Consider the following 144,179-nt stretch of genomic DNA (forward strand, 5'->3'; position numbering starts at 1 on the left):
GAGCTTAGGTCCCAGGGGAAAGTCAGGACTGGATCCGGGGTGCCTCGGGGGTTCCCCTGCTGCCTAAGAAGTCCGGGGGCGGGGAAGAGGCGTGAAGTTCCCGGGGCCGAGGTCCTGAGGTATTACAGGTGCCCTGGATGAAGGGAAGAAGTTCAAACTCGGGGCTTCGGGCCGTGTCAGTGGGTCCCCAGCTGTCTCAGCAGCTCTCGTGTTGGGAGCTGGGGGAGGGGGTCCCAAGCCCTGACAGGGGCTCACGATCCAAGTCCCCAGATGCCGGGATGTTTGGGGAGTCTTGCACAGGGGCGAGGGATTCCAGGTTGGGGACCCCAACCCGAACCGTGGGGGCCCTCACCCGCAGGGCCCTCATCCTGCGTCCTCCTCTTCGGCCGGAGTCACCTCCCCTCTCCGCCCAAGGACACACGGTGCCCTCCCTTCCCGGGGAATCCCAGGCCACGCCCTCGGCGCGCCCCACGACCACGCAGCCCCGCTGCCGCTTTCGGATTCGTCCAGTAGGTGGGCGGAGAAGACGCTGCAACCCCGTCCCCGCATCCCAGCGCCAAGTGGTCGGAGCACCCATCTGTAACTCATCTTGGGATTCTGTTGGTCCACGTGGAGAGAAAAGCGGCCCCAGAGACTATATTTTGGGGTTGTTTCTGCAGAGATCCCAGCCTGGAGCAAGTGCAATGCCTCGGGTCGTGTCCCTCGGATCCCTTCCCGTCCGGTTGATGTTGGAGAGCGAGTGAGGAAAGGTAAGATAACCATCTTTACGTCCAAGTGCAGTCTTTTTTCCTACCATGTCGAAACACATTGCTGTGGCTTTGGCTAAACATCAGTGTGCATCTGGGGCTTAGGAACCGTGTTGTTTGGAAAATGCAGTCCACTCACACCTCATCCAGGTGAGAGATGGGAAGCCTGGAAGTGGTAGATTACGCCCCTATCTCATACTCACAGGGGCAAATGCTGCTCGCTCGCTGAGTGGAAGCGCAGGATAATTTTCCTTGTTTAAGTACTTGTTTTTCATTCTCTCTTGGTTTATTGTGAATCCATGCAGCTGACTCTGCATAATCTAAATAGGCGTACAAAAGGACTCCGCTGCATAGCAACCGTCTTTGCTTCTTCCTATTACCCCAAGGTAATAGTTCTTCATCCTGGAAAGCAGTGTAGCTGCTCTATTTATCTATCTGTTGACTTTATTTTATTTTAGTCTTTTTGCCTTTTCTAGGACCGCTCCCGCATCATGGAGGTTCCCAGGCTAGGGGTCGAATCGGAGCTGTAGCTGCCAGCCTACACCACAGCCACAGCAACGCCAGATCCGAGCCGCGTTTGCGACCTACACCACAGCTCAGGCAATGCCGGATCCTCAACCCACTGAGCAAGGCCAGGGATGGAACCCGCACCCTCACAGTTCCTGGTCAGATTCGTTAACTACTGAGCCACAACGGGAACTCCTATCTGTTGACTTTAGACTCCAGTTGCATCCCTAGCACCTGGCACATGGGTGGATTTGATCAGTATTTGCTGAAGGCAGTACAATGTAATCCAAATGTTCTCTGATTTGGTCACTCCCACCCACTTAACAAAGTAACACCTCGGTGCTTCTCCTAGATTCTAGCCATCTAGATAATTCTGGCCATCCTCAGAAAGTGGCTGCACCTGTGCTCACTCACCCAGCTGTCCCCTGTTATCTGCATTTGTGTAGGATCAGTATTCCAAGAAGAAAATACAAATCACCGGGGCGGGGTGGGGGTGTCTTGCAGTGCAGCAGGTTAAGGATTTGGTGTTGTCACTGTAGCGGCTTGGGTCACTGCTGTGGCTCAGGTTCGAGCCCTGGCCTGGGAAATTTCACATGCTTCGGGTGCAGCCAAAGAAAGAAAGAAATTGCTCTGACAGTGTATACCAGCAAGGGTGGAAAGGCTGAAGGAGTGCCTTCTAGGTAAGACTACTCTATGGGGCCCCTGTTCAAACAGCAAGAAATAAATCACCATTACAAATACTAAAATGTAGGCATTCCCCTTGTGGCTCAGTGGTAATGGATGTGACTAGTATCCATGAGGACACAGGTTTGATCCCAGGCCCTGCTTTGTGGGTTAAGGGTTGCCTTGAGCTGTGGTGTAGATCACAGATGTGGCTCAGATCTGGTGTTGCTATTGCTGTGGTGAAAGCTGGCAGCTGCAGCTCCAATTAGACCTCTAGCCTGAGAACTCTGTATGCCAAGGATGCTGCCCTAGAAAAGATAAAAAACAAAAACAACAAAACTTAAATATAAAGCTTTTTTCTTTCTCCCATGATTGCTCTTAACCTGTCGTGGTGTTTTTATTACTCAGTGTCATGCTCCCTAGAGCAAGGGACACCCTGGGGTGTGTATGAACTCTCTTGGTCACCTGTGATCGTGAGGCAACTTTGTGTGTGTGCCTAAACAAGCAGCTGCTGGTGCCAGGTTCTCCTCCCCTCCCACCAGCCACTAGACCAATGTGTTGCACCCTGACCAGAGGTGGAGAAGTCGAACAAAGCATTTTCCTTCCCGTGGGCTCGCTCCCTACAGGGTGATGCAACTTCCCTTCCAAGAAGAGCCAGGAGGAGTTCCCATGGTGGCACGGTGGAAACGAATCCGACCAGAAACCATGAGGTTTTGGGTTCAATCCCTGGCCTTGCTCAGTGGGTTAAGAATCTGGCATTGCCGTGAGCTGTGGTATCAGTCGCAGACTCGGCTCAGACCCGGCGTTGCTGTGGCTGTAGTGTAAACTGGCAGCTGTAGCTCCGATTGGACCCCTGGCCTGGGAACCTCCATATGCCTCAGGTGCAGCCGTAAAAAAAGCAAAAAAATGAAGAGCCAGGAACCTGGATCAAAGGTGGGCAGGACACTCACCCCTGCCAACCATCTCTATGCTGAGGGCCCAGGAGCAGAAGAACAAGCAGCTAAGAGGCTGTCTCAGGGAGACGGAGAGCAGGGGAGGAGAGAATCCACAGGGGTCAGGCTCTAAGTCCCTGGTGCCTGCTCCATGGTCCCAGCAGACTTCACTTTTAAAACATAAACATAGGAGTTCCCGTCGTGGCTCAGTGGTTAACGAATCCGACTAGGAACCGTGAGGTTGCGGGTTCGGCCCTTGCTCAGTGGGTTAACGATCCGGCATTGCCGTGAGCTGTGGTGTAGGTTGCAGACGCGGCTCGGATCCCGAGTTGCTGTGGCTCTGGCGTAGGCCGGTGGTTACAGCTCCAATTAGACCCCTAGCCTGGGAACCTCCATATGCCCCAGGTGCAGCCCTGGAAAAGACAAAAAGACAAATAAGTAAAAATAAATAAATAAATAGGAACGGGTTTGTCAACTTGCAGGACAAAAGGGCTCTAATGGGGGATGATGAGACATCTGGGGGAGTAGGCTCTGCTGCCCTGTGTTAGCACGAACACTTACTGTCATAACAAAAACCCACCATAATACTGTGGTTTAAAGAACTTATATACTGGCCAACCTCAACTTGTGGACCTTTTTTGGATCTTGATATGAACAAACAGTAAAAAAAACCCAAAAAAAACCAAAAACGGGCAGAAGACCTAAATAGACATTTCTCCAAAGAAGACATACAGATGGCCAGTAGGCACATGAAAAGATGCTCAACATCACTAATTATGAGAGAAATGCAAGTCAAAACTACCATGAGGTGCCACTTCACACCAGTCAGAATGGCCATCATTAATAAGTCTGCAAATAACAAATGCTGGAGAGGGTGTGGAGAAAAGGGAACCTTCCTACACTGTTGGTGGGAATATAAATTGGTACAATCAATTTGAAGAGTATGGAATTTCATCAGAAAACTAAATATGGAGCTACTATATGATCTAGCAATCCCACTCCTGGGCATATATCTGGACAAAACTCTAATTTAAAAAGATACATGCACCCCTTTGTTCACAGCAGCACTATTCACAATAGCCAAGACATGGAAGCAACCTTAATGTCCATCAACAGATGAATGGATTAAGAAGATGTGGTACAGGAGTTCCCATTGTGGCGCAGTGGAAATGAATCCGACTAGGAATCATGAGGTTGTGGGTTGATTCTGGCTTCGCTCAGTGGGTTAAGGATCCGGCATTGCCCTGAGCTGTAGTATAGGTCACAGATGCGGCTCGGATCTGGCGTGGCTGTGGTGTAGGCTGGCAGGTGCAGCTCCGATTTGACTCCTAGCCTGGGAACCTCCATATGCCCAGGGTGCGGCCCTAAAAAGCAAAAAAAATTGATGTGGTACATATACACAGTGGAATACTACTCAGCCATAAAAAGAACAAAATAATACCATTTGCAACAACATGGATGGAACTAGAGATTCTCATACTAAGTGAAGTAAGTCAGAGAAAAACAAATACCATATGATATCACTTATATGTGGAATCTAAAATATAGCACAAATGAACCTGTCTACAAATCAGAAACAGACTCACAGACATAGAGAACAAACTTGTGGTTGCCAAGGGGCAGGGGGTAGGGATTGGGATGGACTGGGAGTTTGGGGTTAGTAGATGCAAACTGTTACATTTAGAATGGATAATAGGAGTTCCTGTTGTGGCTCAGTGGTTAACGAATTGGACTAGGAACCATGAGGTTTCGGGTTCGATCCCTGGTCTTGCTCAGTGGGTTAAGGATCTGGCGTTGCCGTGAGCTGTGGTGTAGGTTTCAGACTTGGCTTGGATCCCGCGTTGCTGTGGCTCTGGTGTAGGCCGATTAGACCCCTAGCCTGGGAATCTCCATATGCCGCAGGAGCGGTCCTAGAAAAAAAGGCAAAAATACAAAAAAATTAAAAAACAGAATGGATAAGCAATGAGATCCTAGTAAATAACACAAGGAACTATATCTGGTCTCTTACACTAGACCATGATGAAAGATAATATAAGAGGAATGTATATACATATGTGTATATATGTATACATATCTGTATACATATATATATAATTAAAATTTTATTGCTATTGTGGTTGTATTTTAAAAAAATGAGTCTCGGAGTTCCCATTGTGGCTCAGCAGTAATGAGCCTGACTAGTATCCTTGAGGACTCGGATTCAATCCCTGGCCTCAATCAGTGGGTTAAGGATCCAGCGTTGCTGTGAGCTGTGGTATAGTTCACAGCTTAGATCCAGTGTGGCTGTGGCTGTGGTGTAGGCTGGCAGCAGTAGCTCTGATTTGACCCCTAGCCTGGGAACTTCCATATGCTGGGGGTTCGGCCCTAAAAAGACAAAAACAAAACAAAACCAAACAAAAAAACCCTAATATCCAAAAAAAAAAAAAACCCTTCAGAGTCTCAGAGCCCCCACTGGGACACAGTGGGTTAAAAATCTGACTGCGGTGGCTTGGGTTGCCGCAAGAGGCACGGGTTCAGTTCTCAGCCCTGCGCAGTGGGATAAAGGATCCTGTGCTGCAGCTGGGATTCAATCCCTGTTCTGCAAACTTCCATATGCTGTGAGCGTGTCCATAAAACTTAAAAAAAAAAAAAAAGAAAAATGACTACATTTTTTTGGTCGAGTCTCTACATTTTGGAAGTACACACTCAGCTATTTTTTGGTGTAATGGTATGAGGTCTAGCATACAGCTGCCAAGTAACAAGTCACCCCAGGAGTTCCCATCATGGGTTCAGTGGTAACGAATCCAACTAGCATCCATCCGTGAAGACGTTTGCTCCATCCCTGGCCTCGTTTAGTGGGTTAAAGATCTGGTGTTGCCATGAGCTCAGTGGTGTAAGTTGCAGATGTGGCTTAGATCCCACGTTGCTGTGGCTGTGGTGTCCGCCGGCAGCTGCAGCTCTGAATCAACCCCTACCCTGGGAACTTCCATATGCTGCAGGTGTGGCCCTAAAAATACAAAAGTAAGATAAAAATCACCCCAAATAGCAGCTTAAAACAACGAGAGGCATTATTTCACATATTCTGTGGGTCAGGAATCTGAGTGTGATTTAGCCCAGCCGCAGTCACGCAGCTCAGGATAGAGGTGGGCAGGAACAGGATTTGTGTTATGACCCCAGCCAGGTAGCCTTCGAGTCCGGAACGGAGCTCAGTGTCGCTCTGCTGCCATCTTGTGGCAGATCTGAAAAAGGACACTCCCACCTCTACCTTTCCACACTACTCTGATGTTTTAGGACTTGCCTTTTAGAAACTTTTGACTTTTATCCACCCAATTGTTGAATAGATCACGAGTTCAACATATTTTAAAATCCATAACCACGAACAGGAAGAAAAGTCGTCTTTCCTCTGAGGACTCTGAATTCCTCTCCAGGGGAGCCATTTTATGTTTTCTTGTGTATCCTTCCAGGCAAAAAAACCAAAAAATAAACCCCAAAACACAACAACAATGACAAAACCGCAACAAGAGGGTCAGCCTTCCCCAGTCATAAAAGGATAATTTTCCTCCAAATCAGTAAATTCATTCAACAATATTGATCCTGATTTGAACAAGTAATATGTGTATGTTTTCAACAAACAAAAAATATAAAAGTATAATATGACCCAATAGGGAAATGTGATATTTTATCATATGAAGGAATTAATGTTAATTGTTCAGGGATGATATGGAGTTTGAACTGCACGCAAGCCCCCGTGTCCCTGATTTTTTATGTAAAAGCCTTTTGCTTTAGTTTCCCAGGTGTCTGTTGAGTCCCAAAAGGCTTGTTCAAGAGTTAATGACTAGGAAATATGACATGGAAACAAAAAAAAATAGGAGTTCCCATTGTGGCTCAGTGGGTTAAAAACCCGACTAGTATCCATAAGGATGTGGGTTCAACCCCTGGCCTCGCTCAGTGGGTTAAGAATCTGGTATTGCTGTGAGCTTGCGTCATTGCAAATGCAGCTCGGATCTAATGTGGCTGTGGCTCTGATTTGATCCCCAGCCTGAGAACTTCCATATGCTGCAGGTACAGCCCTAAACAGACAAAAAAAAAAAAAAGAAAAAAAGAAAAAGAAAAGGAAGAAAGAAACAAAACATAGCTGCTAAGCTGGGAAACTGGTAACAATTTAGACTAAAAACCTGTCACAGAGCAGCCTGAACCCCCAGTTCCCTGAACGATACAAAGGTCTGACCCGCATTCCTAAGATGTTCTTTTGAGGAGTCAGATCCTCAGCAGATGGAAACGGCTGACCTCAAGCACACAGACCCTAGACTGGTTGCAACCAGAAGACTGATGATGTGCAAAACCTTGAGGCCAACCAGCTGGGGAATTGAGCACAAGCTGATCATGAACCTGCAGCTGCCTCCCTCACACGGCTTTTAAAAACCCTTCCCTGGAAGCCATTTGTGGTGGGGGGGGGGCTGTCATTTGAGCATGAGCTCCTTGCTTGGGCACCCTGCAAATAAACACTGTATTTTCCTTCACCGCAATCCAGTGTCGATAGGTGGGCTTGGCTGAATGTCAGACAAGCAGCCCCAAGTGCAGATTCCATAACAAGTTTCACATTGTCTCAGGTGTTTTCTGAGCTTTTGCATTTTTGCCTGGACATGTGCCGTGACTTTCTAAATTCCCTCGGGCCTGGGTCTGATTTTGCATGTCGTACTCTTTAAATGCCTGGTTTCCAGAAGGGGAAAAAGGAACAAAGGGAAAAACAAAGAACAAAACAAAATACACATTGTCACTTTTAAAACCCTTGGAAACCACTTCAGCTGGTGGGGTTGCAACAGGAGTGGCCTGTTTCTGTGTCTGCACTTCCATGATCTGGAGTAATTAGCAATGAGAATGCAGATCCCTCATATTTGGAGGCCAGGTCCTATTGCCCATACTGGTTGCCTCAAGCTGATCTAGGAACGCTGGTGTGGCTGCCTGCCACGGGCTGGGGGAGAGGGGATGAATAGCAGCCACCACACTAGCTAAGCTGAAACTGACCATGAATGGCCAGCCAAGCCTTCCTCTGGAAGCTATGAGCCTTCAAATAGACTTCAGAGTTCCAGAATAGTTACATCAGAAAGATTCTGCCAGAAGTTCCCTTCGTGGCTTAGCAGCTACCAAATCCGACTAGGATCCATGAGGATGTAGGTTCGATCCCTGGCCTCGCTCAATGGGTTAAGGATCTGGCATTGCCGTGAGCTGTGGTATGGGTCCCAGACTTGGCTCAGATCCCAAGTCGCTGTGGCTGTGGTGTAGGTTGGCAGCTGTAGCTCCGATTCGACCCCTAGCCTGGGAACTCAGATATGCCGTGGGTTCAGCCCTAAAAAGCAAAAAAAAAAAAAAAATCTGCCGGTACAGTTGTGGTCTATGCAGTGGATTCATGACGCTTCTGACTCTGCCATCTTCTTTGACATCACCCAACCATTCTACTTTCTGTCAATGAACTTGACTCCTCTTAGGCATCTTACGTAAAATGGAATCATACGGAGTTCCCGTTGTGGCTCAGCAGGTTAAGAACCCGACATAGTGTCTGTGAAGATGTGGGTTGTTTTTTTTTCTTTTGTCCTTTTAGAGCCGTGCCTGCAGCATATGGAGGTTCCCAGGCTAGGGGTCTAGTGATCCCTAGCCTTGCTCAGTGGGTTAAGAATCTGGCATTGCTGCAAGGTGGGGCATAGGTTGCAGACATGACTTGGATCTGGTATTGCTGTGGCTGTGGTGTAGACTGGTAGCTGCAGCTCCGATTCAACCCCTAGCCCAGGAACTTCCATATGCCGCAGATGTGACCGTGAAAAGAAAGAAACAAAAGAAAATGCAATCATACGATATTTCTCCTTTTGTATCTGGCTTATTTCACTTAGAGTGTCTAATTACCTGTTGAAGTATATGTCAGAATTTCTTTCCTCTTTTTTTAATTTATTTTTTATTTTTTTGTCTTTTTGCCATTTCTTGGACCGCTCCCGTGGCATTTGGAGGTTCCCAGGCTAGGGGTCGAATCGGAGCAGTAGCTGCCGGCCTACGCCAGAGCCACAGCAACATGGGATCCGAGCTGCGTCTGCGACCCACACCACAGCTCATGCAATGCCAGATCCTTAACCCACTGAGCGAGGCCAGGAATCGAACCCGCAACCTCATGGTTCCTAGTCGGATTCGTTAAACACTGTGCCACGACAGGAACTCCTTTCCTCTTTAAAGCTGAATAAATATTCCATTCTATAGATATACCATATTTTGTTTATCCATCCATCTATCAATAGGTCCTTTATTTTTAATTTGTGCAAAGATGGAAATACTGGTTCATGCAAATAAATGAACATATACCTAATAATAGCAACATACTTTTCATGTATCTAGATATTCTTTTTTTTTTCTTTTTGGCTACACCCAGCACATGCAAAAGTTCCTGGGCCAGGAACCAAACCTGTACCCCAGGAACTGCTGGATCTTGACCTGCTGCGCCACCATGGAACTCTTGGATATTAGGGTTTTTTTGGTTTGTTTTGTTTTTGTCTTTTTGAGGGCTGCACCTGTGGCATATGGAGGTTTCCAGGCTAGGTGTTGAATCAGAGCTGCAGCTGCCAGCCTACGCCACAACCACAGCAATGCCAGATCCAAGCTGAGTCTATGACCTACATCACAGCTCACAGCAATGCTGGATCCTTAACCCACTGAGCAAGGCCAGGGATCAAACCCAAAATCTCATGGGTCCTAGTCAGATTCGTCTCTGCTGCGCCGCGACAGGAACTCTGGAACCCTTGGATATTAATACTGCTCAAAACGATGTCTTTCAGTCATTCTTCAATGCAAACCAAACTAGCTATAACATTCATGACCTTTATTTGGCAGCAAGTTTAACACAATCATTAAGTATGGGTTTTGTAAAGGAAAACGACCTTTTTCTTTCTTTCTTTTTATGGCTGCACCTGTGGCATATGGACGTTCCTGGGTGAGGGATTGAACCCAAACCACTGCTGTTGGATTCTTAGCCCACTGCGCCACGGTGGGAACTCCAAGAAAAATAACTTTTTATCTAAACATTTTCTTTAATGTTTAAAATTCTCTTCTGGGGAGTTCCCTTTGTGGCTCAATGGAAACAAATCCGACTAGTATACATGAGGATGCAGGTTCTATCCCTGGCCTCACTCAGTGGGTTGGGGATATGGCATTACCGTGAGCTGTGGTGTAGGTCACAGCCACAGCTCAGATCCTGAGTTGCTGTGGCCGTGATGCAGGCCGGCAGCTACAGCTTTGATTCAACCCCTAACCTGGGAACCTTCATATGCTGTGGGTGTGGTCTTAAGAAGCAAAAATAAAAAAATTAAATTTAAAATATTCTCTTCTGGAAAGCAATGATTAACGTTTGAAACAGAAATAAGATGTAAGAGGAGTTCCCGTTGTAGCTTAGCAGTTAACGAATCTGACCATCGTCCATGAGGACTCAGGTTCTATCCCTGGCCTCGCTCAGTGGGTTAAGGATATGGTGTTGCCATGATCTGTAGTGTAGGTTACAGAGGTGGCTTGGATCCTCCATTGCTGTGGCTGTGGTGTTGGCCAGCAGCTGCAGCTCCGATTGCACCCCTAGCCTGGTAACCTCCATGTGAAAAAGACCAAAAAAATAAATAAATAGAAAAGGAAATAAGATGTAACAGATGGGATTTTAAACAATATTTGCTATTTTAGCTTTCCAATCATCTTCACACCTTTCTTTTCAATATATTGCAACAATGTGGTGATGACTTAGAAGTTTTCTTGTCATCATAATTTCCTTGGAGTTCTTGGCTGTGTTCCACAAGCTGAAACATATAATCTCCTCCCTGCTTCCAGTGCCATCTATTAACAGTGCCAAGAGTGACAGTTAAGCGTGGCAATATTGTTTGACACATAAGCAGCTCTGAAAATATTTGTCAAGTGAAATGACTTTTCAAGCAGAAAGACAGGTATCATCACTGAGTATCGTTGACTTAGGTAGTATGGTCCCTCCTGACAACACATTTTAGCATAGTAGCTCCAGTCTTTGAACAAAACATAGTATTTCAAAAATGCAGCTCTTCGAATGCTTTAACAATTCTTTCTGCATTTTCAAATGCTTCTAAGAAGATTCAGAAGACTCTCTTTGTGTGCCAGCCAAGCTCTGTTATATAAAGAATTGTGCCTATATTTTTCCCAACAATTTAACAGCTCCACTAGGTTTTCTGGTCATACTTACAGCTCCATCGCTTGTAAACAGTTATTGCCCCTCAGCTGAACCAGCTGCACAACCTAAGCCTCAACCTAATGGGTTTCACCTCTCTGCCAGTCTGTGAAATTATTTATCTCTCACTTTTTTTTAAAAAAAATCATCTTTTGTTTTTTTGAGGGCCGCGCCCATGGCATATGGAGGCTCCCAGGCTAGGGGTCCAATGGGAGCTGTAGTTGCCGGCCTACACCCCAGCCACAGCAACGCCAGATCTGAGCCACATCTGCGACCCACACCACAGCTCACCGCAATGACAGATCCTTAACCCACTGAGCAAGGCCAGGGATCGAACCCCCAACCTCACGTTTCCTAGTCAGATTCGTTTCCGCGCCACGATGGGAACTCCGATTTATCTCTTTATTATTTTTTCTTTTTAGGGCCGCACTCATGGTATATGGAGGTTCCCAGGCTAGGGGTCCAATTGGAACTACAGCTGCCGGCCTACGCCAGAGCCACAGCAACACAGGATCTGAGCCACGTCTGCGACCTGTACCACAGCTCACGGTGTCAGGTCCTTAACCCACTGATCAAAGCCAGGAATCGAACCCACAAGCTCATGGTTAATAGTTGGATTTGGTTCCGCTGCGCCACAAGGGGAACACCTGTGAAGTTGTCTAAAAGAAGCGAATCACACGCTCCCATGGGACCTGGGAGCAGGGCGGGCACCTGCAGAACAGGGTCCCTTCAGCTCCTCTTTGCTCGTGTTCACTCTTCTCTCTGGGGCTATGAGGATTCTTGATCAGTAAGTGTCTGTTTGATTTCATCTGTTTAATGTCAGGTATCATGTGTTCAACCAGGGATGAGGCAACCATCCTTTACCAATGGGGTGAGTCGGAGGCAATCAGGTCACCCCACCAGAGAAAGAACCTAGAGGGGGTTCTGGCTGAGGGTGGTGGAAACACAGGATTGGATGACAGAAGAGGGAAGATATCAATTATGGCCTTGTGACCAGTTCCAAAAGGAGGATTGTCATGGTTTTGTCTGTTTCCTATTGGCCTGTATGTGTTTATTTGTATATGCTAAATATGCTCTTCTCAGAGTTCCCCCGTGGCCTAGCAGTTAAGGACCTGGCATTCCTACTGCTATGGTGTAGGTTTGATCCCTGGACCAGGGACTTCTGTATGCTGTGTACGTAGCGCCCCCCCCCCTTTTTTTTTTTGTCTTTTTGCCATTTCTTGGACCGCTCCCGCGGCATATGGGGGTTCCTGGGCTAGGGGTCGAATCGGAGCTGTAGCTGCCAGCCTACGCCAGAGCCACAGCAACGCAGGATCCGAGCCGCGTCTGCGACCTACACCACAGCTCACGGCAATGCCGGATCCTTAACCCACTGAGCAACGGCAGGGACCGAACCCGCAACCTCATGGTTCCTAGTCGGATTCGTTAACCACTGCACCACGACGGAAACTCCCCGCATTTTTTTTCTTCTTTCCTTCATTCATTTAAATTTTATCTGCAAGTTGCTAGAAGTTAGTTTACAATTTGGCCTTTAACTGGTAGGGTATTCAGTCAGACTCTGACTGAGTTGAGTAATTAATGTTGCCAGTGATGGATACAAGGACTTTTGGGTCTGTGCATCTCTTCTTTTGAGGGGAGGGGGTGAGAATGTCTTCATTTGTGAGGAGGACAGGTGTATCTTGTTAGGAACAACTATAGAGTTTTTCTTGGTGCTGTCGTATCGGTATTCACACGTGTGTGGAGGATGCTTCTGGGTGGTGGTTAAAAGGGTAGAGTGTGCTGATTATTTCTTGCCCTTCAGCTCTAAATTCGACCTTGTGTCGGCTCTGTGAAAACGAATAGGGACCCACTAAAAAATATTTTTCCAGAGTTTCCATTGTGGTGCAGTGGAAACGAATCCGGCTAGGAACCATGAGGTTCGATCCCTGGCCTTGCTCAGTGGGTTGAGGATCCGGCGTTGCTGTGAGCTGTGGTGTGGGTCGCAGACATGGCTCGGATCCTGAGTTGCTGTGGCTGTGGTGTAGGCTGGTGGCTCCAGCTCCAATTCGACCCCTAGCCTGGGAACCTCCACATGCCGTGGGTGTGGCCGTAGAAAAGACAGAAAAAAATTTTTTTCCCTGGAGTTCCTTTGTGGTGAAGTGGGTTAAGGATGTGGTGTTGTCACTGCTGTCGCTTGGGTTCAGTCCCCGGCCTGGAACTTCCACGTGTCAGGGGCTCAGCCAAAAAAAGTATATTTTTCCTTTGCTGGCTGGCATGGTGATAAGCTTCATCAGCAGAGGTGGAAGGAGAGAGACTGCAGAGTGGAGAAGGGTCCTGCGTCCTGGGTCTGGTGTGCTCGATTGCCAGGCTCTGGCAGAGGGGGCAGTTGCTTTAGCACCAGCTTCCTACAGCCACCTCCGCGTCTCTAGAACCAGGATTCTGCACGACGGTGCATGGCAGCCGCACCTGGTGGCCAGCAGCTTTCCTCACTGTCTCCCTTGGGTGGTTTTATAGCAGAGGGCCTCAGGTGAGACACTTCCCGCAAACATTTCCTTGACATGCCAGGAGTGGATTTCCAGCAAGTTCCAAAGGGCAGATTTCCAGCAAGATCCACCAGCACTTCTCTGCTATTCAGTGGGCCACAGCCATGCCCTCTCCAACAAGGTCTAGATCTCAGCTCTTCGAGGGCCTCTTCTTATTTTTTTCTTTTCGGGCCACACCTGCAGCACATGAAAGTTCCCAGGCTGGGGGTCGAATTGGAGCTGCAGCTGCCGGCCTACGCCACAGCAATGCCAGATCCCAACCGCATCAGCAACCCACACCATAGCTCATGGCAATGCCAGATCCTTAACCCACTGAGCGAGGCCAGGGATTGAACCCCCATCCTCCTGGATACTAATTGGGTTCATAATCCGATGAGCCACAACTCCGAGGAGCCTCTTTTGAGTGCTCTCCACCAGGCCTAGGGGAGCTGTGGAACTTGGACGGCCCCACAGAGTTTTCCAAATTGGGGCAATGGGGCTGGAATCCCCAGCATCAACCAGTAATTAGATACAGACACACCTCCTTTTATTAAGCTTCACTCAATTGTGCTTTGCAAATGTTGTGGTTTTTACAAATCAAAGGTTGGGGAGTTCCCATTGTGGTTCAGTGGGTTAAGAACCTGACAGAGTGTCCATGAGGATTTGGGTTCCATCCCTGGCCTCACTCAGTGGGTTAAGGATCCGGCATGGCCACCAGCTATGGTGTAGGTCGCTGATGCAGCTCAGATCAAGTGCTGCTGTGGATGTGGTTGGCGTAGGCTGGCAGCTCAGCTCCCATTCAACTCCTGGCTTGGAAATCTCCGTATGCTACAAGTGTGGCCTTTTAAAAAAAAATTAAAGTTTGGTGGCACCTCTGAATTGTCAGATGAAAGTTAGCTTTTTTCTTTTTAGTAATAAAGTATGTTAAAAATAAGGTATGTCTATTTTTAAAGATGTAATACTGTCGCTTAATAGATTACAGCGCAGCGTGAACTTAACTTTTATGTGCGCTGGGAAACCATTGATTTGTGTGACTCATTGCAGTATTCACTTTATTGTAGTGGTCGGAACTGGGCTCAGTGGTTTTGATGTATAAACTACCTCTGCAAAGGGGATATTACCTCGAAACTTTTTTTAGACAAGAGCGTGCACTGGGAGGAGCCCAGCTGCAAGGCGTCTAGCCAATGCTTCGAGCAGATGAAGGACTGAGTGTCTTGGTCCCGGAATTGTGATTTTGGCAGCATATCACACACGGCAGCCTCTGGACATATCAATGAATGGGTGTGTTATATGTCCAGGTATTTTTTTTTCTTCTTTTTTTTTTTTTGGTCTTCTTAGGGCTGCACCTGCGGCATATGGAGGTTCCCAGGCCAGGGGTCTAATCGGAGCTGTAGCTGCTGCTGGCCTACGCCAGAGCCACAACATTGCAGGATCCGAGCTGCCTCTGCAACTTACACCACAGCTCACCGCAACGCCGGACCCTTAACCCACTGAGCAAGGCCAGGGATCGAACCCGCAACCTCGTGGTTCCTAGTTGGATTCGTTAACCACTGCGCCACGACAGGAACTCCCTAAAGTCAGAACTTTGACTAAAGGGGTGACCTTTTCTGCAAATTTCCAGGAAGCATATTAGTAGTCACTATTCCATCCTTGCCTTCTCCCCAGACCCAGGGGGGTTGTGAACCTTGTGGTCAAAAATAAGATGATAAGAGTGAAGGGCAGTGCCAGGAGTACCCAGTGAGAAAGAATAGTCTTTTTAAAAAATGGTTTTGGGGAGTTCTCATCGTGGCACAGGGGAAACGAATCTGAATAGGAACCATGAGGTTGTGGGTTCGATCCCTGGCCTTGCTCAGTGGGTTAAGGATCCGGCATTGCTGTGAGCTGTGGTGTAGGTCACAGATGAGGCTCGGGTCTTGCGTTGCTGTGGCTGTGGCGTAGGCCAGCGGCTACACCTCCGATTCGACCCCTAGCCTGGGAACCTCTATATGCTGCGGGTGTGGCCCTAAAAAGACAAAAAAGAAAAAAAAACGGTGTTGGGAGTTCACATCATGTCTCATGACAAAAGACACACACACACACACACACACACACACACAAACACACACACACACGAACAAAATCACTTTCATTGGGAAGAGTCGAGATGTGGGCAGCCCTTCCTTCTGGAGCCTCCAGGGAAGCCTTGTCTCTTCTAGAATCTCCTGCATCCCTTGCCTTGTGACCCCCTCATTCAGTCACTCCGACCTCTTGCTTCCGTTGTCACATCTCCGGCTACCTGCTTTTAAGTACTCTTGTGCCTACAGTGGGTTCACCAGGATAATCCAGGACCATCTCCCCAGTGTAAGACCCTCACCTTAATCATATCTGCAAGGTCCCTTTTGCCAGATAAGATTCTAGATTTTAGGGATTAAGATGTGGCCATCTTTTTTTTTTTTTTTTTTCCGGCTTTTTAGGGCCACACCCGCAGCATATGGAGGTTCCCAGGGTAGGGATTGAATTGGAGCTACAGCTGCTGGCTTACACCACAGCCACAGCAACATAGGATCCGAGCCACGTCTTTGACCTATGCCACAGCTCATGGCAATGCCGGATCCTTAACCCCGTGAGCAAGGCCAGGGATCGAACATGCTACCTCATGGTTCCTAGTTGCATTCATTTCCATTGTGCCACGACGGGGAACTCTGTGATTAATTTTCATACTGTGTGCCATCTGGATAATCTTTCAGAAGAGTTTGGTGAACTCTAATATTCCTTTTTTTTTTTTTTTAAAGTAATGTCATGTTTACAAACACTAATGTTTGGTGCCTAAAAGGGACTTTAATATTCCTTTGTTTTTTGGAAGTAATCTGCTTATGAACACCCGTCTTTACCTTAGTATCAGAAACTAGAAGAACAGTGGTTACCCTGCAGCTCGGTGTTATTTTTGTGGCTGCAGAGCATCCTTCTCTTTCACTTCAGATGAGCGCAAAGAGTGACCCTGTCCCCTCTCATTTCATCGCATCGTAGGAAATAATGTGCTTTGAGGATGAGCTGCAAGTGGCTTAGGTAGTACGTGGAGGGCCCAGCTGGATCTGGTGAGCTGAGTGGGTTTGAGCCTAAGGGGGAGGCTTAGAGCTCGGTCAGGGAGCCTGGCCCCTATTCCTTAAGTGAGCAAAGACTACTGATGTGACATATTTGCTTTTAGATCCAGATTTCCAGGGGCAGATAGGAGATGATGAGGGCTGAGTTAAGGGAATAATTAAAATGATAACAATAATAAAAAAAATCACTGATTATACTACATAATAATTAGCACTGAGTAATTATAAATAGTAACAAGTTCATTAATTCATAAACAGGGAACATGTATAAGTATTAATGTATATAAATAATTATTAAATACTTGGTAATGACAATAATTAGTCATCATTGGAGTTCCCGCCATGGCTCAGTGGTTAATGAATCCGACTAGGAACCAGGAGGTTTTGGGTTCGATCCCTGGGCTTGCTCAGTGGGTTAAGGATCTGGCGTTGCCGTGAGCTGTGGTGTAGGTCGCAGATGTGGCTCGGATCTAGTATTGCTGTGGCTCTGATTCGGCCCCTAGCCTGGGAACCTCCATATGCTGCAGGAGCAGCCCTAGAGAAAAGGCAAAAAGACAATAAATAAATAAATAAACAAAATAAAATAATTAGTTGTCACTCTAGTTGTGCCCTCCCTCCCATTCCTAATCTCCCTTTTTCTTTCCTAATTGAGAATGAGTGTTATTTATTTATTTAATTTATCCATGCATTCATTCACTGGCCATACCCACAGAATGTAGAATGCCTGGGCCAGGGACTGAACCCACGCCACAGCAGTGACCCAAGCCATAGCAGTTATAACACTGGATCCTTAACCACTAGGCCACCAGGGAACTCCTAGCGTGCCCTTTCTTCACCTTGATGTGTAACACCTTCCAACACAGTACAAAATCTACCCATTAAGTGGGCCTCTCTTCCCTCACTGGAACCCAACCTCCCTGAAGGTGGGCTTTTTTGTCTGTTTTTTTCACTGCTATATTTTCAGTGCCTAGAATGGTGCCTAGCATATGGTAGGTGCTCAATAAATACTGTTGAACCAAACTGAAATACAAGTAAATGTATTCTTGGAGTTCCCGTTGTGGCTTAGAGGTAATGAACCCAACTAGTATGTGTGAGGACACGGGTTCGATCCCTGGCCTCTCTTGGTGGATGGGTTGGGCATCTGGCGTTGCTGTGAGCTGTGGTGTAGGCCAGCAGCTGCAGCTCAGATTTGAATCCTAGCCTGGAAACTTCCATATGCTTCAGGTATGCCCCCCCCTCCCCCCGCCAAAAGTAAATGTATTCAACCTTTACTATGTTCCAGGCGTGTTCTAGGCATATTAATATTTATATCCACACACAAAAATTACACAAATTATGAAACTGGTTCAAGGCCACTTGGCAAGTAAACTAGCAGGACTTGAATTTGGCCTCTGGAATCCTGGCTCCCTAAAGTACCTCTTTATGGTACTTAGGAAAGGGGTGTGTGTGCTCCAGAAATGTCCTAGTGGTAGAAGCAGAAGAGATTTCCAAATAATCAGGGACGGGGAGGCCAAGGGATGGTTCCTGAGTGTCTGCCCTGGGGAACTGAATGGGCACTGAAGGGCCATTTGCTGACGAGAAAGAACAGAGTTAGAAGAACTTATTTGTATGACTGGGAATAGCTCAGTTTAGGTATGCTTGCAATTATTTAAGTAACTCTGAGTTGTGTAATATCAAAATTTTGCGGCCCTAAAAAAGAAAAAGAAAAAAAAATAAATAAAAATAAAAGGCAAAGTACTCCAATGCAGAAGGAAAAAACCCAAAAACCAAAAAACACAGCTTAAACGGATTTAAACATACTGAATATGCTTTACATACACCGCACCCTCCTACCAAACTTCCCGGTTACCATGACAGAATGCTAGGGAAACCAATTCACTATTTTGAAAACCAACAGAGAGCAAGAAAGAAGCATGTCCCCTGGCTTTCCTTATTGTAACCTGGTAACCAAACAGTAGTCGAAGTTTTTCTTCACATAAATAATCTAGCTCATAAAGGAAGAAGAAATAATGTATCATTATTTTGCAATCCCTAATAAATTAATAGATTTACCAACTGAATATCAAAGGCTGCTACCATCATAAAAAGAAACATACCTAAATATTATGTCTCTCAATATTAACCACCTATAAGTAGTCTTAACAGCAACAAGAAAGATGGAGCCTCAATCTGGTCATGCCTCTAGATACCAACTACCAACTTAAAGGAACAAGGATAGAGAAGCAGGTTAAACTACACATTGGGATGAGCCAACAAAAAACAAGCTCTGAGAAACTCTCCAAGGCAAACAAACTAGTTTCATTACAAAATAAATTGCAAGAGGAACAAAAAAAAGATGAAGGAGGGAGTTGCCATGGTAGCTCAGCAGAAATGAGCCCGACTAGTATCCATGAGGATGAAGGTTCGATATCTGGTCTCGCTCAGTGGGTTGAGGATCTGGTGTTGCCTTGAGCTGTGGTATAGGTCGCAGATGTGGCTCGGACCTGGTGTTGCTGTGGCTGTGGTCTAGGCTGGCAGCTACAGCTCTGATTCAACCCCTAGTCTGGGAACCTCCATATGCTACTGGTGAGGCCCTAGGGGGGGGGAAAAAAAGTGAAAGAGGAGTTCCCATTGTGGCTCAGCAGAAATGAACCCAACTAGTATTCATGAGGACACAAGTTGGATCCCTGGCCTTGCTCGGTGGGTTAAGGATCCAGCATTGCCGTGAGCTGTGGTGTAGGTTGCAGATGTGGCTTGGTCCTGAGGTGCTGTGGCTCTGGCATAGGCTGGCAGCTACAGCTCTGATTCAATCCCTAGCCTGGGAACCTCCATATACCACAAGTGGGGCCCTAAAAAGACCAAAAAAAAAAAAAATGAAGGAGAATGCATAGATTGAGACTTAAGAAACAACCATTAACTGCAATTTGTGGACATTATTTAGATCCTGATAACTTTGACGTTTATGAAATAATTAGAAATTGGAACATTGGCTATAATAAGGCAGCATTGTCAATTTTTTTAAGGCATGAAAATCTTTTCTAAAGTTGTGATATATTTTAGAGACACATGTTATAATTTTTACAGATGAAACATGTATCTGGGATTTATTTCAAAAATAACATGGAGTTGTGGGAGTGGGTCAAAATACAGACAAAACAAGCCTGGACGCGAGCTGATGAGGATTGAAGCTGGTCATGGGGGCACTGCGGTGTATTATAATAGTCTGTGAGGATAGAGAGTTTAAAAGAGTATAAACATCTTTTTGATGTTTGCTAGTTAAAAAAGTATATACATTTTGATCTAACGTTTCCACTTTCAGAAATTTATCTTAAAAATATATCACACATATACAAAATAATGTATGTGCAAGGATATTTATTATAGGATTATTGGAAGGAGCAAAAAATAATTAAAACTAAATGGATAAGATTAAATTATGAAACACATAGAATATTATGCAGCTGTTAAAAAAGAATAAGGCTGCTACATATGTATTTATGTCTAATCTTCAGTGTATGAATAAGCAAAAATAGCCATGTATAGAAACTTCCTACCATTTTTATTTTTATAAAGAGTGTTAAGTGTATGTCAACACTTAAGCAAACAGAGAAATCAGGAAGTATACACAAGAATTTGATAACAGTGATTGTTACAGGAAGAATGTGTAGCAAAAGGTGTGGAGATTCACTTATGCCTGTATACAAAAACTGAACTTTTTTTTTTTTTTTTGTCTTTTTGCTATTTCTTGGGTCGCTCCCGCGGCATATGGAGGTTCCCAGGCTAGGGGTCGAATCGGAGCTGTAGCCACCGGCCTACACCAGAGCCATAGCAACGCGGGATCTGAGCCGTGTCTGCAACCTACAACACAGCTCACGTTAACGCCGGATCGTTAACCCACTTAGCAAGGGCAGGGACCGAACCCGCCGGATTCGTTAACCACTGCGCCACGACGGGAACTCCAAAAACTGAACTTTAAAACTTTTATCCTGTGCCTGTGTTTTCACAATTCAGAGTGATCACTTTGAATGTCATAGTTTTCAGTCCCTCCAATTACACATCCTAATCATTAAGACGCTTAGAGAAAAATGACATACTGAATACTGCTTTCTAACCCTTTGTAGGCAGTGGCAAATGCAGAAAATTAGGTGCTGTTTACTGAACCCCAGGATGACTGAGAATGGATGGCATCACAGTGAAATAGGTCCTCTGCCCCAGACACTGCCTGGCTTCCTAAGATACATTTTTAAAGACACCTCAGATTCCTTCAAAGGCCTGATCCAGATGTCCCTAGAGTTGGATCGAGGCTCTTGTCCCATCACTGTCATATCCTGGAATTACATCAAAATTCTGAAAACACATTTAATCTGTAATAGGTGCAATTCCAGGCATTCCACCTAAAATTAACTTTAATAGACTGGATTAAAGTAGCTGAGATTTTCTTTATAGTTATCTTCACAAATGGTGCTATCTACAATTTGTTCTTTCTGGAGCTATCTTTGTTGAGTTTTTTATTTTATTTTTTAAATTATTTATTTATTTTTTTGATCATTTTAGGGCCGCATCTGCAGCACATGGAGGTTCCCAGGCCAGTTGCCCACCTACACCACAGCCACAGACACAGCAATGCAGGATCCGAGCCACATCTGTGACCAACACCACAGCTCACAGGGACACGGGATCTCCGACCCATGGGGTGAGGCCAGAGATGGAATCTATGTTCTCATGGATACCAGTCGGGTTCATTAACTGCTGAGCCATGACAGGAACTCCATTTTGAGTTTTTTAAATCATAACTTTATTTAGCCTTGAAAAATAAATTGGCAAGCTTCTCTCAGGGATTATCTGTCCCTTAAGAGTTTTTGGAGGTTAAACCATTTTCTTTAAAGCGTCAGAGTTTTGATGACTTTTTATGTCCTTCCACAATCATTGATTGCTCAGAAATCCTACATCTTCTTGAACCAATTTTGTTGTTTTTGTAAAAATCCATTCTCTCTAGATTTCCCTGTTTCTGCTTTTTTAGGGCTGCATCCATGGCATATGGAAGTTTCCAGGGTAGGGGTTCAGTCGGAGCTGCAGCTGCTGGCCTATACCACAGCCACAGCAACGTAGGATCCAAGCCGCATCTTCAATGTATACCACAGCTCACGGCAAGGCCGGATCCTTAACTCACTGAGCAAGGCCAGGGATTGAACCTGCATCCTCATGGATACCAGTCCGAACCACGACAGGAACTCCCTCTCTCTAAATTCCTAAATATATTAGTATAAAGTCATGCCTAGTAGCTATTAAAATAAAAGTCCACCCCTTCCTCATTCATAATGTTAAATGTGTTTTTCCTGTATTAGAGTTGTCAATTGTCTATTATACTGTTAAATACCCTTCAGATTAAGTCTACTACTGTTTTTGGTTTTATTAAATTTTTAATTTTTTTAAAAAATAATCATTCTTACTGTTGGGTTCATGTGGTAACTTGTCTTAACTTTTTTAGGGTTGACTCTTCATGCATTTACGTATTTATTTTGTAACTGGCAATGAGTAGGTGCTGGAGATCGACATTTGGAGAACAAAGGCCCCTACCTTCAATCCTTCGGTTCTGACAGGTGTGCAGCTTCAGCTACACTGAACTGGTCTTGATAGGTAGAGTCTACTGTCATCCATTTCTAGTTTGTAATTTTAGTTTTGATTCTCTTGAAATGACATGTTTGGAGGTTTAGATTTCTAAATGGGCAGATTTCTTTCTACTACTCTTCTGTGAATTTCTCATCTTCAAAATTTACAACCTTATAAATGAAGATCTTCTCATGACAATTACACTTTACTATTTTTTCAGAGTGTGTTATCCTGACGAGTGGTTATGAAGGCTTTTTGACATGTGATACATTCGTTAGGTCCTCTTCTTACATGAACTCCTTAACAGTAATACTGTTATTAATTAATGACAATATTTATTGAGCATAGGCTTTACAAAAATATCAGGCAGTCCTCACAAAAACTCAATTAGGTAGGTATATAATTATCACCGCTTAAAAGCAAGTAAACTGAGGAACAGAGACATTGCATAATTTGCCCAATGTCATACAGTCAGCAGTTGGTGGAAGTGAGATAATGTTAAGGTATATGGCAAAAGGCACAGTCACAAAATATTTTAATAGGGTCATTTTCTATTAGGAATTCTCAGAAGTTTAACATATTTTAAGTAACAGGAGGCTTTTCTACATTCAAATTAAATTGTTTTCACTATAAGCTCTTTGATGCTTAGCTAACAGTGAGTGTGAGGCAAAAAGAATTCCCACGTTTATTGAATTTTCTTCTGATATGAGTCACCTGATGTTCCATAAGGGAGATGACAAATGAAGGTTCTCTGACAATAATCACACTATGCATCTAATATTGGGTCAGGCATGAATTCCAGAAAAAGGCTTTCCTACATCCCTAACATCCAGAGTCTCTAGCCAGTATGAATTCTATAGTGTTCAATGAGCTGTGAGCCAAGAATAAAGGCCTGCCCACATTCTCTACATTCATAAGGTTTAATACCAGGATGAATCCTTTGATGTTCAGTAAGTTGTGAACTACGAATAAAGGCCATTCCACATTCTCTACACTGATAGGGTTTCTCACAAGTATGAATTCGCTGATGATGAGTCAGCTGGGAAACACGAATAAAGGCCTTCCCACATTCCTTACATTCGTAAGGTTTATCACCTGTATGAATTCTTTGATGTTGAATAAGGTATGAACTACGACTAAAGGCCTTCCCACAGTCCTTACACTCATAGGGCCTGTCACCAGTATGAACTCTCTGATGTCGCGTTAGCTGTGCATGCTGTCTGAAGGCCTTTCCGCATTCCTTACACTCGTAGGGTTTCTCCCCAGAATGAATCCTTTGATGTCGAGTAACTTCTGAGCTATGAATAAAGCCCTTGCCACATTCCTTGCATTCATAGGGTTTCTCCCCAGTATGAATTCTCTGGTGTACAGTAAGTTGTGAATGTTGTCTAAAGGCTTTCCCACATTCTTTACACTGATAGGGTCTAGCCCCTGTATGAATTCTCCGATGAACAGTAAGTTGTGAGCCACGTATAAAAGCCTTGCCACAGTCTTTACATACATAGGGTTTCTCACCTGTGTGAGTCCTATGATGCAGAATAAGTTGTGAATGCTGCCTAAAGGTCTTTCCACATTCTTTGCATTCATAGGGTTTGACACCAGTATGGAGTCTCTGATGTAGAATAAGTTCTGAAGTGCGACCAAAGGCCTTCCCACATTCCTTACAGTCATAAGGTTTCTCACCTGTATGAATTCTTTGATGTTGAACAAGGTGTGAGGTCCGACTGAAGGCCTTCCCACAGTCCTTACATTCAAAGGGCTTTTCACCAGTATGAGTTTTCTGATGTTGAATAAGGTGTGAGCTGCGGCTAAAGGCTTTCCCACATTCATTACAGTCTATCAGTTTCTCGACAGTCTCATCGCTGGGATATAGGGTGAGGGATGGATGATGCTCAAAAGTGGGCATGTTTCCATAGGTGATTTTCACTTCCTTGAAATAGCACTCATGATTTGCTTGCTGTTTTGCAAACTGGCCTTTGTATTCCCAGTCATCTCTAAAACCGGAGCCTTCAAAATCGTGGCATTTAAGGCTTTTCATTAGGTCCCAACTGAATGACTCTACTTCAAAGATATCTTTTTGTAGAAATTTCTCACACCTGGACTCCCAGTCTGGGGGGGGGGAAAAGATAAATACAACTTGTAAAGATTCTATAGTAACACCAGAGAGAAAATGAAAATCATAACCATAATAGATGAACTGTTTATCTGTCTCAAATATTGCTGTGCAATTTCTAAAAAGCACATTAAAGCACAAACATGATGCCAGAAAAGAACAAGAAAAAAATTAAGCCAGTGGTTCTCAATTTTGTTAGAGATCAGAATTATCCAGGAAGCCTTGTAACAAAAGAAATGTCCAAGAACCACCCCACACTGAGTCAAAATCTGTATGAGACATGGCCAAGGCATGTGTGTGTGTGCATGTGTGTACATTATCCATCTATCTTAAACTCAATGAATTTTATTATATGTGTAGTTGTACAACCATCATCACAACCCAGTTTCACATTTCTATCCTAAACCCTTAGCCCATCCCTCCCCCCCAACCTGTCGCCTTTGGTAACCATAAGTTTTTCAATGTCCGTGAGTCAATTTCCATTTTGCAAAGAAGTTCATTGTATCCTTTTTTGTTTTATTTTAATTTATTATTATTATTATTTGTCTTTCTGCCTTTTCTAGGGCCGCTTCTTGTGGCATATGGAGGTTCCCAGGCTAGGGGTTGAATCGGAGCTACAACTGCTGGCCTACGCCACAGCCACAGCAACGCGGGGTCCAAGCTGCGTCTGCAACCTGCACCACAGCTCACGGCAACACCAGATCCTTAACCCACTGAGCAAGGCCAGGGATCAAACCCACAACGTCATGGTTCCTAGTCAGATTCATTAACCACTGAGCCATGCCGGGAACTCCCCATTTAATGATTTTATAATGTACAATTTTAAAGAGTACATTCCTGGTGTTATGCAGTCATTGCCACCCTCTAGTTCTAGAACACTTATCATCCCAAATAGAAACGCTGTGCCTGTTAGGCAGCCGTTCCCCATTCCCTCCATCCCCTGCAATCACTAACAGCAGAGAGCCAGTAATTCTGAATTCTGTCTCTATGAATTTCCCTGTTCAGGGCATTTCATATAAATAAGGCATACACACACACACACATTTAGGGCTGCACTTGTGTCATATGGAAGTTCCCAGGTTAAAGGTTGAATCAGAGCTGCAGCTGCCATCCTACACCACAGCCACAGCAATGAGGGATCCAAGCCATGTATGCAACCTACATCACAACGCATGGGAACACCGGATACTTAACCCACTGAGCAGGGCCAGAGATCAAACCCACATGCTCATGGATACTAGCTGGGTTCTTAACCCGCTGAGCCATAACAGGAACTCCTTGGCTTCTATATTTTTATAACACTTTCTATCACATTATGCTGAGGCCAGGCAAAATGAGAATCTCTACTTAAACTTTTTTGCAGCCTCGCCAGCACACTTAGAACAGATTCCAGTTTCAACACCATGGCTCACAGGTTATTGGCAAAGCAGATCCCTACTTGTCTTTGCTGTCACTCTGTTGCTCTATCTTCAACCAAGGACAGTGCTTCTTCATATAGAGGATTCTCCCCTTTCCTCCCTAGGTAACAGGCCTCCTTTGAGCCTCTAGAATAAATCTAAGTCTTCTCTGTCTTGTATCTTCATCAGATTCTTCTCTATCAGGAACCCTGTCCTGGGCTCTTTATATGGCTGCTTTTCTCTTCAAGTCTCAGATAGATTAAAACTCACATTTTCAAAAAAGCTCTCAGCGTGAAAACCCTAAGCATATACTTTGATCTCTCTCACAACTTGTGTCCTACTGTCATAATACTTTTTATCAGCTGTACTTGGAGTTTCATTTGCTTACTCATCTGTTGATTTGTGTGGTTTCTTATCTCCCCAAAGGCAGAGATAAAGCCTCTTTCACTAGCCATTGTCACCAAATCCTAGCACATAGTAGGCTTTTAATAATGGATTGTTTGATGAATAAATATTAGGTTCTAGGGACAAGAGAAAGGCCAGAAATAGGCTAAAATTTATATGGAAATTGAATTTATTATAAAGGTGTTAACTCAAAAGGGAAAAGAGTAGTTTTTATAATAAATAATGTTGGGAGCTCCCGTCGTGGCACAGTGGTTAACAAATCCGACTAGGAACCATGAGGTTTTGGGTTCAATTCCTGGCCTTGCTCAGTGGGTTAAGGACCCGGCGTTGCCTGAGCTGTGGTGTAGGTTGCAGACGCAGCTTGGATCCTGCGTTGCTGTGGCTGTGGTGTAGGCTGGCGGCTACAGTTCCAATTAGACCCCTAGCCTGGGAACCTCCATATGCTGTAGGAGCAGCCCCAGAAAAGGCAAAAAGACCAAAAAAAAAAAAATGTTGGAACAACTAAATCATCATTTGGAAGAAGATAACATTAGATTCATATGTTATACCACTATATAGCAGAATAAACTGCAAATACAGTTTTAACGTTAATAGAAGGAAATGTGGTAGCTTACCTTATAGAATATAGGGAAACATTCTAACAATGCAACCGTGACTCAAAATCCAAAAGAATCAAAAGAAAAGACTGATAGGAGTTCCCTTGTGGCACAGTGGGTTAAGGATTGGCATTGTCACTGCAGTGGCTCAGGTCACTGCCGTGGTGGAGGTTCAGTCCCTAAACTTACACATGAACAAAAACCACCAAAAGCAAAGTCAAAAGATAAATGACAGGGAAAATATTTGAAACTTCTATCATGGATAACAGGAAGATCTTCATAATTTATAAAAGGCTCTTAAAAATTAAGACATGGGGAGTTCCCGTCATGGCGCAGTGGTTAACGAATCCGACTAGGAACCATGAGGTTGCGGGTTCGGTCCCTGCCCTTGCTCAGTGGGTTAACGATCCGGCGTTGCCGTGAGCTGTGGTGTAGGTTGCAGACGCGGTTCGGATCTTGTGTTGCTGTGGCTCTGGCGTAGGCTGGTGGCTACAGCTCCGATTGGACCCCTAGCCTGGGAACCTCCATATGCCACGGGAGCAGCCCAAGAAATAGCAAAAAGACAAAAAAAAAAATTAAGACATGGGTTCAAAGAGTTAAACATAAATTACCAGCTGATCTAACAATTTCATTCCTAGGTATATACCCCAAAGAAGTGAAAACAGGGACTTAGATACTTGTGCACCAACACTCAGAGCAGCATTATTTACAACAGCCAAGAGGGAGAAAGAACCCAAATATCCATCAACAGAGGAATGAATAAACAAAATGAATGGACTGTTATTCAGCCTCAAAAAGGAATTAAATTCTGACAAATGCTACAACACGCATGAACCTTGAAGATATGATGCTAAAAGTAAAATAAGCCAGATACAAACACTGGCTTATTTGCCTGCCTACATTTACACGAGGTACCCAGAACTGTCAAATTCACTGAGACAGAAAGTAGAAGAGAAGTCGGGGGCGGGGGGAGGGTGGTGGGGATGGGCAGTCACTGTTTACCGGGTACAGAATGTCTGTTTGGGATGATGACTAAGTTCTGGAAATGGACAGGGATGATGGCTGCACACCATTATGAATGTAATTAATGCCACTGAATTTGTACATTGCAAAACGGTCAAACTGGTAAATTTTATGTAATATTACAATTTTCAAAAATCTTATTTAACAAGCTTCCCCCCTCCCTCTCCCCCAGAATCATAAGGACTTAGAAAACAAACCAACCAAATATTCTGTGAATGATCATACTTGTTACAGAATAAACAGTAATGGGTTTACTAGGGATAAAATACAGAATTTCAGTGGAGTCATACTATATGCACTTTTTTTTTTTTTTCTTTTTAGGGCTGTACTCCCAACATATGGATGTTCCCAGGCTAGGGGGTCAAATTAGAGCTGTAGCCACCAGCCTAAGCCACAGCAACGCAGGATCCAAGCTGGTCTTCGACCTATACCACAGCTCAGGGCAACACTGGATCCTTAACCCACTGAGCAAGGCGGGGGGTCGAACCTGAGTCCTTATGGATGCTAGTCAGATTTGTTAATCATTGAGCCACGACGGGAACTCCTATATACACTTTTAATTAATGCAAATTCAACAACCTCTCTTCAAAAAATCGTATACAGAGTGGCGGGTCAAATAATGACCTCTCCAAGATGTCCACGTCCTAATCCCTGGAACTTGTGAATGTACTGTTTACCCAAGAAGGGGGAAGTAAAGGTGGAGATGAAATTAAGGTGGCTACTCAGCTGATCAGGAGGTGGGGGGGGTAATCCTGGAGTACTTGGGTGGGTCCAGTGTAGTCATGGGAGTCCTTAAAAGTGAAAGAGGGAGTCAGGAGAAGCAGAATCAGAAAGGGGGAAGTAAAGAAGCCACTGCTGGCTCTGAGGATGGAAGGGGGCTGTGATCCAGGAAATGGAGATGGCCTCTTGGAGCTGGACAAGGCAAGAAAACTGATTCTCACCTGGAGCCTCCAGAAACAAACACAGCTCTTTGGGACGCCTTGATTTTGGCCCAATGAGATGCATTTTGGATCTTTAATCTCCAGGACTGTGAGAAAATAAATTTGTGTTGTTTTAAACCATTAAGTTTGTGGCAGTCCATTACAGAGGTTGTAGGAAACAAATATACACAGAAAGGAAAAACAGTAATTTAATGTATCAGACCTTTTCAATCTCAACCCTGGAGTCCACTCCTCCAAGGAAATGTAAGTCTAAGCGAAGTATAAAGGGAAGCCAGAAAGCTGGTTGGTGGTTTTCAACCCTTGAAGTACTGATGTTTTGGTGATTAAGGCTGGTTTCAGTACAAGGCAAGTAGAATTTTGATTATATATATTTTTCTCCTCAAAAAAGGACTTTCAACTGCATCTCTAAATCAGGGGTTGTCAAACTTTTTCTTTAAAATGCCAGATAAGGAGTTCTCCTGTGGCGCAGCAGGTTGAGGATTTGGTATTGTCACTGCTGTGGCGCAGGTTTGATCCCTGGCCTGGGAACTTCCCATGCTGTGCGTGAAGCAAAAAAAAAAAAAAAAAAAAGCCAGATAGTCAATATTTTAGGCTTTCTGGTTTAAGAGGCGAAAATGAGGATATTATTCAGGCACTTATATGACAAGAGATAAAACAAACTGCTATAAATTTTTTATTGACATCATTCAAAATATAATAAGAAATGAGTATAATTTTTTTTTGGAATACAGGTCTACGAAGGAGAAGAAGAGAATCCTTTTTCTGGAGGAGGTAACACATCACTTAAGTGGAGTTCAAGGTTAGTGTTCTCTAGCATTAGAATTGATGGCAAATGTTTATCTGTTAGTGCTGATCTGTAATATGATTTTATGTATTTCACTTATGGAACTGTCTCATATAGATAGTACTGCCAAATACTGATATAAATCCACAAGCATATAATTTTAATTATGCATATGCATCCCTTAGAAGGCGTTTACAGAACAGGCTCAAGAGGCTCATGGGCCATGTAAAAACGGGGAGCAGGACAGATCTGGCCCACAGGTGACTAGATGACTGATACACAGCATTATTGTTAATGAAGAATAATGCATATTATACCTTTATAAAGTATTTTAAAAATAATGAAAGAATGAAGCAAACGTTCCAGATCACCAAAACAAAATCAGAGTGCGGTGAATCCAGGCAGAGGTTAATGAACTTTTCCTGTAAAGGACCATATAGTAAATTTTTTAGGCTTTGTGGGTGATATAAGGTCTCTGTCACAAATACATGTTTTATTTTTATTTGTTTATTGTTGACAAATATATACTTTAAAACTTTCAAAATGTAAAGTAATTGAGAATGGATTAAATTCTATTAGAGTCAAGGAATCTCAGATTGATTAAAAAAGGAAACTTGGAGGAGTTTCTGCTGTGGTGCAGTGGGTTAAGAATCTGACTGCAGGAGTTCCCGTTGTGGCTCAGTGGTTAACAAATCCGACTAGGAACCATGAGGTTGCAGGTTCGATCCCTGCCCTTGCTCAGTGGGTTAAGATTCCGGCGTTGCCGTGAGCTGTGGTGTAGGTTGCAGACGCGGCTCGGATCCCGAGTTGCGGTGGCTCTGGCGTAGGCGGGAGGCTACAGCTCCGATTGGACCCCTAGCCTGGGAACCTCCATATGCTGCGGGAGCAACCCAAGAAATGGCAGAAAGACAACAAACAAACAAAAGAATCTGACTGCAGCAGCTCAGGTCACTGCAGAGGCGTGGGTTCAATCCCCAGTCTGCTTCAGCACTCAGCCTGGCTTGAGTCCCTAGCCCCTGAACTTCCATATGCTGGGGTACAGCCACTTTAAAAACAAAAAGCAAAAAAAAAAACCTCTAATTCCGATTATAATGGACATGCTTAAAATAAAATGGCAATAATTTTTTCAAAAGGATAGAGAGTTTCCTGGTGGCCTAGTGGTTAGGACTTGGTGCTTTTACCCCTGTGGCCTGGGTTCAATCCCTGCTCTGGAAACTGAGATCCCACATCAAGTCACTGCATGCCACAGCCAAGAAAAAAAGAAAAAAGGATAAGCAAAGATACATCATAATTTTTTAAACTAACAAAAACAGGGCACTTTATATTACTATCAGAAAAAATAGATTCATGGTTAAAAGCACTAAGTGGGAAAATGAAGAATGGATTGTACTGATGAAAATACAGTTTGCAACAGGATCTATATTTCATTTTTAGAAAAATGTAAAATGTGGTAGCAAAATGTATAATACAAGAAAGAGCTCTCAGAATTTGACAGCACAAGTGCAGAGAAAGTTAAAAGGATATGTAGACTATAAATCATAATCAAAAAGGTTATTAGTTAGGAGTTCCCTGGTGGTGCAGCGGGTTAATGATTTGGTATTGTCACTGCTGGGGCACGGGTTTGATCCCTGGCCTGGGAACTTTCACATGCCCCAGGTACACCCAAAAGAAAAACAAACAAAAAACAAACAAACAACAAACAAACAAACAAAAAACACCCACAAAAAAACAAAAACAAAATGAGCACTAGTTTTAAATATATGTGGAACATTTTCCAAAATTGGAACATGACTCATTGACAGACCACATTGGAAGAGAAAAGGCAGTGGGCTGAGAGAAAATTCCTGCCAACACAGGATTCCACACTCAGTGAAGATATCCTACAAGAAAGAAGGTGGAATACATTTTCATGTGGTCAAAAACTGAGAGAATCTGTCAACAGCAGACATACACTAAAGGAAATTTAAGGGTGTTCTTCAGATAGAGAAAAAATAATGAAAAAAAAATGACAACAATACAGAGAAGTCAGGAGGTGGTAACTGATAACTAAATATTCAAAGCCTCCAATACTGTCCAGCAAGTGCTAGTTACTAATACTCACTACCACTTATTTATTTAGTGGGCCTATTGCCTGACATTATTCTGGGCATTTTCACACATTAACTCATAAAAAAGTCACAACCACCACATAGGAAGGTACTATTTTTTATCCCATTGGTAGAGAAGAAAACTGAAGCACAGAGAATTTAAGGAACTTACCTAAACTCACAGATCTAGTAAGTGGCAGAGCCAGCCCCTAGACATCCTTACCCCTCAGCAGTTAAGAGGGTAAATGAATTGCTGAATTAGGTAAACCAAGAAGCTGTTTTAAGAAATTAAGTTATTTTGTAAGGATTGAAGACACTTGAAGAAAAAAGGATCCAAAGTACAGGTAAAACGGCTGCCGCTGGGGAAGGAGGGGGCACACTGCGTTTTGAAATGAAGAGGAAAATACCAGAGAAGACAGAGCAGAGAGGAATGAATGGGGCAAGGGCAAGCTTCCCTTGGAAGCTGATGCTGGCAAGATCTTTGCTCTTCATGTCCGCATGTCTCAGGCTTTTACTCCTCCGTCTCGGTAGGGTTTGGAGGGAGTTTCCTGACAACTCAAGTTACTGCCAGTGGTTGACTCATCCGCTGGGCTGCTTCTCCCAGCCCTCACTCACCTGGGCACCATGGTCCTGTCATATCGTTTGCCATCATCCAGGGGTCTTTCCCTTGCTCCAGTAAGGAGATGACATCGGGCTTAGAAATAGAAAGTCCTGTTTATAGGAAAGGAGATGGGGCATGATTATGTGGGTCCCAAACCCAAACCCAATCCCTTGGTCGCTAAGAAAGAGAGGTAATGATGTAAGGAAAGTGTGGTTTGTTCAAAGGATGGGAAGATGGGGGTGCCAATGGCACTACCTGTTTCCACTTCTACAAAACACAGACAATTTCCCTGGAAACAGTGGAAACACAGCCAGATACTTAAGTCTTCCTAGAAATTCACCATGAAGAAATGAGAAATTCCGGAAGGCTAGTCCTGAATTATCTGGAGTAAATAACTACGGTGGTTTATTCTCCATCGGCCCTCTCCTCCTCCCCCATTTATTCCCTGCTATTCCTGGCCCGGCTCGGGGACCCAGGCAGCTTCCCTGTAAGGACCGTGTGATCCAGCCCCATTTCTCATTGGGTTTGGTTGATGGAAAGCAGCAGCGGGCAGGAAGAGACAGTCTGGGATGTTTCTTATCCCTCTCCCTCCCTCTGACCCAGGAGGCCTGGAGGCAGCCGCAGCCCGACCAGCTGGCCCTTCTCCAGGCCTCTAGCTCTCACCATCTCCTGGTGGCAGCGTTTCCTCCCTTTACCCCTGCCAGCCAGAGGTGGTAACGGCCTCCCACTGTGGTAGCCGCCCCCACTTCCGTTTCCTCCTGGCTGGTCCTGTATTATATACAAATCCTTACCTAGCGAGACCAAGTTACCAAAGTTCTCCAAAGTCACATCCCTGTACAAGTCCCTCTGGGCAGGTTCCAGGCACTTCCATTCTTCCTGAGAGAACTCTATGGCCACATCCCTGAAGGTCACCAATCCCTGAAACAATAAAGCCATGCACTACCAGTACACGAAACGACTTCTATTTATTTTATTTTAATCTTTTTGAAACAGCTTTCAGTTTTTCAATTTATTACAAAGATTTTTCAAAATACACAGGAGTACAGCCAAGAGTATAATGAACCCCATGAATCCATCACTCTGCTTCAGTAATTTAAGGAGAGTTTGCAAATCTTGCTTCACCCTCTTCCTTTCTGTTTTTTTAACCCCTGGTGTATTTTGAGGCAAATCCTACATACCAAACATTGTAGTAGTTCATCCACAAATAATTTAGTATCTAGCAGATTAGACCTTTAAAAAAAGGCATATCATTACAAGAAATATCATTATCATGCCTAATAACATTAACACTAATTTCCTAATAACCAGATCAAGTTTCAAATTGCCCCATTTTCTCTAAAGTGATTTTTGACAGTTGGTTTATTCAAATCAGGATTCAAAAACATCCACCTCTTGCCATTAGTTTATAGATTTCCTAAAATCTCTCAAATCTCTAACAGCCCTCACAGACCCTGTAAATTTATTTACTGCTATTTATTCATTAAACAAACATCTGAGTCAGTAGCATTTCCCACATCCTGGATTTGGCTGACTGCCTCTTCCTGAGATAGTTTAACATGCTGTTCTACTACCCTATTGTTTTAGGCGCCATAAACACATCAGAGACGGAACTGTGTACTTCCTAGAGCGTCCCACTAGGAGGCGCATAACACTGGCTGTCTCACTTTTAATGAGGTTAAAATTCATGCAGTTGGGAGAAATCCCAGGAGAAAAATTTTAAGCATGCTGAATTTGTAGTTTCCATTGTGGCACGGCAGAAAAGAATCTGACCGGAACCACGAGGTTGCAGGTTTGATCCCTGGCCTTGTTCAGTGGGTTAAGGATCTGGCATTGCCGTGAGCTGTGGTGTAGGTTGCAGATGTGTCTCAGATCCTGTGTTGCTGTGGCTGTGGTGTAGGCTGGCAGCTATAGCTCTGATTCAACCCCTAGCCTGGGAACTTCCATATGCTGAGGGTACGGCCCTAAAAAAACAAAAACAAAAACAAAACAAAAAAACCAGTACCAACAAACACAAAATTGAGAGTAGTCATTAACATTGGTAAGATGGGGGAGTTCCCGTCATGGCTCAGTGGAAATGATTATGATTAGTATACATGAGGATGCAGGTTCGATCCCTGGCCTTGCTCAGTGGGTTAGGGATCTGGTGTTGGTGTGAGCTGCGGTGTAGGTCACAGATGCAGCTCAGGTCTGGTGTTGATGTGGCTGTGATGTAGACCAGCAGCTGTAGCTCTGATTCAACCCCTAGCCTGGAAACTTCAGATGTGCTGAGGGTGCGGCCCTAAACAAACAAACAAACAAACAAACAAAGAGCAGTACCAACAAACACAAAATTGAAAGTGGTCATTAACATTAGTGAGATGGGGGAGTTTCCGTCATGGCTCAGTGGAAATGAATATGACTAGTATACATGAAGACACAGGTTTGATCCCTGGCCTCACTCAGCAGGTTAAGGATCCAGTGTTGCCATGAGATGTGGTGCAGATTGCAGATGTGGCTCAGATCCAGTGTTGCTGTGGCGTAGGCCGGCGGCTGCAGCTCCGATAGGACCCCTAGCCTGGGAACCTCCATATTCCGCTGGTGTGGCCCTAAAAAACAAAACAAAACAAACAAAAAACATTTGGTGAGACAGTAATACAATAAGTAGAGAGACCTGGGAAGGGATGAAGGGTAATCAGATGGTACATTAAGCTGGGAAATGAATACATCAATATTTTATTATTCTTTATACCATATGTATGTTGTAGACGTCTTTGTAACATTCTTTGATAGTGTGAAATGTTTTATGGTTTTTAAAGAGAGGATGACATTTAAAATTAGAAGAAAAAGGAGTTCCCATCATGGCTCAGTGGTTAGCAACCCAGACTAGCATCTATGAGGATGCAGGTTCAATCCCTGACCTCGCTCAGTGGGTTAAGGATCCAGCGCTGCTATGAGCTGTGGCGTAGGCTGCAGATGCAGGTTGGATCCAACACTGCCGTGGCTGTGGTGTAGGCTGGCAGCTACAGCTCCAATCTGACCCCTAGCCTGGGAACTTCCATATGCCACGGGTGTGGCCCTAAAAAGACCAAAAAAAAAAGAAGAAAAAAATTAAACTACCTGGCTTACTGGAAAAGATCAAGGTTATCTTTGGCTCTATTCAACCATGGCTCTGATAAAGGTGGCTCTCATATTTCTCTCTCTGCTCCATTGGTAAGAGCACTGTGCACATACGTGGACACACTGGAGAAGAGAGGGCCACGAAGGGAGGTGGATGCATCACTCTTTCCCTGCAGTGAAGGAACTGGGAGCAGGTTTACTGAATGGGGCTCAGCGAAAGACAGAAGTTTCAGGGTAAAGAACACAAATGTTGGCAGGATATTATTTCAAGGACAGGGGAAATTTTGACTTACCTGGTTCATGGCTTTTAGAACTACCTGACCTGCTTGGATATCCTTAGACTTTTCCCTTGAACAGGTGCCAAGTCCTGCAAAAGCAGAGTAGGGGGAGAAGGGGTAAATCTCATAAACTGAGCTGGCCTCAGCACGCCTAAATACATGAGCTTAAAACAACTGTATTTCCAGTGTCCCTGCTCTGCTTCCTTTATCCTCCCCTTAGCCCACCACACAACACTAAGAACTACAGGGTTAACAAACCCCAGCCCCTCTCTAAAACATAAGGAACTGGAGTTCCCGTGGTGGCTCAGTGGAAACAAATCTGACTAGCATCCATGAGGATGTGGGTTCCATCCCTGGTCTCGCTCAGTGGGTTAAGGATCTGGCATTGCCTTAAGCTGCGGTGTAAGGTCACAGACACAGCTTGGATCTGACTGGATCTGATGTTGCTGTGGCTGTGGAGTAGGCAAGTGGCTACAGCTCTGGTTAGACCCCCTAGCCTGGGAACCTCCATATGCCGGTAGGTGCGGCCCTAAAAAACAAACAAACCTAAGGAACAGATTCAAGGCAGGTGTGCTCCTCAGCAGGAGGGATTCTGGCTGGGATGGTCCTGATCTTGCTGATGTGAATCTCTACCCTAGACGGGGCCTAGACAGCTCCCAGCTGTTCCAAGTAGAACTTCTGTTGGAGACCACAGAACAGCAGAACTCTGCAGAAGGCAAATATCTATGGACTCAGAGTTCTAAAGTACAGAGTCTCCTTTAAAGACAAGATAAAGGACTTATGCATTAACCATGTTATTCTATAAACAGCTGCACAATGTCCTAAGGATACCCCCTTTGATATCACTAAGAAGATAATCTCATTATTCCCTGTGCCTGTCCCTGCCCGACCATCTTGTCACCCTCCTTAATCCCATTAATACAAAGACAGAAATAGAGATCAGTGGAACAGGATAGAAACCCCAGAATTCAACCCACACACCTACAGCCAACTCATCTATGACAAAGGAAGCAAGAATATACAATGGAGAAAGGACAGCTTGTTCAATAAGCGGTGCTGGGAAAACTGGACAGCCACATGGAAAAGAATGAAATTAGAACACTCCCTAACACCATACACAAAAAGAAACTCCAAATGGATGAAAGACCTAAATATAAGACCAGACACTATCAAACTCTTAGAGGAAAACATAGGCCAAACACTCTCTGACATAAACGACAGCAATATCTTCTCAGATCCACCTATCAGAGTACTGACAATAAAAAGAAAAATAAACAAATGGGATGTAATCCAACTTCAAAGTTTCTGCACAGCAAAGGAAACCCTAAACAACACAAAAAGACAACTCACAGAAGGGGAGAAAATCTTTGCAAGTGAATCCACTGACAAGGGATTCATCTCCAAAATTTATAAACACCTCCTGCAGCTCCATACCAAAAAAACAAACAAGCCCATCAAAAAATGGGCAGAGATCTAAACAGACAGTTCTCCAAAGAAGACATACAGATGGCCAAGAAACACATGAAAAGATGTTCAACATCACTCATTATTAGAGAGATGCAAATCAAAACCACTCTGAGGTACCACCTTCCACCAGCCAGAATGGCCATCATTCAAAAGTCTACAAACAATAAGTGCTGGAGAGGGTGTGGAGAAAAAGGAACCCTAGTACACTGTTGGTGGGATTGTCAATTGGTGCAACCACTGTGGAAAGCAGTATGGAGATTCCTCAGAAAACTAAACATAGAACTACCGTTTGATCCAGCAATCCCACTCCTGGGCATCTATCCAGAGAAAACCATGACTCGAAAAGACACATGTACTCCGATGTTCACTGAAGCACTGTTTGCAATAGCCAAGACATGGAAACAACCTCAATGTCCATTGACAGAGGAGTGGATCCAGAAGATGTGGTACATATACACAATGGAATATTACTCAGCCATTAAAATGAACGAAATACCAGCATTTTTAGCAACATGGATGGACCTAGAAATTATCATGCTAAGTGAAGTCAGCCATACAATGAGACACCAACATCAAATGCTTTCACTGACATGTGGAATTTGAAAAAAGGACAGACGGAACTTCTTTGCAGAACAGATGCTGACTCACAGACATTGAAAAACTTATGGTCTCTGGAGGAGACAGTTTGGGGGGTGGGGGGATATGCCTGGGCTGTGGGATGGAAATCCTGTGAAATCAGATTGTTATGAACATTATACAACTACAGATGTGATAAATTCATTGGAGTAATAAAAAAAAATGGAAAAAATCCCATCAATAATAATCCCATCACCTTCCTTAATAAAAGATCTTGTGGGCTAAAGCCTAGGGGCCTTTGTTCTTCGGAACAGAGTGCCTTCTGGTCCCCCACTTTCTAAACATAAGCGTCTTGTGTGTTCTGTTATACTGCGCGGCCGCGCCGTCTCTCTTCCAGGATTCCCCATTTCCCTGCAGCACTGGACACAGCAAACTTCCTTTGCAGCTGCAGCAAAGAGGGTCATAACTCAGCCTCACTCAGGCTCTACCCCTAAAGGTGGAGGACAGGACCTGCAGGCTAGGAGCACGGCATACCTGTGCAGGCCAAACCTGGTGCAAAAGACATCCTTCAACAAAGTCTTTCAGCTTCTCTGGGCTCAACCGCTTGGGTACCTCCCTGGCTCTACTTTCCTCTTCTATGTCCCCAAAGGGGCCACACCATCCATACCAGAAGCTTTGTCAAAGCCTGCAGCCCCAGCAGGACTTACCAGACTGGAGCAAGAAAACTATGGTAATACAGGCTTCTTAGACGTACACCTGCACATCCAGAGTATTGACCTGAGTGGGAACTCGATTTCTAGAAGCCTAGTCTCTTGGCCCAGCAGTTCGTATTTTCCATCTAAGCCCTCTCTACTGCCTTCCTGCACAACATCTCACTTCCTCACTAGCTGGTAGGTGAGGAGGATGGTGGAGAACGACCTACTTCAAGATAATGAGAACCCAGGGGTCTTAAGGAGGGTTGTGAGGCTAGGTCTAATCAGAAGTGCTGGGAGCTTCCCGTGGTGGGGAGCAGGGGGTCCGATGGAAGACTAACCATTGGAGGGGGTGTCATCAAAAATTTCCAGTAAGTTATAGAATATGATTTGGGACCTGAAAATCAGAGAATTTAATAGAAAAGGGAAAGAAGAGCACTCTGAGCAGAGTAAGAGCAGTAGCAAAAACAGTGGACCAAAAGTAGGTGGTGTGTTTGGAGAGCAGAGAATAATTGGGAATGCTCTGTAGAGTTTGGGGAAAGGTTTAAGTCAGCATTTTTTTTTTTTTAATTATAGTTGATTATTTACAATGTTGTGTCAATTTCTGCCGTGCCGTACAGCAGTGATCCAGTCACACATCTATATACATTTCTTTCTCTTTCTTACACTATCTTCCATCATGGTCTATTCAAAGAGACTGGATTAGACCAATCCTTTTTTTTTTTTAGGGCCACACCTGCAGCATATGAAAGTTCCCAGGCTGGGGGGTCAAATCAGAGCTACAGCTGCTGGCCTACACCAGAGCCACAGCAATGCGGGATCTGAGCCGCGTCTGTGACCTACCCCACAGCTCATGGTAATGTCGGATCCTTAACCCACTGAGTGGGGCCAGGGGTCGAACCCGCATCCTCATGGCTACTAGTTGGGTTCTTAACCTGCTAAGCCACAAGCTACACCAGTGCTTTTTTTATAGAACCTTCTATGACGATAGAAATCTTGCCATCTGATACTGTAAATAATAGAGTCAACAGCCACATGTGGCTACTGAGCATTTGAAATGTGACTCGTATGACTGAGGAACTGAATGCTTTATTTTTAATTTTTAAAATTAAAAATTTCAGGATCTGGATTTCCCGTCGTAGCGCAGTGGTTAACGAATCCGACTAGGAACCATGAGGTTGCGGGTTCGGTCCCTGCCCTTGCTCAGTGGGTTAATGATCCAGCGTTGCTGTGAGCTGTGCTGCAGACGTGGCTCTGATCCTGCGTTGCTGTGGCTCTGATCCCGTGTTGCTGTGGCTCTGGCGTAGGCCGGTGCCTACAGCTCCGATTAGACCCCTAGCCTGGGAACCTCCATATGCCGTGGCAGCGGCCCAAGAAATGGCAAAAAGACAAAAAAAAAAAAAAAAATTTCAAGATCTGACATTGCCACAAGCTGCAGTGAAGGTTGCAGATATGGCCCAGATCTGGCATTGCTGTGGTTGTGGCTGTGGCATAGACTGGCAGCTACAGCTCCAATTCTACCTCTAGTCCAAGAACTTCCATATGCTACAGGTACCAAAAATAAAAGAAAAAGAAAAATTTTTTAATTTATTTTTGTCTGCCGCATGTGGAAATTCCCAGGCCCTTGCCACAGCAGTGACGACACTGGGTCCTTAACGGCTAGGCCCACCAGGGAGCTCCAATGAAGTTTTAATTTAATTTTAATCTGAATTTAAATTTAATTAATTCTACAAGCTAGAGGAAGATAATGTTTATGACATTAACTATGAGGGAAAGGATCAGTGATGACTGTAACTGACACGTGCCCTAGTGACTGAAGGATAAAGCTGACTGAATATATAAAAGTTTGGTTTTCCCCCATTAATGAGTGGAAGGCCAGTGAAGAATTTAAAGAAGGAAGTGACAGGGCCAATATGGCCAGGTTAATTTACTGGAGAGGAGTAAAAACTGGAGTCGAGATCCGCTGAAAGTGCTTGTCCTTTCCCAAGCAAACAACGGGGCCTGATCCAAGACAGGGACAGTAAAATGAGAAGGAAGGGGATGACTTCAAGGTGTAGAGAAGCAGAATCTACAGGCTCTGGCATCTGACTGGCTACGGGCACACAGAGAGAAAAAGGAGTCAGGAGTTTTTTCCTGTTTACTGAGTTCCTAGCTCAGTTGGCATGGTTCTACGTGTAAGGAAGGTAACAATTCCAGCCCCATGTCCCAGTGGATCTGACGTTCTAATGGAATGGGACAATAACAAATATTGACATACTGACATTGATATTCCTATTTATTTGTCAGGTGGCCAAAGTTCTACGGAGAAAAATAAAAAGATTAAGGGGATAGAGAGCTTGGGAGAATGGAGGGTGGCCTGAGAAAGCTTTTCACTGGGAAAGTGACCTGCAGGGACAGACTGAATGGGGCGGGTGAGCTACACAGGTACCTGGCAGATGGAACAGCAAATGCAAAGTCCTCAAGGCAAGAGCAAGCTTTCTTTGACAACAAAGTGGAAGGAGACTAGAGGGGCTGGAATGGGCTGAAAAAAAGAGGGCCCGAGAGGTAAAAGGAAGCTGGATGATGTCAGGCCTGTGGACCATTTTAAGAACTTTGGTTTCTTAACTTTTGGCTTAGACAGGAACCCACTGAAACATTTTACACTGCAGAATGGCATGCGATTTACATTTAAAAGAATCATTCACAGAAAATGGACTAAGTGGATGGGGGGGTGGGGGCAGGGAGACCAGTGAGCAGGTTACTGCAGTAATCCTGGCAAGGGGTGAGGAGAGTTTGCATTGTGGTGATGTGGTCGTGGGGGAGGTGATGAGAACTGATCAGATTCTAGATATTCTCTGTAGGTAGAGCTGACAGGATTTGCTGATTTTAGGTGTAAATAAATAAATAAAAAGGCCAAGATGATGCTAAGGTTTTTGGCTTGAGCAACTAGAAGTACGAAGTTGCCATTTTTTAACACAAGAAACTGTGAGAGGAGCAGGTTTGGATGGACCAATTATGAGTTCTGTTTTACCTTAATTCTTCTTCTTTTTTTTTTTTGTCTTTTGTTGTTGTTGTTGCTATTTCTTGGGCCGCTCCCGCGGCATATGGAGATTCCCAGGCTAGGGGTCGAATCGGAGCTGTAGTCACTGGCCTACGCCAGAGCCACAGCAACGCGGGATCCGAGCCGCATCTGCAACCTACACCACAGCTCACGGCAACGCCGGATCGTTAACCCACTGAGCAAGGGCAGGGACCGAACCCGCAACCTCATGGTTCCTAGTCGGGTTCGTTAACCACTGCGCCACGACGGGAACTCCTTACCTTAATTCTTGACATGATTATCATACATCCAGTAGACATGCTGAATGTCCATTAGATATTTGACCCTGGAGTCCAGAGAAAGGCCAAATGTAGAAAGTTAAATCGGAAGTTAACTGATGTCCAGTTAATATTTAAAGCTCTGATACTAGGTAAGATTGCCTACAGAGGGAAGATAGGAAGAAAAAAGGTCCAAGACCTGAGCCTGGGTGGGCTCTGATGACTAGAAACCAGGAAGATGAAAAGAATAAAAGAAAGGAGTCTGCAAAGGCGACACCAATGGGATAGAAGGAAAAAAAGAAAATTGAGCTTCACTGGAAGCCTGGTGAAAAAATTATACCAAGAAAGAAGGTGAGAACAACAGACAGTCAAATGCTACTAAGAGGTCGAGTGGTACAAGGAACAAGAACTGTCCATTGGATGTGGCATTAAGAGAGATCATTTGAAGTCTCATGGAGGACATGAAAGCTTGCCTGGAATGGATTCAAGAGAAAACAGAAGGAAAGGAAGTGGAGGCAGAAGAGCCATCTCTTTCAATAGGTTTTGTTGCAAAAGAACAGAGAGGAGTTCCTGTCGTGGCGCAGTGGTTAACGAATCCGACCAGGAACCATGAGGTTGCACGTTTGATCCCTGGCCTCATTCAGCAGGTTAAGGATCTGGCGTTGCCGTGAACTGTGGTATAGGTTGCAGACTCGGCTGGGATCTGGCGTTGCTGTGGCTGTGGTGTAGGCCGGTGGCTACAGCTCCGATTAGACCCCTAAGCCTGGGAATCTCCATATGCCATGGGTGTGGCCCTAGAAAAGACAAAAAAAAACAAAAAAAAAAAACACAGAGAAATGGAGCTAGAAGTGGATATGGAATACAGCTAGGGTTGTTTGTTTTGAATGTGTGAGAAATTACAGCATGTTTTATAGTGACGGGAATAACCTAGCTGAGGAAAACTAATACGGCAGGGACATAGGAGACAACTGCACAGAAGCAATGATCTCGAGTGGGAGAGACGGGATGGGAACAACACCCAAGTCCTGGAGGTGAATTACAGGAGATCACAGATGGTTCGTTCATACCTGGGGAAGGCAGAGTACAAAGGTACAGGAATGACCCCTAGGATTCTACTGTGAGGTGAAGTGGTACTATTCATAGACACTTTCAATTAGAGTTTTTTGTTTTTATTTTTATTTTTGGCCATGCCCACAGCATGCAGAAGTTCCCAGGCCAGGGACTGAACCTAAGCCACAGCAGTGACATGGCCAAATCCTTAACTGCTAGTCCACCAGGGACTCCTAGTGGACTCCTTTTATTTTTATAACCACCCTGTCAGTTAAATAAAATTGATTTTATTTTCCATATTATACAGAAGAGAAGCTAGAATGCCTGAGAGATTATGAGATTCAGCCAAGGCCACTGGGTAGGATAAGAACCCAAATGTTCCATTTTACTGCCCATAGAAGTTTCCATTAAACTGCCTTCCCCTGGTTACTGCCATCAATGGGGGAATGAATAACAAATCCCAGGGTAGAAAGGGGCTAATTTACAGAGTTAGAGGGAGTTCCCTGGTAGCTCAGCAGATTAAGGATCTGGCCTTGTTACTGCTGTGGCATGGGTTCAGTCCCTAGGCCTGGGAACTTCCCTAAAAGTATTACACAAGAAGGCACCAGATATGTTAGAAATCAGGGAGGAAAAACCTAAGAGAATATCTCGGAATTCAGAGGAGAAAAGACACAGAAGAAACGAATTCTGAAAATAAAGGTCAGAGATACGGAGGAGAGATCCAGAAGGCCTAAAATGTGTATAAAAGTGGAGAATAAAACAGAACAGCTAGAGGAAAAAAAAATGAATAAAAGGTAATAAAAGAATGTTCTCTGGAAGAAATGAAATATTTGAATCTTTAAATTAAAAAGAATCCCTGAGAGCTTATAAAAATTCACAGAAGGCCACACCCGGATGCATCCTGGTAACAGTCCAGACATTTTTACTTTGCCACAGGACACTCATTATCCTTAAACGGCCATAGACTATTTAGGACTCAGCAGGCATGTTCCCTTTGGGGGCTTTGTATGTTCTGTCCAGCATGCTCCTCCTCAAGACAGAGAGCTCACTTTCTCCCTCCTGAAGGTTTCTGCTTAACCCGCATCCCTGTAACCAAGCTATTACAAACATCCCCTTTGCCAGGCACTCCAGCCCTCTCTGCTTTGCTTTTCCTCACAGCTCTCAGTGCCACTAAACGTTCTATTATAGATTTGTCAATCATTTGACTCTTCCCACTACACTTACACAGGGATCTTGTCAGCTTTGTTCATTATTAACTCCCCAGGACATAAAATACCATGTGGGAGGCACTCAAACACTGCCATGAGCGTACAAGATCACAACGAAAACCTTAAGAGTTTATCAAAGTAGAAATTTCTATAGCCTATTTTTTTGTGGTCGTACCATAAGCCAGAAAGAATTGATAAAATATTTAATACAAAAATAAAATAAGGAATTCCCTTGTGGTGCAGTGGGTTAAAGAATCCAGCCTTGTCACTGCAGCAGCCTCGGTGGCTGCTGTGGCATGGATTTGATCCCTGGCCCAGGAACTTCCACATGCTGCAGGCATAGCCAAAAAACAAAAACAAAAATCCCTCAAACTATAAAATATTTCAGACAAATAGAATGTATTTATATTTTGTGGATACACAACACAAAATGCAGAAAAATACAAAGAAAAAAAACCTAAATTTGGGAAGATTTTGAAAATTCTAGCTCCAAATACTAAAATCAAAATGAAAAGGCAAATGATAAAATGGAAACACATCTCTAATTCACAAGTCAGATAAACAACAAAAATGTTTTTCTGGGGGGGAATGAAAGGATTTTCAACTGAATTTTTACATTTGTCTCTAAGTAATTATGGGGGAATCTCTTTTTCTGTATTTTCGAGTTTTCCCCTTAAGCATGTTTTGTTTTTGTTTTTGTCTTTGTCTTTTTGGGGCCACACCCATGGCATATGGAGGTTCCCAGGCTGAGGGTTGAATGGGAACTGTAGCCACCAACCTATGCCACAGCCACAGCAACGCGGGATCCTTAACCCACTGAGCAAGGTCAGGGATTGAATCTGCGTCCTCAAGGATGCTAGTCAGATTCACTTCCACTGAGCCACGACAGGAACTCCAAGCATATGTTTTATAATCATAAATAATACTATTAGTTCCTTCCTCCTCATGGGATGGAGCAGAATATAAAGGGAAATATGAATGGAGTGATGAGTGAGAGTGAAGGGCCCTTGGGAACTGCTATGCTGCAAGAGCTGAATTTCCTCCATAGTTTTAAAGCCTTTGAGGAGTTCCCGTCATGGCTCAGTGGTTAACGAATCTGAGTAGGAACTATGAAGTTGCGGGTTCGATCCCTGGCCTTACTCAGTGGGTTAAGGATCTGGCGTTGCCGTGAGCTGTGGTATAGGCCGCAGATGCGGCTCGGATCCCCTGTTGCTGTGGCTGTGGTGTAGGCTGGCAGTGCAGCTCCGATTAGACCCCCAGCCTGGGAACCTCCATATGCCGCAAGAGCGGCCCTGGAAAAGGCAAAAAAGAAAAAAAAAAAAAAAAGCCTTTGAGGGGCATCTTCTCAAACAATAACTTAAGGCTCCTGACCTCTCACAGAGGAGCTGAGCTTTCATCTGAAAGGCTTCCTGCTTCCTTGGTCTCCTCACTCACCTATGCACAGGCTTCTTGTCAACTTCCTTTCACGGTCCAGGATGTCTTCTTTGCCTCAAAAGAAATCACATCTAATTTACAGAAGCAACTTCCTACACAGAGAAAAAGAAATGGGTCTCAGTCAGTGTGGTAGACATTATTAATTTGATTACTAATGTTTCACCATTACCTAGTTTTTTAAGTAATACATGGTATATGGAAGTTTCCAGGCTAGGGGTCCAATCAGAATTGCAGTTGCCAGCCTACGCCACAGCTCAGGGCAACGCCAGATTCTTAATCCACTGAACAAGGCCAAGGATCAAACCCACATCCTCATGGATACTAGCTGGGTTCATAACATAACCCTGTGAGCCACAACAGGAACTCCTCAAGCATCCAGTCTTCCTCTCCTCGGGGGCATGTACAAGATGACACTTTTCAGTCCCGTGCAGTTAGGTTATGATCAACGGAAATATGAGCTGAGGTGATGTCTGGGGCACTGGAAAGACTGCATAATTCTCGAATCTATTCCCAATGTGGCAGCCAAGGAAGCTGTGCGTTTCAGATGGCACAGCTACTGGATGGTGGCGTCTCCTTTGGTTTGGGACCTTGCCTGTGCTGATGCATAATGGACAGCAGCACGCGCAAGAAATAAAAAGTGGTTATGTTGTAGGGAGCTCCCTGGTCATCTAGTGGTTAGGATTTGGCGCGTTGACTGCTACAGCCCAGGTTCAATCCCTGGTTCTGGGAACTGAGATTCCACATGAGGCCATGGCCGAAAAAAAAAAAAGTTATTTTGTAAACCACTGAGATTTGGGGGTTTGCTACCACAGTATAACAACTTGTCCTAATTAATATGCTAATTCACCTATAAGGACTACATAAAAATTCAGACTCAGGGCCTGGGTCAATATGAGAAAGAATAACTTTTCGTTTTTTTTCTTTTTATGACCACACCTGCAGCATATGGAAGTTACTGGCCTAGGGGTTGAATAAGAGTTGCAGCTGCTGGCCTGCGCCACAGCCACAGCAATGCCAGATCCAAGCCGAGTCTGCAACCTACACCACAGCTCATGGCAATGCCGGATCCTTAATGCACTGAATGAGCAGGGATTGAACCTGCATCCTCATGGATACTATGTCAGGTTCTTAACCCACTGAGCCACAATAGGAATTCCAAGAAAGAATAATTTTGAAAAAGTCACAGGAAGCTTCAGAAATAACAGAGCCAAGCTGTCCATTCCCAACTGTATGCATCTCAAAGGGATTTTTCACAAACCCACAATGTGAAACAAAAGGCTCTAAAAAGGCACAAGTTGAACTTGACCTAGCACAAAAATGCTTTTTTTTTTTGGACACACCCAAGGCATATGGAAGTTTCCAGGCCTGGGACTAAACCTTCGCCGAAGCTGTGACCCGAGCCGCTACATAGAGAATGCTAGATCCTTAACCTGCTGCACCATAAGAGAACTCCTTAAATGAGTATTTTTAAAATCTGTGAAATGTAAGCTATTCCCAAAAAGCAGATCAAAGAGAAAATACTGTCTTTTTTTTAACAGTCTTCCTTTGAACATGAAATAATAGCTCAGGATATTCTAAAAATAGTTTTTTACAGAATAGCTTTTGTTGTTTTTGTCAGCTCCCAATAGTTGCAAACTTCTCGATTTGGTAACTACATTTATGTGTGCCGGAGATCTGCCTGGAAAGGAACTAAAAGTCACTTAGGCCAAGTGCTGTGTATAAGTGATGCTTCCTTTCAGCTCTTCTTGCCAGATAAGCTTTATTATGTTTCCACACCTGCTGTATGTTCCTCAGTGTTCTCCAAACAGCTATAGAATCATCTCACCCCTCTGGTCATATTTTGGATTTGTGATGATTAGAATGAAAATTGAAGGAAGCATAGGTGACTCAATTTACCTCCACAGAGTACTTACAGGATCAGTTTGACTTACATGTCATATGACATGGCAATGACTGCTCTGGTCACACTAATACCTTCCTCTTACGAATTCTCACAGCATACTATCAGGGTAAACTAGTGTCCTTTATCACATTTTACTCTGGACAACTGCATACAAGTTTTATCTTCCCCAGTACATTATTTGTAATTTAAAAATAGAGATTCTCAGAGTTCCCTGGTGGCCTAGCAGTAAAGGATCTGGTGTTGTAACTGCTGTGGTGTGGGTCCAGTCCCTGGCCCAGGAACTTCCACATACCACAGGTGCAGCAAAAAAAAAAGAAAAAAAGAGAGAGAGAGACTCTCACTCTTTTTTTTTTTTTTTAAGGGCTGCACCTGTGGCATATGGAAATTCCCAGGCTAGGGGTCGAACTGGAGCTACAGCTACTGACCTACACCACAGCCACAGCAACGGGGGATCCAAGCCAGTCTTCAACCTACACCATAGCTCACAGCAACGCCGGATTGCTGACCCACTGAGCAAGGCCAGGGATTGAACCCACATCCTCAGGGATACTACTTGGATTCGTTTTCACTGTGCGGGAACTCCTGAGACTCTCACTCTTTAAAAAGTATTTTGTCGGAGTTCCCGTCGTGGCGCAGTGGTTAACGAACCCGACTAGGAACCATGAGGTTGCGGGTTCGGTCCCTGCCCTTGCTCAGTGGGTTAACGATCCGGCGTTGCCGTGAGCTGTGGTGTAGGTTGCAGATGCGGCTCGGATCCCGTGTTGCTGTGGCTCTGGCGTAGGCCAGTGGCTACAGCTCCGATTCAACCCCTGGCCTGGGAACCTCCATATGCCGCGGGAGCGGCCCAAGAAATAGCAGCAACAACAACAACAACAACAACAAAAAAAAAGACAAAAAAAAAGTATTTTGTCTCTGTGAGTTCTAGATTAGGATTTTGTGTTTGCAAATTCTAAATCAATGTCTAATGCCTAACCCAAAGGAATTCACTATAAGAATATGTCAGGTTGTATGAACAACTCTACTTTTGGGACAATTTCACAGTTAAAATACAGAAATATAAATACTCTTTAGTAGACAGAAAAGTGAATAAGGTGCATCACAACAATGAAATACTACATATTGACTTGAAAAAATAACAGTAACATAGTCAATGCAGTATTTGATGAGGCAGGCAGGTTACAGAATTTACATGAAAGTGATACTACCCTATAAAATCCCACAGAAAATATCTGAAATACAGCCATCAAAATATTAAGAAAAAATATTAAGAATACTTATCTTGGAGTTCCTGTTGTGGCTCATAAGGTTGCGGGTTCGATCCCTGGCCTTGCTCAGTGGGTTAAGGATCTGGTGTTGCCGTGAGCTGTGGTATAGGTCGCAGATGCAGCTTGGATCCCGTGTTGCTGTGGCTGTGGCATAGGCCAGTGGCTACAGCTCCGATTCGACCCCTAGCCTGGGAACCTCCATATGCCACGGGAGCGGCCTTAGAAAAAGGCAAAAAGACAAAAAAAAAAAAGGAAAAAAGAATACTTATCTTTAGAGAGAAGAATTACATTTTGAGCAGTTTCTAGATTTTTGCATTAAGCTTATTATTTCATAATAAAGAACAATACTTTCCATTGTGTTTCCATTTAAACAAAAATAAATAACTAGAGTTGCTGTGGCTGTTGCAAAGACCAGGAGCTGCAGTTCTGATTCAACCCTGGGAACTTCCATATGCAGCAAGTGTGGTTCTAAAAAGCAAAAAAAAAAAAAAGAAAGAAAAAAAGATGAGGGAGCTCCCATTGTGGCTCTGCAGGTTAAGAACCCAACAATGTCTCCATGAGGATGCAGCTTCAATCCCTGGATTCAGAGGGTTAAGCTGCAGCATAGTCACAGATGTGGCTCTGATGTGGTCTTGCCATGGCTGTGGTATAGGCTGGCAGCTGCAGCTCTGCTTTGACCCCTAGCCCGAGAACTTTCATACGCTGCAGGTTTGGCCTTAAAAAGAAAAAAAATGGTAAAATTAAAAAAATTTTTTTGTATGGGATCTTTGTAAAATTTGAGTATCTTCTAATTTGTCATTTTCTGTGTTGTATCATTACAGTATTTTCATTGTTCTGGTTAACTCGCTGTAAGTATACATTTATTAGTAATATTCCATCATATGAATGTAACATGTGATGGAAAACTTCCTCTTCTACTTCCCTACTGGTGGGCACAAAAGATAGCATTACTGTCTTTGATTTCAGACGTGTGGTTCAAAATTTTCAAGGGTCATGAAACTCTTTGAAAGTCTTATGAAATCATAAACATTCTCCCAAGGGGGGGAAAAAAAAATCAAGTAAAAAAGTATCTGCAAAAACTGCCCCAAATTTCATGGGGTCTGCAGAGCCCTAAAGTTTAAGGGTGGGAGCCAGGATCTCCCTTAAAACCCTGCTGTGACCATTTATTAACAAGTATCAAGTACCACTAGCTAATATTCTTTTATTTTTTATAACTTATCAGAAGAACAGGGACTTGGCCTGAAACAAATTTAAGACCCCCTACCCAAAATGCCCTATATCAAATCAGATCTGGTCACTAAACAAACTCTTATCCCAGATTTGTGATTCTAGACCTCTGAAATAGGTCCCAATCACATTCTTACTCTTAAAAGCCAGAAACAGCAAAAGACCTTGTTCATCAACCTATACATCATGAAAATCAGAGATATCAATGAGTGTCACATGAGCCTGGTTATGAATCAGCAAATCGCAACCCTCCAAAAGATGTAGAGCTTATGTAAACAGAACGCTTTGGTGCAGAACTAGTGTAAAGGAGAAACTGAACAATTTGACAGTAAAAAATGAGTATCAGGAAACTAGCTGTACTAGACGTTAAAATGTACCGTAAGCCTCTATAATGAAAAGTGTGGTAGTAATGCATAAAGAGACAAACTGGAAGAAAACAGAAGCCCTAGAAGCAGAACCAAGCATGTACAGAAATTTAGTATATGATAGCATTTCAAATCACTGGCACAAATTTTTTTTTTTTCTTTTTAGGGCCACATCTGCAGCATATGTAAGTTCTTAGACTAGAGGTCTAATCGGAGCTACAACTGCCAGCCTATGCCACAGCCACAGCAATGAGGCATTCAAGCCTCGTGTGTGTGACCTGCCCCACAGCTCACGGCAACACTGAATCCCTGACCTACTGAGCGAGGCCAGGGATTGAACCTGCATCCTCAGAGATACTACTTGGACTTGTTTCTGCTAAGCCAGACAGGAACTCCCAGAGATTAAAATTTTTCGTAAATGGTTCTGGGAAAACTGGATAGCCATTTTGAAAATATAAAATTAAATCCATAACCCCATTCCATACACAAAATTACATTCCAAATGGCTCAGGGTGCTAAATCTAAAAAATTAAATTGTTGACTAAAAAAAAAATATAGGCACAACATAAAAGTTGAGAGTTAAGTTTTATTTGGGGCAAAATGAGGACTTAAGCCTGGGAGGCAGCATCTCAAGTAACCCTGAGAAATCTGCTCAGAGGATGCAAAGGTCTGGGCTCACCCAAATCATTCTTTTGATATGCATCTCAGCTATCTGGGGCCCATATCCTGGGTTTCACATCCTGAGTTTCCTTAGGGCTCATCCTTTGGGAACGGCTGTAGTCTGAGGGCTGCTAGATAGCAGCTATTCTAGGTTTCCATCCTGAGTTCCCTCAGGGCTCACTGGCTTATCCTTGGAGGTGGCTGCAATTGTTAGTGACTGTGACACCCTTTGTTTACTGATATGGCAGGCAATATTTTACTTCTTAAAAACCATAGGTTATTAGGAGTTCCCATCATGGCTCAGTGGTTAACGAACCCAAATGCGATCCATGAAGATGCGGGTTCAGTCCCGGGCCTCACTCAGTGGGTTAAAGATCCAGTGTTGCTGTGAGCTGTGGTGTAGTCTGGTAGCTGTAGCTCTGGTTTGACTCCCAGCCTGGGAACCTTCATATGCTTCGGGTGTGGCTCTTAAAAAACAAAACAAAACAAAAATCATACGGGAGTTCCCGTTGTGGCGCAGTGGTTAACGAATCCGACTAGGAACCATGAGGTTGCGGGTTCCATCCCTGGCCTTGCTCAGTGGGTTAATGATCCGGCGTTGCCGTGACCTGTGGTGTAGGTTGCAGACGCGGCTCGGATCCCACGTTGCTGTGGCTCTGGCGTAGGCTGGTGGCTACAGCTCCGATTGGACCCCTAGCCTGGGAACCTCCATATGCTGCGGGAGCGGCCCAAGAAATGGCAAAAAAAAAAAAAAAAAATCATACGGTTATTAGAAGATAACACAGGTAAATTCCCCTTTAATCCTTAGGCCGAGAAAAGCTTTCAAAATCCAGAAGCCGTAAAGGAAAATATTGGTAATCTACTACATAAAAATATTCAATGGCAAAAAAATACCACAAACAGGGAGTTCCTGTTGTGGCTCAGCAGTAACAAACGCGACTGGTATCCACAAGGATATGGGTTTGATCCCTGGTCTTGCTCAGTGGCTTAAGGATCCAGCATTGTCATGAGCCATGGAGTAGTCCCAGATTCAGCTCGGATCCTGAGTTTCTGTGGCTGTGGTGTAGGCTGTATCTCCCATTCAACTCCTAGCCTGGGAACCTCCATATGTTGCAGCTATGGCCCTAAAAAGACCAAACAAACAAAAAAACCCACCATAAATGAAGTCAAAAGACAACTGTCAAACCAGGAGATAACTTGCAATGAACATTACAGATGATGAACTAGTATCCAAATATGAAAAGAATTCTTAACCACTGTGACAAAGCATCAAAAAAGCCGGAAAAACAAACAAACAAAAACAGTAAAAGTTAAGTAAGAAAAAGAGATGGCTAATTCACACATACAAAAAAGGTGTAAAAATAGCCTTAAAGGATATGTGTGAAAAGATGCCTATCAGCCTAATACTGGAAGTATTAGGCAAGAAAAAGAAGTAAAAGGCATTCAAATTGGAAAGAATGAGATAAAATGTATCTCTGTTCAGATGGCATAATCTTATATATAGAAAACCCTGAAAAAGTCAAGAAGCAATAACAATCCCAGTAGCAATAAGCATATCTAATCTTGGTTTCTAAATATAATTTTCTAATAAAAGGAGCCAGTGATCCCTAGGAAACTTGCTCATTACAGGACTGGGCCTGGGAAAGTACAATATCAACCTGGAACATCTTATGGTGCAGGAAAATAAAGAAGTACTAAAAAAAAATAAAACAAAGGGGATTTGTTGGAAGGACATAGGAGCCAATCCAAAGAGGTTCCCAGTGGCCAAATTTGGGACAATTTCATTAATAAAGTAGTGACAGTAATGGATTATAACCTGTAATATATATTAACCCCCTCCCAGGAGTTCCCTTGTGGTGCAGCAGGTTAAGGATTTTGCATTGTTGCTGCAGTGGTTCAGGTCGCTGCTGTGGCAAGGGTTCAATCCCTGGCCCAGGAACTTACACAGGCCATGGGCGCAATCCCCCAAAAATTTAAAAAGTAAAATCCAGACTATACTTTTATAAGTTAGTGAAAAAATTAAATGGGGAGAAGGAAAATCTATTTCTTTTTTTCTGTCTTTTCTAGGGCTGCGCCCGAGGCATATGGAGGTTCCCAGGCTAGGGGTCTAATTGGAGCTGTAGCTGCCAGCCTCACACAACCACAGCAACGTGGGATCTGAGCCGCCGCGTCAGTGACCTACACCACAGCTCATGGCAACTCTGGCTCCTTAATCCACTGAGCAAGGCCAGGGATTGAACCTGCAACCTCATGGTTCCTAGTTGGATTTGTTAACCACTGAGCCATGATGGGAACTCTGGAAAATCTATTTCTAACAGGATTCTAATAAATGTAGAAGGAATAATGGAAGCCCCCCCCCCCAAAAAAAATCACCATCTGGCAGATACTTGGTAATAAATTCTCAGGTAAGAATTAGCAATGCAGAGTTCCCGTTGTGGTTCAGAGGTTAACGAACTCGACTTAGCATCCATGTGGACACAGGTTCGATCCCTGGCCTCACTCATGGGTTAAGGATCTGGTGTTGCCAGGAGCTGTGGTGTAGGTCAAAGTTGTGGCTAGGATCTGGCGTTGCTGTGGCTGTGGTGTAGGCCGGTAGCTACAGCTCCAATTAGACCCCTAGCCTGGGAACCTCCATAAGCTGCTGGTGTGGCCCTAAAAAGACAATGACAAGAAAAAAAAAAGAAAAGAAAAAGAATTAGCAATGGATGCAGTTGGTGAAAGAATGATAAACAGCATATTTATAGGCAAAGTCTTTCTCCATAAGATACATTAACTATAAAGGGAAAAGAATGATTTTGCAGTGGAGAAACCTGGCAAATTAAAGTTAACACCGCTAACAATGAGACAAATTGATCTCATGGGACTCTCAATGAGCTGCATTGAGAAGAATACATTCCTCTTGGGGTGGTCTTGCTTCAACTGCATAACCTGAATTTAATTATGGAGTATCAGACAACCTCGAATTGAGGAAGACTACATTGCAGAATTTACAAAATGGCCAGTTCTCAGAAGTGTCAAGGTCATGGAAGACAAGGAAAGACTTAAGTGACTGTGCCAGTTTAAAGAAGACTAAGGAGAATTATCAATGGCAACATATGATCCTGGATTGGATCCTTATCCAGAAAGGACCCTAAAAACACCGATGAAATTTGAATAAGGTTTGTAGATTAGTGATTAATAATATATGAGTGTTAATCTAATTTTGACCATGTACTGTGATTATGTAAGATGGTAACCTACAGAGAAACTGGGTTAAGAGTATTTGGAGAAATCTTTTTTTGTAGCAGTTTTAAGTCTAAAGCCAATTCAAATGTTTAAAAAATTGTAGATGAACATTAGGTGTGCAGGGAGCAAAGAGGGTGTGGGTCCTTCAGTTCACCTCCATGGCACTCAGAAATTTACTCAAAGGCAAATACCAGACACTAGTTTCTCCGGGGGCAGGGTGGTGGTGTCTTATCTGTGTTAAGTAAGAAGTTTCAGAAGAAGGAAAGAAAAGCACGTGTTGAAAGGAAATAACAAGCCCCCAATGGTGTCATTTGTCCTCACAATAACAAACCAAGATTTATTTCCAGTTTCAGGCTTTCTCAAGAATGTGTTAAATCTTTAAACAATCAATCTGGAATTTCCTGGTTAGCACCAGAGAGATAATTTGCATGATAAAACACTAGCCGTTCCCCTCCCCTAAAAGGTGACCGGGCCTAAAACAATGCTTTCTTTTCTTTTGCTAGTAACTTCCTTGCCCCACTTTCCTACTGCCTATGAAAACTTTCGATTTTGTACATCTCCTTGGAGTATCTCTCCGTTTGCTAGATAGGATCCTGCCCGATTCATGAACTGTTAAATAAGGACAATTAATTTTCACGTTTATTTGGCTGAATTTTTTGTTTTGCTTTTTTAACACACGTAGAGAAAGAAGAAGGGTTTCAGGGGAAGAAGAAAACTTGCACGGACAGCTTGGCTTCTGGATGTTCAACAATAGTTCTTTTCTTCTCCTTTCAATATATGTCTTAGAGATGAGTCAAGAAAAAGCAATCATGAGGAGCCGGGGCAGTTTTAATGGGTCATCGCCCACCCGTCCTACACAGGAGGAGGGAGGGCACAGAAGATGCCCAATCTCGGTGTTACAGATGCTCGCTGTTCAGGGCTGTAATTTGTCAGAGCACTAGAGTCACAGGGACCTCACACCCACAGAATTGGTGCTGCACAAAATAGTGTCACACGGACACAACCACACATCCACTCTTAAGACACACAGGACACACCTGCACAATCATACACACCTCCACACCCGTATACACAGGCACAATCACACCACTAACGCAGTTACACAATCTACTCACCACCATGACACACAAAGACACATTCAAAATAGCGCATCCTCAGCCCGTTCCCGCCAGCGCGCACAAACCCAAGGCTCTGGACACGCCCCGTTCCCGCCCCAGACTCCCAGACCCCTCACCTTCTGCCTCCCCTTGGTCGCGTCCGGGTCCCGGCGGAGCAAACGATCTCGCCACGACGTCAAGAGACACGTAACGCTGGGCCGCTGTGGACTCTGGGAAACGTAGTCCAGGACCAGACCAGCCAGAGACATGATGGCGTCCTCAAACCAGAAAGTCAGAGCTCGGCCTATATGACACTGCTCCGGGAGGCTTCAAAGAGGAGGGTTCCAGCTCCAAACGTCCACCAGGCTTGAGCTGATATCCCCCCAAGGTAGGACTACTTGATCTGAGAGCCTCAAAATCAAAGGACGTGGCCGCAACATTCGTATAGGAAAGGCAGAAGGAGATACTGAGTGTCGACACGCAAAGCATTAAGGGAAATGTAGTTCAAGGCCGGAAAAGCGGCGTTGCTTTGATAGAAGGTAACCAGACACCAGCTTGGGCTTGGCCGCGGTGACCGTGCGGGCTGCGTCGCGGGGGTTTCTGGGAGTGCTCACTCGCCCTCGGAGTGCGCAGGCGCAGCATACCGAGTGGACATTTTGGTCTTTGTCCGCGGGTCAGTCCGGCCCCTGGGTCCACGTGGCGCGAAAATAGGAGGTGGGATGTGGACGTCTTGGGCCGATAGGGTCGGGGAGGTTGAGGGGAAGGATTCCGGATCTATTGGGGTGCGGCGCGAGGAAGGGGAGTGGGTTTTAGAGCTTCTAGCCTACGTGTGGGGTGGGGGTGGGGGCCTCTGAGGAGGGTTCGAGTGTGCGTGACCCTGAGTTTGACCGCAAGTTAGACTAAATGTTTGAGAACATTGAGGAAGAAACTGAGCTCAGGGTATGTATGGCTTGCGTCTAAGAGGGAGACCGGCATTGAGATAACATCCGAGCGGCACTTCTCTTGTCGAAAGTGCTGATAATAACGGTGCCATCTTCCTGGAATATCTAATTTACTTGCAGATTGGAAGGGGGTTAAGCACCAAGTGGTAATTAATTTTAAAATATGCTTTTCTATAAAATACATTTCTTATTAATTAGGGTACAATGCAAATCGTGATTTATTGTTTTTTTTTTAAATAAGCAGAAATATTTGAAAGGAACTTTTTGTTATGGGGACCCTGTTTCAAACGGCCTCAAATATCCTGATCTTTGAGGAACTTTAATAGGGCTGCTGTTAAGCCTAGGTAGAGTAAATAGCGTTACGTTTTGAGAAGTAGTGTTAATATATCGCAGAAAGCAGAGTACTAGGAAGTCAAGGGTCTGGGGTTCTAGGATAAACACAGTTATCCTCGTTCTTTGGGGGAAAAAAAAACCAAACTTGCTGCAGTGTTTATCCATCAGTCCGAACTAGTTAGGTGTACTAACTCCTAAATGCGTGGAAGTGTTCTCAGGTTGTATGGATTTTGTGAAGAAAGGGAGATACTATTATTAAGGATAACCCACAGTTATCCTTCAAGGTTTTAAATAATAAGAGAGTTAAATAATTGGTTACCAAATCAGTGTCTGTAGATCAGTAGCCTTCAAATAAACAACAGCCAGGTAGAAGGTATAGTAGAAGACCACTGTTTACAGGAACTGTCTTTTAAAAATCGAGGAGTAAATTTAAGAAACGTTTAAAACTATTGGAAAAGAACTTTAGAATACTGCTTTCGGGGGTAACATAAGATGTGAACAAATAAATAAACAATGTTTTTCAGTGGGAATTTCTCATAAAGAAGTGTGTGCAAGATTTCCCGTCGTGGCTTAGCAGTAACGCGCTAGACTAGTATGCTTGAGGACTTGGGTTCAATCCCTGGCCTTGCTCAGTGGGTTAAGGATCTGGTGTTGCCTTGAGCTGCATTGTAGGTCACAGACTTGGCTTGGATTTGGCGTTGCTGTGGCTCTAGCGTAGGCCGTGGGCTGCAGCTCCGATTCGACCCCTAACCTGGAAACTTCCATATGCCACACCTGTGGCCGTAAAAGGACCAAAAAGAAAAAAAAAAAGTGGATAAATTCAAGGGTTTGGGGTTTTTATGCTTTTTACATCAGTACATGTGGCGAATGAAAGTTCCCAAACTAGGGGTCAGTCGAATCAGAGCTGCAGTTGCTGGCCTATGCCAGAGTCACAGCAACAGCAACGCCGGATCCTTAACCCACTGAGCAAGGCCAGGGATCGGACCAATGTCCTCATGGATACTAGTTGGGTTCGTTACCACTGAGCCATGGTGGGAACTCCCCAATTAATTTATTAATTTAATGTTATCCCAGTAAAAGTATCCATAGGTTTTTGTTTTTGTTTTTTTTTCTCTTGGACCTAAATAAGCTGATTGTGCACTTCATGTGGAAAATAGACAAGCTAGAATAGCCGGTAGAGCTCTGAAAAAGAAAAGCATTTAGGGTATGGGGAGGTGGGAGCCTAACAATAACATTTTAGGTCCTCATAAATTAAAATAGTATTGTTATTAGAAGGAAGCAGGCTTATGAAGGGCCATTCCTCAGTGTTTAATGACCTAGTTATTTCACAGATGGAAATTTTACAAATATACCCGAATTTACATGAAGTGACACAGATACAAAGTTGCTCATTGCAGCACTGTTTCACATAGGGAGAGACAATTTGTGCTCATCAGTAGGATATTAGTGTGATAAAATTATGGCATGTGTAAACAACAGTAACTTACAGCTTTAAAAAAGAATGAGGGGGAAGTTTTTTGTATTCTAACACTGAAATAACTCCAAAAATGTAAAGTGAAAAACGCAGAATGCGTGGTATGCTTCATATGGATTAAGGGGAGAGGTAAGAATATATGCTTGTATTACTTTCCATTAAAAAAATAATAATAAGATCTACAGCAAATAAAATTGGCTACCTCTGTTGGGATAGAGGTACAGGCATAGATAGGATGAATGCAAATACCTTTTTATGTTTTTTCCCAACTATATGAATTTATTATATATTCAAAAATCAAAGTAATTTTTTTTTTTAATTCAATGACTGCACCTGAGGCATATGGAAAGTTCCTGGGCCAGGTATTGAATCCAAGCCACAGCTGTAATCTTTGTTGCGTCTGCAGCAGTGCTGGATCATTTAACCTACAGCACCAGGCCAGGGATCAAATCTGCACCTCTGCAGCTACCCAGGCTGCTACAGCCCATTGCACCACAGCAGGAACCCCCCCCCCTTTTTTTTTAAAGGAGAATTTAGGCCATGGAGCCAGATTCCTCCCTCTGCCGCTCTGTGCCTAGGTGTCCTTAGGCAGGTACTTACACCTTGTGTCTCAGTTTCTCAGCTAGTAATACAGGAAAAATAATAGTCCCTGATTCACAGGGTGATTGTGTAGATGTGGAGTTCTAAGGAATAGTGTTTAGGGAAGTTCTCTGATGGCCTAGAGGGTTGAGGCTCCTGCATTCTCAGGGCTGTGGCTCTGGTTGCTGCTGTAGGTTCAGTCCCTGGCCCAGGAATTCCCACATACTGCCTGTGTGGCAAAAAAAAAAATACAAAAACAAAAAACAACTCTCATTTAAGAAAAAAAAGAGTACTTAGTATTAGGAAGTAGTGGATAAATGTTAAATAGTACTAATACCACAGAACAGTATTTTTTCAGAAATAGTATAGTCATTTGTATCACGGTAAAAATTTCTGAAAGATTCAGATAAAGTAGATGATCTTTTTTAATTTCTGTATTTAAATGTTTTTCCTTTTGTAACTGGAATGAGGAAGTTAGATTTGTGTTCAAGTTACATTCATCTAGAAACTCATCACTACCTCCTTCAGCAGATTTATTCTTTGATTTCTGATTGTTACTTCCTCACAGTTCTAATTCAGAACCTCCGATGTTTTTTAAAAATCCTAATTGTGACTTATTTTTGGTTAGACTGCATCAGAGGTGATCTTCAAATTGCATAACATTAGGGAAATGTATGACTGGTCCACCGTTAGTGATTATATTTTTCCCTTTATGACCAAAATAAAATCTGTATGTTCACAGTTTGGCACCATACAAATATCCTTTGCCCATCAATCATTTAATGAATGGTTTTAACACCAATAAACAATATTTAGCTGAATCAGTCATAACTTAAGTGTTGCAAAGTGCTGGTTTTCTCATTTTTTTTATTCCTTTTATGTTTATTTGATTGTTACCTCAAATTGTGTCACATTTATCCTGACTTTTTTTTCCTTAAACATCATTTGAGAGCCTTCTGCCCTCCAGGCCCACCTTATACTTCCCTACCAGACTTGGAATTGACTGTTTCTCCTAGGAGCTCTGGTTCCTTTTCCTGGAGGATGGTATTGGAGACCAAAATATGGGTCCTGAATTGTTCTCATTGCTGCAGAGGTAACATTGTCTCAGGGCCATTTCAGAGAGGGAGGTAGAAAACCCATTTGTTAAAATCATGAGGAGCTCCCCCTGTGACACAATGGGATTAGAGGTATTTTGGGAGTGCCAGGACACAGATTCCATCCTTGGCCTGACACTGTGGGTTAAGGATCCCTCACTGCGGCTGTGGCTTAGGTTGCAAATGGCTCAGATCCCCCGGCCCAGGAACTCCATGTGCCAAGGGGTGGCCAAAAAATAAAAATCATCACAAATTGGGAGTTCCCTGTTGGTGGCCTAGCCAGCTAAGGATCAGGCATTGTAACTGCTGTAGCACAGATTTGATTCCTAGCACGGAAACTTCTGAATGCCACAGGGTGTCAAAAGAAAAAAATCATGAGTTCTTATTAGTATTTCTAATTCAATGAAATGATTCAGTATTTTTACCTCATGATTAGCTCCTCATTTTATTTTATTTTTATTTTATTTTTTTTTGTCTTTTTGTCTTTTTTTTGTTGTCGTTGTTGTTGCTATTTCTTGGGTCGCTCCCGCGGCATTTGGAGGTTCCCAGGTTAGGGGTTGAATCAGAGCTGTAGCCACCGGCCTACACCAGAGCCACAGCAACGCGGGATCCGAGCCGCGTCTGCAACCTACACCGCAGCTCACTGCAATGCCGGATCGTTAACCCACTGAGCAAGGGCAGGGACCGAACCCACAACCTCATGGTTCCTAGTCGGATTCGTTAACCACTGCGCCACGATGGGAACTCCTATTTTTTTTTAATGTCTTTTCTAGTGATTTTAATTTTTTTTTCCATTGAATTAACACTGTGGTTTACAGTGTTCTGTCAGCTTTCCTCATTGTATTTTATAGCAAAGATTTTGAAACAGGTTAACACAAGTAAGACTTATTAGTTTTAGCCTGCAATATGAAGAAAATGGTTTCAAAAAAAAAAATTGATACTATTAGTAACTGCTAATGTACTGTGTCATGTGAAAATTTTCATTGTAGTTATGTTCTTAGAATGCATCCCACTAAATATATGTTGTCAAAGTTCCTTTCTTTGAGGAATTATGTTGCTAAATTAATGTACGGTTGAGTTCATTTCAGCTTGTTTTCAAAGTTCAGAGACTGCTTTGTAAAAGAATGATTTGATTATATAAAAAGTAAGTAATCCATTTCTGGTTCAACAGAAACTATTCTCATAGAGATACCTCATTCTGCCCCTCTCCCCATCACATTTCTTCTCTGTCCAAGTTAGGTCATTTCCTTTTTTTTTGTTTGTTTCTTTAAACTTCAAGTGGATTTTTTGTTTATTAGACCATTAGTGTATATATATTCTTCCCTCCTATCCTCTGTCCTCCTTACATAAAATGTGTACCATTGTACATCTGTATTCTTCACTTTCTTCCCTTAAAAGTATGTCTTTTTGTTCTCTCTCTCTCTCTCTTTTTTTTTTTTTTTACATTTTAGGCCACACCTGAGGCATATGGAGGTCCAGGCTAGGGGGTCAAATCAGAGCTGTAGCTGCTGGCTTACACCACAGCCATAGCAACGTGGGATCTGAGCTGTGTCTGTGACCTTACACCGCAGCTCATGGCAACGCTGGATCTTTAACCCACTGAGCAAAGCCAGGGATTGAACCCGTGTCCTCATGGATACTAGTTGGATTCATTGCTGCTGAGCCACAATGGAAACCCCTCTTTTTGTTTTTAACTGCCTCATAAATAAGTTGCCATTGTGTGTGTGTATGTACAGTAGTTTATTATGTTTTTGGACTTTTTGACTGTTACCAGTCTTTTGCTGTTAATAACTGCAGTACTGAATTTTTTTTTTCTTTTTTTTCTTTTTAGGGCCGAACCTTTGGCATATGGAGCTTCCCAGTCTAGGGGTCTAATTGAAGCTGCATCTGCCACCTACTCCATAGCTCACGGCAATGCCAGATCCTTAACTCACTGAGCAAGGCCAGGGATCAAACCCACAATCTCATGGTTCCTAGTCGGATTCATTTCTGCTGAGCCTCAACAGGAACTCCAGTACTGAATAATTTTTTTATTTGTCATTTTGTACCTATGCAAGATTATTTCTAAAGTTGATTGCTGTGGAATTGCCCATAGAGCTAAGTACTTTGATTTCCATTAGCAATTGACAAGAACATCTTTCCTCCTAGAATTTGTAGGGTTGAATATTTTCTTTTTGCCAAAAGTATCAGAGAAAGTTGGTGTTTCAATGTAGATTTAATTTACAACCTCTATCATGAGTGAGGTTGAGATCTTCCATATGCTTGAGGGCCACGTGTATTTATCTGGGAACAATCTGCATATCCTTTTCCCCATTTTATTAGGAGGTGCCTTTTTCTTCTAGGAGCTGTTATATTACATTTAACAATTTGCAAATTTTTTTGAAGTTTTAATTTGTATTTTGACATTATTCACAGTGTTTTTTCTTTTTTTAAACCGTGCAGAACCAGTTGGTTTTTATTTATTATTTTTTTATTTTTTGTCTTTTTGCCATTTCTTGGGCTGCTCCCGCGGCATATGGAGGTTCCCAGGCTAGGGGTCCAATTGGAGCTGTAGCTGCCTGCCTACGCCAGAGCCACAGCAATGCAGGATCCAGGCCGAATCTGCAACCTACGCTACAGCTCACGGCAATGCTGGATCCTCAACCCACTGAGCAAGGCCAGGGATGGAACCCACAAACTCATGGTTCCTAGTCGGATTTGTTAACCACTGAGCCATGACGGGAACTCCTTATTTTTTTTTATTTAAATTTTTTAAAAATTTTAATGTAGTTAGCATTATCAGTTTTTTTATTTATGGTCATAGAAAGCCTTTACCAACCCATGTTTCACTTGTACAAGATTTTTTTTTTCTTTTTTTTGTCTTTTTGTCATTTCTTGGGCCACTCCTGCCGCATATGGGGGTTCCCATGCTAGGGGTCGAATTGGAGCTGTAGCTGCCGGCCTACACCACAGCCACAGCAACTTGGGGTCCGAGCCGTGTCTGTAACCTACACCACAGCTCATGGCAACACCAGATCCTTAACCCACTGAGCAAGGCCAGGGATCGAACCCACAACCTCATGGTTCCTAGTCGGATTCCTTAACCACTGACCTTATAGATTATTTTTATGGGCTTTTATTTTCAACTTAATTTTTTAAATCCATTTGGAGTTTATCCTGACCTACATTAATAGCTATGCATCCAGGTTTCTATTTTTCCAATAGATTATCCTGTTCTTCCAACTTTTTTTTTTTTGCTTTTTAGGACCTCGCTTGTAGCATGTGGAGGTTCCCACGCTAGGGGTCCCATTGGACCCTACAGCTGCCCGCCTACACCACAGCCACAGCAACGCTGGATCCTTAACCCGCTGAGCGAGACCTGGGATTGAACCCACATCCTCATGGATCTTAGTTGAGTTCGTTAACTGCTGAGCCATGGCAGGAACTCCCCAACTCCATTTATTAAAGAAAGTCCTTAACTCTGTTTTAAGATTCCATTTTGATCATATACTAAATTCTCATGTATTTGGTCTATTTCTGGACTTCATGTTCTCACCCATCCTCCAGTCTTTATTCATGTACCAATAGTTATCTTTTTATTATGGATGTTTTATAATTTTGTTTTATATCTAGTGTAGCTAGTTTCCTCTTACTGCTTTGTTTTTTTCAGTTTCCTAGGTATTGTTTATTTTTCTGGGTAAACTTGAGAATCACTTCTTACTGAATTTATTTTTAAGGACATTATCTTTTATATTACTGTTATGAATGAAGTCATTGTTCTGGTATATATAAAGATTATCGAGGAGTTCCCCTTGTGGTACAGCAGAAATGAATCTGACTAGTGTCCATGAGGATGTGGGTTCGATCCCTGGCCTTGCTCTGTGGGTCGGCAATCTGGGGTGGCGTTGGTGTGAGTTGTGGCATAAGTCTTAGATCCCGAGTTTCTGTGGTGTAGGCCAACAGCTGTAGCTCCAATTCGACCCCTAGTCTGGGAACTTAGATATGCCATAGGTGTGGCCCTAAAAAGCAAAAAAGGGGGAGGGCTTATTATACAAATTTTATTCCTTGTGTAACTTATTAGATTATTTTTTGTAGCTCTATTAAAAAATAAGGCACTGGGCATCCTTTATCTTTATTTAGAGTTTAATAAAGTTTTGTAGTAGATAAGATGCTGGCTTTTGTGGTCAGGTATATAGATTTTGATTACCTGTGTATGTATAAATTGCCTATGCTGCCTGTGTCTGGGGATGTGAGTAGAAACCAAAAGTTTAAGGCTGAAGCCACTGCTTTGCCTCAGTTGGAACAATCAAGAAAGATCAGTTTAATCAGGACACAAAAATCCCTCTAACTCTGATGACTGTAATTTTTTTTTTTTTTGGTCTTTTTAGGGCCACACCTGCATCATAGGGAGGTTCGAAGGCTAGGGGTCACATGGTCACATTGAAGCTACAGCTGCTGGCCTATGCCACAGCCACGGCAACAAGGGATCAGAGCTGTGTCTGAAGCCTACACCATAGCTTATAGCAATGCTGGCTCCCTACCCCACTCATCAAGGCCAAGGTTTGAACCCCCATCCTCATGAACACGAGTTGCGTTCGTTAACCGCTGAGCTATAATGGGAACTCCTGATAACTGCAATCTTTTTTGAAGACTCAAACAGAACAAAAATAAAATGTTCATTCCTATTGTTTTCATTTCCTCTTGGATGACACCTAAATTCCCCTTTTTATCTTCTGTGTGCCTTCTCTAGCTTTGTTTGCTTCTTAAAGTTTTTATGTCTTTTTTTAAAAATTGGTTTTGTTACATTGTTCTTTGTTTGGGGCAGTGTATTTCATATGAGTTTAAATGTTGGAAAATTATGCTGTTCATTAGCACTGTTTTTCTTACAAGTGTACTTGTGTGGACTTAGACAAAGTATTTTGTGTTACCCATGTTTGTATGAGATAGATTTTCCTAGACAAGCACTAGGAAAAAGGAAACGTAGCATTCTATTCTTCAGAGCTCTCGGGCCTCTTCTAGGACTTCTATGCTTCCTTCCTCAGGCTTGATGACCCTAACAGGGTGGGGGCAGACCTCTATCTCCTTATCTGTGTTTCCCGCAAATCATCATGGTACTTGCCTTCCAGGATGATGCGTTCACTTTTATTTATTTATTTATTTTTGTAATGATTTTCATTTTTCCATTGTTGATTCACAGTGTTCTGTCATCAGTTTCTCTTCTTTTTAATGATCATTGACTTTTAGAAATTGCTAAATCTGAAGTCACTCCACTACCAAGTACTTTTTCAGCCTACTCTTTCTGCTTCCCTTGCAGGTTATAAGCTGACCAAACTGTATGTGAGTCTCTGTTGAAGCAGGAAGACGAACTCTGAATGGTGGAGAAAAAAGTGGAAATGAAATTTGTCCAGGTGAGTGAATCACAAGCAGGCAGTTCACAGTTGTTGAATCAGCATTACCACCTCTGTAACACTTTTAAGTATGTTTCCTTACAGGCCTTAGTGTTAGGATATCACTTGGTAGAATTTGCTAGATACCTGAAGAGTATTTCTAGTCATCATATTTTCTTGTAGTAATCTAACTTCTTAAATCAGATTCTAGGGGGGGCAGATGCCCTCTTATCTATTCTGCATGTCAAAAAAACCACTTCATTTGTACTGCCTCTGTGATTGTTCTCTTTCATGATACCCTCAGTCTCATATCCTCTGGTGTGTAAAACTCTTTATCTTGTCCATTGTCTTTTATAAGTCTTAAGTGTTTACATATCATTTGATATTTAGGTCCCTTTTTATTACTTACCAGCTTCTCTCATTCTTTCAGTGGTTAAATGCTTCAGCATTATATTTTACATCTGTGGTCACACGTCTTATCCACCTCCCCATTATACATCAACAAACTCCTGCCTCCTTCCCTTCTGCTCCCATGTACCTCTTTCAGAAGTTTTTATCTTAGAAATTAATTCTGCCTTTCTGCTATGTGTGGGTATATGTATGCATGGATGTATGAGTTTGCATTTGGTTTTTAATACAATTCTGGAATTTGTAAAAAGTTTTGAACATCAAGGCATGCAGTGAAAAAAATCTCTTCTGACCCTCAGTCCTATAGTTCTTTTTCAAAGACACAGTCACTTTTAAGAGTTTCACATGTATCCTTCTTGAGTTAGTCTATGAATAAACCAGCAAATATTATGTGTCTGCTGCAAATTTGAATATATATAAGCCCTGAGTTTTCCTTGTCATATAAATGGTGGAATATATTCTATTGTGCACATAGTATCCTTTTCCTCTCTATCAACTATTTATTTGTTTAACCTGTCTCCTACTAATGGACATTTAGGTTGTTTCCAGGCTTAGGCAGTTAAAGATACAAGTACATATTCTTGTTTATAGTGCTTTGCAGAGATATGCAGATACAATAACATAATTTACTCTTAAGCGGAAATACTGGGTCAAAGTTATGTTTATTTATAGATTTGATAGAAATAGGTACATCGTGGGAGTTCCTGTCGTGGCTCAGTGGTTAACAAATCTGACTGGGAACCTGAGGTTGTAGGTTTGATCCCTGGCCTTGCTCAGTGGGTTAGGGATCCGGTGTTGCTGTGAACTGTGGTGTAGGTTGCAGATGCAGCTCAGATCCCGCTTTGCTGTGGCCCTGGCGTAGGCCCTGGCGTAGGCGTATGGCTCTGATTCGACCCCTAGCCTAGGAACCTCCATATACCGCGGGAGCGGCCCTAGAAAAGGCAAAAAGACAAAAGAAAGAAAGAAAGAAAGAAATAGACACATCACGCTCAAAAGAAGTAAACCAGTTTACATTTCTACCATCATGGTATATTCATAATTGAATGATTTGTATTTGACACCATTTCGGGTACTAGGGAAAAGAGGATGGCATTTGTAAGAAGAGCTGAAGAGTATGAGAGTGGAACATGCAGCATTTGGTAGAAGAGCATTCAGCCAAAAGGAACAAAAAGTCTTAAAAACCCTGAGGTTGGAGTTCCTGTTGTGGCTCAGCAGTAACAAGCCCGACTAATATCCACGAGGACGTAGGTTTGATTCCTGACCTCGCTTGGTGGGTTAAGGATCCGGCATTTCAGTGAGCTGTGGTGTAGGACACAGACGCAGCTCAGATCCTGCGTTGCTATGGCTGTGGTGTAGGCTGGCAGCTGCAGCTCTAATGCGACCCCTAGCCTGCAGGGGCGGCCCTAAAAAGTAAAAAAATAAAATAAAATAAAACCCTTGAGGTTTTTAGGCTTGTTGTTCAGGAAATAGTGATCAGGCTAGTGAGTTAGAGCACAGTGAGCAAAGGGGGATAAGGGTAGGTTTGATTAGGTAACAGGCCAAATCATAGACTCTGGCCTTTATTCTGAATGATTTGGGAGACCCACAAAGGGTTTGAGGTGATGAGTGAAAAGATCAGAATTATGTTTTGGCTGCTATAAAGAAAGTATGATATGGGGGGTGCCAAGGCTAGGGGATTAATGGCAAGCTACAGCAGTGATCTAGGTTAGTAGTTGAAGTTAGTGACAAGCAGTCAGATTCTTAAAATATTTTAAAGGAGTGGCTGACAGGTTTGATGGAGATTTTATGTCAGTTATGAGAGAAAATCATCAATAAGTCTTTAACTAGAAGAGGGTGAGTTACCATTTACTGAGAGAGGAAGAGTAGGCATTTTAGGAGATAGATCAAGAGTTTTCTTTTGGACTTTTTTTTTTTTTGCCTTTTTTCTGGGGCTGTACCTATGGCATATGGAGGTTCCCAGGCTAGGGGTCCAATCGGAGCTGTAGCCACTGGCCTACACCACAACCACAGCAACTCGGGGTCCAAGCCACATCTGCGACCTCCACCATAGCTCACGGCATCGCTGAATCCTTAACCTGCTGAGCAAGGCCAGGGATCGAACTCACAACTTCATGGTTCCTAGTCAGATTCGATAACCACTGAGCCACGATGGGACCTCCTCTTTCGGACCTTTTAATTGTGACATGTCTATTGATCCATCATCGAAGTGCATGTTAAGGTAGGAAGTTGGATACACAAGTCAAGAATTTAAGGAACCTGCTTCTGTTTTGGTGTACTAAGAAGCTGATTTATTCAGGGATGATGTCTCTGCACTTCCTTGCACAGTCCTGTTTTTCTTAATTTCAGGGATGCCAGTCAGGGTCCACCAAATTTTCTACATCCGGCTTACCTTCCTGGATTTGGTTGTTAGAAACGAGGAGATAGCGATGGTGCCCTTGAGTCTGTGCCTTTTGTTTTTGAAGCGCATTGTGCATGAGAATTCTTCTAAAAAAGGATGTTCCATATCCTTTCTTGTAAGACATTAGAATTATAGCTACTTGCTACTTATAAAAAAATGCTGTTTTCCCTTTTTTCCTCTCTCTTTCACAGACATAAAGTGAGCAGTGATGTCTTTATTTTACTACTTTATTTTATTTTTGTCTTTTTGCCTTTTCTAGGGCCATTCCCGCGGCATATGGAGGTTCCTAGGCTAGGGGTCGAATTGGAGCTGTAGCCACCGGCCTACACCAGAGCCACAGCAATGAGGGATCCGAGCCGAGTCTGCAACCCACACCACAGCTCACAGCAACGCTGGATCCTTAACCCACTGAGCGAGGCCAAGGATCAAACCCGAAACCTCATGGTTCCCAGTCAGATTCGTTAACCACTGCGCCACGGCGGGAACTCCTATTTTACCACTTCAGAAGAAAAGATCTATTTATGTTATGTTTGAATCACCCTTCTAGGAATTTTTTCCCACTTTGGCTTGATTGGTGCTTTGATGACCTGAGATGTTGGTTTATCTAGGAATTACCTCATTTTTTACCTCCCCCACCCCTACTCTCTGTCCTCTTATTGGAAGCTGGCTTCTGGAACTTTACATTCTGCCCTTTCTCCTTCCCTTTATAAATAAATTCCAAGCAAGGACTCATCCATTCTGAAGTTAGAAGTAATTCTTTCTATAAATATCAGTTTTTATTTTGGCACCTCCATCCTTTCTGTCTTGCTCACTATAATTTTACCTGTTTAGGGGATAAACGGCTGTTCAGTTGACTTGATTCTCATTGTGAAATCACTGCTACTTACCCAGATTTTTTCAGGTCACTTCAAACCATTTTTAGATTATGTCTGGATTATTTCTTTTCTCATGATCCTTGTAATATGGTCAGTAAAACCTTTTAATAGATATACTTTACTATTAACCATATGAATATAAATGTGAACATATTTTTTTTCTTTCTATAAAATACTTTGAATCTTGGCCTTTGATTATAAAATGCCCTGCCTGTTCAGTTCTCGGTTATCATTTAAACCTGTTACTTCTTTTATTGATCTCCCCTCTAGTTGTCCAGCCTCCTTCACATTATTTCCACAGTAATTCAAAAGTCTTCAATAAATAGCATCTTACATGTTTTTATATTTTTATGTCTGGAATCTATCTTGTGAACCTATTGAAAGGAAGGCCTAGGAGTTCCCATTATGGCTCAGAGGTAATGAGCCCAACTAGTATCTATGAGGATGTGGGTTTGATCCCTGGCCTCGCTTAGTGGGTTAAGGATCCGCTGTTGCCATGGGCTGTGGTGTAGGTCACAGATGTGGCTCTTATCCCTCGTTGCTGTGGCTGTGGTGTAGATCAATAGCTGCAACTCCAGTTTGACCCCTAGTCTGGGAACTTCCATGTGCCACGGGTTTGAAACCCTAAGACAAAAAAAAAAAAAAAAATTTTTTATATGAAACACTTATTTTAGGAAAAGTGAATGTAATTAAAAGTTAAGGGAAGAGTTCTTAGGGCACAGTGGGTTAAGGATCCAATGTTGTCACTGCAGTGGTATGGGTTGCTACTGCAGTGAGGATTCCATCTCTGGCCTGGGAACTTCCACATCCCATGGGCAGCCAAAAAAAAAAAAGGTAAGGAAAAGATGTTTAGAAGTAAGAGACAAGATTAGAGAAGTCCTTTTTTAGGAACATATTATGCTGGAGCTGCTTCCAGGAGGTTTTTATAGATTTTTATAGACCTTTAATAGGAGATCAGGCTAAGCCAAAGGACATGAGGAACATAATATTCATAATTGTGACTCATTGATTGCGTACTTAACACTCTTGGCAGGCTTTTCCTCAGGGCCTCTGAAATTAACTACTGCTTAGAATGCTCTTCCTCCAGATATCTTTAAGGATCACCCTTTCTTCCTTCAGGTCTCGAATCTTGCCTTCTCAGAGGCTGCTCCATCTGAAATTGAAACTCTCTATCCCTTCCCTAATTTTTTCCCATAGCACTTAACTTGTTAACAAACCACCTTCTTTGTTTTGTTAGTTATTTTTCTCTGTCCACTAGACTGTAAACTTGATGCAAGCAGAGAATTTTGTCAGTTTTGTTCAATACTGTTTATCCCTGGAGCTTAGATCTGTGTCAGGCACATAGAAAGGAAAGAAGGTATTTGTTGAATGAATAATGAGGAATGTTTATTAAGCATCAGTTCTCAAACTTTGGTCTTAGGAACCCTTGACATTCTTTTTTTTTAAATCCGCTTTAGTGAGATATAATTCAGATAACATAAAATCCACTTTTTTAAGATACACAGTTGAGTGTTTTTCAGTGTATTCACAAAGTTGCACAGTCACCATTACTGATTTCCAAATTTTTTTGTGTGTGTGGTGCCAACGGCATGTAGAAATTCCCAGGCCATGGATTGAACTAGCACCCCGGCAGTGGCAACACCCGACACTTAATCTGCTCAGCCACCGGGGAACTCAGTTTCCAGAAAATTTTCATTACCACAAAAGGAAACTTAATACTCATTAGCAAGAAAATTTCCATTCCTAAAACTTGAAGGCCCCCAAAGAGCTTTGGTTTATGTGGACTTTTGTGATATTTACTGTAAGGTAAAATTGAGAAATTTTAAAAATCATTTATTAAAAAACACAAATAATCCCATTACATATAAACTTAAATTACTTTTTTTTTTTTTTTTGGTTTTTAGGGCTGCATTTGTGGCTTATGGCCATTCCCAGGCTAGGGGTTGAATGGGAGCTATAGCAGCCAGCCGTAGCCACAGCAACTCAGGATCAAAGCTATGCCTACTACCTACACCACAGTTCACAGCAACACCAGATCCTTAACCCACTGAGTGAGGCCAGGGATTGAACCCACATCCTCATTGATACTAGGTTTGTTTTTATTGTGCTGCAGTGGGAACTCCTATTTGGCATATTTGTAAATAACTTTACTGTGTGTCTTAATAGAAGAGAGCTGGATTCTCATTTCTGCTCTTGTCACCTGTTATTATTTTGGTTGGAGTATATTAAATTGTGACTTCAGGAGGTCCTGTTGTGGCTCAGCAGTAACAAACCAGACTGGTATGCATGAGGACCCAGGTTTGATCCCTGGCCCTGATCCAGTGTTGCCATGAGCTGCAGTATAGGTCACAGGTGTGGCTTGGTTCCCTGTGGCTGTGGCAAAGGCCGGTAGCTGCAGCTCTTATCCAACCCTAGCCTGGGAACTTCCATATGCTATAGGTGTGGCCCTAAAAAGCAAAACAAAGACAAATTTAAATAAATTATGGCTTCGTACAGATACAGTTAGACAGGGGAGAAGTATTTTAATAGCATTTTCAGATATCTGTTAATATTCTTTGGTACTATACCAACACTTGACAAGTGGTAATTTTTTCAAGGTTAGCTACAGTATGAAACTTGAGACTATATCAGATTTTTTTGTTCTCCTAAATAAAATCTATGGATCTCTTACCTATGTGTGATTTTGTAACATCATACCTTGTTCAGTGGAATAATGCAGATCTTTCTTTCTTTTTTTTTCTTTTGAGGGCCTCATTCTCGGCATATGGAAGTTCCCAGGCTAGGGGTCAAATTGGAGCTGCAGCTGCTGGCCACAGCTACAGCAATGCCGGATCCTTAACCTACAGAGCAAGGCCAGGGATTGAACCTGCGTCCTCACAAGTATTAGTTGATTCCTTACTGGTAAGCCATGGCAGGAACTCCCTAATGCATATCTTTCAAATGTTAACATATCTCTTTTACAATATCAAAGCATATTTTGTTAACAATACCAATCTCCCTTGAAAAGTCTTTTGAGGGAGTTCCCTTGTGGTACAGTAGGTTAAGATTCCAGTGTTGTCACTGCAGTGGCCCAGGTTGCTCCTGTGACATGGGTTTGATCCCTGGCCCAGGAACTTCATAGCCAGAAATAAATATAAATGTATATATGTGTGTGTTTGTGTGTGTGTGTGTGTGTGTGTGTATCTCCTTTGAGTATTAGGAAGTTTATCAGTCTCATCGTGGGGAGAATACAGGTTTTCCCAAATTCTAAGTTTTGCTTGAAAACTCAAATTTTATCATTGGCAACATATCCTATCAGTTGAGACAATTGTCTTTCTTTGTTCTATCTGAAGAAAGTTTCTGCCAAACATAACCCAAGTCTTAATAATAGTTTGTAAGACATTCATTAATTCATTAATTAATTTATTAATAATGTAAAAATGTTTCATGAGAAAAGAGGCTGGGTTTAGCTCACTACTTAAATGATTTGTCCTAGTGCTTTTCCTTGAGACAGCTATCATCCTCTGGTACATAACAGAAGCATGTATGTATATGTATAAAATTATATTCCTTATAGAATTTTTATCCTGCTTCAGTCTGGACTGGCTGTACTCTGACCTGATAGGTCTTACCTTATAGCTTTTTATCACTATTATTGTAGAAATTTTCTTTGCTTTTTCTCCTATGCATCCCCTCTTAAAAGAGGATTCTATACTTGTTGCCTTCTCTGTCTACTAATTTCACTGGAACACACCTTTTAATAGCATCCTTTGAGAAAGGGTACATTTTGAGGCTTTTGCATATCTGAAAAAATGCCTTTATTTGACTGTCTTCTTAATTGATAGGTTAAGCTCAAAATTTTTCCCATAGAATTTTGTCTTCTAGTTTCCAGTCTTTCTGCCAATAAATTTTATTCTGATTACTGTTTCTTTGAATTATCTTTCTTCTGAAAGCATTTATGGATTCTTTTTTCCTTTTTTGGCTTCACCCATGGCATATAGAGATTCCCGAGCCAGGCGTCACAGCTGCTGCAACATCATTTCCTTAACTCATTGCACTGTGCTGGGATCAAGCCCACGCTGCTGCAGAGACAACACTGAATCCTTAATCCTCTCTGCCGCAGAAGGAACTCCTGCATCTTTTATTGTTTATTGGGCAGGGTATCAAGTGGGCCTTTTAAGTCTAGAGAGTCATGACTTAGGAGAGGAAATTTTTTTGTTCTTTGAATATTTCCTCTAATCTGTTTTCTCCTTTCATTTTCTGGAACTTGTACTCAGCTCTCGTATTACCTTGATTTATCCTCTGAGTTTGTGGTCTTAAAGCTTCTACCAGGAAATGACACTTGTTACCTGGGCTCATGTTTCATTGGCCAAACAAGGTACTTGACCATGCCTGAGTTTGCTAGAGAAGCAATATAATCCTTCTGCACTAAGGACACCCTGTAATAACAGACGAATGGTAATATAGTTTATTTTCCTTTCCATCCCACCACCCCACCCCTAGTCTTAATTTGTAAGGGAAGTTTTTTGTTTCTTGCTTACAAAATCCTGTTTTTGCTTCACTGATAAAATGGCTTCTCGTAACTGGGTTATGTTTTTGTTTTGTTGTTTTGTTGTATGGGTTTTGTTGTTTGCTATGCCTTACCTTTATTTCCTTAGAGTTTCTTTTTTTAAGTGTTGATCTTTCATGTTAGTGGGGTTCTTCTTCATTTTAAGCATTTTGTGCCTGGGTGCTTCTAGTCTAGGTTTCAGTGGATGAAAATCAGAATGCCTCATGAACTCAGGTGTAGCTAGGTCCTTTGAGCAAAAAAAAAGTGAATACAAAAAGTTTTCTTGGATAGAGACCATCCTATTTAAGTTTTTCATGGGCCTCTCCTTTTGTCCAGGGAAGGATCCTTTCATTTTCTGCTCGCAGCTTGCCAACATTTTTTGGCCTCAGCTGCAGAATGGAGCTGGAGGTTTCACCATATTATATACATCCCATTGATTCAGTGTAGCACCTCTCTCCTGTCATGTCATTAGTTGAGTGTCCCTGAGACTGGAGCTTCTCAGATTAAATTTCTGCAAAGAATAACTTTTCATTTTGTACAAAGGAATGGTCCTTTGTCCTCCTGACTGACAGTAGAGGTCCAGATACACCTCAGACAGTCTTTTTTTTTTCCAGCCACCATCCTTTATTCTTTTTTTTTTTTTTTTTTTTTGCCTTTGCTATTTCTTTGGGCCACTCCCGCGGCACATGGAGATTCCCAGGCTAGGGGTCGAATTGGAGCTGTAGCCACTGGCCTACGCCAGAGCCACAGCCACGCAGGATCCGAGCCTCGTCTGCAACCTACACCACAGCTGACGGCAATGCCGGATCCTTAACCCACTGAGCAAGGGCAGGGACCGAACCCGCAACCTCATGGTTCCTAGTTGGATTCATTAACCACTGCGCCACAACGGGAACTTCTATTCTTTTTTTTTTTGAGATACTTAATTTCTCTTAATTTCCTGAGTCTTTCTGATACTTCGTGAAACAGATTGGCTTGCTTGACATCAGTGCCCTCTTTTGCAGTATCTTTATGTAATTTAAACTTCCTCAGCTCTTTTCTGTGTTAATCTTTCATGTACTTTATGTTATCAAAAATGTTAATACCTGTGTATATTGATGTCTTATGTTCTCTTTTCTTGTGAATTTGTGCCATTTTTCCCTTTCTTGTCATTTTAGTGGAGTTGTAGAAGGAAGCACTTGGTTTTTCCTTCCCCTTTCTTAGGAGTTCCAGGTAGACTTTGTAAATTTTTATATGGTCATCTCTTTACTCTATTTTTTAATTTCTCGTTTTTTGTTGGATTCAATTTGTTGGATTATGAAATTAGAATGGTGTAAGCTTTGTATACTTACGAATGTTAATTTTCAACCAGAGGTTCTCTACAAAGGTTTTCCTTCTAAAAATTTAGTTGGAAATGTTGGTCATGAGGATTCTTTCATACTGTGAGATGGGCTGCCAGAGTTCATCCCCACAAGCACAGTCTGAAATTTTATTACTAGTATTGGGGGAAATTTATAAAAAATTATAACATAAGGCTAACATTTATTGAGTGCTTACCATGTTCCAGCCACAGTTCTAAGCACTTTATACATTAATTCCATTAAATGATGGTTCTTTGTACTCCATTTTAGAAGAAGCCTGAGAAGATGATGAGTAGATAGGCCACAAGACTAGGGAGGCAAGTTGCATCCAGCTCCAGTAAAGTACAGACTGAGGAAAAAAGCAGTGAATATAAGAAAATTGGAAAAATACTTCCTCTCAAATCTTATATCATTAAAGGCAACCCCTTTTTCCAGCTTAACCTAGAAAGAGTTTGAGACACAATTTAGACTTAGTTATGTAGGAAAGAATCATCAACTTAGTTTGGAAATCTTGCCACAGCTTACTACTTAGGGTTATAACTCCCTTTAGGTGTAAATCAGTATGAAAATGGCTTTGTTTAAAAAAATTTGAAGCCCATCTGATATCAGAGCATTCATACTGGAGAGGAACCCTATGAATTTACTGAATGTGGGAAGATTTACATGCCAGGCCTCATTAAATGTAGAAGTCAGGCTAGAGAGAAACCCTCTACATACTGAAAAGCCTTTAGCTAGATGGCAGATCTTACTGCGCAGAAAAAAAATTCATACTGAGAGAAACCAGTGAATGTAACAAAACTTCATTGAGTACTAGAAAATTTATAGTTGGAGAGAAAGCTTTGAATGTACTGAGTATGATAAAGTTTTCTCTTGAACCTTATCTCTTACTCTACATTTGAAAGGTCATACACAGAGAAGCCCTACAAATGTAAGAAATGTGGAAATACCTTCAGCCAAAAGTAAATTTTCATTCATCAAAAAATTCATACTGGAGAGAAACCTTGTGAATGTGGGAAAGCTTCCATTCAGATGTCACACCTCAGTCAGCAGAGAATTTGTAGTGGGGAAAACCCCTTTGCTTGTAAGGTATGTGGAAAGGTCTTCAGCCACAAATCAACTCTCACTGAGCATGAGCATTTTCATAATAGAGAGAAACCTTTTGAATGTAATGAATGTGGAAAAGCCTTCAGCCAAAAGCAATATGTCATTAAACATCAGAACACCCATACTGGAGAGAAGCTTTTTGAATGTAATGAATGTGGAAAATCCTTCAGCCAGAAAGAAAACCTTCTTACCCATCAAAAGATTCATACTGGAGAGAAACCTTTTGAGTGTAAGGATTGCGGGAAAGCTTTCATTCAGAAGTCAAACCTCATCAGGCACCAGAGAACTCACACAGGAGAGAAGCCGTTTGTATGTAAGGAGTGTGGGAAAACCTTCAGTGGTAAATCAAACCTTACTGAACATGAGAAAATCCATATTGGAGAGAAACCGTTTAAGTGTAGTGAATGTGGAACAGCTTTTGGTCAGAAGAAGTACCTCATAAAACATCAAAATATTCACACTGGAGAGAAACCCTATGAATGTAATGAATGTGGAAAAGCCTTCTCTCAGCGAACATCACTTATTGTACATGTGAGAATTCATTCAGGTGATAAGCCTTATGAATGCAATGTATGTGGAAAAGCCTTCTCTCAAAGTTCATCTCTTACTGTACATGTGAGAAGCCATACAGGGGAGAAACCCTATGGTTGTAATGAATGTGGGAAAGCTTTCTCTCAATTCTCAACCCTTGCTCTACATTTGAGAATACACACAGGTAAGAAGCCTTATCAATGTAGTGAATGTGGGAAAGCTTTCAGCCAGAAGTCACACCACATTAGACACCAGAAGATTCATACTCATTAAAAACCTGTGGATATCATGAAAATTGAAAAGTGTTCATCAGGAATTTATACCTCAGAACACATCAGAAATAATTGTTGTGAAGGAAAGCATCACAAACAAGGGAAACAAAAGCTATTAACTTAAAAGGACACCAGAGAATTCATCTTGAAGAAAAAGACATTTGTTTGATAAAAATCCTATATCCAACAGAAAACAAACAGCAAAGGTAATACTGAAACTTACAGTGCATTTCCACTAAAATTGGGAGTGGAAAACATGCTTACCATTGCTATCTGCGTAGATCTGGAGATGTTCACCAATGTAAAAAAAAAAAAATTGTAAGTATTAGGAAGAGACCTACGATATCAATTTAGCAGAACAGAAGAGATTCTGGAAACACCTATGCATTTATTAGAATTTATAATATAATAGAAATGGCATCAGGAGAAGATAATGGAACTATTTACAAAATGATTTGGAGATAATTTTTTCTCCGAGAAAAAAAATAATAGACAGTGAACTATACACAAAGATAAGATCCAAGAGGATTAAAAACAGGAATATGGAAAAGCTGTATACTAAAATGGTTATGATCTTGGAAGTTGGGAAACATTCCTTATAGCAAATTGAAAAATACCTGGCAATTTTACTATGCTCGGGAAATATATACCGGGCTATTTACTGTGGCATGATTTGCAGTAGTCATAAATTGGAAACAACTTAAATGCCCATCAGGAACAAATGGGAAATACTTAATGATGGAATGCTGTATATCTGTAAAATGTAGTAAATGAGATCAATATGTATTACAGAGAAAGATCTCAAAAGTCATGTTGAGGGGGAAAGATAAAGTTGCAGAGTGACATATAATACAATGACATTTTTGTAAATTTGAATTAAAACTTCCCTCACAAATTCATTGCTATATATTGGTAATGGATACATATATGTGTGTATGTTTTTAAAATGTTTCTGAAGTGGATTGGAAGGATACAGACCAAACTCTTGATAGTGGTTGCCTATGAAGAGAGGAGAAGGGGAAAGGGGGTGTGTGCGGGGGAGGGGGAGGGAGGTTTGGTTAGCTGAGACTTCAGTTTTTTATATAAACATCCATTTCTCTTTAAAGGAAAAAAAACTTCAAGTAAATATATTGAAGTACTGGTTAATTCTGGATTGTGGTATATGGATATCTTGTCTTATTTTTTGTACTTTTCTGTATTTTAAATTCTTCTCAAAATTAATAAAAATGGGGGTGAGGATGGGAACACTGTACCTATAGAAATGTTCTAATGGATTCATTCCCAATCAACTACTAAACTTTTTATAGAAAATATTTCTAAAATTTTATCAATGAGTGAATGGACTTGCTCTCTATGTAGTATGAAATTATCTATTTTATTAAAATTTAAAATGACAGCATTATCCACATCTGTTTTAATTTTTTTTTTATATGTTAGAGTGTGCACTGCATGGTCTTTTCTTCACTTTTCTAACATTATTTTGCGACATCATTTGAGCTTAGGAATTTTTAAGAATATTTAGTTAAATGAGGATACATACACAGACTTCATATAATTTTTCTTTTTCAGATAAACTGATTTTGGAATGACCATTTTCCTGTCCTGTAGATTTCCATGGGAGCTGCTTATGCATTAAAAATTAAGGTTTTGATTGATTCATTTTTAAAAAGAGAAAACCATTCAACTTCCCAGAACATCCACAGTTCGAGTTAATTGCCAACAGCTGGATCTCAGTTTTAACCTGTAGGTTATTTCATTCTTTCCTCTGCTTTGACAAACACACCTTTTGTGTGTGTGTGTTTTCCAGTTTTATTGAGGTATAATTGACAAAATTGTAAGATATTTGAAGCTTATAACATGAGGATTTGATAAACATGGCCATTGTAAGGGATTCTCCCCATCAAGTTATTGTTTGTTTTACAAAGGTGGGGAGGATAGGATGAGTAAGAAAAAAGTGGTTCGGACTCAACAGAATTCTACTGTGTAAACCACTCATTCCTGAAGATATTTTGTATTTAGTCCATCATCGCAGTGTAACTTGATATAAATAATGTTGTTAAAGGTTTTCCTGAATAGTGAACATCAGCAGTAGAGCACTTGAGGTTGATACGGGGGGGAGATTGTTTTGTTTTGGCCATACCTGTGGCATCTGGCTGTTCCTAGGCCAGGTGTTGAACCTGAGCCACAGCAGTGGCAATGCCAGATCCCTAACCTACACACCTCAATAGAACCCCTGGGATTGATTTTTTTTTTCTTTTTTTTTGGTGGGGAGCTTTTTAGGCCTGCACTTGCAGCTAGGGGTCCAGTTGGAGCTGTAGCCTCTGGCCCACGCCATAGCTACAGTAGCATCAGATCCAGGCCACATCTTTAACCTACACCACAGCTCACAGCAATGCTGGATACTTAACTCACTCAGCAAGGCCAGGGATTGAACCTGCTAGTCAGATTTGTTTCCACTGAGTCATGATGGGAACTCCTGGGCTTGATATTTAAAAAAAAAACAAAAACCGCTTTTGAAAAAGCTCTTAAGCTCAATTAAATGCCACAACATTTTGTGTATCTTTAGCCTTTTTGGAAGAATGACCATGACTAACGTATCTACATGAGTCTTCATCCTTTCTTCCATGAAGTCCCTCACCCCCTTTTTAAGAAAGGTGTTTTATGCTAAATCTAGTAGGGAATTGCACCTGATGTTTGTATTCCATTTTAAAATTGCCTCCACTTATACCTAGAAGGGGAAGAACATTCTCTGTAAAGATATTAGTCATGAGACATTTTTCTAAACGACTTTTTTCTCCTTAATCTCTCATGCCTAACTCTGCTCTTAACTGTTCCCCCTGTGTTTTTGCAGCTTTGGAGTCAGCAGAGTAAATAAAGCCTGCCAGTAAGACAAAGCCAGGAGAATACTTACATGTCTCCTGGCCATGGGTTAGGTTACCCTCCTCCCCCATCCAGCAAGGCTGGTAATGTTGACCCATAGAGGGAAGTTGAATCAAAAATTAGTCATTTTATTCAGCATGTCAGGAAGCAGATGACCTGAACATCTGTCTTATTTCATCCTAATAGATGTAGATGACTTGATTGGAGTTCCCACCTGTGGCTCAGCAGTCAATGAATCTGACTAGCATCCCTGAGGACGCAGGTTCGTTCAATCCCTGGTCTTGCTCAGTGGGTTAAGGATCCAGCATTGCCGTGAGCTGTGGTGTAGGTTGCAGACACTGCTCGGATCCTGCGTTGCTGTGGCTGTGGCGTAGGCTGGCAGCTACAGTTCCAATTCGACCCCTAGCCTGGGAACCTCCATATGCCTCGGGCCTAAAACACACACAAAAAAGGAAAATGACTTGATTGTTAGAAACCTGAATTTGTTAGTCAAGATTTATATTATCTATTGTGGTTAATCCCACATTGCCCACGTTCCCTGGATACGTCTTAATAGATAAAACTTACAGCATACCCAAACCATGTGAGGGACCATAAAACATCTTTATTTTTGCCCCAAGGCCAACAAAAACTCTCAAATAGCCTAATTTCTGTTAAAACCTTGCATTTACTGTTTCAGGTATTCTTGGTTTTATCCGTCATTTAAGCAATACTATCTCTGCTTTTCTTGCATGACTGTGTATGTATTTCACTTTTAGGGTGCTCTGTGTTTAAAACTTGTGAACCAGGGAGTTCCCGGTGTGGGGCAGTGGAAACAAATCCGACTAGGAACCATGAGGTTGCAGATTTAATCCCTGGCCTCACTTAGTGGGTTAAGAATCTGGCGTTGCTATGAGCTGTGGTGTAGGTCACAGACGCGGCTTGGATCTGGCGTTGCTGTGGCTCTGGTGTAGGCTGGCAGCTACAGCTCTGTTTAGACCCCTAGCCTGGGAACCTCCATATGCCGTGAGTGTGGCCCTAAAAGGACAAAAGACGAAAAAAACAAAAAAAAAACCCCACCGTGAACCAACACAGGCTATTTTATGGAAAACTTGACTTTGTAATTTTACTATTTACCATTGATAAATAACATTGTTTTGTCATACAAAGCAATAATAACCTGGCATTTATTTAGCTCTATTTTTTTCAGTGTTTTCATCTAAATTCTTAAACTTGGGAGTTTCTGCTGTGGCTCAGCAGTGACAAACCTGACTAGTGTCCATAAGGACGGGGATTTGATTCCTGGCCTCACACTGTGGGTTAAGAATCCAGTGTTGCCATGAGCTGTGGTGTAGGTCGAAGATGCGACTCTGTTCCTGTGTTACTGTGGCTGTGATAAGGCCTGCAGCTACAGTTCATATTCATCCCCTAGTCTCAGAACTTCAGTATGTCCAAAGTTCAGCCCTAAATAAAATAAAAAATTCTTAAACCTAAGTGTATGTTGGAATCACCTAGAGGGCGTATTACTGGGCCTTATCTCCTGAGTTCCTGATTCAGTAAATCTGGGGTTGGGGCTGAGAATTTATTTCCAACAGGTTCCCAGGTGCTGCTGCTACCTACCACTGTGCCAGGGACCACACTTTGAGAACTGATGATCTAAACTATTTTGTCTTCAGAACAGCTCCATTGGGATAGTAGAGAGTATATTATTCTTCATTTCTCTAGGAAAAATGAGAGGTAAGTGACAAGATTAGCGTTTTACATCTATTTAGTGGCAAGCCAAGTATAAAGCAAGTTATGGCTTTTATTTGCTTTTTTTTTTTTTTTTTGTATTTCTAGGGCCGCACCCAAGGCATATGGAGGTTCCCAAGCTGGGGGTCTAATTAGAGCTGTAGCCGCCAGCCCACACCACAGCCAAAGTAATGCCAGCTCCTTGACCCGCTGATCGAGGCCAGGGATCAAACCCCCAACCTCATGGGTGCTAGTCAGATTTGTTTCTGCTGCACCACTATGGGAATGCGCCACAATGTATGGCTTCTCACAACTTCCCATTATAATAGGTGGGAGGGACGGCTGTTGCAGACTTTGACAAACATTTGCCTACTCTTTACTACATGCCAGACATTAGATATATAATGAATATCAGAAGAACATGCTGCTGCCTTCTTAACACTTTGCTAGTGCCCTTGTGTGTGATGGGAAGATTTCTGGGATGTGGTTGAAGATATAGGCATGCAGTATATGATATGAGGGTCATAGGCCATTGTATCAAAGGCTTGATTTATTAAGTGCCCCGAGAGTCTGCCAAAGGAGACGAGTACAGCAGTATGATTGACGTTTGACAAGATCATTTAGTTTAAGCTTTGTGAATAGTGGACTGAAATGGGAACAAGAGCAGAGAGGCAGAGTGGCCATTTTAGAGGCTGAGTAATCACTGAAGCAGAGTGATAGAGGTTAGGATAGAGATGTTGCACTGGAGATAGATGGAAATGGATAGTTCTGAGATTTATTTGGAGGTGAGTTGACAGGACTCGAGGTGCGTGATAACAGGAAGACATCAAGTACAATGCCAACTTTTTTTTTTTTTTTTGTCTTAGGGCTGCACCTGCAGCATATGGAGATTCCCAGGCTAGCGGTCAAATCAGAGCTGTAGTTGCCGGCCTACAACACAGCCACGGTGACACGGGATCTGAGCCATGTCTGTGACCTACACTAGAGCTCATGGCAACGCCGGATCCTTAACCCACTGAGCGAGGCCAGGAATCCAACGTGCGTCCTCATGGACGCTAGTTGGGTTCGTTAACTGCTGAGCCATGACAGGAACTCCACAATGCCAATTTTTAATTTCCACAACCAGCTGATTAAAACTTTAGGGACCATGGAGAAGCATTTAGGGAGGGAATAGAATCAAAAATTGGTTTGAGGTGTGTTCAATTTGAAAGCCTTGTTTGACTGGAAATCAGAGTAGACAACCTCGGTGACTTTGGAATCATAAGCCTTCACATAGTGTTAAAGACAGCTGATGGGATAAGATCAGTGAGGTAAGGAATGTATTTAGAAGAAACTAGTAGGCAAGGTTTAAGCCTTAGTACTGCAGTGTTTAGAAGTCACGCAAAGGGGAGTTCCCATTGTGGCTCAGCGGAAAGGAACCCGACTAGCATCCATGAGAGTGCAGATTCGATCCCTGGTCCCACTCAGTGGGTTAACCTGCATTACCATGAGCTGTGGTGTAAGTCGCAGATGCAGCTCAGATCTGCTGTGGCTATGGCTGTGGTGAAGGCCAGCAGCTATAGCCTCTACTCAACTCCAAGCCTGGGAACTTGCATATGCTGCCGGTGTAGCCCTAAAAAAAAAAGTTACGCAAAGGAAAGAAGCAGCTAATCTGTGCTAATAAGGCAGGAGTCTAGAGAGTGTGTCTTAGAAGCTAAGAGAGCAAAGTGGATAAAGATAGAAATGGTCATTCTTTTGGCTTTGAGTATAAAATTAAATGAGCCAATGTCCTTTAAATTTGGCAGTATGTTAAACCTGCCTTGTAGTGGACTGCTGGGGTCATAAACCAGAATGGATTAGCATAGGGTAAATTCATAAGACCGTGGCTCTACTGATCAATTTTGAAAACTAGTCCTGCCACTCATTGTGAGGCTTTCTGCAAATTTATACATTTATGCCTTAGTTGCTTTACAACATCTTCTCATAGACTTTTAGGGATTAAGTAGTAATTCATTTTTTAAAAATATCAGGGAGTTCGCATCGTGGCGCAGTGGTTAACAAACCCAACTAGGAATCATGAGGTTTCGGGTTTGATCCCTGGCCTCGCTCAGTGGATTAAGGATCTGGCATTGCTGTGAGCTGTGGTGTAGGTCGCAGACATGGCTCGGATCCCGTGTTGCTGTGGCTGTGGTATAGGCCGGCAGCTACAGCTCTGATTCGACCCCTAGCCTGGGAACCTCCGTATGCTGTGGGAAGGGGCCCTAGAAAAAGTAAAAAGACCAAAAAAAAAAAAAGAGAGAGATGGATAGAGTATATTGATAAACTGTGAGGTAACTTTAGGACAAAAGTATTTGAGAGGCTGGGAATAAATGAGCTTTTGCATAGATGACTTAGTTAGTGGTTGATAGGAACTGAGTTCCTTTCTTTGAACAGGAGGGAAGAGAATATAGGTGTCAACATAAGCAGTTCTGAGGATTTAGTTGTGGGGAGAAAAAAAGGAGTTCCTATTAGGTTAATTGTATTTTCTCATTGAACATCAGATGAAAATTGGTTTGAATGAAAGAGGAGAGAATGCAAGATTTGAGGAGATAAAAGGTCTGTCATACTGAAGAGCTGAAGCATGTTCATAAGTCTTCCCAGTATATCTTGATTAAGGCTCTGGAATTTTTCAGTAAAAATTTCTTTTTCCTCAACAGTCAACCTTCATTTCAGATAATTCCAAAATGTGTTGAGATTGAACTGCGTGTCCTGGGGCAGGGAAGGGGGAGTGTGGAGTTGACCCGGGACATTATTAACGCTGGCTTTTTGCCAATGATTATTTTTCTACCCTAAGATGAATATCAGACCTGAAAGATTTTCATTCAGAAATCTTGCCACATGAAAGGGAATTTTGAGGGCGTTCCTGGTGTGGCTCAGTGGAAATGAATCTGACTAGCATCCATGAGGAGTCAGGTTCGATCCCTGGCCTCACTCAGTAGGTCAAGGATCCAGCATTGCCATGAGCTGTGGTATTGGTGGAAAACACTGCTTGGATCTGGCGTAGCTGTGGCTGTGGCCAGCGGCTACAGCTCTGATGAGAGCCCTAGCCTCGGAACCTCCGTATGCCTTGGGTACAGCCCTAAAATGACCAAAACAAACAAACAAACAAAAAAACCCTCAAAATGCCTTTTTTTTTTTTTTTAAGGGCTGCACCCGAGGCATATGGAGGTTCTCAGGCTAGGGGTCTAATTGGAGCATCAGCTGCCAGCCTACACCACGGCCACAGCAATGCCAGATCAGAGCTGCATTCACAACCTACACCACAGCTCACGGCAACACCGGATCCTTAACCCACTGAGCAAGTGAGGCCAAGGATTGAACCTGCATCCTCATGAATACTAGTCAGATTGGTTTCTGCTAAGCCATGACAGGAACTCCAAGAGTATGTTATTGAATGAAAGTTCTATATAATGTGATTATCATCCTACAGAAATGAAAATAAAATGCAGATGGTTGGGGATTATCATTGTACAGAAGTGACAATAAAATGCAGATGGGCATTCCCATCATGGCACAATGGTTAGGGAATCCGACTAGGAACCATGAGGTTGCTGGTTCGATCCCTGGCCTTACTCAGTGGGTCAGGGATCCGGTGTTGCCATGAGCTGTGGTGTATAGGTCGCAGACGCGGCTCAGATCCCACGTTGCTGTGGCTGTGGTGTAGGCCGGTGGCTACAGCTCCAATTCGACCCCTAGCCTGGGAACCTCCATATGCCTCGGGAGCGGCCCTAGAAAAGGCAAAAAGACAAAAAAATAAATAAATAAAATGCAGATGGTTGGAGGAGTGTGACCTTTAGGGCACAGCTGCAGTAACTGGTTAGAGTTTATTTTTTAACTCTGTTTAACTCTATTTCAGCAAGATGGCAGACATACTGATTATACATGCTGAAATAACCAGGGTAGCCACTAGGAGGAGGGGTGGTAGGGAGAGAGAACTTCTCAAGTAGAAGAAAATAATGGAGAGAGAAAACAACCCAAAGAAAGACAGGAAAATGAGGCGACACCCCCCCAAAAAAAACCCCGAAACAAAATGGAGTATAAATAGCAGCCACGTAAAAGTAGAAATAAATCTAAGTACATAATTCATTCCAGTAAATATAAATTGACTCAAATTTCTAGTTAAAGATCATGAAATGGGATTCTTTTTCAAAAGCAGCTATAGGCTATTTAACAGGGAACTATCTGGAGTTTCCTGTTGTGGCTCAGCGGTTAACGAACCCAATTAGCATCCATGAGGACTCGGGTTCGATCCCTGGCCTTACTTAGTGGGTTAAGGATCTAGTGTTGATATGAGCTGTGATGTAGGTCACAGACGCGGCTCAGATCCAGCTAGCTGGCAGCTACAGCTTCAATTTGACCCCTAGCCTGGGAACCTCCATATGCCATGGGTGCAGCCTTAAAAAAGACTAAAAGGGGGTGGGGGGGTTTCTCATGGCCTAGCAGGTTGAGGCTCCTGCATTGGGAGAGGGGGAATGTCTTTTAAAAAGTTAGGGCACAGAAAGCTGAAAAATATCGAAAAAGATAAACCAGGCAAAAGAAAGTTGTTGTATTTAAACGACAGACAAGGGAATTTCCATTGTGGCTCAGCAGAAATGAATCCGAACTAGTGCCCATGAAGATGCCTGTTCAATCCCTGGCCTCGCTCGGATTGTCGTGAGGTTGCAGACTCCGCTTGGATCCTGATTTGCTGTGGCTGTGGTGTAGGTCGGCAACCGTAGCTCCGATTCACCCTCTAGCCTGGGTGCACCCCCACCCCCCACGCCAAAAAAAGCAAAAAAAAAAAAAAAACAGACCAAATAATCTTTAAGGCAAACATTACTAGAGATAAAGTCATTAGAGGTGAATGTTAAAATATCAATTCACTAGTAAGATAAAATTCTAATCTTGTATGTTGCTAAATAAGTCTGAGACTATTCATAAGACTAAAATTAAAAAGAACTACAGAGAGAAATTGACAAATTGTCCAGGTATTTTAAAACTATCAGGAAGAGCTCCCATCATGGCTCAGAGGAAACAAATCTGACTAGTTCACTCCCTGGCTTGGTGGGTTAAGCATCTCTCATTGCCATGAGCTGTGGTGTAGGTTGCAGGTGTGGCTTGGATCTGGTGTTACTGTGGCAGTGGCTTAAGCTATAGCTCAGATTTGACCCCTAATCTGGGAATCTCTGTATGCTGTGGATGTGGCCCTAAAAAGACAAAATAAAAATAAAATTATCACAAGCAAAGCCAATTCAAGAGAAACTCATTTCGATTATTTTTAAAAATCCTTTACTACTGTAAGATGCTTTAAAATGAGAGGAGATGGAGTTTTTGAAAGAGATGGGAGCTGGCCCAAACTGTGTCATGGCCTTGACTTCACTCTTTCTTTTCAGGACTTTTATTTCCTCACCCATCAATTATGGAAAACCATTCAAGTCTGGCCTTCTCATAGGCCTATATTTAAGTTAGAAGGCTTTGGGGATCACTTTTACCTGAAGTACTTTCGAATAGGAATCTGTCTCTCCCCTAACTCTGTAGAGTGCCCAGAAGCATGATACAGTGGACTGGGAAAGCACACAGCACATACTTTTTATTATCATCAGGTCACTTTTTCCACTGCCCTTATGTGTTTTTACAGTGCAATAAAAAAGTGTAATTTCCTACAGTGTGATTAAGGAAGCCAACAAAACAAGCTGTTAAGTAAGTAACCTTTTCTGTACAAATACCCTTTCTGTACACGTTCTGAAGAAGGATGGTTGTTAGCAAATGTTAGAGTGCTCATCCTGAATAGCTGAGTTTATGGATAATTTGGGATTTTCTCCTTTTACTTTTTTCTATCTTTTAAAAAATGTAGATGTGTAATAAAAATGAACAAAAAGATTCGTTTATTGCATTTCTTCTAGAATTTCTGCTTGGCTATTTTGGAGTCCTACTGGAATAAGTTTAGTACTATTTAAGCTTTCAAGTCTGATTGCATAAATGAAAGTGATGGAGTTCCAGTTGTGGCTCTGGGTTAAGAACCCAACTAGTATCCATGAGGATGCAGATTTGATCCCTGGCCTGTGGTGTTGCTTCAAGCTGTGGTGTAGGTTGCAGATGGAATTTGGATCTGGTGTTGCTGTGGTTGTGATGCAGGCTGGCAGTTGCAGCTCCAATTTGACCCCTAGCCTGGGAACTCCATGTGTGGCCCTAAAAAGACCAAAAAAAAAAAAAAAAGGGTGATACATACTTTCCCTTTTTAAATTTACATTTATAATACACACGGTATGTGCTCTTTCATTATTATTCTCTATCATTGTGAAAGTATGTGACAGGAGAGAAAGACCATCCAATTAGGTAAGTTTTCCATGCAGATGATGATAATGGAACTAGAGAGAGAAAATTCAGAAATTGTTGCTGAAGTTTTCAGTGACTGAGGAGTTTGCTTGTATCCATAGCCATAAAAAGAACAAAATAATGCCATTTGCAGCAACATGGAGGGAACTAGAGACTCTCATACTGAGTGAAATAAGTCAGAAAGAGAAAGACAAATACCGTATGATATCACTTATAACTGGAATCTAATATACAGCACAAATGAGCCTTTCCACGGAAAAGAAAATCATGGACTTGGAGAATAGACTTGTGGCTGCCCCAGGTGAGAGGGAAGGAGTGGGAGGGATCGGGAGCTTGGGGTTAACAGATGCAAACTATTGCTGTTGGAATGGATTTACACTGAGATCCTGCTGTGTAGCATTGAGAACTATGTCTAGGATATTTACATCGCAACACAACAATGGGAGGAAAAAGTATGTATACATGTATGTGTAACTTGGTCCCCATGCTGTACAGTGGGAAAAAAAAGTTTAGTCACTATGTTTACACCTGAAAATATTATGATGTAAATCAACTATACCTCATAAGTGCTAATACTAGATGCTTAATCTGCTGTGCCACAAGGGAACTTCTGTCTCTCTTTCTGACTTACTTCATTTAGTATGATAACCTCTAGGCCCATCCATGTTGCTGCAAATGGCATGATTTCATTCTTTTTATGGTTGAGTAGTAGTCCATTGTATACATGTACCCATCGACTTTAGCCAGTCCTCTGTCAGTGGGCATTTAGGTTGCTTCCATGTCTTGGCTATTGTAAATAGTGCTGCTGTGAACATGAGGGTGCATGTATGTTTTCAAATTAGAGTTTTATCCAGATATATATGCTCAGGAGCGGGATTGCTGGATCACATGGTAACTCTATTTTTAGCTTTTTTTTTCCTTTTTTTTTCCTGTCTTTTTAGGGCCACACCTTCGGCATATGGAGGTTCCCAAGCTAGGGGTCTAATCGGAGCTGTAGCCACCGGCCTATGCCACAGCCACAGCAATACCAGAGCCGAGCCTCGTCTGCAACCTACACCACAGCTCACGGCAACTCAGGATCCTCAACCCACTGAGCAAGGCCAGGGACCGAACCTGTAACCTCATGGTTCCTAGTCGGATTAATTTCCACTGTGCCACAGTGGGAACTCCCTATTTTTAGCTTTTTTAGAAACCTCCCTACTGTTTCCCATAGTGGCTGCACCAATTTACATTCCCACTAATAGTGTACAAGGGGTTCCCTTTTCTCTATACCCTCTCCAGCATATGTTATTTGTAGACTTATTTTGGAGAGGGCTCTGCCTGTGGCACATGGAAGCTCCTTGTGTGGGAGTATCCCTATCAGTCTGCGTGAACCCAGTGGCTTTGGTGAGAGAGCTGGATCTGATGCCAGCATAAATGTGTTCAACCAGGGTATGTGGGCAGCTATCACCTTGGTTGGAGGTGGGGCTGGAGGTGAAGGGGCTAGAGCCCAAGTCAGGTGGGATCTGGGCTTCTCTGCTCATTGGCCAACACCGCTCTATTGTAGGCTGCGTCAGGTCCCAGTTGCTGGAGCAGAAGCCCTAAGGGTAGAGACTGAGCTCGCTATTTTCCTCTAAGTGTATGCTCTTCCCCCTCCCAGCACCAGCACCCTTAACCCAGCAGGAAGCAGTGTTGGAGCAAGGGGGCTGGAGCAGGCAGTTGACCTGGGTCAGAGTGTAGGCTGTGTTGGCCCTGGCTTCAGTCAGTCTTAGACAGCTCCCTATGTGCTGCCTTTGTAAGTGCCAGTAATGGCTGCCCCTGCCCAGTTTCAGGTCTAAATTGGCTCCATCCTTCACAACTGAGCTCTCCCCTCAGCCATGGCAACTTTTGTCGTAGTGTGGAGCTGTACTGGGGAGCAAGCAGGGCTGAAGGTGGTGCTTGGCTCAGGCTGGGGCATGCACCTGGCCTGTTCAGGAACTGGCTAGAGTTCCGTGTAGTTTCACTAGCTTCTTTTGCTTCATTGCCAGGAGTATGCAAGATGTTAGTCCCGCTGGTTTTCAAACCAGCTTAGGAGACTCATCTTTCCAGCCTCAGATCCCAGGTCTGAGGCTCCGAATATGTGCCTGGAGCCATTCGATCCCTAGGGAGAGGCTCTTCCTGCATCATTCCCCACCTCTTGTGTCTTTTCTCAGGGATACAGGTCCTGACTTGATCGCTTCTTTTCCCCTCCTACCCAATTCCTCGTGGATCTTTTTTACAATCTTGTATGTACTAGATTCTTTCTGCCAGTCTCCAGTTAGTTTTCAGTGAGAACTACACCACATGTAGATGTATTTTTGATGTGTTTATTGGCAGGGCTGGGGGGATAGTGAGGTGGGGGTGGGAGGATGGGGAGGTGGAGGTGGGGGCAGGGGCTCTCTGTCCTATTCTGTCATCTTGATCTCCCTTCCCTTGGCATTTCTTTTTTATTTTTTTATTTTTTGCCTTTTCTAGGGCAGCATATGGAGGCTCCCTCGGCATATGGAGGTTCCCAGGCTAGGGGTCAAATCGAAGCTGTAGCCGCCGGCCTATACCACAGCCACAGCAACATGGGATCCGAGTTGCGTCTGCGGCCTACACCACAGCTCACAGCAACACCAGATCCTTAACCCACTGAGCGAGGCCAGGGATCAAACCCAAAACCTCATGATTCCTAGTTGGATTTGTTAACCACTGCGCCGCGATGGAAACTCCTCCCTTGGCATTTTTTTAAAAGCAGGGTGCTGGTGAGGAATTCTTTTAGTGTTCTTTCACCTGAGAATGTCTTTATTTCATCCTAGATCTTAAAAGATATTTGCGCTGTATATGGAGTTATGGATTGGCATTTATTTATTTATTTTTTAGCACTTTACACATATCGTTTCCCCTGTCTTTTGGCCCTTAAGGTTTCTGATGGGAAACTTACAACTCTTTGAATCATTGTTCCCATATATAATGTGTAATTTTTTTTGGCTGCCTTGAAAATTTTCTCTTTTTTTCCAGCAATTTGAGTATGTGACTGGGCATGCTTTTCTTTGAGTTTATCCTGTTTGGGATTTCACTGAGCTCCTTAAACTTGTAAATTCATGTCTTCTAACAAATTTCAGAAAATCTCAGTCCCTGTTTCTTTAGATATTTTTTCTGCATGTCTCTCCTCCACTTCTGGAACTTTAATGACACAAATATTAGAGCATTTGATATTGTCCTTAGTTGCTAAGGATTTGTTCTTTTTTTTTTTCCAATCTTTTTTCTGCTCTTCAAATTGGCTAAATTTCATTTTTTTAAGATTTTTTTTTTTTTTTCTTGTTAGGGCTGCACCTGTGGCATATGGAAGTTCCCAGGATAGCAGTCAAATCAGAGCTGCAGCTGCCAGCCTACACCACAGCCACAGCCACAGCCATAGCAATGCGGGATCTGAGCCATTATCAGTGACCTCTGCCCAGCTTGTGGCAGTGCTGGATTCTTAACCCACTGATGAGGCCAGGGATCGGAACTCAAATCCTCAGGGACACTATGTGAGGTTCTTAACCCACTGAGCCACAATAGGAACTCCTGATAGATTTTATTAACTTTTTTTTTTAATTTTCTTTTTTGTCTTTTTGCCTTTTCTAGGGCCGCTCCCACGGCATATGGAGGTTTCCAGGCTAGGGGTCAAATTGGAGCTGTAGTGGCCGGCCTAGGCCAGAGCCACAGCAACTCGGGATCTGAGCCACGTCTGCGACCTACACCACAGCTCACGGCAACGCTGGATCGTTAACCCACTGAGCAAGGGCAGGGACCGAACCCGCAACCTCATGGTTCCTAGTCGGATTCGTTAACAACTGTGTCATGACGGGAACTCCATAGATTTTATTGATTAAGTTCACTGACTCTTTCCTCTATTATCTCCATTCTGCAATTGATTCTATCTCATAATTTTTAATTCCAGGTATTGTATTTTTCAGTTTTAATATTTCCATTTGGATCTTTTTTTTCTTTCCTTTTTTGGCTGCATCTTCAGTATATGAAAGTTCCTGGGCCAGGGACCCAACCTGTGCCACTGCAGTGACAATGCTGGATCTTTTACACACTGTGCTATAGGAGAACTACCTGGATCTTTTAATAGTGTTTATGTCTCTTTTGAGAAATTGTATTTCCATTCATTTGAAGAATGAAATGAAGATTAGTCATAATAACTACCTTAAAGTCTTTGTCTAATAATGCTAACATTTGAGTCATCTTTATTTGGCATCTGTTGACTTTCCCTTGATAATTGATCAGTTTCACCGGTTCTTTGTATATCAAGTATTTTTGGATTGTATCCTGGAAATTTAAAATATTTTCTCAGGTTCTGTTTTCTTTTTTTTTGTCTTTTTTTTTGTCTTTTTGCCTTTTTCTAGGGCTGCTCCTGTGGCACATGGGGGTTCCCGGGCTAGGGGTCTAATCCGAGCGATAGCCTCCAGCCTATGCCAGGGCCACAGCAACTCAGGATCCAAGCTGCGTCTGTGACATACACCACAGCTCAATGGCAACACCAGATCCTTAACCCACTGGGCAAGGCCAGGGATTGAGCCCGCAACCTCATAGTTCCTAGTTGGATTCGTTAACCACTGAGCCACGACAGGAACTCCCTCAGGTTCTGTTTTCTTTCTTTCTTTTTTTTTTTTTTTGATTCCAGCATATATCTGTTTTCTGATAAAATCAGCTGGACAGTGATTTTTAAAGATTTAGTAGGCAATACACCCACTTAGGTTCAGACCGAAAGTTTCGTTTAGCCTTCTGTGAGCAGTAGATCAATATCAGTTCAGTTTTCAAAGGCTTTGCTATGCTGTTTGGGAATGCCCACACATGTGCCACTCTGAGGTTAGTCTAGGACTTGTGTGGTGGTTTATATCATGGTTAAGTTCTCAGAGCCTTTACTCTGCTTCTTTAGACCTGTCACTCATGTACAGCTTAAGGGTGAGTGTAGGTCCTGTGTCGGTTCGTTCATAGAATTAGGTGATCCCCCTGGAGGCCTCATCCCGGATTTCCCTACATCTTCTAGGAGCTACTTTTTCTGGTCCTCTAGTTAGAAAGAGTGAGTTTCTGTTAAAGTTTTGGCTGCTTCCCCTGTCTCTATGCTGTCACACACCTCACATTGCGGTGACAATGGGGAGAGAGAGGAAATAATACACCCTTTTTGGACCCCATTTGTCTCTTTTCTTGGTTCTGCTGACAGCAACTGTAGTGGCAGTGCAGCCTCATGACTGGGGCTGGTGTAGTGCAAAGTCAGTTAAGAAAAAAGAAGAAAAGAGAAAAAAGAAGGGGGATTTCCCCACCCCTTTCAGGAGCATCTTTTTCTAGTCTTCTGACTAGAAGGAGGGGGTTTGTCTCATAGCTTTTGCTGTTTGCACCCACTGCATACTTCTGGGACATGCCCCCCCTCTAGTCAAAGCCAGGAATTAAAGGAGGAAAACATTCCAGTAACCATGCTTACAGGAGTTCCCGTCGTGGCTCAGTGGTTAACAAATTCAACTAGGAACCATGAGGTTGCAGGCTCAATCCCTGGCCTTGCTCAGTGGGTTAAAGATCCAGCGCTGCGGAGAGCTGCGGTGTAGGTCACAGTTGCGGCTGGGATCCCACGTTGCTGTGGCTCTGGTGTAGGCTGGTGGCTACAGCTCCAATTAGACCCCTAGCCTGGGAACCTCCATATGACGCCGGAGCAGCCCAAGAAATGGCAAAAAGACCAAAAAAGAAAGCTTCCATATTGTTCATTCTTCATGTTTTTATTTCCCTTCTCCATTCACTTACTTACATGTTTGAGTCATCGAGTAGTTGCCTTTTGGCTTTGGTACAGAGTACTAAGTGGTAATTAGTGGCAGAGACATGTTGTAATGGGCTCATTCCCTGCTGGCTAGCAGTGGGCATTGTCTGCCAACCCAGATACTTTGAAATTGTCCAATTGTAAGCCTTAGAATGGATCTTTTTCGTCCACTACTGCTTAACTCGATGAAGTCAGCTTGTTGACTCGTGTCTGTCAGTTTTGAGAAATTTTCTTGTATTACATGATAATTTCCCCCATTTTATTCGCTCTTTTCGAATCCTCTTATTCTATTTAACGGTAAAAAACTTCTGAAACTCGAATTACCATTTGACTTTTTTTTTTTTTAATGTCCCATGGTCTCCCTCACTGCCCCCTAAGGAAATAATATATCAGTGTTTGCACAACGTTACAAGATTTGTCACCAAGGATCCCACTCTCCTCTGAATCAGTTTGGCAGCCGCCCCCTCCCCCGTCCCCGCCAAGACCTCGGTTTAGAGCTGCAGGTTTTTCCTCCCTCTCCTGGGGATGGGATGCACCAACTCGACACCAGCGCACCTCCTAGAGGGCGTGAATTGAACAGCCGACGAAAGAGGCTCCAGTCTTGGCGAAGGGGCTTGGATCGGGTTCCGTAATAGCAGCCAAGCCCGCTCTGCTCAAGAACAGACCCAGATTGTCGGTGCGGAGAGAAGACCGAGTGAGGCAGATGGAGCTGCGTTTCCCAGCGTCCACCGCGGCCTTAGGTGACGGCTCGCCCTGGACTACATTTCCCAGGATCCTCCCCGCCTCGGGGTTCCCACCTGCCCCAAAGCATACTTTGGTTGATTCCCTGGTGCCAAGGTGAGTGAATTCAGTGTGCCTTGAGGCCCGACAGTTCAGGGTGCCACGAATTGCCCCTCCTGAACGTACGCCCCACCTTAGCGTCGTCGGGCGCTTAACGGGGCTCTGGTCTACTTTTTCTAGGATCTTCTGTGCCTCAGGCCACTCTCCCACTTCCTTCGCCTGGGAGCACTCCACGAAGCAACTGGCCTCGCGGGGTGCAGAGGTCACGGGTCAGCCGTGGAAAGACTGCTCGCGCGGAGGGTTCAACTACGGCCGAACCCGAGGGAACCTACTCGTGATAGGTGGTCTGTGAGGGAGCAGGGAGCCTGGCCGGGATCTCAAGGGTGCAGGGGGCTGGCGAAGAGCAGGGGTGTGTAACAATGTTCTTAATTATGACAGCAGGAATATGTGGCGGTTTGTGACAACGTGAACGGGTTTACGTGGCTGTGTGTGACTCCTGGCCATGTCATTGACTTGGTATGTGTGTAACCGAACCAGGTTCATAAACACTTAACAGATTCATTTGCTACACCCGGGGCAAGCCAAACGCTGAGATGCCTCAGACTCTGAGGTTTGTAGCAGAGAAAGGGTTTATTCATGAGGGAGCCAAGCGAGGAGATGGAAGAATGTCTCAAATCCGCCTCCTGGAAGGTGAGGGGCTTGGGTTATTTATGGGTAAAGAGTACAGGGTGCAGGGGAAGGTGATTGGGAGCAGGTGATAATCATTCTTTTATGCAGGCGTATGGAAGCTTCATGCTTCTTCATAGGACACAATGGTTTTGTTACAGAGGGTGGCGTTTTCAGCCCTCTGAAGTCAAAAGATTATCCGTCTGACAGTCACAGACCCAGTTGAGTGGTCGGTGGTCTCAACCTCTGGAGCCGGGCCAGAAGTAGCTCCAAGTTCCTGAAAAGCAATTTAGGCAACTGTTGCTGTAGTGACTCAGAAGTGTTATCTATAGGGAGTGCTTAAAGGAATCTTGTGATGTATTGGCCAAGCTACCTGAAGTTTGGAAGACATGCAGTTTGCAAGAACAATGAAAGCACGCTTGATAAGTGAGGGCGTGTTACAATTTATTGTTTCTTAGTCAAATTATAGTTTAATGGATTTAATCCTTGGTCTCATGTGGAGGGGATGTCTTTATATCTGTATTGTCCAGGGTGTGACAGTGTGATGAGTGTGAATGTAATTTTATGTGACTGCTGGTGACCATTTGTTATTACTGACTCTAGTAAGAGTTTGATGGTGAAGGGAAGAGAAAATAAAATTAGCATATGGTCATTCTTGTGTCACTGCGATTTATAGTGGTTTATCATGGTTGCGTTGTGACAGTGGGATAGCCTTAGAGATTAGCGAGCACTGTTCACGTAACTCTACATCACCGTTTGTGTTACTGATTGGGTAGGAATTTAGCTGTGAATAGGCTGGGAGGGGCTGTGGTCATTTCAGTGTTTCTTTTTTTTTGTCTTTTTGCCATTTCTTGGGCCGCTCTCACGGCATATGGAGGTTCCCAGGCTAGGGGTCTAATCAGAGCTGTAGCAGCCGGCCTACACCATGGCCACAGCAACACGGGATCCGAGCCGTGTCTGCAACCTACACCACAGCTCACGGCAATGCCGGATCCTTAACCCACTTGAGCAAGGCCAGGGATTGAACCCGCAACCTCATGGTTTCTAGTCGAATTCGTTAACCATTGCGCCACGACAGGAACTCCCTCAGTGTTTCTAATGGAGGGTTTTTGATTGTTGTGTCTCTGTGAGTATGGTTGTTTCCTTGTGTAGTTATGTAGGAGTTTGGCTGTGAAATGAGTAGGTATAGGTGGTTCCTGTCTTCATGTCAGTGTTTCCAGGATCTCTATTGGCTGTGCTATGGTACTTCTAGGGATTTTTTTTTTTTGTCTTTTTGCATTTTCTAGGGCCACTTGCCACAGCATATGAAGCTCCCCAGGCTAGGGGTCTAATCAGAGATGTAGCTGCTGGCCTACACCACAGCCACAACAATGCAGGATCCGAGCCGAATCTGCAACCTACACCAGAGCTCATGGCAACGCTGGATCCATAACCCACTGAGCGAGGTCAGGGATTGAACCCACACCCTCATGTTTCCTAGTCAGATTTGTTAACCACTGAGCCACGATGGGAACTCCACTTCTGGGGATCTTTGAGATAGTAAAGGAAGTTGGAGCATTTGACCACTGGTCAGTGTTGATGGTAGGAATGTAACTGGCAGAGTTGTGTGCAGATTCTTATTTCTGTATTTCTGAGATTGGCCTTAGTGCCTGTCTTGTTTTTTTCTCAGGGCCTGTCCCCTATTTTCACACCAGTGCCTCCACACGTTCATAGGAGTAGGTCCTGTACAGTTATCTCTTGGTATTTCCTACCCCTGTGTCCTGTTAGGAGCTGACAGATTGGGCATTGTGGGAGTGACGTGCACCCTGAGGCAAGTTGTGTGTGCCAGTGTTTTTAAGAGCTTGTGACTGTGAGGTTTCTGCTGCTCTTCTGTTCTCTCACTTTATTATGAAGGAGGCCTCAGTTTCATAAAAATGGCCAGAGGAACATGAACCCAGAGTAAATGTTTCAGAGTAATAATGATCCCCATGCTCTCAGCAGGTGTTATTAACCCTCTTAGATCAAGTTAGATCGAGTGGATCCTCAGCTAGGTCCTTCCTTGCTGGGTGCCGCTTTCGCCAATTGAATGACACTAGATTTTGGCAAAGCAGAGCAGAAATTTATTTGTTGATCAAGGAATGGGGAAGGGGGAGTTTGTGCTCTAAAGACTCCTTTCTCCCCAGGGGGAAGAGGGCAGGAAACTTTTAAGGGGCGTGAGGTGGGTACACCATCAGAATTCGAGAAATGGGGTGACCATGTCCAGGAACAGCTGGAGCATGCGCAGTCCTTTGGGCTCCTTTGCTCAGGTCACTAATTGTGCTGAGCAAAGTGCAAGTCTCCCCTTTGGCGGGAGATCTTAGCATGGTAATGAAGCAAAGGCGACTTTCAGATGCTTTGGGTCTGATCTGTGCAGGCTTCTAATTTATCCCTCCCCACAACATTTCCCCTTTGGTAACCATAAGTTTGGTTTTGAAATCTTTGAGTCTATTTCTGTTTTGTGAATAAGTTCTAGAAATGGATACACGTTAACTAAGTGTTGAGTAAGGATTAGACGTATAGGTGGTATGAACAGGATGAGGATTAGTATTATGTATAAGATTCCTGAACCATCCAGGAGTCCAGACATTAGCTCTCACTTTGATGAAGGCATGTGTCAGTTAAGGAGATGCTTTTGGAGTTCCCATCGTGGCTCAGTGGTTAACGAATCCGACTAGGAACCACGAGGTTTCGGGTTCGATCCCTGCCCCTTGCTCAGTGGGTTAACGATCCGGCATTGCCGTGAGCTGTGGTGTAGGTTGCAGACGCGGCTCGGATCCCACGTTGCTGTGGCTCTGGTGTAGGCTGGCAGCTACAGCTCTGATTAGACCCCTGGCCTGGGAACTTCCATATGGTGTGGGAGCAGCCCAAGAAATAGCAAAAAGACAAAAAAAAAAAAAAAAAAGGAGATACTGTCAGCCATGTCAGTAGTAGAGTAGGCTAAGTTTTAACAGCAGCCCACTAGGGGAGTTCCGAGGGGAGCACAGGTGAGAGTCAGGAGACAGATGGTAAGATAGCTTATTAGTAGGCAAAGACTTCCAGCAGGTACAAGCTTCTGGTGGGTACGTTGTGACTTCATAGGCACATCATCTGAGGCTGCTTTGAGGACTAGCAGCTGCAGGTCCAAGAGGAGTTCACAGGAGTCTGAGGGCAATTCTCCCATCTTGGGTGTAGGGGCATGCTTCACTCTGCTATGGTGCATCCACAGAGTGATGCCCTATAACTTGATGGGCAGATTGATTTGTCAGAATTTCTAAATATGGTCCCTTCCATTTAGGGGAAGGATAATTGGTTCTGAGGACTCCCAGTTTTTAGAAAAACCCAGTACCCTGGCTGGAATGGTTGTGGCCTGAGATCTGTGAGAGCAGGCAGCAGCTGTTTTCCATAGACAGCAAAGGCCTTCATAGCTTTTCCCATTTGTAGGACATATCTGAGTTGTTCCATTTCATGAGGACTCAGAGGGTCCCTCTTTTTCCATGGAAGGAATTAGCTCATAGGCACTTAATTTTAACTTCCCTGTGGGGCCAGGTGTAGGTGAGACCTTGTAATTCTGAGGCCTGTGGTCTTTCAGAAAATCTTTTTATCAGTCAGAATTTTTTGAGAACAAATCTGCAAGAAAAAATTGAAGCTGAGGTGAATGGGTTGGCATTTTACTTAGTGGCTTAATGGAGGACCTAGAGAATAGAACAATTTTCTTTATTTAAAATAGTTTAATAAAAACATTAACTTTTTGGAGTTCTCATTGTGTCTCAGTGGTTAACGAATCCGACTAAGAACCATGAGGTTGTGGGTTCAATCCCTGGCCTTGCTCAGTGGGTTAAGGATCCAGCGTTGCCGTGATCTGTGGTGTAGGTTGCAGACGTGGCTCGGATCCCCGAGTTGCTATGGCTGTGGCGTAGGCCGGTGGCTACAGCTCCGATTGGACTTCTAGCCTGGGAACCTCCATATGCCGTGGGAGCGGCCCAAGAAATGGCAAAAAGACAAAAAACAAACAAAAAAACCACTAACTCGGGGATCCGAGACACGTTTGCAACCTACACCACAGCTCGCGGCAACGCCGGATCGTTAACCCACTGAGCGAGGGCAGGGACCGAACCCGCAACCTCATAGTTCCTAGTCGGATTCGTTAACCACTGCGCCACGGTGGGAACTTCTAACTTTTTTTTGACATTAACTTTTTAAAGCTTTATAATTCAAATTAAAGAGAACAAGTAAGGAAATGAATACCCCAAAATCATTGTCTCTGAAAAACTGAGTTCTCTCCACAAAGACACTGCATGTGTCATTATTAATGATAGGATAATTACAAATGGATGAATCCAGCCAATCTGTTCCAAAAAAATTTTAGAAATGAGAAAATAAACTATGTATAATATACCATGACACACTAAAACAGCAAATTGTGTTATTGTTTTATTTATTGTACTGATTTCACTCTGATTTTATTTTTTAAAAATTAGTAAATTTTATATAGTAGCAGTTGGAAAATTTCAGAAATACTTTCTTTTAGGAAAAAACAGGGAGTTCCCATTGTGGCACAGTGGGTTAAGAAACCAATACAGAGTCCATGAGGATGCCTCTGCAGTCCTTGGCCTCACTCAGTGGTTAAGGATCTGGCATTGCTACAAGCTGAAATGCAGGTCGCAGATGGGATGTTGTCACTGCTGTGGCTCAGGTTGCTGCTGTGGGGCATGTTTGATCCCTGATATGGGAACTTTCACATGCCATGATTGCAGCCAAAAAAAAAGTTGTGAGGTGTACTTTAGGAAACTCTATCCAAGTTTATTGAGTCACTTTCCTAAAGTTTTGGATATTTTTTTTCACATTGGATGTTCCTTTTTTTAATATAAGATATAAGGCAGGAATATTTTTCTACAAGGAAAGCCAGTTATCACCCAAAACATTGTTTAATTTTTTCACAGAATTGGACTGTATGAGGCTTCACATTCCATTCTATTAATCTAATATCTATCAATATGTAATATTACAAAGTCTTAATAATCATAATTCTATATGCTATATAGAAAAGTTATATCATCTAAAAAGATTTATTGCTGGAGTTCCCACTGTGGCGCAATGGGATCTGTGGTATCTTGGGAGCACTAGGATACAGGTTCTATCCCACACCTGGTGCAGTGGGTTAAGGATCTGGTGTTGCCACAGCTGAGGCATAGATTGCAACTGAGGCTTGGATCTGATCCCTGGCCCAGGCCTCTATGCAGTAGGGCAGCCAAAAAAGAAAGATTTATTCCTTTTCAATCCTTACACCTCTTCCCCATCTTATTGCATTGGTCCTGGGCTCTAGATTAACTGACTTGTGGTGGTGATATCAGGCAGCATGTCTTTTTTTTTTTTTTTTTGGCACGCTCATGGCATGCGGAAGTTCCCGGGCCAGGGATCAGACCTGTGCCACAGCAGTGACAACACTGGATTCTTAACCCACTGAGCCTCCAGGAAACTTTGCAGCACATCTTATCCCTGACTTTAATGGGAATGTTTCCAAATATTCAGCATTAACTATGATGTTTACTGAAAATTATTGTTTCTTCTCAGATATTTTGAGCTCTTGACAAAAGCTTTCTTAAATTCATAATATTTTACCCCAGAATAAATTACCTGATGTGAGGGTGCAAATTCATCCTGAAGGCGTTGCTATATTCAAGGCATTCATATTACCTTTAATGAATATGAATTTTCTGATGCCTAATATGTTGTGATTTCTGGCTGAATTCTTTCCCACATTTGCTACACTGATAAGGCTTCTCACCTCTATGTGTTCTCACATGTAAAGCAAAAGTTGAGAACCGAGAGAAAACTTTCCTGTACTGATTGCATCCATAGGGATTTTCACCTATAGTATGACTTCTCACATGTATAATAAGAGATGAGCTTTGAGAGAAGGCTTTCCTAGGTACCTTACATTCATAAAGCTTACTACTGGTATGAATTCTTACTTGTACAGTAAGTGATGTGATTTGAGAGAAGGATTTTCCACATTTATCACATTCAAAGGATTTTTCTCCTATACGAATATTGTGATGTTTAATGAGGTATTGGTTCTGGCTAAAGGCTGTTCTGCATTCATGGCATTTGAAGGGTTTCTCTCCAATATGAATTTTCTCATGCTTCATGTGATTTGATTTACTGCTGAAGGTTTTCCCACATTTTTTACATGTATAGGATTTTTCTCCATTATGCATCTTCTGATGTTTAATGAGGCATGACTTCTGAATAAAAACTTTCTCAAGTCATTATATCCAAATGGTTTCTCTCTAGCATACATATTCTTACGGGTAATGGGATTATTTTCTGACTGGAGGATTTTCCACATTCTTTACATTTGTAGGATTTCTTTCTAGAGTGAGCAGTGTAATGCTTAGTGAAGTATTCCTTCTGGCTGAAATTGTTCTCACTTTCATTACATTTAAAAGATTTCTCTCCCATATGTATTTTTTCTTGGTCAGGATTATGTGATTTGTAGCTGAAGGTTTTTGCACATTTCTTACATGAAGATTTCTTTCCAATATGAATTCTCTGGTGACTTATGAGGTTTGACATATGAATGGAAGCTTTCTTATATTCATAACATTTAAACTTATCATGTTCTATGAAGTTTTGCATCTGTAAAAACAGTTCTCCAAATTTGTTACAGTCATTGAGCTTTCCCACAGTTTGAATTTTCTCATATTCAGTTAGTTTGAATAACTGGCTGAAGGTTTTCCAATATTCTTTACATGTACAGGTTTCCTCTGCTGCATTGTTTCTCTTGAGACTAACAAGATTAGGCATGTGAATATAAGGATCCTACATGGATAAAGTTTGTAAGGTTTCTCTCCACTGTGTATTCTGAGGTATTTGATGCGGTTTATTGCCAAATCCCTGTTTATACAGATTTCACTCAATGGGGCTTACAATAAGGTAGGATGAGTTATACAAATTAAATTCACAGCATTTCTTTCTTGCATAGGTTTCTTCAGAATATATTATGTCTATTAAGTTTTCAACTCTTTCCAAGTGAGTTGATGAACGCCTTGTCTTGAAGAAACAATGGCTGAATTCAGCAGATGTCTTTCTTTTTTTTTCATTTATAATGATTTTTATTTTTTCCATTATAGCTGGTTTACAGTGTTTTGTCACTTTTTTACTGTACAGCAAGGTGACCCAGTTACACATACATGTATACATTTTTTCTCACATTATCATGCTCCATCATAAGTAAGTAGACATAGTTCCCAGTGATATACAGCAGGATCTCATTGCTTATTCATTCCAAAGCAATAGTTTGCATTCGTTAACCCCAAAGTCTCACTCCATCCACTCCCAGCAGATCTTTCTGATTCACTGAAATTCACTGCCTTGTCCAAATTCTGTATTTTCTTGGAGATATATATAATTTGACTTGTGAGTCTTATAGTTAGTTGCTTTTCTATCTGCTTATTAACTTCCAATATTTTGTCTAAAATGGCATACAAAGAATAAGCATTAAAATTAATATGTGAGGAGTTCCCATTGTGGCTCAGCAGTAACAAATCTGACTAATATCCATCAGGTTGCGAATTCCATCACTGGCCCTGCTCAGTGGGTTAAGGACCTGGCATTGCTGTGGTGTAAGTCGCAGACATGGCTCAGATCACAAGAAAAGAGAGAATAGGTATTAGTTGTTGAGTTATGTCACATTTTCAAAAATGGCAAGCAGAAAAAAGTCTGTTAGCTGACAGCAGAACCAAGTCTCATATAAAAGTGCCCACAGAAAAAATGACAATGAAAATAAGCTCTAAACAAATCAACAACTTATGCATTGGAGGAACTAAATGTCTCAAAAAGGTGGTGATAAAGCGTGGAGCTGAAAAAGGAGTTATAAGTAGTTTGAAACTCAGCACTCCATGCCCATTCAAGCCAATCTATGGTAGTTTTGAACTATGTCCACAAACTTTTATACTCTGCCTGGCCCCTGCCCTGAGGGTGGGCTAAACTTAGTGACTTGCTTCTAATGAACAGATTATGGTGGAAGTGATGGGATGTGAGCTCTGAACGTAGATCATAAAAAGTAGTCTGTTTTTCTGTGTTCTCTTTCCTTTTTTTTTTTTTCCTTTTTGGCTGTACCTATGGGATATGGAAGTTCTTGGGCCAGTGATTGAATCTGAGCCATAGCAGTGATTTACACCACAGCTGCAGCAAGCAACACTGGGATCCAACCTACTGCACCATGCCAGAGATCAGACCTGTGCTGCCACAGAGACAATGCTGGATCCTTAACCTGCTGCACCACAGTGGGAACTCCTGTTCTACCTCCCTCTGGCATTACTTATTCTGGGGGGAAACTTAGCCAGTTGTCGGGACATCAGGCAGCCCTGTGGAGAAGCCCTGTAACAAGGAACTGAGGCCTTCTGATGAGAACCAGCAAGGAACTACTAAAAGCCATGTGAAGGAGCCATCTACCTTGGAAGCAGATGTTCTAGCCCCTGTCAAGCCTGGCCACTAGGTTGACTGCAACCTCACAAGAGACCCTGCACTGGGATCACCTAGCTAAGCTACTTTCAGATTCATGACCCTCAGAACTGTTTGAGAGAGTAAATGTTTGTTGTTTTAGGCTGCTAGGTTGTAGCATGATTTTTTATGCAGAAATGGATAACTAATACACTACCACACCACCCTGGCAAAGAAATTTAATGAGGGAAGCTTCAGCCACAAGGATATGAAGAAAAGCAGATGGCAGAGAGAGGTACTATGCTGAAATCGGGGATTAAAAAAATAGTGGGATGTAAATCAACTATACTTTAATAACAATTAGAGTAAAACTAAATGGTGAGATCTTATCACTTTTGGACCCTCAAAATTCTGGTAGTTAAGACATGAGAAGACTCTTCTCTGGAGAAACGGAATAGCCCAGGAAAAAACTTGTAACACTGACATTTTGGGCCTGAAAAAGAAATGGCTGGCGAGTTCCTGTTGTGATGCAGTAGAAATGAACCAGACTAGGATCCATGAGGATGCGGGTTTGATCCCTGGCCTTGCTCAGTAGGTTAAGATCAGACGCTGTGAGCTCGGATCTGGCATTGCTGTGGCTGTGGTGTAGGCTGGCAGCTATAGCTCTGATCTGACCCCCTAGCCTGGCAACTTCCATATGCCACTGGTGCAGCCCTAAAAAGAAAAAAAAAAAAAAAAGAAATGGGACCCCTGAAGTGATCAAAGTAGGCTATTTGTGTATTGTTTTTAGACAAACGGTTATTTGTGAAGATTTAACAAAGGGGCTTGTGCTTGGAGGAACAGACTAATAAAGAAGTAAAAAAGTTTGTTTATACAGCTTTCTTAGCCTTAAATTCCCTAACTCTGGTGATAAGGAGGGCTTTTATCCTTCTAGTATAGGGAGGATACTTTTACATAGGAGATTTGTTTCCTGCTTTTAGGGGGAAAGAAAGGGGTTCAAGTGTTTTTTAATATCATTTTTTCCCCACCAGCTGTCTCTGAAGTAACTTTTTTTTTTTCTTTTTGTCTTTTTAGGGCCATACGCATGGCACATGGAGGTTCCCAGGCTAGAGGTCCAATCGGAACTGTAACCACCAGACTATGCCAGAGCCACAGCAATGCCAGATCCAAACCGCATCTGCGACCTACACCACAGCTCATGGCAACGCTGGATCCTTAATCCACTAAGCAACCTCATGGTTCCTAGTTGGATTCATTTCAGCTGCACCACGACGGGAACTCCTGAAGTAACTTTAATTCAAAATAATCAATATGCTATTGTAGCATTTCTTGGGGTGGCCTGCTTTGAGCCCCAACAAGAGTCATCTTTTTTGCACATTATTAATAAAAGATGAATTGGGCAGCATTAATCAACAAACTAGGGAAAGCCTAGCAATATGTAAATGTAATGTAAATGCAAACCTAGTTATGTGAAAGCCAGATGAAAACAATTGGAAAAAAGAACTAAGGAAATGGATACAGTTAAAAACCACCAAAACCCCCTACAATAGCACAAAGAGATTGGACATTATATTAAAGAAACAAACAACATGTATACGAAAACTGCTCTTGGAAATTAAAAATAAAATAGCTAGTATTAAAAACTTTGGGGGGAGTTCCCGTCGTGGCGCAGTGGTTAACGAATCCGACTAGGAACCATGAGGTTGTGGGTTCGGTCCCTGCCCTTGCTCAGTGTGTTCACGATCCGGCGTTGCCGTGAGCTGTGGTGTAGGTTGCAGACGTGGCTCGGATCCCGCGTTGCTGTGGCTCTGGCGTAGGCCAGTGGCTACAGCTCCAATTCAACCCCTAGCCTGGGAACCTCCATATGCCGCAGGAGCGGCCCAAGAAATAGCAACAACAACAACAACAACAACAAACTTTGGGAATTCCCAACAGTATTGTCCCTTAGCTGTTCAGGTTCAATCCCTGGCCCAGTGCAGTGGGTTAAGGAACTGGCGTTGCCATAGCTATGGCTTGGATTTGATCTCTGGTCCAAGAACTTCCTTGTGTCGCAGGTGTGGCTGAGCAAAAAACAAAAAAAAATTAAGAGCAGATATGGGAAAGAGTTGCGGAAATAACTCACTTGTTGGGGAATAAGAGTAAAGTAATAAAAGATGAGAGAAATGACAGATAAAATCATGAATTTCAACATCCAGAGAGAGAAAGTTCCAGTTAGAGGAGAAAACTGGAGGAACATTTCAGAGAATAAATACAAGATTTCTGGAAATATGGATCATGTTTCTTCAAAATAGTAATCTGTACAATTAACAAAAAAATGACATACCAAAGCACACCTTTGTGAAGTATCAGGAAACGAGGTATGAAGAGAAGCATCTATGAATGCTTCCAAAGAGAAAGAACAACAAAATGACATCAAATCGTTATATTTTAGGATAAAAACTAAGAAGAGGAGTTCCCATCGTGTCGCAGTGGTTAACAAATCCGACTAGGAACCATGAGGTTGCGGGTTTGATCCCTGCCCTTGCTCAGTGGGTTAACGACCCGGCGTTGCCCTGAGCTGTGGCGTAGGCAGCAGACACGGCTAGGATCCTGCATTGCTGTGGCTCTGGCGTAGGCCGGCAGCTACAGCTCCAATTAGACCCCTAGCCTGGGAACCTCCATATGCCACGGGAGCGGCCCAAGAAATAGCAAAAAAAAAAAAAAACACAACTAAGAAGAAATGGTATAATTCTCTTGAACATCTAAGGAAAAATTATGTGCAACATAAAATTCCAAACCTAGTTAAGCTATCATCCAAAAGATATTAAAGATGTTTTGGGGCTTTAAAAGCCCCCCAATTTTATTCCAAATTAATCTTTCTCAAGGTGCTAATGCAGGGTTTTTTTTGTTTTTTGTTTTTTTTTGAAAGTAAAAATGTGGGATTAAACCAAGAAAAAAAGACATGAGCTCCAGGGAACCAGGAATCCAACATAACAGGTTGGAAGAAAATTCCCAAGAGGATCATGTGTTGGTTATTTATTGTTTTTCAGTCTCACGTTGAACGTTCTCTGTAAAACTGGGATTGGGTGTCTGCATACTACATTTCCCAGGCTCCTTTGCCAATTGGCTTCTCTTATTTAATCATTGACAAATTGAACATATTAATTACAGTGGAAAAACTATGGACACCATTTAAACTGAATAATAAAAGTTAACATCACCAGTAATGGAACATATTGACCCTGTGTCTCCTGATAAACTGAGAGGAGCTCAGAATCACTTATTGGGTCCCCCCCCCCCCAAAATGATGACACATCAGGTAAATGCAAAGTGAAGAACATTATACAAAATAACCAATCTGTAACTCTTGATAAATATTAAGATTGAGAACAGGTGGTATAAACACAAAACAAGTGGTAAGATGTTAGATTTAAACCCATTTTAGTCGTTTCACTGAATGAATCTATACTTGGGGGTCTGGGACAAATAAAACCAAGCACCTCCTAACAATAAACTGCAGTCTTCTTGCTTTAAAAGCATGCTGAGGAGTTCCCATGTGGTGCAGTGGGTTAAGGATCTGACATTGTCACTGCAGCAGCTTGGGTCAAGGCCGCTTTCATCCCTAACCTGGGAACTTCAACCTGTAGCCAGTGACAGTTTGCTCTACTTGCTGCTTGACAGGCCAATAAATTCAGAGGGGAGGTGTTGGGGCAAGGAATAACAACTTTAATGGGAAAGCTAGCAGACCTAGAAGATGGCAGACTAGTATGTCAACAAAACAAAACAATCCGTCTTCCCTCAGCTGGAATTCAGGCTCCTTTTATACTGAGGAAGATGGGGGGAAGGGGCCAAGAGTCACTCACTATCACTTGGTTGGGGGAAGGGCTCACTACGGTGCTGACCAGTGGCTTAGCAGGATGACTAAAGGTTGCTCACTAATGATTGCTTGCTTTTACCGCCATGCCCACCCCCAATAAATAAAGGCATGCTGAATTTGCATCCTAATCCATAATAAACGTGCCTCTTTCTTCCTTCCTCCCTCCTTTCCTCTTTCTTCCTCTCTTTTTCTCTCTCTCCCCCCCTCTCCCTCCATCCCTCTTGATGCAGGTGCCTCACACCCCTAAGAGGAAAGTTATATTCCTTATGCTTCTTTTTGAAATGAATACTTTGAAATTGAACAGCTTAGAGTCCTTCCTTGTCCTTCTCCCTGACTTAGTTACACCCTAAACACAATCACCCATAAGCTAAGGATTGGTCACCCTGAGCACAATTGCCTGTGGGTTAAAGATTATTAGCACATGATGTTTTTTAGGAACTTCCTTAGTTTGTTCTAATCTCTGATCAATATGCCCTTTTCCCAGGTACTGTTATGCTAGGTAGTAACCCAGAAGACCACCATCATGCTCAGGCTGAGATCTCCTGACTCCAGCTTTGATGACTAAGATTCCTCCAGAGAAAGAAGAATGCATGTTTGTCCCATTCCTGAGTCCTATCTTTTTCTCCTTTTTACTGTAAAACTCCTTGCAATTCTTTCTAAAGGGGGGGGGGGGGCACAGTCTTTAAGGCTTTAGCCTGTTGTGGCCCTCCTTTGCCTGGCAAAGCAATAAAGCTGTTTTTTTTCCTTTACCCAAAATTCTGTCTCTGCATATCAATTTGGCACAGGCAGACAGAGGCTGAATTCCAGCAACACACTCTTTCTTTTCTTTCTTTCCACCCCCAGGCATATGGAATTCTGGGACCAGCGATCAGATAGGAGCCACAGTTGTGTCCTTTGCTGCAGCTGCGGATCATTTAACCTACTGTGCCGGACTGGGGATTGAACCTGCATCCTGGTGCTGCAGAGATGCCATTGATCCCTTTGGGCTACAGCGGGTACTCCAGAGTGCCTATTTGAATGTATTTTTTACATATAATATTTTTTTAAAAATTCTATCAACTTTCAATTTGATGCCCCAGAATGATACCCTCTTGTTATTTTACAAATGTTACAGAGGTTAATTTCTGATACACAGATGCAAACCTGGTCTCCCAGATGATCCACATTTACATACCCACAACACCCAGTCACATCTGAGGTCACAACTCTTCAGCATCCTCTGCCCCGCCCACTTCCGCACGCACGCACACACACCACACGCTATTCAAGATCGTGATTTCCTTTCTGTTGCCTCTTCAACCTGGTCCAGAATGAAAAGATCAGGTTCCACCTTCATTCTCAGCCTGAGCGCTGAGCGAACCGAGACCTGGACTCACTCGACGGACAAAGCTGAAAATGTTAGTTCAGGGTTTTATCCCCTCTGCATTCCGAGGTCTAACTAGAACTTCCAGAAAACTCCCAGGCTTGCGGGTTGGGTATCGGTGGCCAGAACCAGGTGAGAAGAATCAGTTCGCCGACATTCTGGCCTGAACTACATTTCCCAGAGGCGCTGCGATTCGACGCTACTTCCGCCGCGAATTCCCTCTCCCTTTTCGCTACCAGGGAAAACTGAGCTGCCAGAGATGGGTAGGAGCGGCAGCTCCTGCGGGCAAGTTGGCTCCATCTGCGAACCGCTCAGCGTTGGGGCCTTGCGGTTCTGCTTGGTGCGGAGAGGCGGTAAAGGAGCTCTACCCCAGCCTTTGCATCGAGAGGTCTCAGGGGCCCGTCGTCTGTCTCTGGGGCCCGTCGTCTGTCTCTGGACTACATTTCCCAGAGGTCTCTGCAGGCCAACGCTCTGTCCCGCGGGGTTTCGCCGCTGTATTTTAGGGCGGCGGGGCTCTTGGCTCTGCTGAATTAGGGGCAGCAAGCCTCTGGAGTCTGGTGTAACTTGGCAGAATTTGACGAGACCGGAACTAAGGAAGCACTAGAGAGAGAAGTTGGGGTCCCGGACTTTTGAGTCCCGAACGAGCTGACGAGAGGACATCGTGTTTGCACGAGCGCATTGGATACCGTGTGTCTTCGTGCTATGTAATCGTGATAGCATGTGGTGATAACTCTGGGTGATGGAGTTGGTGCTTCTGACTGTATGTGTTCCCAGAACGGATATATAATTGTTAACGCATTGTGTGTCACTGTACATGGGGACGTAGAGGGCCGGTGACTGTGCACCTGGGACTGTATATTTCCTCAAGTGGGTGTATGATTAGGTGAATGTGTGCAGGAGTTGGAGGTCTGTGGGAGTGTGTACAGATACAACAATTGTGACCTTGGTGTGGGGGTACAGGGAGCCCTGTGGCTGTGTGATAGAGACTTTGTGTGTCCCCTAGGTGTGTATGTGGGTTTATATGTAACCGCAGATCTGGCACACAGCGCTATGGGTGTACAAGGTTTGGGGCGGCGGGGTTGGGGGCAGGGGCGGGTAGGTTTTGTGCAAAGGTGGCTTCACCACTTCTTACCTAGGAGCCATCTGTGAGCTCATAGATCCCAGCTCATTCCTGTAAATGCACTGGGCTGGACTCAAGTCTTCTATGATCTAGCTTTGTATGTGTGTGGGGTGGAGAGGGGCTGGAGAAAGTGTGGGATTCCAAGAAAAGCTAAGTGTCTCATCAGTTTCTTTTTTCCTCAGTTATCTTACTAAGAGGAAGAGGAAAGAATAGTTTTTGAACATCCAAAGACCAAGAATAAGGTGCTTTTGAGATTTTTTTTTTTCTTCCTTGAAATTTTTTTTTTTTTTTTTTAAGGCCCCCAGGTGCAGCATATAGAGGTCCCCAAGCTAGGGGTCAAATCGGAGCTGCAGCTGCTGGCCTACACAACCACAGCAATGCCAGATCCAAGATGCATCTGTGACCTAGACCACAGCTCATGACAACGGATTCTCAACCTATTAAGCGGGGTGAAGCCTCGTACCTTCATCCTCATGTATACTAGTCAGGTTCATTACCACTGAGCCACAATAGGAACTCCTGAAATCTTATTTTTATTTTATTTTTTTTCCTTTTTAGGCATATGGAGGTTCCCAGGCTAGGGGTCGAATTGTAGTTGCAGCTGCCTGCCTACACCACAGCCACAGCAAACCCAGATCCTTAACCCACTGATCGGGGCCAGGGATCAAACCTGCGTCTTCATGGTTACTAATCGGGTTCCTAACCTGCCGAGACACAATGGGAACTCCCTGAAATCTTTCTTGTTTTAAAAGGAATATATTTTTTTCCTCTTCTGATGATTCCTGAACTTGGAACTTGTCCTTAGTACTTCCCATTTGGATACATAATGGAAACCTTGGTATTAGCCCCAAAGACCCAGTTTCCTATATGTTCTCTCTGTCTTAGTTTAATTGAGCAATTTCTCCTTTGTGCCAGATCTCTTCTAAGGGCTCTCCTGGCCTGGGGGGGGGGGCAAATACAAGAGATTCTATCGTAACTGAATAGTTGAAAATGAGTGCATATGTAGCACACAATACACACCAAGCAAAAGCCATGCACTTTAAGGGATGGTTTTGGTTACTCCCAGTACAACTAGGTGATAAGAGCTTTCATTTTGCCTTTACTTTTGGGAGTAGGAATGAGCTAGGAGCTTGATCAAAAAGTGTTCCATACCAGCAGAATCAGGGAATTTTTTTTTTTTTCTTCAGGGCCGCAGGTGAGGCATATAGAAGTTCCCAGTTGAGGGTCAAATCCGAGCTGCATCTGTGACCTATACCATAGCTCGAGACAACACTGGATCCTTAACCCACTGAACCGGGCCTGGGATTGAACCCACATCCTCAAGGATATTCGTCTGGTCCATTGCAGTTGAGCCACAACGGGAAATCCAGGACCAGGAATTTGCCAGGTAATTCGTGAATAAAATCTTGGCCCGGTTTCCAGGTCTGTTTTGAATTAAATGCTCAAATGGTTCTCATTGGGGGTCTATGGATTCCATCACCAGATTTCTAAAGGGAAGGAGGACTGTAATGACACTAACTAAGGGTTATAAAAAAGGTAGACCCATGGATCTAAAAGCAGAGACTGTGACACTTTTGGACAACACTTGAGATAATAATATCCAAATTAGTTTTCATAAATAGGGAAGTTGTTCAACCAGGGATCAAACCCACATCCACATGGATACTAGTGGGATCCTAGTCCACATGGATGCTAGCCACAACGGGAACTTCCTCGTTAAGCAATTTCAAATAAATAGAAAAGACTCAGGAAATGAGTATATGGAAATTCCTGTTGTGGCTCAGCGGATTAAGGACATAATGTAGTGTCTGTGAGGATGCAGGTTCTATCCCTGGCTTTGCTTAGTGGGTTAAGGATCAGACTTTGCTGTAAGTGATGCTGTAGGTCACAGATGCAGCTTGGATCCTGCATTGCTGTGGCGTATGTCAGCAGCTGCAGCTCTGATTCGACCCCTAGCCTGGGGAATTCTATGTGCTGCAGGTGTGACCTTTAAAAAAAAAGAAAATTATATTTAAATCTCCCTATTTTTAGGAACAGAAGTATTTGTAAAGGGGCCAAAGGAATGTGAGGTCCTCAGAATGATGAAGCTTTAGAGCAGTCAATCTGAAGCTCAGTTAATATCAAACCAGTTCTTCGTTGGAATCAATAGCTTCAGAAGCTGTCTGGAGATTCACATAAAGGAAAATGGATTTTTTTTTAATTTAATTAAATTTAATTTTTTGCTTTTTAGGGCCGCACCTGCGGCATATGGAGGTTCCCAGGCTAGGGGTGTAATCGGAGCTATAGCTGCTGGCCTACGCCATAGCCATGCCAGATTTGAGCCGTGTCTGCGACCTATGCCACAGCTCACAGCAACGCCAGATCCTTAACCCACTGAGCGAGGCCAGGGATCTAACCCACAACCTTATGGTTCCTGGTCGGATTCATTTCTGCTGCACCACGATGGGAACTCCTTTTTTTTTTTTTTTTTTTTTCTTTTGAGGGCACACCTGCTGCATATGGACGTTCCCAGGCTAGGGGCTGAATCAGAGCTACAGCTGCCGGCCTACGCCACAGCCATAGTAACACGGGATCCAAGCCATGTCTGTGACTTATACCACAACTTATGGCAACACTGGCTCCTTAACCCACTGAGCAAGGGATTGAACCTGCATCTTCATGGATCCTGGTTGGGTTCCTTACTGCTGAGCCACGATGGGAACTCTGGGAAAATAGACATCTTAAAGGGCAGGTTATGAATAATAAGGGAAACTTTCAATGAGCAAAACTAGGTTTCTTTACTTTTTTGGTATCATACCCTTAAAGAAATTTCTCTGAACAAGATTAAGACATTTGTTCTCCACACCCAGTCATGGATTTGACTACATCCATGAATCCTTTCTTCCTCTGAAAGGGCAAAGATTTTCTTCTCCAGAAGCCTCTGCTCCCAGAGTGCCCTGGTAGGGGCGGCCATGGGGAAGGGGCAAAGAGGGAAACAAGCTGATGGAAATATCACAGGTGGACTGCAGGTACATCTGCTCGCTTAGGCAATGCTCAACATTCGAAACCTCATCCAGCGCTTCAATTATAAAACATCCACAGTTTGGAATTCGTGCTCCCGATAGTGGAGAGAAAGATAATAAACCTGTGCTCAGGTGAGTGAGGGGGACTCAGTGCTGGGAAGCCGTGTGTGTGCAAGGTCAGTGGTCCACACCAGCTGGTGCACATCGCTCTCCCCGTCACCTGCTGCAACAGCCTATGAACTGGTCTCCCCACTTCCTTCACTGTCTGCCTGACATTGCTCGATGCAGCGGCCAGAGTGCTTCTTCCAAAATGTCAGATTTTCACTCCTTGGCTTAAGACTTTCTGTGGCTGTCTCTCTCACAGAGAATAGAAACCAAAGTTTCTACAGTGGCTTAGACAGCCCTGTGTGATCTGGCTCTCGTTGCCTCTCTGACTTGATTTGATTTTTCATGTTTTGTTTTTTTTTTTTTGTAATTTAATTCTGGCCCCTCTTCTTTTTTCTTTTTGTCTTTTTAGGGCCACACCTGCAGCATCTGGAGGGTCCCAGGCTAGGGATTAAATTGGAGCTGCAGCTGCTGGCCTACCCCACAGCCACAGCAATGCCAGAATCCAGCCGTGTCTGCGACCTACACCACAGCTCACTGCAGTGTTGGATCCTTAACCCACTGAGCAAGGCCAGGGATCGAACTGGCATCCTCATGGATACTAGTGGGGTTTATTACCGCTGAGCCACTACAGGAACTCCCCACTCTACTTTTGAAATTGCTGATTCCTCTGCCTGGATTTTTCTTCTGTTTGCATCACTGTCTCCTTCACTTCTTCTAGACCCTGTTCGTTTGTCACCAAATTGGAAAAGCCTTCTTTGACGACCCTATATAAAATAGCATCTCAACCACTACACTTCATATCCCTCTTAATCCAATTTTATTTTTTTCTTAGCTCTATCATCATTTCTTATTAAGATGTAATTGATGCAGGGAGTTCCCATTGTGGCTCAGTGGTAATGAACCTGACTAGTATCCATGAGGATTTGGGTTTGATCCCTGGCCTCGCTCGGTGGGTTAAGTACCTGGTATTGGCATAAGCTGTGGTATAGGTCACAGGTGTGGCTCGTACCCCACATTGCTGTGGCTGTGGTATAGGCTGGAAGCTGCAGCTCCCATTCAACCACTAGCCTGGGAACCTCCATATGCCGCCAGTGCAGCCCTAAAAAGCAAATTAAAAAAAAGATGTAATTGATGTAAAACATTTTATTAGTTGCAGGTGTACAATGTAATGATTCTAAATATGTATTTACTGTGAAATGATTACTTCAAAAAGTTGAGTTAATATCCATCACTGCAGATCATTACACATTTTTTTCTCGTGATAGGAAATTTTAAGATTTAATCTCATAGCAACTTTCAGCGTAGAATATTATTCACTGCTGTCACCATGCCGTACATGACATCCCAGGACTTAAACCTGGAAGTTTGTGCCTTTTGATTATCATCACCCATTTTTGCCCCCACCCTCCACCACCCCCTCACCTCTGTTAACCACCAATCTAGCCTCTGTATCTATGAATTTGATGTTTTGTTTTTAGATTCCATGTATCACTAATAACCTAAGGTATGTGTCTTTGTTTTATTCCACTTAGTGTAATGCCCGCAGAGTCCATCCGTGTTTTTGCAAATGGCAAAATTTCTTTTTTGTGGCTGAATAACATCCATCATGTATAATCACACTTTCTTTATCTACTGATCCACAGATGGACACTGAGGTTGCTTCCTGTCCTAGCTATTGTAAATAATGCAGTTGGGAACACATGGGTGCATGTATCTTTTCAAGGTAGTATTTTTGTTTTCCTCTAATAAATACCCAGAAGTGGAATTGCTAGATCATATGACAGGTTTTTTTTTGTTTTTTTTTCTTTTTCGGGGTTGAATCAGAGCTGTAGCTGCCAGCCTATTCCACAGCCACAGCAATGCCAGATCTGAGCCACATCTGTGACCTACACCACAGCTCATAGCAACACCGGATGCTTAACCTACTAACCAAGGCCAGGGATCAAACCTGTGTCCTCACAGACACTAATCAGGTTTGTTACCTCTGAGCCATAATGGGAATTCCCCATGTGGTAGTTTTTTTGTTTGTTTTGTTTTGTTCGGGTTTTTTTTTTTTTTTTTTTTTTTTGACTTTTCGCCTTTTCTAGGGCCGCTCCCATGGCATATGGAGGTTCCCAGGCTAGGGGTCTAATCAGAGCCCTAGCCTCTGTCCTACACCACAGCCACAGCAATGCAGGTTCTGAGCCGCGTCTGCAACCTACACCACAGCTCACAGCAACACCAGATCCTCAACCCACTGAGCAAGGTGAGGGATTGAACCTGCAACCTTATGGTTCCTAGTCGGATTCGTTAACCACTGCGCCATGACAGGAACTCTCCCATGTGGTAGTTTTTATTATTATTATTTTTTGCTTTTTAGGGGCGCCCCCACAGCATATGGAGGTTCCCAGCCAGGGGTCAAATCAGAGCTGTAGCCGCTGGCCTACACCACAGCCACAGCAACACAGGATCCGCGAACCGCGTCTGTAACCTACACCATAGCTCATTACTCCGATGGATTCTTAACCCATTGAGTGAGGCCAGGGATCAGACCCGCATCCTCATGGATGCCAGTCAGTTTTGTTTCTGCTGAACCACTATGGGGACTCCCCATGTGGTAGTTTAAAACAAAAAAACTGGGCGGGGGGTAGTTCCTGTTGTGGCTCAGTGGAAACAAATCTGACTAGTATCCATGAGGACACAGATTCGATCCCTGGCCTCACTCCGAGGGTTAAGAATCCGGCTTGCCCTGAGCTATGACGTAGGTTGCAGACACGGCTCAGATCCCACGTTGCTGTGGTTGTGGTGTAGGCTGTCGGCTACAGCTCCGATTGGACCCCTAGCCTGGGAACCTCCATATGCTGCGGGTGCAGCCCTTAAAAAAGAAAAGACAAAAAAAATTTGTGCGGAAATTCCATACTGTTTTCCATAATGCATCAATTTACATTCTATCAACAGTGCACAGGGTTCCCTTTTCTCCACATTCTTAGTCTTTGCTGTCTTTGGCTGCCATTCTAATAGATGAGAGGTGGTATCTCATTGTAGTTTCGATTTACAAACCATTTGAAAACTACGTGTATGTTGGTATCCCTCATCTACAACAAAGTCTAAAGTATATACTCTCTGGTGTTCTAGGGACAGTGAGGGGGTGGGTAGGGAATTCAGTATTATTAATGACTAGCAATGCCAGGATAGGCCAGGTCATGCTGTGTTAACACCACCCAAATATCTGTATCTTGACAGGTTTATTTCTCCTTCATACTCCATATCCATCATGGGTGCATCTATGCTCTTATCTTGCTCCCTGTCTAGTTTGTATGGCCAGGGATGCACGGCCTATGGTCTCTGGCATGGGGTGGGCAGCTCCTTCTTTGATCTGGTGGTTCAAAATACAGCCAGAGAGAAGCCAAGAGATTTTATGTCTTGAGCTTGGTGTGTACTAGAAGCTTCTGAAAGTCTGTAGGTGCTGAACATGTGTGAGCGTATTGGGTTTCTAGCTTGAGGACTCTGTCTTTGACTTCAGCTATAACTTGGGCAGCTCAGCTTGAGAAATGTGGCTGCACCTGCAAAGGGGGGAACTGTATGGGGCCATGTTATTGTTCTCACCTGAGGTCCCGATTAACATTTTGAGATGAGGGTAATGGTCTTTCTGAATCCCTTCTGCAGAGACACCTGGGCCCTTCTCAGTGCTGGAGCATATCTGCTCTGAATCCATCCTGTTGTTCTTGGGTTTTATGGCTTAGGGAGGGGCTGGGATTTGTATTTTCCCATTTAGTTTTTTGTGTGTGTGTCTTTCTGCCCTTTCTAGGGCCGCTTCCTGGGGCATATGGAGGTTCCCAGGCTAGGGGTCTAATCGGAGCTGTAGCCGCCAGCCTACACCATAGTCACAGCAACACCAGATCTGAGCCGCGTCTGCGACCTGCACCACAGCTCACGGCAACACCGATCCTTAACCCACTGAGCAAGGGCAGGGATCAAACCTGCAACCTCATGGTTCCTAGTCGGATTTGTTAACCACTGAGCCACAACAGGAACTCCGCGAAACAGTCTTTTTATTTTATTGTTACTTATTTTTTAGAGTTGCACCCGTGGCACATGGAGGTTCCCAGGATAGGGGTCCAATTGGAGCTATGGCTGCCAGCCGACACCACAGCCACAGTAACACCAGATCTGAGCCACGTCTGCGACCTACACCACAGCTCATGGCAACGCCAGATCCTCAACCCACAAAGTGAGTCCAGGGATCGAACCTGCAACCTCGTGGTTCCCAGTCGGATTCGTTTCCACTGCACCACGACAGGAACTCTGGGAAACAGTCTTTTTAAAAAACTTTGTAAAAATTGAGGTATGACTGACATATCATAGTTTAAGATGTACAACGTCGTGATTAGATATTTGTAAATATTGCAAAATGATCACAGTAAGTCTCGTTAACATCTGTCCATACATACATAGTTACAAAATTGTTTTTCTTGTGATGAGAATTTTAAGATCTACTCTTAGTAAGTTTCAAATATTCCATACACCATGCTGTACAGTACATCCTTGTGACATTTATTTTGAAATACCCTGGTTTGTTTTGTTTTTTTAACTTATGTGAACATTTCTTTATCTGGAAACTTCCTTCTCAACTGAGCTTCATCTATGAACCCAGCCCGGACCCTCTCGTTCTGTCAAGGAGTGAGTGATGGCATCCAGCAGCAGTCTTGTCCCTCAGAGTCCTGCTCTTCTTTCCTTTTTTTTTTTTTTAAGAAGAACTGAGGTAGAATTGATGTACAATATTATATGTTACATGTGTACAATATAGTGATTCACAATTTTAAAAGGTTATACACCATTTATAGTTATAAAATATTGCATACGGAGTTCCTGTCTTGGCTCAGTGGAAAGGAATCTGACTAGCATCCATGAGGACACAGGTTCAATCCCTGGCCTCGCTTAGTGGGTTAAGGATCCTGTGTTGCCGTGAGCTGTAGGTCGCAGATGCAGTTTGGATCCTGCGTTGCTGTGGTGTAGGTGGTTTGACCCCTAGCCTGGGAACCTCCATATGCTGTGGGTGAGGCCATAAAGAGGCCAAATAAATAATAAATAAAATATTGTGGAGTTCCTGTCATGGCGTGGCAGAAACAAATCTGACTAGGAACCATGAGGATGCAGGTTCCATCCCTGGCCTTGCTCAGTGGGTTAAGGATCCAGCGTTGCTGTGAACTGTGGTACAGGTCACAGACGTGGCTCGGATTTGGCGTTGCTGTGGCTGTGGTGTAGGCCAGCAGCTATAGATCCAATTAGACCCCTAGCCTGGGAACCTCCATGTGCTGCAAGTGCAGGCCTAAAAAGACAAAAGACCAAAAAAAAAAAAAATTTGCATATATTCCCTGTGTTGTATGGTATATACTTGTAGCTTATTTTATACATAATAATTTGTATCTCTTAATCCCCAACCCCTACATTACCCTTCTCTCTCCCCACTGGTAGCCACTAGTTTATTCTCTATATCTGTTTCTGAGTCTGTTTCTTTTTTGTTATATTCACTGGTTTGTTGTCTTTTTATTTTATTGTTATTTTTTTGGTCTTTTTGCCTTTTCTAGGGCTGCTCCCACGGCATATGGAGGTTCCCAGGCTAGGGGTCTAATTGGAGCTGTAGCCGCCAGCCTACACCTCAGCCACAGCAACAGCAATGCCAGATGCTTAACCCACTGAGCAAGGCCAGGGATCGAACCTGCAACCTCATAGTTCACAGTCGGATTCGTTAACTGCTGAGCCACAACGGGAACTCCCTGTTGTATTTTTTAGACTCATACTGACATCCTACAATATTTGTCTTTCTCTGTCTGACTTATTTCACTCAGCATAATACCCTCCAAGTCCATCTATGTTGTGGCAAATGGCAACATTTCATTCTTCATGTCTGAGTAGTATTCCATCATGTGTATATATGTGTGTATGGATCACATCATCTTTATCCATTTACTTGTGGATGGCACTTAGGTTGCTTTCATATCTTGGCTATTATAGACAATGCTGCTAAAAACATGTGGGGGTGTGAATCTTTTTGAATTAGTGTTTTTGTTTCTTTCAGATATATACTCAGGAGTGGAACTGCTGGGTTATATGGTTGTTCTATTTTTATTTTTTGAGAAACCTCATACTGTTTTCCATCGTGTCCATACCAATTTACGCTCCCATCACTAGTGCATAAAGAGTCCCTTTTCTCCACATCCTCACTAACATTTGTTATGTGTGTTCTTTTGATGATAGCCATTCTGACAGGTGTGAGGCGATATCTCATTGTGGTTTTGATTTGCATTTCCCTGATGGCTAGTGGATGTTGAGCATCTTTTCATGTGCCTGTTGGCCATCTTTATGTCCTCTTTAAAAAATATCTATTCAATTCTTCTGCCTTTTATTTGGCCACACCTGTGGGCATGTGGAAGTTCTCTGCCTAGGGATCAAACCTGTGCCACAGCAGCAACTCAAGCCCTTGCAGTGACAATGCTGGATGGATCCTTAACCTTTGCCACAGCCACAGCAACACAGGATCTGCGAACCGCGTCTGTAATCTACACCAGAGCTCTTCTGCCCTCTTCTCTTTTTTTTTTTTTTTTGACTTTTTGCCATTTCTTGGGCCAAAACCGAGGCATATGGAGGTTCCCAGGCTAGGGGTTGAATCAGAGCTGTAGCCACCGGCCTATGCCACAGCCACAGCAATGTGGGATCCGAGCCGAGTCTGCAACCTACACCATAATTCACGGCAACACCGGATCCTTAACCCATTGAGCAAGGCCAGGGATTGAACCTGCAACCTCATGGTTCCTAGAAGAATTTGTTAACCACTGAGCCATGATGGGAACTCCCCTCTTCTCTTTTTTAATTGGCTTGGTTTTTCTTTTTTTTTTATGTTGAGTTGTATGAGCTGTTTATATATTTTGCATATTTACCCATTATTTGTCATATCATTTGCAAATATGTTCTACCATTCTGTAGATTGTCTTTTGGTTTTGTCGATGGTTTCCTTTGCTGTGCAAAAACTTTTAAATTCAATTAGGTCACTTTTTTGTTTGTTGCTTTTATTTCCTTTTGCTTTGGAGATAGATCAAAAAAAAATAGATACTGCTATGATTATGTCAAAGGATGTTCTGGCTATGTTTGCCTCTAGTAGTTTTATGCTTTCTGTTTGTTTGTTTGTTTTTGTCATTTTAGGGCCGAATCCACAGCATATGGAGATTTCCAGGCTAGGGGATGAATTGGAGCTGTAGCCGCTGGCCTACACCACAGCCACAGCAATTCGGGATCTGAGGCGTGTCTGTGGCCTATACACCGCAGCTCATGGCAACACCGGATCCTTAACCCACTGAGTGAGGCTAGGGATTGAACCTGCATCCTCATGGATACTAGTCAGATTCGTTTCTGCTGAGCCATGATGGGAACTCCTATCTTTTTTTTTTTTTTTTTGGTCTTTTTGCCATTTCTTGGGCCACTCCCTTGGCACATGGAGGTTCCCAGGCTAGAGGTCTAATTGGAGCCATACCGCCGCCTACACCAGAGCCATAGCAACACAGAATCTGAGCCGCGTCTGCGACCTACACCACAGCTCATGGCAATGCCGGATCCTTAACCCACTGAGCAAGGCCCAGGGATCGAACCCGTAACCTCATGGTTCCCAGTCGAATCTGTTAACCACTGAGCCACGACAGGAACTCCTATTTTTTTTTTCTCTTTTATGGCCACATCTATAACATATGGAAGTTCCCAGGCCAGGGGTCAAATTGGAGCTGCAGCTGATGGCCTATTCCACCATAATACAGGATCCGAGTTACATCAGTGACGTGCACCACAGCTCATGGCAACGCCAGATCCTTAACCCACTGAGTGAGGCCATGGATCAAACCTGCATCCTCATGGATCCTAGTTGGGTTCATTTCTGCTGAACCAAAATGGGAACTCCTCAAAGTCCTATTGTGTTCAAAAGAGTTTTTGCTTGTTGGGTAATATTTTTAAAAGATTCTGACCATTTCCTTTAAGAGGTAAGAAAAAAAAAGGGAAAGGAGGATCTCACATTTAAGAGTTTATTGTACATATTAAAACACCCCAGGAGTTCCCATTGTGGCTTAGCAGTAACAAACCTGACTAGGATCCATGAAAATGAGAGTTTGATCCCTGGCCTTACTCAGTGGGTTAAAGATCTGGCATTGCCATGAGCTGTGGTGTAGGTTGCAGAGGAGGCTCAGATCTGGTGTGGCTGTGGCTGTGGTGTAGGCCAGCAGCTACAGTTCCCATTCAACACCTAGCCTGGGAACTACCATATACCATGGGTGTGACCCTAAAAGACAAGAAAAAAAAATAGCAGAACATTGGAAATCAACTATAAAAAATTTCAAAACGATTTTATTGTAAGTAGTAATTGGCATGTCAGATACTCATTTTCAAAATTTTTTTTTGTGTGTGTGTGTTTTTGCCTTTTCTAGGGCCACTCCCACAGCATTTGGAGGTTCCCAGGCTAGGGGTCGAACTGGAGCTGTGGCCACCGGCCTACGCCAGAGCCACAGCAACACGGGATCCAAGCTGTGTCTGTGACCTAAACCACAGCTCACGGCAATGCTGGCTTCTTAACCCACTGAGCGAGGCCAGGGATCAAACCTGCAACCTCATGGTTCCTAGTTGGATTCGTCAACCACTGCGCCACGACGAGAACTCCCATTTTCAAATTTTTTGAACTTTATGTTTGAAACTTTCCACAACAAAAATAGTAATAAGTTATGGGTGATCCTTAAAATAAATAGTAATTGCCAGATCTACAGGTTGCTGTGTGTTTTTCCACTTGATTTATTTGGGAAACTACAAATAAATGTGTGTTCTGTTCATTCCTAGCCCTAGCCCTGGGATAATGGGAATGTCTCACTGCAAGAAGGAGGTTTGTCTACAACAATGGGAACATTCAAGAAGATGGAGGTACTTTGTTCTGGCTACTCTAATTTTTTTTTCACTCTGCCCCATCTTTGGTGTAGCTGTTTGCTTAGTGTCATCTTCTCCATCCCTCAGTTTCCTTTTCCATCTCTCTCTCTCTCTTTTTTTTTTTTCTTTTTAGGGCACCTGCAGCATATAGAGGTTCCCAGGCTGGGGGCTAAATGGGAGCTATAGCCACCGGTCTACACCACAGCCATAGCAATGCAGGATTCAAGCCGCCTCTGCGGCCTACACCACAGCTCGCAACACTGGATCCTCAACCCACGGAGTGAGGCCAGGGATTGAACCTGCGTCCTCATGGGTGCTAGTCAGATGTGTTAACTGCTGAGCCACGACGGGACCTTCTCCATCTCTCCTTTCATCTGGAGCACATTTCCTTTAACGTCACCAGTCTTAGATGGTGACGTTATTGGGGGTGGGGGTGTTCAGGGACATGGGTCGCTCAGGAGTGGGACTCAACTCAGAGGGATGTCTGTAGAGACGTGATGATGGAGACTTCCAGCCACCCGTCTGACCAGGTAATAACACCTAATGCTTAGCCCCAAATAATTTGCGAATTTTGGGTGTATCTTTCAGTTGTCTGGGAGGATTTCTACCTATTTCCTTGGGAATTACTTTGTGCTCTGTAGATGAGCAGCTCTTTGTAGTACCTTTATCTTCTTGCTTTATTCCTTCCCTCTCGTTCTGCGTGTAGCTGCCTGTTTTCTTGAGCACTCGGTTTGAATTCAGGAACAGCATGGTTAGGTCTTATTATTGGTTCTGAGAAAGAGGACTCTCGATTCCTGAACCTGATGTGATTTTCTTATTGGAGCAAAGGAAAGAACCTGGGTGCTTTCGAGGAACATGTCGGGAGGATGGTGCCCAGGTGAGTAGATTGAGCAGATGGAGAAGCGCTGCAATTAGAACCCAGCTGGAGTTCCGGTCGTGGCGCAGCAGAAATGAATCTGACTGAATCTGACTAGGAACCATGAGGTTGCAGGTTCGATCCCCAGACTCGCTCAGTGGGTTGAGGATCCGGTGTTGCCGTGAGCTGTGGTGTAGGTCGAAGATGCGGCTTGGATCCTGTGTTGCTGTGGCTGCGGCATAGGCCGGCGGCTGCAGCTCCGATTTGACCCCTAGCCTGGGAACCTCCATATGGTGCGGGTGCGGCCCTAAAAAGACCAAAAAGAAAAAGAAAAAAAAAAAGAAAAAGAAAAAGAAGCTAGCTGGTGAGGGAGGTAGCACTATAAGAGTGTTGATTGAGGAGTTCCCGTCGTGGCGCAGTGGTTAACGAATCCGACTAGGAACCATGAGGTTGCAGGTTCGGTCCCTGCCCTTGCTCAGTGGGTTAACGATCCGGCGATGCCGATGCCGTGAGCTGTGGTGTAGGTTGCAGATACAGCTCGGATCCCACATTGCTGTGGCTCTGGCGGAGGCCGGTGGCTGCAGCTCCAATTGGACCCCAAGCCTGGGAACCTCCATATGCCGCAGGAGCGGCCCAAGAAATAGCAAAAAAAAAAAAAAGAGTGTTGATTGAGGAATCCCTTCCTAGAAGGCCTCCCCCAGGGTTGTGAAGAAAAGGTCTGTAGAAAGACACTTGGAAAACAGTAAGGTCTTTCCCTTTTACCTCCACCTGTACTTTCCGTGCCATTCATCCCTCATAATTCCCTCCCATTCAAAAGCCCTTTTTCTTTCTTTTTTTTTTTTTTAGGGCCATGCCTGCAGCATATGGAAGTTCCCAGACTAGGGGTCAAATTAGAGCTGCAGCTGCTGGCCTACACCACAGCCACAGCAATGCGGGATCCAAGCCATGCCTGTGACCTACACCACAGCTCAAGGCAACGCCAGATCCTTAACCCACTGGCGGGGCCAGGGACCAAACCCAGGTCCTCATGGCTCAAAGCCCTTTTTCTTTTAATAGCATTTTATATCATACAACTTTCCCTTTTAAACTTAAATTCAGGTTTTTTTGGGTTTTTTTGTTTTTTGGTCTAATTTTAGGGGCACACCTGTGGCATATGGAGGTTCCCAGGGTAGGGGTCTCATCGGAGCTGTTGCTGCTGGCCTACACCACAGCCACAGCAACTCAGGATCCAAGCCACGTCTGCGACCTATACCTCAACTCACGGCAACGCCGGATCCTCAACCCACTGAGCAAGGCCAGGGATCGAACCTGCAACCTCATGGTTCCCAGTTGGATTCGCTTCCACTGCGCCACATGTATTTTTTAATCTCTTAGAAAGTACTTGTAAGCCTTACTGTTCATTTTTCCTACTGAATCCTCTTTTTCTTCCCACTGACTAGTTGTGCTTTGACATAGCAATTCCGTGCCTTAATGGATGTTCATTCACTTTTAATCAGCACTTGTTGACTTAAAAAATTCATGCAGCCTTCTTTTCTTGGTAGGTGGAAGTTAAAGTAAGTAAGTTATTTGGATATAGTCTAATAAGGGTCTAGAACATGTCCATAAGTTACTTCCAGAAAATAGAACCGTAAGACTTTTGATATGGTACGTAGAAGGAAGAGCTGAAGATTTAAATGTGGGACAGTGCTGGGAGAAAAGGATATGCCTGATTTTAGGAGGAAAAAGCACACAGAAATAATTGAGGATAATAAGTAAACTGTGGATGATTTAGATGTCAAGGAAAGTGAGAGATCCATTTTCAAATAAGTAGGTGACATTCTTGGAGCGCCCAGTGTGGCTCAGCAGGTTAAAAAGTCAACACAGTGTCCATGAGGATGCAGTCTGATCCCTGGCCTTGTTCAGAGGGCTAAGGATCCGGCATTGCAGTGGTATAGTTCGCAGATGCAGCTCCGACTTGACCCCTAGCCCAGGAACTTCCATATGCCACCTGTGAGGCCCTGAAAGGGGAAAAAAAAAAAAAAAAGGTTGGTGACATTCTTTTTGTTGTTGTTGTTGTTGCTATTTCTTGGGCCGCTCCCGAGGCATATGGAGGTTCCCAGGCTAGGGGTTGCCACCGGCCTCCGCCAAAGCCACAGCAACGCGGGATCTGAGCCGCATCTGCAACCTACACCACAGCTCACGGCAACGCCAGATCGTTAACCCACTGAGCAAGGGCAGGGACCGAACCCGCAACCTCATGGTTCCTAGTCGGATTCGTTAACCACTGCGCCACGACGGGAACTCCGGTTGGTGACATTCTTAAAGTGAACCAAAACTGAGTTGTTCTTTTTTCTTCTTCGGCCACCCTGTGGTGTATGGAGTTCCCAGGCCAGGGATCAGATCCCCGCTGCAGTCTACACTGCAGCTGGGCAAAGCCAGATCCTTTAACCCTGCTGTGCCTGGCTAGGGATTGAACCTGAATCCCAGTGCTGCTGAGATGCTGTCAATTCTGTTGTGCCACAGTGGGAACTCAAAACTGAGTTGGAAGTAGCACAGAGGGATTTTTCCTTTGAAATATGAGAAAAGATAAGGCTTCTAATTTTTCTTGTTTTTTTTTTTTTTTTTTGCTTTTTAGGGCCACAGCCACAGCATAGGGAAGTTCCCGGGCTAGGACTCAAATAGGAGCAGGAGCTTCTAGCCTATCCCATAGCAATACCAGATCCTTAACTCACTGAGTGAGGCCAGGGATCGAACCTGCATTCTCACGAACACTATGTCAGGTTCTTAACCTGCTGGGCCACAGTGGGAACTCCTTTTAATTTTTTAAAAATGTGTTTTTAAGTAATGGAACGCTACCCAAAAAAGAGTTATAATTTGTAGGCTATAGGTAATTTTACTTTAGTTTTTTTTTCACAGAACGTTACAAATGTGTTTTTTAAAAATGTTCACTTTGGGAGTTCCCATCGTGGCTCAGTGGTTAACAAATCCGACTAAGAACCATGAGGTTGCAGGTTCAATCCCTGGCCTTGCTCAGTGGGTTAAGGAGCCGGTGTTGCCATGAGCTGTGGTGTAGGTTGCAGAGGCAGCTCAGATCCCGCGTTGCTGTGGCTCTGGCATAGGTCGGCGGCTACAGCTCTGATTAGACCCCTAGCCTGGGAACCTCCATATGCCACAGGAGTGGCCCAAGGAAATGGCAAAAAAAAACAACAACAAAAAAGTTCACTTTATTACGGACAGAGGAATAGACATCCTATGAATTCATTTACTAGCTTCAGCAGTTATCAACATGGTTTCACTCTCACTTCTTCTGTCCCCATTGACCTCTGCAACCCACATCCCTGAAGTATTTTAAAGCAAGTGCCAGGTATCGTACTTTTAAGTACTATTAAATAAATAGGTTGCTTTTCACAGTTTTTCTACTTAAAATTAATCTGATGCATCTTTATGTAGATGAGTATTTTCATATTTGCTTATTGAATGTGAGAGTCCTGGGCCAAAAAAGCTTAAACCTTTTAAAGCTTTTGATGTTCTCATACAGAAATGCATGATCTGGGAAAGGTGACTTATTCAAATCAATTGAGACAAGTATTAATTATTGATTTGGATAAAGAAAAAAGTATGACATTAGAATTCCTGTCGTGGCTCAGTGGTTAGCGAATCCAACTAGGAACCATGAGGTTGCGGGTTTGATCCCTGGCCTTGCTCAATGGATTAAGGATCCGGTGTTGCCATGAGCTGTGGTGTAGGCTGCAGACGCAGCTCGGATCCCGTGTTGCTGTGGCTCTGGCGTAGGCCGGCGGCTACAGTTCCGATTGGACCCCTAGCCTGGGAACCTCCATATGCCAAGGGAGTGGCCCAAGAAATGGCAAAAAGACCAAAAAAAAAAAAAAAAGATATCCCACAGCATTTTATTTTAACTGAAAACATTAATTATAGATTTGTTACCCATTTTCTGTTGTCGGTGCCTAGAATTTTCTTTGAAAATGGGTTCCCTGTTTGGAGTTTTGCTTTCTTTTTTCTTCATATGTATAAAACCCATAAGGCATAAATTGTAATTTAAGCTTTCAGTTTTTTACATGAAGGGACCACATAAAGATTCTTGTAACCCAGTGTGAATAGAGAATCCTCTAGAGCTGTGCTGTCCTACATGGTAGCCACTAAACTACAATGGCTATTTATTTATTTATTTATTTTAATTTATTTTTTTTGCCTTTTCTAGGGCCGCTCCCACGGCACATGGACGTTCCCAGGCTAGGAGTCTAATCGGAGCTGTAGCCGCCAGCCTACACCACAGCCACAGCAATGCCAGATCCAAGCCATGTCTGCGACCTACACCACAGCTCACGGCAACGCCGGATCCTTAACCCATTGAGCACGGCCAGGGATCGAACCCACAACATCGTGGTACCTAGTCAAATCTGTTAACCACTGTGCCACATCAGGAACTCCTACACTATGTAAATTTAACGTTATAAAGTAATGAAACCAAAAAGAATTTTTTTTAGGGCTGCACCTGAGGCATATGGAAGTTCCCAAGCTAGGGGTCCAATAGGAGCTGCAGCTGCAGGCCTACACCACAGCCACAGCAACAACCAGATCTCAGCTGCATCTGTGACCTGCCCTGCAGCTTGCAGCGATGTTGGATCCTTAACCCACTGAGTGAGGCCAGGGCCTGAACCCACATCCTCATGGATACTAGTTGGGCTCATGACCTGCTGAGGCACAATGGGAACTCCCCCAAATTGTAATCTACAGATGCACTAGCCATATTTGATGTGCTCAGTAATCACGGGGGGGCTGCTGGCTACCATACTGAACAGGGCAGATTCAGAGCATTTCTAGCTCCTCAGAAAGTTCTGTGGCATCTCTGTCATTCTAGACAGTTCTCTTCTGCACAAGGTTTTCACTGTTGATTTATCTCCACATAATTAAAGAGCAATTATTTTAGTTTTGGCCTGTATGAAGTATTCCCAGAACATTTTACTTTTTGTGTGTGTTTAAAAAATCTCTTTTTATTGTGTAAGGTAATGATATAAAAAAAGAAAACATAGGGGAGTTTCCATCCTGGCTCAGTGGAAAGCAATCTGACTAGGAACCATGAGGATGAAGGTTTGATCCCTGGCCTTGCTCAGTGGGTTCAGGATCCGGTGCTGTGGTGAGCTGTGGTGTAGGTCGCAGACACGGCTCAGATCTGGTGTTGCTGTGGTTGCGGCGTAGGTCGGTGGCTACAGCTCCCATCTGACCCCTAGCCTGGGAACCTCCACATGCCACGGGTGTAGCCCTAAAAAGACAAAAAAAAAAAAAAAAAAATTTAAAGGTTAACAGCAAAAAATCCACGACTCTGTCCTACATCTCAAGGACACCTAATTCCATTGCACCTAACTCGTGGTCACTTTTCATTCTGTTTTACTGCCTCTCTAACATCCCCATGGTACTTAATCCAATATTTCTGTTTATTCTTCCTGTGACTTTTGATTTAATAATTTTGTCATATATGTCAGTACCCCTAAGCAATGGATTCATATTTTTTTTCCTTTTTCTTTTTGTGGCCACATCGCTGGCATATGGAGGTTCCCAGGCTAGGGGTTGAATTGGAGCTACAGCTGCAGGCCTATGCCGCAGCCACAGCAATGCTACAGCTTACAGCAACAGTGTATCCTTAACCCACTGAGGGAGGCCAGGGATCAAACCTGCATCCTCATGGACACTGTGTTGGGTTCTTAACCCACTGAGTCACAACAGGAACCCCCTGGATTTAGATCTTTTGTTATCCAATGTTATAAAAATGGTTTTGTACTATGTGGAGCATTCTCTAATCTGATTTTTTTTCACTTAATATATTTATAGGATTCATTCGTGTCTTTGCATGTAGCTGTAGTTCATTAATTTTCATTATAGTACCTTATCCCTTTATGTGCCACATATATGTCACATATTACAGAGCTGTTCTCTGGGTCAGTGGCATTTGGCTTCTTTTGAACTAAATTGCTATGAATATTCTTGTAAATCTCTCTTGTTGCTCATGTGTATGAGTTTCTCTAGGATATAGACCTAGAAGTGTGATCTTCCAGAAGGAGTCTTCTTTGAGGCATTTCCTCATTTGTACTTAGAGTTTGAACTCACATTTTAAAATCTCTGCCAGTGTAGTTGCCCAGAGTTAGCCAAACTCAAGGTTAAAAGCACAGTCCTCCAGGCTGCCAAATTTGCCCCAAACTGCTGACCCCAGCTGAAAGTTCAGGTATCCACAGTGTCAACCTCATTTCAGATCAGTAGGCAACAAATTTGGGGATCTTCACGGAGTCGTTTGAATTTTATAACTTGTCAGAACAACTCACAAAACTCAGGATAGCACTATACTTATAATTAGTTTTATTACAGTGTAAGGAAGGATACCAGCAAAAGGATTAGAACTACCCAAAGGAAGAGACACATGGAACAGAATCTGCGAGGGTTCCCAAATGTGAAGGTTCCATGTCCTCAAGGACGCTTAGCCTTCACGTCATTGGTGGGACAATACACATGGAGTACTGCCAACAGAGGATGCTCCCCTGTGTGTCAGGGTCCATATTTTTATTGAGGCTTCATTACACAGACATGCTTGAGTTAGCATCCATGCGGTTGAACTCAGCCTCCAGCTCTCTCCCCTTCTCTGGAGGTTGGTTTCACCTGGCCCCAAGACCCGACTCTCTCATCTTGTAGCTAATGTCTCTTATTATTGGCAGGAGTTGTTGAGTCAGCAGAACTAACGTAGGTGTGGTCCAAGGGGTCGTCTATAAAAAACAAAGACACGCCTCTCACTTGGGAAGGTCTAAGGCTTTACAGAGTTTACCTCCCAGGAGCTAAAACAGAGGCCAGCCCTCTCTTTAGGGAAAGTTAATTCTTCACTATACAATAGTGAAAGTTCTACTACATTTTCCTAGTTTTAATCTATTACGTTAAGCATTTAAAAATATATACTTTACTTTCTTTTTACGTGAAATGTTGCCATCTTTTCCACTAGGTTGTTTAGGTTTATTTTCTTAATAATTAATTAATTTGCAGGAGTTACTTAGTAAAATTGTTTTAAAATGTTCCATTTTACCTTTTTTTTTGTCTTTTTGCCTTTTTCTAGGGCTGTTCCCGCAGCATATGGAGGTTCCCAGGCTAGGGGTCGAATCAGAGCTGTAGCCGCCGGCCTCCGCCACAGCCACAGCAACACAGGATTCCAGCTGCGTCTCTGACCTACACCATAGCTCATGGCAACGCCGGATCCTTAACCCACTGAGCGAGGCCAGGGATCAAACCTGCAACCTCATGGTTCCTAGTCAGATTCGATAACCACTGAGCCATGACGGGAACTCCTGCTTTTACCTTTTTTGAGTGTAAATTTAATGGCATTAAGTACATTCACCTTGTTGTACAACCATCCTCACATTCATTTCCAGAACTTTTTCATCTTGCCAAAATGAGACGATATACTTATTAAAAGAGTAGCTCACACTTCCTCGCTTCCCCGGGGCCTGGCAATCACATTCTACTTCGTCTCTATGAATTTCACTGCTCTGTATGAGCTGAATCATACAATTTTTGTTCATCTGTGTATGGCTTGTGATTGGAAAAGATACTTAGTTAATATCAGTTTTTTCAAATTTACTTTTATTACTTTTTAATTTTGGGGGGGGGTCTTTTTTTTTTTTTTGAGGGCCAAACCCTCGGCATAAGGAAGTTTCCAGGCTAGGGGGTCTCATCAGCGCTACAGCTGCTGGCCTACACCACAGCTCACGGCAAAGATGTATCCTTAACCCACTGAGCGAGGCCAGGGATCAAACCTGCAACCTCATGGTTCCTAGTCAGACTCGATAACCACTGAGCCATGATGGGAACTCCTCAGGTTTATTAAGATTTGTTTTGTGGCTTAATATATGGTCTATCCTGGTGAATGTTCTATGTGCATTTGAGAAGAATGGGCAGGCATTTTGCTGCTTCGGCAGATTGTTCTGTATATATCCGTTATATCCAATGGTTTATGTGTTGTATAAAGCGAGCCCTCTATTTCCTTAGTGTCTGGTTTTTCTCTCCATTACTGAAAAAGTGGAGTATTAATAAGGTCTTTTACCATTACTGTAGAACTGTCTCTTCCTTTAATTCTGGCAATGTTTGCTTCATATGTTTGCTCTGATGTTTGCTGTATATATATATATTTATCATCATTATATCTTCCTCCCTTGAATCTAGTAACTTTTTTAATGAATTGGCCTCCCTTGGTCTCTAATAACACTTTTTATTGTTGTAAGCCCACTTTTCTGATATTGGTAGGTATATTTTCTTTCATCCTTAAACTTTAAACCTCATTGTATCTTTGAATCTAAACTTGTTTCTTGAAGACAATAGATAGTTGGATCTTGTTTTCTTAGCCATGTGACAATGTCTGCTCTTTGAGTGGAGTGTTTAATTCTTTCACACGTATTGTTATTAATGTGGTTGGATTTATGTCTGCCATTTGGCTATTTTTATGTCCTATGACTTTTTCTTTCTCTGTTCCTTCTTTCCTGATTTCTTTTACATTTAGATATTTTCTAGAATACCACTTATATTCCTTTGTTGGTTTTAAAACTTTATATACACATATTAGTTATTTTCTTGATGGTCTGTTATAGGGACTACAAAATGTATCATAATTCATCATAGTCTACTTCAGATTAATACTATTTTTTTTTATAGGGCCACAGGCTAGGGGCTGAATTTGAGCTGTAGCTGCCCGCCCACGCCACAGCTGCAGCAACGCCAGATCCAAGCCGCGTCTGCGACCTACACCACAGCTCACGGCAACGCCGGATCCTTAACCCACTAAGCAAGGCCAGGGTTTGAACCCGTGTTCTCATGGATTCTAGCTGGATCATTACCACTCAGCTATGACAGGAACTCACAGATTGATACCAATTTAATTCTCATAAAATACAGAAGCTTTGCTCCAAATAGTTTCACCTCCAAATAGTTTCTTTCCCCTCCTTTATGCTATTATAGTCAGATAATTTTACATCTATATAGGCTATAAACACAATTAAACACAATAACTTTTTTTGTGTGTGTGTCTTTTTAGGGCCACACCCATGGCATATGGAAGTTCCCAGGCTGGGGGTCAAATTGGAGCTGTTGCCACTGGCCTACGACAGAGCCACATCAATGCCAGATCGGAGCCACGTCTGCAACCTAAACCACAGCTCACAGCAACACCGGATCTTTAACCCACTGAGTGAGGCCAGGGATTGAACCCGCAACCTCATGGTTCCTAGTCGGATTCATTTCTGCTGCACCATGACGGGAACTCCGAATAACTTGTTTTAATTATTACTTTATACAACTTTACGCCCTTTAAAGAGGCTAAGAGGAGAAAAAATATATAGCGTTTTTGAGAGTTCCCATCATGGCGCAGTGGTTAACGAATCCGACTAGGAACCATGAGGTTACAGGTTCAATCCCTGGCCTTGCTCAGTGGGTTAAGGATCCGGCGTTGCCCTGAGCTGTGGTGTAGGTTGCAGATGCGGCTTGGATCCCGCGTTGCTGTGGCTCTGGCGTAGGCCAGCGGCTACAGCTCCGATTTGACCCCTAGCCTGGAAACCTCCATATGCTGTGGGTGCGGCCCAAGAAAAGGCAAAAAGACAAAAAAAAAAGTGTGTGTGTGTATATATATATATAGAGAGAGCGCGTTTTTGAATATTAGGTTACATATTTACTATTTCTGGTACTTTTCCTTTCTTTCTGTGGATGCAGGTAATTCCGTGTTGTCATTTCCTTGCTTCAAATATGGCTTCATCCTCACTCAGTCTTAGTGTTGTTATTATCATATATATTACATCTTATACATTGTAAGCCCAGTGATACAACTCTATAATTGTTTTCTGCAGCTGTCTTTAAAAAATTTTTTTATTATACTTGATTTACAATGTTCTGTTTCTACTGTAACAGCAGTGACCCAGTTATACATACATTCTTTTTCTCACTTTATCTTCCATCACATTCTATCACAAGTGATTAGATATATAGTTCCCTGTGCTATACAGCAGGATCTCATTGCTTATCCACTCCAAATGCAACACTTTGCATTTATTAACCCCAAATTCTCAGTCCATCCCACTCCCTCCCCCTCCTCCTTGGCAATCACACATCTGTTCTCTATGTCCATGAGTTTGTTACTTTTCTGTAGATAGGTTCATTTGTGCCATATTTTAGCTCCCAAATATAAGTGATGGGATATGTCTTTCTCTTTCTGACTTGACTTCACTTAATGAGAGTCTCTAATTGCATCCATGTTGCTGCAAATGGCATTATTTTGTTCTTTTTTATGGCTGAGTAGTATTCCATTGTGTATGTGTATCATATCTCCTCAATCCATTCATCTGTTGAATGGACATTTATGTTGTTTCTATGTCTTGGCTATTGTGAATAGTGCTGCAGTGAACATAAGGGGTGCATGTATCTTTTTCAATGAAAGTTTTGTCTGGATATATGCCCAGGAGTAGGATTGCTACATCATATGGTAGTTCTATATTTAGTTTTCTGAGGTACCTCCAAACTGTTTTCCATAGTGGTTGTACCAATTTACATTCCCCCAACAGTGCAGGAAGGTTCCCTTTTCTCCAACACCCCCTCCACACTTGTTATTTGTGTACTTACTAATGATGGACATTCTCACTGGTGTGAAGTGGTACCTCATGGTAGTTTTGATTTGCATTTCTCTAATAATTAGTGATGTTGAGCATTTTTTCATGTGCCTTTTGGCCATGCGTATGGCTTCTTGGAAGAAATGTCTAGGTCTTCTGCCCATTTTTCAATTGGATTTTTTCTTTCTGGCTGTTGAGTTGTATGAGTAGTTTGTATATTTTGGAGATTAAGCTCTTGTAGGTTGCACTGTTGGAAACTATTTTCTGCTTTTTTTTTTTTTTGTCTTTTTGTATTTTCCAGGGCCGCGGCATATGGATGTTCCCAGGCTAGGGGTCTAATTGGAGCTGTAGCCACCGGCTTACGCCAGAGCCATGGAAACGCCAGATCCGAGCTGCATCTGCGACCTATACCACAGCTTGCGGCAACACCAGATTTTTAACCCACTGAGCAAGGCCAGGGATTGAAGTTTTTTCTTTTCTTTTCTTTTTTTATGGTTTCCTTTGCTGAGCAAAAAGCTTGTAAGTTTGATTAGATCCTATTGGTTTATTTTTATTTTTATTGCTTTGGGAGACTGACCTGAGGAAGCATTTGCGTGGTTGATGGCAGAGAATGTCTTGCCCATGTTCTTTTCTCGAAGTTTTATGGTGTCTTGCCGTATGTTTAAGTCTTTAAGCCATTTTGATTTATTTTTGTGCATGGTTTGAAGGTGTGTTCGTTTCCAGTTTTGCCAGCACCACTTGCTGAAGAGACTGTGTTTTTCCCATTTTATATTCTTCCCTCCTCTGTCGAAGATTAATTGATCATAGGTGTTATGTCTGGGTTCTCTGTTCTGTTCCATGGGTCTGTATGTCTGTTTTGGTACCAGTACCACACTGTCTTGATTACTCTAGCTTCATAATACTGTCTGAAGTCTGGGAGACTTATGTCTCCTGCTTGGTTTTTGTTCCTCAGGATTGCTTTGGCAGTTCTGGGTCTTTCATGATTCCATAAAATTTTGGATTGTTTGTTCTAGTTCTGTGAAAAATATCATGGGTAATTTGATAGGAATTGCATTGAATCTGTAGATTGCTTTGGGTAGTATGGCCATTTTAATGATGTTAATTCTTCCAATCCAGGAGCATGGGATATCTTTCCATTTCTTTCTTTTTTTTTTCTTTTTTCTTTGTCTTTTTAGGGCCGCACTTGCAGCATATGGAGGTTCCCAGGCTAGGGGTTGAATTGGAGCTGTAGCTGCTGGCCTATGCCATAGCCACAGCAATGCCACATCTGAGCCACCTCTGCGACCTCCACCACAGCTATGGCAATGCTGGATCCTTAACCCTCTAAGTGAGGCCAGGGATTGAACCTGCATCCTCAGGGATATTAGATTTGTTTCCACTGAGCCATGACAGGAACTCCATAAATGGCTTTTATTATGTTAAGGTATGTTCCCTCCATACCCACTTTGGTAAGAGTTTTTATCATGAATGGATATTGGATTTTGTCAAATGTTTTTTTCTGCATCTATTGAGATGATTCATGTGGTTTTTGAGTTTTCTTTTTGTTAATATGGTGTATGATGTTAATTGATTTGCGTGTGTTGAGCCATCCTTGTGGACTTGAGATGAATCCCACTTGGTTGTGGTGTATGAAATTTTTTATATGCTGTTGGATTTGCTTGTTAAAATTTTGTTGAGAATTTTTGCGTCTATATTCGTCAAAGATATTGGTCTATAATTTTCTTTTTTGGTAGTATCTTTGTCCAGTTTTGGTGTTAGGGTGATAGTGACTTCATAGAATGTCTCTGGGAGTGTTCTTCCTTCTTCAACCTTTTGGAAGTTTAAGCAGGAAGGGGAGTTACCGTCATGTGATTTTTTTCCAACTAAAAATATATTTTTGATCTGTTTCATTACACAATATATAAATATGTCCAAATGATTTTTTTGTCTTTTTAGTGCCACACCTGTGGCATATGGAAGTTCCCAGGCTAGGGCTCAAAGCGGAGCTGCAGCTGCCAGCCTACACCAAAGCTCACAGCAATGCCAGATCCTTAACCCACTGAGCAAGTCAGGGATCAAACCCACCTCCTCATGGATACTAGTTGAGTTTGTTACCACTGAGCCATGACGGGAACTCCTAAATAAAACTGTATTTAGATGTAATTAACATACAAAATTATATTAGTTTCAGGGTACAACATAAATGATCTAATGTTTACATGTATTTTGATCACAATAAGTCTAATTAATATTCAATACTGTACAACATTACAGAATTTTTTCTTGTAATATGAACATTTAAAATTCTCTTGGCTGGAGTTCCCATCATGGCACAGCGGAAATGAATCCGACTAGGAACCGTGAGGTTGTAGGTTCCATCCCTGGCCTTACTCAGTGGGTTAAGGATCCAGCGTTGCCATGAGCTGTGGTGTAGTTCGCGGAGGGGACTCGGATCTGGTGTTGCTGTGGCTGTGGCGTAGGCCAGCAGCAACAATTCCGATTAAACCCCTAGGTTAGGAACCTCCATGTGCCACGTGGGTGTGGCCCTAAAAAGACCAAAAAAAAAAAGTGTAAAAAGGAGTTCCCGTCGTGGCGCAGTGGTTAACGAATCCGACTAGGAACCATGAGGTTGCGGGTTCGATCCCTGCCCTTGCTCAGTGGGTTAACGATCCGGGGTTACCGTGAGCTGTGGTGTAGGTTGCAGACGCGGCTCGGGTCCTGCGTTGCTGTGGCTCTGGCGCAGGCCAGTGGCCACAGCTCCAATTGGACCCCTAGCCTGGGAACCTCCATATGCCGCGGGAGCGGCCCAAGAAATAGCAAAAAGACACACACACACACACACACAAGTGTAAAAAAAATTATCTTAGCAGCTTTGAGATGCAATATAGTATTAATTTCAGTTACCATGCTGTACATTACATCCACATGACTTATTTTAAGGGAAAGTTTTTAATTTTTTTTTTTTTGTCTTTTAACGCCAGATCATTAACCCACTGAGCAAGGGCAGGGATCGAACCCACAACCTCCTGGTTCCTAGTCGGATTCGTTAACCACTGTGCCACGACAGGAACTCCCAAGTTTTTAATTTTTGACTCCCTTTACCTGTTTCACATACCACACCCTACCCCTGCTTCTTGCAAATGTCAATCTGTTCTCCATATCTATGAACTTGGTGTTTTGTTTTTTCGATTCCACATATGAGATCATACCGTATTTGTCCTTTCTGTGTGACTTACTTCACTTAGCTAATGCCCTCAGGTCCAGCCATTTAATTTTCTCTATCCATTCATTCATACACCTATGGACACTCAGTTGCTTCTAGGTCTTGGCTATTGTAGATAATGCTGCAGTGAACATGGAGGTACGTATATCTTTTAAAGTTAGTGTTTTCATTTTCTTTGTCAAAATATGCGGAAGAGCAATTGCTGGGTGATATGTAGTTATATTTTTAATATTTTGAGGAACCTCCATATGGTTTGCCACAGTAGCTGTTGCAGTTTACACTCCCATCAGCGGTGCACAAGGGTTCCCTGTTTTCTCTACATTCTTGACAACACTCATTATATATTTGTTGGTGACGGCCATTCTAACAGATGTGAGAGGATTCCTCACTGTGGTTCTGATTCGCGTTTCCCTGATGCTTGATGATGCTGAGTGTACTTTCCTTCACCTACTGGCTCTCTGTATATCTTTGGAAAAGTATCTGTTCAGATCTTCCCACTTTAAAAGCATATCGTTTTATTTTTTTGGCTAGTGAGTTGAGTGCTTTATATATTTTAGGTATGAATCCCAGATTCATGATTTGCATATTTTCTCCCATTCAGGACATTGCCTTTTCATTTCTTGGATGGTTTCCCTTGCTATGCAGAAGCCTTTTAGTTTGATGTAGCCCCACCTGTTTTTGCTTTTGCTGCCTTTGTTTTTGGTGTCCTTGGCTCTGCCATTTAACAGCTATGTGACTTTTGGCAATTCGCTTATCCTTGGGGCATTTACTTTCTCATTTGTAAATATAGATGGTAGTGATACCCACTCATAGGATTCTTGTGAGGATTAAATGAGTTCATATATGTGTAAAGAAGTTAGGACAGTGCCTGGCACATGGCAAGCACAGTTTGTTAGGTATTATGTTCTCTGTTCTTTTTGTTCTTATTCTTGAAATTTCACCATACCTAATTAAACTGTAAATCAATATCTGTGGAGTTCCTGCTGTGCCACAGTAGGTTAAGAATCCGACTGCAGTGACTCGGGTCACTGAAGACGTGTGGGTTTGATCCCTGGCCCGTAGCAGTGTGTTAAAGGATCCAGTGTTGCCGCAGCTGTGGCTCAGATTCACTTCCTGCCCCAGGAACTGCCATATGCCATAAAAAAAGTGTAAATCAGGAGTTCCCGTCGTGGCACAGTGGTTAACGAATCCAACTAGGGACCATGAAGTTGCGGGTTCGATCCCTGGCCATGCTCAGTGGGTTAAGGCTCCGGCGTTGCCGTGAGCTGTGGTGTAGGTTGCAGACGCAGCTCAGATCCCGCGTTGCTGTGGCTCTGGCATAGGCCTGTGGCTACAGTTCCGACTGGACCCCTAGCCTGGGAACCTCCATATGCCGCGGGAGCGGCCCAAGAAATGGCAAAAAGACAAAAAAAAAAAAAAGGTGTAAATCAGCATCTTTATTATAATCTTCTCGAGCAAGACAGATTTTAAAATGTTATAATTCCACTTTCCCATCTTCTGGCTATATATGGCATTAATTATTCAGAATCTTAATGTTAATAGGTAAATACTATTATTATTTCAGTACGCACACTCACTGTTGACATTTTCCAATGTCTTACTCTATACTTCCTTCTTTGTTATTCCTTCTAGGATCACTTTCTTTTCTAAAGAAATTCTTAGAAGTTTCTTTCTGTTCATGATAAACGTTTGTAATTCTACTCTTCTAAAAATGATCAAAGGTAAAATACATTTTCAAGTGAACAGACTTGAGAAAGAATTAACCATGAACAGAAAGAAACTTATAAGAATATACATTAAAAAAAAGGGAAAATGGTCCCAGAAAGAAAAATTCATCAGTTCTGAGTAAATTTTAGCTATTACATCTTTGAATAGTTTCCTTGTTCTTTTTTGAAAAACTGATAAGATCTTTGTTTTTTCTTCATGACTCTTAACTTCACTTTTGTATTTTTAGCCTCTTCTCTCTCTGTTACGTGACATAAAATGTCTTCAGAGCAGTCATCTAGTCACTGATTCATAAAAACTGGAACATCTGTCCTGTTACTTAACAGATGTACCTCTCTCCTCTTTATTCCCTATTAACAGGCTGTGTCAGTATTGTGTGTTTTATCGGGAAGCATGTCATGTTCCACTGTTTCTCTTTTTGTGGAGTTAGCAGCCATTCTTGATTTCATCTTCTTTTTTTTTTTTTTTTCTTTTTAGGGCCACACCTGCGGCAGCATATGGAAGTTCCCAGGCTAGGGGTCCAATCGGAGCTACAGCTACTGGCCTATACCACAGCCACAGCAACACCAGATCCGAGCCTGCTCTGCAACCTGCACCACAGCTCATGGCAACACCGGATCCTTAACCCACTGAGCGAGGCCAGGGATCAAACTCACAACCTCGTGGTTCCTAGATGGATTTGTTTCCACTGCGCCGCCACAGTGACTCCTTGATTTCATCTTCTAAAAACTACCAGAGAATTTAAAAATTATCATTATAAACTCACAGGTTTAAAAAGTATTTGATGTTTCATCATTCATTACATTATAGTTACTTTTTTTTTTTTTTTTGCCATGGCATACAGCAGCTTAATGTGGGGTCTCAGTTCCCAGACCAGGGATTGAACCTAGGTTGCAGCAGTGAAAGCACTGAAGGCATATGGATTGTATCCAAGCTGCAGCTTCAACCTATGCCACAGCTGCAGCAGCACTGGATCCTTAACCCACTATACCACAGTGGGAACTCCTATAGTTATTTTTCATAAGCTCAAATTGTCCCATCTTTGGCCAGTGGAAGCCTCTTCACATTGGTTCCTAAGTCCTCTTGACATGACCCAAGGACGTCTTCGATAGCTTCTTTGCTTTTCTAATATGCCACTTTGCTCTAGGTTCATAATAGGCTCTAGGCTCTGCCATGCTCCAAGAAGCCCTGATTCTTTGGAGTGAGAAGTGGTAGTCAGAAACAGCAACCTCATCATTAGCCTGCTCATTCTGCTGGATTGGTCACTGTTTCTGACCTTCAGTAGATAAAACTAGGAGGTACTTGGAAAAAAAATGCATTATAATTACATTCTCATATTTCCAATTCATCTGCTGACTTAAATTTCAATTTCATTTTCTTATTTCTAGAAGTTCCATTTGGATCTTTTTAAATTTTTAAAAATTTTGGTGCCTGGTCATTTTGCTAATCACTTGTTACTTTCTCATTTTTTTTTTAAAAGTAAACTATTAGATTTACAGAAAAGTTGTAAAGATAGTACCAAGAGTCCCTATATTCCCCACACTCTTTCCTTTATTATTATTATAATTTTAAACAAGTGGCCACAGCTGTGGCATATGGAAGGTCCCAAGCCAGGGGTCAATTCACAGCCACTGTAGAAGCAAGTGGTTCTAGTAGTTCTGCTGCAAGCCACACAGGAACTCCCTGTTTCCTTTATTATTAACATCTTTTTTTTTTTTAATTGATTTTTAGGGCCACACCTCTGGCATATATAAGTTCCCAGGCTAGTGGTAGAATTGGAGCTACAGCTGTGGGCCTATGCCACAGCCACAGCCCCACAGACACAGCAACATGGGATCTGAGCCACATCTGCGACTGACACCCCAGCTCATGCCAACGCTGGATCCTTAACTCACTGAGCGAGGCCAGGGATCGAACCTGCATCTTCATGGATACTAGTTGGGTTCATTTCCACTGAGCTACAACGGGAACTCCTATTAACATCTTTTATTTGTACATATGTCATAATTAATGAACCAATACCGATCATTATTATTAATGAAAGCCCAAACTTGACTCAGATTTCCTTAGGTTTTTTTTTAATTTTAATTTTTTTGTCTTCTTAGGGCCACACATGCGACATATGGAGGTTTCCAGTCTAGGGATCTAATCAGAGCTGTTGCTGCCAGCCTACGCCAGAGCCACAGCAATGCCAGATCCCAGCCGTGTCTGTGTCCTATACCACAGCTCACGGCAATGCCAGATCCTTAACCCACTGAGCAAGGCCAGGGATGGAACCTGCAACCTTACGGTTCCTAGTCGGATTCATTTGTGCTGCGCCATGACAGGAACTCCAGATTAGTTTTTATCTTGTGTCCTTTTTTTTTTTTTTCTTCTGTTCCAGGATTCCACATACATCTAGTTGTCAAGTCTCCTTCGGCTCCTCTTGGCTGTGACAGTTTCTCAGTTTCCTTGTTTGTGATGACCTTGACAGGTCTGAGGAGTATTGGTCAGGTATGTTGCAGACTGTCATTGCGACTTGTCTGGTACTGTCTGCATGATTAGACTGAGGTTCCGGTTTGGGGGAGGAAGACCACAGGTAAAGTGCCATTCTTATCATGTAATATTGCAGGTACATATGATCAACATGTCTTAACACTGATGACAGTCACCTGACTTAGGTCATGTTTGTCAGGTGTCTCCACTATAAAGTGATTCTTTTTTCCTCTGTTCCACACTATACTTTTTGGAAGGAAGCACTATGCACAATCCACACTTAAGGACGTGGAGTTATGTTCCACCTCCTTAGAGTATCTCTGTGTTATTTAAAATTCTTCTGGAGTTCTCTTGTGGCTCAGCCAGTTAAGGATCTGGTGTCACTGCAGTAGGTGGGGTCTGGGTTCAATCCCTGGCCCAGGAATTTTCATGTGCTGTGGGCATGGCCAAAAACAAAAAACCAAAATTCTTCTGCACAGGCCATTTGTCTGTTCTCCTCTATTTATTTATTCAATAATTCATTTGTATCAGTATGGAGTTCCTGTTGTCGCTCAGTGCAAATTTTTTTTTTTTTTTTGGTCTTTTTAGGGCCACACCCTCTAAATGTGGAGTTCCCGGGCTATGGGTTGAATGAGAGCTTCAGCTGCTGGCCACAGCAATGCCAGATCCGAGCCATGTCTGCAACCTACACTGTAACTCACAGCAACGCTGGATCCTTTAACCCACTGACCGGGGCCAGAGATCGAACCTGCACCCTCATGAATATAGTTGGGTTCGTTACCACTGAGCCACAACAGGAACTCCCTCGTACTCTTTTAATACATGTATATACAGATATACAACACACTGTTTGTATGTTTTAATTAACAAAAACTTTCTGACTGCTACTGAAGTTAAAAGAAGGAATGAATAAGGTAACCAGTTAGGATGTGGTGTTAGTAATTCACACATAAGACGGTGTGTTGGACTCGAGGTCAGCAAACTATGTACGGCCTATGAGGCATCTGCCTGATTTTTGTGAATAAAGTTTTATAGGAACGTAGCCACACCTATTCCTTTGTCTCTGGCTACTTTGGTGCTATAGTGGCCAAGCTGCGTGGTTACAATTGAGACCATGGCTTGCAAGCCTAAAATATTGACTCTCTGGCCCTTGTGAACAGTAGAAATGTTGAGAAAATGACTAGATTCCAGATTGTTTTTTTAAGGTTGAGCCAACAGGATCAATAGTAGTTGGATATGTGAGCTCCTGGGAGAGTGGAGAAGCTAAGAGCTGGGAATCTTCAGCAGACAGTTTATTAAGCAATTGGACTGAATGCAATCACTTGATAAATGAGTGAAATACTGAGAGGAGAAGAGGCTCAAAGATTGTGCTCTGAGACGTCCTTCCACTTAGAAGTCCAGAAAGGAGGATCGGACATTAGGTTGACTAAGGTCCTGGTTTGCCCAAGTCCAAAGTTTTCCAGGATGTAGGACTTTGCAGCGCTAAAACCAGGATAATCCCAGGCAAACTGAGGTGGTTGATCACCCTACGTGGTATCTAAAAGGAGAATGAGAAAGACTGGTGAACAAAGTAGAAAATGATGAAAGTTAGGAGGGATGCACCAGTAGATCCACTGTAACACCTGCTGGAAGAACAGTAACTGACAAAACGGAGGGTTTTGGTGGTCTTAGAAAGAGTGGTTTTTCACAGCGGAATTATGAAACAAAAATCACTCCTGATTTGAAAGGGCTTTTTTCTTTTTTTTGTCTTTTCTAGGGTCGCACCCACGGCATGTGGAGGTTCCCAGGCCAGGGGTCTAATCGGAGCTGTAGCCCCCAGCCTACGCCAGAGCCACAGCAACGCCAGATCCGAGCCGAGTTTGTGACCTACACCACAGCTCATGGCAATGCCAGATCCTTAACCTACTGAGCAAGGCCAGGGATGGAACCTGCAACCGCATGATTCCTAGTCAGGTTCATTAACCACCAAGCCACAATGAGAACTCCTGAGATGGCTTTTAAAAAAATAGAAGAGAGCCGCGGGAGCGGCCCAAGAAATAGCAACAACAACAACAACAACAACAACAAAAGACAAAAAGACAAAAAAAAAAATAGAAGAGAATTCTGAAACAATGGTGGCAGTGAATGGGTAATGTTTCGCTTTCCTTGAATCCTCCCATCGCCTACCAAACAAAACAAATAAGAGAGGAACTCAAGGCAAAATAGAAGTGCTCAGGTAACATCTACATCAAAGCTAAGTGGCAAGGCATCCCCTCGAACCCTGACAGCGGATTAACGGGGAATAAGCTTTTTATGGGATGAAGCAGAAATAAAGCAGGGAGTCTCTGACAGCTCTGAGAAAAGAATAATCGGATCATAAATATACTTACTAGAAAGTATAGCAGACTCATCTGAGAGCAGCAGCTGGAAGTGAAAGGCAGCCTCCTATACGCAGGTAAATTCAGCGCAGATAAAAGTGTGAGAGCAGCCTGGGCCCCATAAACTCTAGAAACCAAACCACAGATGCCTTTTTAGGACAACATTTGCTACTCAGGAGACATTCCTGGTAGTAGAATCCCAATTGAACAACAGGACAGGGGTGACAGGAGCAAAGGAAGAGGTGGGCTAGATAAAAGTTGGGGGAGGGGAGGGGAGGAAGCAGATTTCAGGAGTTTGTATTTAAAGCTACATTTTGAACACTCTTAGGAGACCACAGAGGGGGAGCTTTAATGCTATGAAGCCATAAATCTACCCTTGCCTAATTCTTCTCCTAAATGTAGGATAATAACATTTCAATTAAAAAGGAGTAACAGGAGTTCCCATCATGGCTCACTGGAAACAAATCTGAGTAGGAACCATGAGGTTGCAGGTTCTATTCCCGGCCTTGCTCAGTGGGTTAAGGATCTGGCGCTGCCATGAGCTGTGGTGTAGGTCGCAAATGTGGCTCGGATCTGGCGTTGCTGTGGCTCTGGTGTAGGCCGGCAGCAACAGCTCCAATTAAATTCCTAGTGTGGGAACCTCCATATGCTGCGGGTGCGGCCCTCAAAAGACAAAAGACCAAAAAAAAAAAAAAAAAACAAAAAAAAACCCCCCAAAACATGACTGATATAATGCTATCTATGAAAAACTCACTTCACATATAGGTACATTAAAAGTAAGAGGACAGAAAAAGATCACTATGCAAACACTAATAAAAAGAAAACTAGAATAGTTATAATTAACGGTAACAAAGACTGAAAAGCGTAAAAATTACCAGGGCTAAAGAGGAACACGACATAATGATAAAAGGACCAATTCACTGAGAAATGATTTTCAATGTGTATGTCCCTAACAAGAGAAAAAATTCACAGAAATGAACGGAGATATATACAATTTTACAGACTTCAACATGCCTTTGTCAATAACTGATAAAACTGGGCGTTCCTGCTGTGGCTCAGTGGAAATGAACCCGACTAGCATCCATGAGGAGGGGGGTTCAATCCCTGGCCTTGATCAGTGGGTTAAGGATCTGTCATTGCCATGAGCTGTGGTGTAGGTTGCAGATGTGGCTCAGGTCTGGCTCTGGTATAGGCTGGCAGCTGTAGCTCCAATTTGACCCCTAGCCTGGGAACTTCCACATGCCCCACCTGCAGCCCTAAAAAGCAAAAAAGGCAAAAAAAAAAAATTGATAAAACTAGTAGACAGAAAAGCAGCAAGCATATGGAAGGACTAAGTAACAATCGTGTAAATGAATGTAATCAACATTTATAGTATACTTTACACAACAGTATTAGAATACACACTCTTCAAGTGTGTATAGAACATTCACCAAAATAGACCATATCTTGGATCATAGTTTAGATCATAAAGCAAACTGAAACTGAAACTATACATCTTGTGTTCTTTGACATAATGTGATTAAATGAGAAATTAATAACAAAGAGGAAAACCTTCAAACACTTGGAAATAAATACACCTTTAAATAGCCTATGAGTCAAAGAGGAAAACTTGAACAGACAGTTGATCAATGAGGATAGAGGGATGGCAAATAAATGCATGAAAAGATGTTCAACATCATTACCCACTGGGAAAATGCATATGAAAACCATGATGCGATACTACTTACTAAACA

At 43.0% G+C, this 144,179-nt stretch overlaps 2 protein-coding genes and 1 long non-coding RNA gene across 4 annotated transcripts in view; 1 reads left to right on the plus strand and 2 right to left on the minus strand.

Annotated features, from left to right (window-relative positions):
* LOC125134165 (cytochrome c oxidase subunit 7A1, mitochondrial) overlaps window positions 1–450 on the minus strand; it is a 1,614-nt gene extending 1,164 nt beyond the window's left edge. Inside the window, exon 1 of the mRNA XM_047793107.1 lies at window positions 353–450. Coding sequence (XP_047649063.1) covers window positions 353–367 — 15 coding nt within the window. The 5' untranslated portion in view covers window positions 368–450. The remainder of the gene's footprint in view (window positions 1–352) is intronic.
* Window positions 451–22,527: 22,077 nt separating this feature from the next.
* Window positions 22,528–55,549, minus strand: ZNF565 (zinc finger protein 565). Of its 2 annotated transcripts, XM_047793105.1 has the most exons (6): window positions 55,137–55,549; window positions 45,258–45,349; window positions 35,549–35,622; window positions 32,951–33,077; window positions 32,174–32,269; window positions 22,528–24,321 (listed from the first exon to the last, which is right to left on the minus strand). In XM_047793105.1, exons 3-6 carry the CDS (start codon window positions 35,555–35,557, stop codon window positions 23,051–23,053), a joined length of 1,503 nt encoding a protein of 500 aa, XP_047649061.1. In that variant the 5' UTR covers window positions 35,558–35,622; window positions 45,258–45,349; window positions 55,137–55,549; the 3' UTR covers window positions 22,528–23,050. The 2 variants fall into 2 exon arrangements, with proteins under 2 accessions (XP_047649061.1, XP_047649059.1); XM_047793103.1 differs by lacking the exons at window positions 35,549–35,622; window positions 45,258–45,349; window positions 55,137–55,549 and having other exon boundaries at window positions 32,951–33,110.
* A 78-nt stretch (window positions 55,550–55,627) lies between these two features.
* Window positions 55,628–77,644, plus strand: LOC125134166 (uncharacterized). The gene is made up of 3 exons (XR_007136571.1): window positions 55,628–55,713; window positions 64,714–64,807; window positions 75,238–77,644. It is a non-coding gene; the product is annotated as an uncharacterized LOC125134166 (long non-coding RNA).
* Window positions 77,645–144,179: the final 66,535 nt, after the last annotated feature.

This window comes from Phacochoerus africanus, chromosome 8 (genome assembly GCF_016906955.1).
Source record: "Phacochoerus africanus isolate WHEZ1 chromosome 8, ROS_Pafr_v1, whole genome shotgun sequence".
Lineage (NCBI taxonomy): Eukaryota > Metazoa > Chordata > Mammalia > Artiodactyla > Suidae > Phacochoerus > Phacochoerus africanus.

Bases quoted from the DNA above. Each gene is read 5' to 3' on its own strand.
- ZNF565 (XM_047793103.1), bottom strand. From the start codon at position 33,095: ATGGCTTTATTGTTTCAGGGATTGGTGACCTTCAGGGATGTGGCCATA. The intron at 32,270-32,950 runs GTAAGGATTTGT...TCCTATAAACAG, and splicing joins TGGTAACTTGGTCTCGCTAG to GACTTTCTATTTCTAAGCCC. The intron at 24,322-32,173 runs GTGAGTGAGGGC...CCCCCCCCCCAG, and splicing joins GACAGGACCATGGTGCCCAG to ACTGGGAGTCCAGGTGTGAG.